Here is a 144,179-nt window from a genome sequence, read left to right as displayed (position 1 = left end):
AGAGCCCAGGAATGCTCACCTGTAACAAGCCAATGCCAAATTTATAGGAAAGCCTGAGATGGACGCTCAGATAGCCCTCTTCACGATGCGTCTTTGCTTTGGGGTATTATTCACTTCTGTGTACTTTGGCAAGCTCTGAGCATGGGAATGAGATACTCAAAATGCTCTCTTTCCATCTGAAAACCCCTTTGTTGTGCCCCCCCACTCCACCCTGTGTCTAAGAACCCCTACTGTCAGGGTTTCTTGGTGGGTGGGTCATTCCTTTGCTGGGCGGTTTCTTTTAGGGTGAATCTATTAGGCTTCCAGGACACTTTAATTAGGGTGGTGTAATTGTAGGGTGCCACAAGGGCCCTGGCAAGGGGTGGTTTATAAATCAGATTATTATGCTTAGTTGTGTTAATGGACATTTATATGCCCTAAATCCTTTATATAGCAATGGGATAATAGCCCTTAAGGCCGTAGTTACTATTTTGGGTTGGGCTCACTTGTAAAACTGGATCTTTTTATTGTGAAGCTGTTTTCAGTTAGAGGAGTACATAAAGCCCTTTGAAAGACAGAATTTCAATTTTGTGGTTGCCGTCTTATATAGTTCAAATGGCAGAATCATTGCATGTATATGTATTATATACATCTATAACGCAAATATATTTTAAAGCTTAGAGCCAGTTAAAATCATGCTTAAGAAGCAGAACTTCTTAAAAATGGAGAACTGCAAAACCTGGGTGAAATTTGAACGATTCCCTGACAAACAATATTTTTTTAACTTTTGGGAGGCAGGTTCTCTTTGATTTTGTCTTGTTCGTTCCTTGGGGGTTGCAAATCCCCAAGGAAGATAAAGATGCTGTGTCTAGGAATAGGCAGCCACACAGAAGACACAGGTCATGTGGCCACAAAGTGGAGTTTGAAAACTCTCGGTGTATGTTGATGACTTTTCACGAGCGAATCTCCATTCCTTTGGCTTGAGACCCACAGAAGTGCCAGGTTGGCAAGGTGGGAGTCCCTGGGCCCCTGGGAGCCTGGCTATCTTGTTTGGAGAGATTGGAACCAGCAAAGGGAGTGGATTGTGGGATCCTGCTATGCTAGTTGATGGGGTGTAGATTTGGCTGGAATCAGATAAGACCGAAAACTACATGAGTCGGGCATGGATCATTTCCCTGCAGAGAGGATTCCTGCCACAGGGAATCCCGAGCTGACTGTGAACACCGCTCCTGCCTCTGCCACATGGAACCACTTCTTCCTGATCCTCTTCTTTTTATTTTTAGCAAGAGGGCCATTCATACGCTTCTGGAGCACATACCCATTTGGTTCCGGGGAGGCGACTGGGAAAGTTCCTAAGAAGCTACTCTGGGATGGGAACTTTGTCCTGCGTACCCAAGGACTCAGCACACATTTCTCCTGGATAGACTATACTCCCTTTCAAACTCTCTCCTTTCCTCTGTTCTCCTTAATCACCTGTCCTGCTTCTGGTGCTACATTTGCTAATCTGAAGGACTAGCCATTAATGGTGGTGACTTACACCACTCGATTCCTGTTGCTTCTTTTCTCCATTTTCCTGGGTAAACCTGTCAGAACAGACCTCACATTGTTCCCATCATTTCTCTTGAATGTGACCCCAGACACTGTCACTATCCCTTAGAAACTCACAGTTCATCAGAGAGACAGTCACATCATGAATAGATACCTATCATGTATCCCTGTAATTATGGTAGGTAACATGAAGTCCAAGTGTGGAGCTTACTGACTAACAGGGAGGCCTAACCTAGTTGGTAGGGTCAGGGAAGGCTTCTCCCTCCATGTGACACCGAAGAGATCTAAGAGATGAAGAGAGGAGGGATGTTTCACACAGCCCTGGTGCCAGCCAATAGGATGACTCTTTGGTAATTAGAAAAGTCCATTTCTTATTTAAGACAAATCATTGTAGAAATTCCAGGTCTGTGAAGGCAAATGGAGCCCCCTGAGGTCATGCAACCCATAGCTGGTATAGTGTGAGTGGGGCTCGGGTCCTAGGAGGAGAAATAGCACGTGTGAAGGTCTGGAGGTGAGAAGGTGCTTGGTACATGAGATGAAAACACCATGCAACTGGGGTGCAGGCAAGGCAGGAGGGTCGAGGGGGTAGGCTGGGGCTGGCACATCAACCCATGGCAGTTCATGCCTGAGGAACCGAAGGGCTTCAAGTCTTTGGAGGATTTTAAGCTAAGAGATGGCTGGGTCACTTGTATATTTAAACAAACAAACAAACAAACAAACAAACTCATATTGCTGTGTTGGGAATGGGTCAGAAAATTAAAGTGACTGAAGGCAGACCTACAAGAGGTTTTGCAGCACTACATGGGTGGGAGAAGGGCACAGATCAGAGTGGAATGGACGGAACTCAGGGATTAATGATAGGTGTGTGAGAGGCATAAAGATGAAGGAGAGGCAAATTCTAAAGGCTGTGCTGAGGTGTGGGAGGACTGGAACAGACGAGAGTGACTGCAAGGAGCATCCAGAGAGATAAGAGGTGAGCCCGGAGAGCATGGTGTCCCGAAGTCAGGGAGGAGACCATCTGTGAATGAGAGAATGGTTGATCACAGTATCCAAGAGAGATCAATGAGGGGATCACTTGGACCTGGCAACATGGAGGGCATCAGAGACTTGGCAAAGTTGTGCTTGGCAGAGACAGGAGTGTGTGAGTCTGGCTGGAACAGGCAGAGAGGGATGGAGATGAGGAATATATATATATATATATATAGAGAGAGAGAAAGTGCTGGCAACTTATGAGATGTTCATGAAGGAAAGAAGCAAGAATGGGCAGTAGCTAAAGGGAATGTGGGTTTTGGAGTCAGAGAGGATAAGGTCCTCCTGAGGATGGACCTCCTCAAGGTCATCTTAGGAATGAAAGGAGAGAGAAGAGACCAGAAGACAGAGCGACACGGGACGCAGAGTGAGTAGATGATCATGGAAGATTCTGGAGAAGGCAGGAAAGGTGAGAGCTGGTTCTCCAAGGCAGGGCTGGCCCTGGTTGGGGAGTGGAGGTGTCCTGGTGGAAGCAGCAGTGATGGTGGACAGGCTGTCGATTTGGTGATGGGAAACTGGGAGAGTTCCTTTCATATGGATTCTATTGAGTCTGTGGAGTAAGAGGCAAGACTGCCGAGAGGCTGAAGGTGAGATTTATGTGAGGGACCAGCACCAGATGAAGAATAGGAGGAAGTTTGCAGAAAGAACAAAGGAATGAGTCGAGTCACTAAGATCCACCTAGCACCTTATAACTTATAATTTGCCTCTACGTGTCTCAATTCATTTAATCCTTATTTCAACCACATGCGAAATTATTCTCCGGCTTTAAAATGAGAATAAGGTTCAAATTGGGTTCAAATTATTCTGGGGGCCACGCCTCTCTCAGAAGGACTCTGCAGAGTTCACTCAATCTGCTCAATGAATTTTGTCTTTTTTACGTCTGCAGTGCATCAGAACCTGCTTCCTGCATTTTGGGGAATTTCCTGTCATGTGACTCTTGGGGTGATAGAGCTAGCCTCTCAATGGAGAAATCTAGAAGGCCGACACCTTCCATCCCCACTCCTGCTCCTTGGTGTCTGGAATGCATGTGGATCCTGGTGCTCCAGCAACCACGTGACCCTGTCTCAGGCTCTGAAATGACACCTGGTGAATCCAAGGTGTGGGGACAGTGGGGGATCCTTTGGGTGATGGCAGCAGCAGCAATGGCAAGGACACTGGTTGTCCAGGGGATGATGTCATTTGCAGTGGTGACAGGCTCAGGGGACTCCGCAGTCTTCGTCCACAGGGAGGCTGGGGCTGTGGTTCCTGGGACTTAGCTTTTTTTTGGTGTCTGCTAGTCCCTGAGCCTTTCCTTCAGCCATCCTAGAGAGTCTGTGAACTGCCTAATATCTCTGTCAAGTCTTTTCCTTCTCAGGGTAGCCAGAGCTATTTTTGCTGGTGACAATCAACAACCTGGACTGTTGGTACACAAGCTTAAACCAAAATCACATTTTTTTTTTGGGGTGGGGATGACTGAACCCAGGGGTGCTTAACCATGGAGCCACATCCTCAGCCCTTTTTATTTTTTATTTTGAGACAAGGTCTTGCTAAATCATTAAGGCTGGCTTTGAACTTTCCATCTTTCTGCCTCAGTCTCCCAAATTGCTGGGATTACAGGTGCCCATCACGGTGCCCAGCCTCACCTTGGTGTTCTTAAATTCTTAACATTTAAGCTACGTATAAGACTCCAGGTAGAGGAGTGGGGCATGGGCATTTGTTCTTCTTGTTCAGAAAAGCATGCTTCATATAGCATGTACTGTCTGAGGAGAACAGGAATTCTCACAAAATGAGATGGCACCTAATTCGTGTGGTAAATGTTTCCAGGTGAATAAAGGAGTTTGAGTGGAGTGACCCAGGTGTCTGGGGCTTGGAGCAAACCAGGAAGCAAAATTGAGTCACTGGGCTGATTTTTCTACCTGAGAACCGGAGAGAGCCTGTGAACACAGCGCAGGACTTCCTGACCAATACTATAAAAAAGAAAAGGAACAGGACGGGTGGATGGGAGGGGAAGGATGACGCTGTTATTATTTGCAGATAACATGATCGTCTATGTAGAAAAATATAAAATATTTAGGGACTGAAAAAAATAGACAAAACCTCTATAGAAGAATTACTAGAATTCTTAAAAAAATATGAAAAATTCTCAATAAATGGTTGGAGTAATTTCTATGTATTTGAGTTGGGTGACAATATATGATTATGTCAATTCTCCCCAAATGAACCTATAAAGTCAAGGCAATTGTAACAAAATTTCAGTAGTAATTTTTTTAGGAGCTTGATGGATATATTTTAAAAGTTATATGGCAGATTAAAGGTTTGTGAATGACAAATAAGCTTGAAAGAGAACAGATATTAAGACTCATTCAAATATTAATATTTAGATAGTAAGACATACACCTTAATATCTGGGTGTGATAAGATACAGACAACTAGAACAGTGTTAACATGGAGCATTCATTGGATAGCCCGCATATATGTGTAATTTAACCAATATAAAGATGACCTACTAAGAGAGTTGCATCCTGTGGCACGTTCTATTTCCAAAGATGATGGCAGCATTATTTCCCCTCCCACATGGGCTTCTTACAAAGTGACTTTGACTTTCCCATTGAGGAGGGGGGCTGTGTGTTCCCTGGCCTTGACCCCGGGCAGGTTCGTGACTGCAGAAGAGATCATGTTAAGTGATTTCTGAAGCAGCATCTCGAGCTGATACAGCCTTATCAGGGCATTGTATAAAGGTTGTAATAAGTGATAAAAACCTTTGACTTGGTTTTTCTTGGTACTCGGCCATCACAATGGGAGGAAGCCCGGCACCATGTGAAGGGGTCTACATGGAAAGATGCTGAAGCTCTCCAAGCCTCATCCTTGGCTGAGCCCCCAGCAGACAGCCAGCATCAAATCATCCACATCTAAGTGAGCCATCGTGGAAGTAGATTCCAGCCCCTGTTGAATCATCTCAGCTGACTGTCCATGTCACAAAGATGAGCCATTCTTGCTGATCTCTGCTGACACTGTAGATAAATGAGCAAAACAATTGTTTTAAGCCAGTCGATTTCGGGGTGCTTTGTTACACTGTGGTTTGTTTTAAACAGTTCTGTGTGTCACACCATAAACATAGGTCGATGCTAAATGTTAAAGATAATGCAGATCCTGGAGACTTACGTAGGAGAATATCTGTGCAACATATGAGTAGGGAAGGATTTCTTAAGCAAAACCACAAATGCATAAATCATAAATGAAAAAAAATTAATGATTTTGATTAAATACCAGTTAGGTGATTTTGTTCAATGGGAAATTGACAAACTAGGCAGATACTAGTTGTGGGAGAAGATGTATATAAAATATGAAACTCTAAGAGACTGATATTTAGAATTTACAAGAAACTATTGCAAATCAACAATAAGACAGGAACCTCTATGAAAAAGTGATCAAAGGGCAGAAATTGGCAGTTTACAGGGATCTATGTGACTAAAAAGCATATGAAGACAAGCCAACTCACTAGAAAGTAGAAAAAGAAAAAGATATGTTTTGTCCACCAGCTTGGCAGAACTTGCAAAGTAGAGTAAATTATATATATATTTTTAGGGTGGCTATAACAAAGAAAAAAAAACTAGGTGGCTTAAATGACAGAAATTTATTGACGTGGTTTTGGAAATTAGAAATCCAAAATCAAGCCACTGGCACGTTGGTTCCTTTGAAGGCTGTGAGGGAGAATCCGTTGTAGGGACCTCTCCTGGCTTCTGGTGGTTTCCTGGATGTCTTTGGCACTCCTTGATTTGCAGATGCACCACCCCAATCTCTGGCCTGTGTCCAAATTTCCCCTTCTTATAAGGACACAAGTCATATTAGTGTAGGGCCCTCCCTAATGGCCTCATCTTAACCACATCTGAAAAGACCCTCTATCCAAAAATGGTCACATTCTGAGCTCCTGGGATTTAGGAGTCCAACATATCTTTTCTGGGGGACAAATTCTAGCCCATGCCACTGGGTCGTGCTCAGTGATGGTGGGGATGTGAGCCTCAGAAGACCTCTGGCATTGCTGGTGGGGGAGGGAACAGGCACAGCCCCTCTAGAGAGCACCCTGGCAGTACTTGGTCAAACTCACACTATGTGACTCAAAGTTTTCTTTTCCTGGGAACACATGCCACAGAATTTCCCACACAGATTTGTTTGGGACAGATGAGGGTGTCCCTTAGGGCATTGCTTGTGGAAGTGGGGAGTTGAAAAATCTTCTGTCATTTTCGTTGGGGGGCTGCATATGCAAATAGAGTGGACACAGATGTTGAAATGGTTTGTAATATTGGGAGAAATAAACTCGCCTATTTGGCAAGATGGATAGATTTTCATGTGAGTCAAAAACAGGGAGAGAGAGAGAGAATGATATCTATCGTGGGAATACACAATTTCTATACATGAAAATATAAGACAAGACCACAAAGATGTATATGTATAAAATATGATAAAAGATTGTCAGTTGTAGGGGGAGAAACTGGGCTGAGGGATGGAGAAAAGGGGGCATTTAAAAAGTAAGACAAGAGGGGGGTGGCCTATGAACCCCAAACAGTAATGTTTCCTGGACTGAGAAATTTGTCCAAATCAAACTTACTCTTGAAACACAAAAATACTTTTCCACTAAATATCCCACTTTCACTAATTTAATGCTTGCCACAGATATTTAGTGGTGCCTCTGCTGCAATGTATGATTGATTGATTTTTGAGATGGGATCTCCCTAGGATGCCCAACTAGCATTGAACTTCTGGATCCCAGTGATCCTCTAGCCTCAGGCTTCTGAATAGCTGAGACCACAGGTGCATGGTGCTGTGCTCTGTGATGTTACTGATCTGAATCTGTTTGAAAAATACTTTCATCCATTGGTGAGTCTTAGGATCTTAGGATCTTAGACTCTCAGGATCCTGGCCTGGTGTGGCCTATTGGAGACAGAAGAGAAGCAAGGTGCATTCCCTGTTCTCAGGACAATTCAATTAGATGGGGAAGAAACATGCAGGGGAAACTTCTGCAGTGAGACAAGACAGTGCACAGTCCTGGTGGGGCACAAGCCTGCGGCCCAGCAGAGGGAGAGGTGCTGGAAGAACAAGATGTCTGCTCAAGATAAAAGTAGATTAATTATGGAATTTATTGACTTTAGAAGAATTCTTTGAAGTGGAGTCATTATAGCAGGATTTCCCTGGGCCCCTCAGCTTGCTGCTCAGGGCCAGGAGCCATGGCTCTCCCTGTGTGATACCAGGAAGCTCCCAGGTACCATGTGAAGGAGGCCTGCAGGAGAGTGGTACTCTGGGCTCTCCTCACCCCTCCATCCTCCACTGGGTTAGTTTTATACACAGGGCTCTAAATTAAGATTTCCCCTGAGGATACATTTGTGAGTGTGTGTGTGTGTGTGTGTGTGTGTGTGTGTGTGTGTGCATGTGCATGTGTGTGTGTGTTTAAAAATTTGAAAACCAGAGGCCTACAGGATTAAAGTCCCAGGGCCTCAGGCTGTGTTCTTGGTCCTTTCTCCCTGACCTGGCTCTTGCTGATTGCCTGGGCCTCCTCTGATCCCAGACACTGCAGTTTCCTGAACACCTCCTTGCCCTCTTTTTCTTTTTCTTTTTGTGGCACTGGAAATGGAACCCAGGGTCACTCTATCACTCAGCTCCAACCCCAGCCCTTTTTAGTTTTTATTTTGATGCAGAGTTTCACTAAATTGCTGAGGCTGTCCTCCAAATTGCAATCCTCCTGCCTTGGCTTCCTGAATTGCTGGGATTATAGCTATGTAATCTGTAATTCAGATTTTCTTATAAAGGTTTACACAAGTGCAGGATTCCTCCTTGCCCTCTCATACCTTTGTCTATTGAGTGAATTCCTCATCACCTTCAAGGTAGAGCTCTACCATCTTTTCCTCTTTGGACTCTCAATCACCATCCCCTAACAGAAGCTGATTCCTTCCTCCTCCAAGGCATCATGCTGCTGCAGTGGTTGTCTTGCTATCAGGCTATGAGCAACCAAGAATGAGCATTTCTTTCTCCCATTTTTTTTTTTTTTGTAACTGGGGAATGGAACCCAGGGCCTCATGCTATGCAAGTGCTTTACCACTGAGCCATGTCCCCAGCCCAAGACTGAGCATTTCACCATCTTTGCAGAGGTGGCTTCCAGCAGGGCTCCTGGCACTTAATAAGTGATAACTGAATGTCTGCCCAGGGAATGTGTGAATTGATGCATGCGTGTCTTTCTGAATTCCTCTATGGTTAAATAATAATCTACGGTATTTAAAATGGGGCTTTCTCTTTTGGTTTAGCCTAGGGTTAGTGAACTATGGCCTGTGGGCCAAATCCAGTCTGTGGTTTGCTTTAGCCCGCAAGTTACAAATGGCTTAAAAAAGAAAGCTAAGATTACATGACAGAGATGATAGATGGCCTGCAAAGCCTAAAATATTTATTATCTGTCTTTTTACAGAAAAAAAAATTACCAACTTATGGGCCTCTCTCAGAAGACACTATGAGAGTTGTTGGAAGCCGTGTATAAATTATGGGTTTGTTTGAGCCATCGTCAGGCAGGCAGGCTACTTTTCTGGGGACTCCTGGGTGAAATTCCCTGGTTCAGGAAAGCCCAGATCATGCTGGTGCCCTGCCTTAGCTCACAGCCCTAGCGTCCAGGAGATGGGCGCAACCTGCCAAGTCCCAAACAACTTGTTTTCCCCATTCTTATCTTGTTTGCCTTAAGAAGCCTGCCACCCTGAAACCTTTTGATGTATTTCTCCTTAAATAAAGGATTTGGGTCCCTTGTTCAGTTCCAGTTCCTATCAGGGCTGGAAGACCCACCAGTCACCCTGCTTTTAAAACTATTTTCTGTCTGTTGTCTTCTGTTCCTGATTGATGATTTTCAGACTTTTGATTTTCCCAGTCGATTCACACCTCCAAACAGGAATCTGCTCTTCTGGGGTGCTGGTGACCCCAACAGAGAGTCATGGTATTCTTTCTTAGGTTATGAGGAGCCAGTGAGAATGAGTACTAGTTAAGAGTGTTAATTAGTGTATATATGTGCCCATGTGTATGTGTGTGTAAAAGGGGTGGGGGAGAAAGATGGGATGTGAAAGGCTGGGGGGAGGATGTACAGGTGGGAGAGAAAAAGAGGGAGAAAGTGTGTGTGTGTGTGTGTGTGTGTGTGTGTGTGTGTGTGTGTCTTTAGCCATTAGCAATTGTCAAACATTGGAAACAGGATGAGATGACTAAGGAGGGCTGGTTGGGAAGAGTTTTGGGTGAAGCACTTGCATAAATCTTTATAAGAAAATCCCAAGATCGTTAGGGCTTTTAAAAACTTCTGGAATCATATTTGGGTTTTCTTGCATTCATGTTGAGATGGGATCACCTGGAGGCCAGTATTTACATGGGTCGTGTTGTGTGTTGAGTGAACATGTTAACTAGTATTGGTCTCTCCACCCACGATCCTGACTGCTCTTTAGCTCAGAAATTGACAATCATGTCTGAAAACTATTCTAGAAACAGGCTGGTCAGCAGAAAAGTTTAGGAGTTACCTCTAGAATTGCTGCCATATGACAAAGGTGTTGGGGACATTTTAAAAGCTCTGAGTCACAGTTGATATGGTAGAATTAGTTTGTACCACTTTATGAGAGTTGATTGTGCATAGATTGACGATAGATACCCTCAACTTTGCCACTCAGTGAAATCACTTTGTAGCTTGAAATTGGCCATAACATATAAGGAAGTTAGCAGATGCTAAAAATCAGTTCCCCCACTCACTTCAAGCTGGTTGTCAAGTATTTACCAGCACACACCGCTGCAGACATCAGACTGGCCTCTCTGAGCAGTTCCAAAATCCTAAGCTTATAAGGATCATGGTAACAAGGGCAGACATATGAGGAAATTTATTTCAATGGTGAAATTTTATTTTTAATAGATAGGATGAATAGCGGTTCACAGGTTTGAGGGACTTTTTAAATGTTGATTGATCTAATTTTGCTGTTTTGATATAAAAAATATAGGAAATCATAGTGGATTTAAAATTATTGGGTTTTTATGTTTGAATGGTGCATATGTGTGTGGGTATGTGTGTGAAGAGAGAGAGATGGAGGAAGGGAGGGAGAAAATGAGGGTATTGTGTGGTATGAGAGAGTTCTGAGCAGCAGAGAAATGGTAGGTGGTCAGAGTAGTTATTTTAAAAAAAGGAATATGCTGGTGTGGTGGTGCATACCTTTAATCCCAGTGACTCAGGCAGCTGAGGCAGGAGGGTGGCAAGTTCAAAGCCAGTCTCAGCAACTTAGTGAGTCCCTGAGCAACTTAGCAAGACCCTGTCTCAAAAACAAACAAACAAAAACAAAAACAAAACAAAACAAAACAAAAAAAAGAAGGGCTGGGAATGTGGCTCAGCTCAGCTCAATGGTTAAGTGCTCCTGGGATCCATTATTCCTGGTATGGAGAAAAGAAAAAGGGAATATGTTTGGCAAATTATTTTCTATTTCTTGCAGTTTTATTTTTCCAATTTTTGATTTCAGTTTTTCTGTTGTTGTTGTGCATTGACTCATCATGTTTCCACTAGGATATTAACAGGGAGAGAAGTGGATTTTTAAAAAGCTTATTTATTTAATGCAGTCCATCCAACTAGGAGGATGAAAGACTACTGAGCTGTTATCTGTGCAATGTTGAATATTACCTTCAGAATTTTTGATGATAGCTCATTTTCCATAAAGAGATTATCTTGTAAAATCAAAATGAACTTGGGAAGGAGTCGAGAAAGTTTCACACGGTGATGTTGTAGAAGTTTGCTATTAATAGTGATCAGCTCTAATTAACACAAAAATGTATTTCAGATGACATCCACGGAAGGGATAAGTGCCATTTTTTTGGTGACTGTTGTGGAAGAACCAACTCTTGTGGAAAATGTAGACTTTGCAGCCATTGGCGTATAATTATGTGTTTTTTGTTTGTTTTTATAGAACAGATGCAAGACAAAGAACATAGTATGAGATATTGGAATGCAATTTCAAAACATATGTTTCCAAAATTAGGGAAACGTTCTGGATGATAAATAAATCCTTTCAGCCTCAGAGGGTAGAGGCTGAGGGAGAGGCGGGTGTTGGACGGGGAAGAACGTGGTTTAAGTAACAGGCTGAATAGTAAGCACATCAAAGCCATTAAAGCATAAACCCCCAGATTTAAAAACGTGAGAGGCGAAAGATTATGTATCGTGGTCTGGCGGCTTTATGGAGCCCTTTCAAATGAGGGATAGAACAAAAGAATGTGCGATTGAAGCTCTTGAAGAGATTTATTTCAGGAGTGAGGCAAACATTTTGCTCTGATACCAATTAGCCAGGAAAAAGCACCACGTCATAAATGCCAATATTAAAAATGTAAATCCCGCACCCGAGGGTGTACTGAAGACAGGTCACAGTGCTTTGAAGATGGAATGCGTGAAGAGACAACAGGAAGAGAGATTCCCAAATGCTCAGCCTACCTGTTCAGCTCTTTAGGTCCTGTCTGCTTGGAGAGATTGTCTATGGGGAAGTCGGCTCTTGTCTGGGGTGAATTTGGCCACTTGACCTAATATGTGGGATTTAGATCCCCTTCAAGAGAATTCCTTATAGGAACTCCAGAAAATCCTCTTTACAGTCCTGTTTTATCTGTAATAGCTTGGAGACGCCCTGGGATTTTTCTATATTATTTTGGATAGCGTAGTTGACAGAATGGATGTGTAGGGCTATAAACGAAATGCAGAGTGAAAGCCAGCAAGTGAGATGTATAGCATTTTCATGCCATTTAAAGCATATGCACATCCATCAGCTTAATCGTTTCTCACTATAATTCTGTGCAAAAGGAAAGACTTGGAGTCTTTAGAGCTTGGGATGAATTGGGATGATACAGCCTTGGCCATTTTTGCAGTGGACAAGAGGCCCAAGGAGGTGAGAAATTTTTTCCCCATTCATTAGCCTTGGGAAACTGAGCAAGGAGAGATCTGAGCTTCTCAGTCACTACCAGCCTAGGCGTTGAATCTTAGATTTTTCTCATTTGTACTGAGACACCCCAGATTTAAAAACGTGAATTTCTTCTCAGGAAACACACTAAAAAAAATCAAACAAAAATGTTGTGTGGAATAGAGATATCTGTTTCTACGAAAATATTCAACTCTCGACACTGAACTGGGATAATAAATCTCTTTACCTTTTGTATTTTGGTGCATTGAAACATTATCTTTTATGATCATAGGTGTTGCTTCATTATTTAAAGCACACTTGTTATTGCAGGGAAGACAAGCTCGCATTTGATTTATAATGGAACGATTGTGCTTTGAGTTAAATGGAAGTTCAAAGGAAAATGAATTCTAAATAAGAATAATTGAAGAGATTCAAGGTTCATTTGAGTTTATATTCATCAAGGCCTTTGTCTCCAGAAATCCTCTTATTTAAAGCAACAGGACAGATCATAACTTACAAACTTCGCCTTTATGACATCACTTTATTCTATATATCATAATCAGAAATGTTAAGCCTCAGCAGTAATTTATACAATACGTATTGTTACAGAGTTATAAATGTCATTAAGTGGTAGACTTATGCCTCAGTGTCATGCAAGTTGAAGCTTGGATTTTAAAAAAAAAATCACCCACAATGCAAGTATTCTATAAAAATATTCCTAGTCCTATCTCCTCTGGAGCTGCCTCATATTAAAAGTTCAGTTTCATTTTACACCTGTACTCGGCTCTGGGAAGTGCAACCTTTATTTCTCCTTCATGTTTTTAAAGTCACCTTCTTAATTCTGGTAGAACATAACTCAAACAACTGAAAATGTTAGGAATGGATTTACAGTCCCTCTGGCTGCTCTCGATCTGGGATGGGGAGGAAAGTGAAGCTGGAGATAACTTTTCCTGCCATCAAGGGACATCTAGAGAGAAGAGACGATTAATTGTAATGTGCCAACTAGTTTTGATTGTTCAGGGACTTGTGATGGAATTCGTGGATGGCTCAGGTCCTTGGTTTTCTATTTTTGGCTAATTTCACTTCTCAGTGGCACCTGTGGTGGTCGGGTGGGTCCTTAAACGGTAGGTCCCCAAAGACAGTGTAGCAAAGGGACAGTCCTGCTTTGAGCACCTACTCTGTGCATAGGGGAATTTTTTTTTTTTTTACATATATATTACTTCATTGATCTTCACAACAAACCTACAAGGAAAGTGCTGTTATTTTATAGATGATTAAAAACTCAGTGTAGTTCATTCATTTCTCAAATTTTTATTGAGTATATTCTATATCTTAGTCCCTGGGATAAAATGGCAAACAAGAGATGTGGTTCTGGCCCTCTCTGAGCTTAGCGTGCAGGAAGGAAAAAAAGAAATTAGACAGGGGCTGGGATTGTGGCTCAGTGGTAGAGTGCTTGCCTAGCATGCGTGAGGCACTGGGTTTGATCCCCGGCACCACATAAAAATAAATAAATTAAAAGGTATTGTGTCCAACTACAACTAAAAAAAAAAAAAATTAAAAAAAAAGAAATTAGACAAATCATCCCACATATAAAATCCAGAATGACAAACTGTGATATGTGTTATGAATAAAAATGATAAGGGATTATGAGATTTGTTTTGATTTTGTCTGATCTAGTTTGTGGGGTCAGACATGGCGTCCTGAGGATGTAACCTTTGAGCTGACAATTAAAATATGGAGAAGTCATCAAAAGCAGTACAGGTAATGAGTGGCAGAGCTGGGATTCCAACTTGGGTCTTCCTGATGCCAGATTCTGTCCGTATTGTACCACTTCACACAGTTAAAGCCAACGTGAAATCAGACCTTTGCCTCTTGGCCACCAGCCACACTCTGCCACTTCTCACCTGCAGACTGTGACCCCCTGGGATCTGGGAGTGGTGGATTATAGATTGGCAACACCACGCAGCCTCTGCTGTCTGCGAATTCTTCTCATTTTCTTCATGGTTCTGTCTAGATTGGATTTGGGCATTGGCTGTACAGGGTGTCCACCTGGCGTAGCTCCTAATAGGGACAGAGGCCAATCTCCAACACCTGGGCGGGGCTTGATGAATGACCAGCCCCAACCAGAGTTCAGAGATGTTGCCTGGGGCCTCTGCGAGATGCTGAGTGCCCGCCTCTCTGTCTGTCTCCCTTTGGCTGAACCCTGCCTCCCCCACTGAAGCCATCTTGAGACTGGCTACCTGCCCGAGACCTCGCTGACCTGCAGAGGAGCTACAGCCTGGAGTCTTGTTAGCAGCTGTGTGTGTGGGGGTTGGAATCCAACCAGACATTCCTCGATCATATTTCCACCCACTCCATGTCTGTGGGGTAAGATGCCCTGTTGGACTGGGTGTCCACCGAGAGCTGACCTTCAAGGGGGCCTAGGGATGAGAGGAGTGGAAAACAGAGGCAAGAAATTTGGGAAGTGGCATGTTTCCTGGGGACCTCTAATTGATTTTTCCCCCCATCTCTGACTGATAGCGGGGACAGTAATTTATCAAAGAAATGGAAGCATCAGGTGACTGTTCAAAGGCACCCCTCCAAAAAAATCCCAAAAGCCAAATCAAAAAGCCCAGGAAAAATCCTCCTCCTAAGGCTAAATTTCCACCACTGGTGATTTACTGGTTTTGAGTTGCAACATTATTCTCTTCTCCCTTCAGTGCTTTTGTTAAAAATGCAAATCATCTGGGGAGAAGGTGTCTTTTCTGAACTTGGTGAAAGGGAAGCCGGAGGGCCACAGGTATCCTGGGGAACAGGTTGTTGAAATAAGGGGAAACCGAAGGCAGTCACTTTCTCTGGTTGGTCTCAGCTCCCCAGCTTTCCCTTTGCAAAAAGTAATATTACATTACGGTCACTAGGGGGCGGAAGTAGGCCAGCAATCAGCCCCTATGACTTGTTAACGGTTCTGAAAACCAAAGTTGGCAAATATGCATTATTAGTGTTTTCTTAGGAATCTGGAGTACTCTGAGATGGGTTGCTTGTGCAGGTTAGTTTGCTGTAGTGCGATGAAGCAAATGCAGAGAAAATAAAAGGCGTGTGTAGGTAAAGCAGATACCCTACAGATCCTATGGGTGGACTTTAATATTGTTCTTTAATTGTTTTTATTGTGAAAACTGACTACAAATTTCTCGGAGCTAAAATTCAAACGAGGACATGAGAACCAATCTGGCTTGTCAAAGTAGAGCCCTTGATTTCACAAAAGGATGAAAACTTGCATACAAATAGAATATATATATATATATATATATATATATATATATATATATATTTCTGATTAAAGAGAACAAAACCTCTGGAAGAAAGGTTAAAACAAAAACCAAACCAAACAAAAACCAAACAAAAAAACCAAAACCCCAAAAAACTCCCACATGGTCAAACCTATATTGAACTGTTACCGATGGCTCTGTTCTTACTGAATAAATCTTGCTTAGCAACTTAGCTCTAGAGTAAATAATAAATCACTCCCGAAAGCTCCAGGCATTGAGCTCTATCTGGGCAGTAAAACTTTGCGATGGTCTTGACAGCATTTTGTAAAATCATAATTGCTTAGGGAAAGTGATTTTGGATGTCTTAAAATGTTCAGAATTAAAGAGTAGCTGTTCCTTTGAGGAAAATTATCCTAATGCCCTGTGCATGTGTGTGTGTGTTATTCTTTATGTACATTCTAGATTATAATCTACAGTCTCTCATCATTTCTGTTAAGGATGTGTAAGAATTTGACTGGAAGTATAGCCACATGCATTATACTCAGGGTTTTATAGAAAACCTTGTGCCGATTCAAGCAAAGATGCTTAGTTCTGTGCATTGAATACTCTATGCAGTCCTACCTACAGGTGCACACCTGTTATTCCAACAGCTTTTAAGGCTGAGGCAGGAGGATCACAAGTTCAAAGCCAGCCTCAGAAAAAGTGAGACGCTAAGCAACTCAGAGAGACCCTGTCTCTAAATAAAATACAAAATAGGGCTGGGGATGTGGCTCAGTGGTCGAGTGCCCTGAGTTCAATTCTTGATAACCCCCCTAAATAAAAACCCACCCATAACCCCCCTCTCCTTCCAAAATAAAAAAACACAGAGCTATGGGCTGAGTTGCGCCCCACCCCTACCATTTCATATGTTAAAATTCTAAACCCAAGTACTAAAAATGTGAATGTATTTGGAGATAAATTCTTCATAGAGGTACAATGAATTATTAGGGTGGTCTCTAATCTAATGTGACTGGTGTCATTGGAAGAGAAAATTATAGTGAACATACACAGAGATTAAGACCATGTGAGGACATGCAGAGAGGGAAGACTTTCCTTCTGGAAGCCAAAAGAGAGACCTTGCAAGAAATCAACCCTGCTGACACCTTGGACTTCTCCAGAACTGTTTGATAGGAAATTATTTTTCTTTCAAGCAGAAACTTCTCTTCAAAATAGCAAACATGACCTTGTTTTCAAAAGTCATTGTACTGCTGCCTGCCTGTAATCCTAGTAGCTCAGGAGGCTGAGAGGTAAAAGGATCGCAAGTTCAAAGCCAGCCTCAGCCACTTAGCAAGACCCTAAGAAATTCAGTGAGACCCTGTCTCTAAATAAAATATAAAAAAGGGCTGGGGATGAGTCTCAGTGGGAAAAGCACCGCTGGGTTCAATTCCCTCTGCCAAAAAAAAATGTATTAAAATGATATCTCTGCATATCTGATGTAGAGGTCATGGATTTAATAATTTAATATGAGTAATTTAAAAGTAGAATTACTTAAAATAAATGAAGTCGTTAAAGAAATCACATTATTGAATTGATGGCCCCTTTGTAAGTTGCCCATAAACTTAGTCAACTCGATTTGTGCCTGGATTCAGTGCAACAGCTTGCCTGTTTCAATTTTTCATTCTTAGAAATCAGGAAGGTATATTTGATGTTGTTCTTTTCTGTCTGTCCCCCAAATTGTCCTAGGACATTTTGCTCCAAGTCTTGCAGAGTTAAGTGGAGTCTGTTTCTTTGTCTGATTTTCCCCAGCCAAACAACAGGGCATTGTCTCCGGCTGGCCTCTGGGATGGGAGACGGAGGAAGATGGTCATCACCAGTGGCTCCTCTCTTTCAGTAGCACTCTGAGAAATGTCAAGATGTTATAATCAAAAACCCAGAGGGCAGAATGAAGCTGAGTGGTTAACAACATTAGACCCTGGAATGGAGCTCCTTTTTTTTAAAGAGTTTTTGGTCTTGTCACCAGATTTGCTCATTGAAATAGAACTTGGTCCAGGAGTCAGGAGTCTGGGAACAAGCCTAGCCTGAGTCATGGTGACCTTCTGGAATCCTGGCATCTTCCTGTAAAGGGCAGGTACCTCTCTGAGCTTTCCTACAGCATCAACATTCTCAAGAGTAACTGAATTTTTGAGGCCAACGGGCAAGTGTTGGGTCAAAACAGCCCTTGGCACAACTAAAAAGTTCAGTAGAACTGTTTGATAGGAAATTATTTTTATTTCAAGCAGAAACTTCTCTTCAAAATAACAAACATGACCTTGTTTCCAAAATCATTGTACTGCCGGTACGATGGTGCATGCCTGTAATCCCAGCGGCCCTGGGGTGTGAGTCTGGGTACTTCCTTTCCAAGGCTGTATTTACATTCAGGAGACCCACTCACTTTTAGGTACCACCATTCTCCTTTCCATCTCTCCCTCTATCAAAACTGGTCCTCCAGAGAGGACTGGATGGGAGTCATTTACATCATACTGCAAAATAGTTTATTTTGCTCCCTGGCAAAAGCATTTAAAAACATGTCCCTATGTGTAGGACCTCTTATTTTTGAGAGTAGTCCCGAGCATCTAGGAGCAGGTGGCGAGGCATCTTTAGGGAGCAGGAGCTTCTTTCCCTGCATCACATTGGAAGGCAATTCCTTTCTTTGCTGGAGAAGGCTAGCGGAAAATAGAAGAGCCACGTTCAGTAGTGACTTTGAGCTCTTGGTGACCAGCACATGTCTGTCATCAGGATGAGGACCTGGATCTGGCTGACTGCTTGCATATGCATCCTCTTGTGAGTGGGTGGGTAAAAAATTGATTGTGTATTTGCTCACTCTGGGAAACTCAGCGTTATACACAGCAGCCTGAGTCTTGTGGGCAGTGGGACAGGACAGGGGATGACCCATCTCTGAAAGATTCTTTGCTGTTTCTGTCTGATGTAGTTTGGGCAACAAAGCCTGGTGCATATGAAGAGATCAATAAATTATATTTGTTTTGGATGAATCAATGGATTAATGAATGAGTCCTAGGGGCTCACAGGATAGACTGCACTTTGGGTCTTTCATTTTGCTTTTTTTAATGTCCTCACCATCTTTCATTTTGCTTTTTTTAATGTCCTCACCATCAGTACTGTGCTGCCTGCCCCATACTTGCTATGCTAGGCACGGCAGAGTATATAGTACCTATTTACATAGTTACACGGCACAGTGCCTAGTACATATCCATGTACATACTGCACATTCTAAAACATATACAAAAATTAGAATGTTTAAATTAACATGAAAAAAAAAACCGAGGATAAACAGAAGTGCTAATATTACGTTCTAACCCCCAGGGCTGTAAAAGCTCACTTTTGGGAGGGGGCTTGGGCCCCACGATGGAGAGCATTTGCTTTAGTGCAGTGGCCCAGACATTTGCCTGACATTGACCAGAATCTGTTACATCCACTAGATGAATTTGATTAAATAAGTATTCACTGAGAACAGGTCTTGGGGTGGATAGTCTGTTCAGCGCTCAGGGTGATGGTGACCTTATGTTCTGGATTCTTCAAGGCAGACTTGATTTAAAATACCATCTCCCACTCTCCCACAAATGCACTCAACACTGGCTGGTTGCATGCCCAGATTTTGAGTACAGAAAGTATCGTGGCAAGAGCTGTGGAAGACATAAAAGATGCAGCCAACTGTTCTTGTTCTTCAGGTGTTTTTTGTGGGTTATGTAGTTAGGGGAGGGCAACGTCCAGAAGACAAGGCCACCAGAGAGGAGACACAGGAGTCTCTGATATCTTAGTTCTGTCTGTTTCTGAATCCAAGAGGAGGGTGTGCTCAGGTTACATTTTTCTCTTATCTAATTTATACGTATATGGCTTAGGTATACTATTGAAAGATGAGCTATTTTATGAAAAGCAAAAGGAAATAGAAAAAGGCATTAAGAAGCACCAGGCCCTCTGGGACCAAGTACAAATAGAATGAAGCAGACAGTACCTTATGCAGATCAATGGTCCTGGGGAAACTTGGCCAAGGATGCTGCCTACACCGGACCTGGAAGCACAGTGGAATGTGGGTAGTGGAGAGAAACCCAGGCACAATCCAGCGAGCTTAATAGTGAGAGCTAAGCCTCAGGGTAGGGCTGAACCTGGAAGGTGAGAGCACCTGCAGAGGGCAGCCAATGGGCATCCACGTTGGGTTACAGAGGGATCTCGTAGGAGATGGGGTGAAAGTGGATGGAACATGTTTTGAAAATCAGATAAAAGAGTCTCTTCAATCAAGTTCAAGTTCGAATGCTGCAGCAGGACACACATACCACAGGCTTCTGTCCTGGTCATCCTTTTCATCATATCTTCCACTTTCTGCTCCACCCAAACGGAAACACAGTGCTTCCTGAACTCTCCATGCCCCCATCTTGGTACCTGGGTGGTGGGACTCTTCCCAGCCCCCTTACCTGGCTGACCTGTGCCCATTCTCCAAGACCTGCTCAGACAGTAGAACCTCTCAGACCTTTGCTGACCCGCAGGCCTGGGGTTTGTTAAAGTAAGAATCTCAGGCCTCACCTCAGACCTCCTGAGCCCAAAGTCTGCATTTAACAAGAACATCAGAAATATTTGCAGAGAAGCCTGCCTTAGGCAGCCAGATCTGCCCACCTACAGGTGGCATGGTTGAGCCTCATGCATTCCCTGGAAATCTTTAAAAGCAGCGTTGTTATTTTTGGTTTACTTCTCTGCCTTCCTTACTAGGCTTTGAATTCTTTGAGAGCTGTGACCATATTTGTCAATCTTTGTTGACTCAGTGACTGTTCCAGTGCCGGCATACAGTAAGTGTTCAATAAATACTCTCTACATGAGTGGCCAGTCAGTAATGTTCACACATTGGGGATTAAGGATGTCTCTTCCTCATAGAACATTACCTTTCTCTTTCCAAGCATCTATTTATTTTCAATGAACCATGTGGCCTGCCAGGCTGATGGTACCTGCCAGAGCCCAGAGCTGGTACTGGTGACTGACCCGTAAGGCTAAGAGACTCTCCCACGACTGGGAATGCTTTAAAGTGTCTGCCCCATGGGGGAAACACCAACGGCTCCCCCAAAGCAGCTTTTTCCGTTAAACAACATATTTGTCTTTTGATCAAAGGTCCACTTGGAAGACTTTTAAATCTGGCTTCAAGTGAGGATTAAGGGACCAAGTGACATGGGGCATCACCTTTGACTCCTTACCCTGAGGAGCACTCATTAGGACTCTTAGCACTGTACAAAGACTGGAGAGACCACTCCAGCCCCAGAACTGGGCTTTCTCTCTTTTATTTGGGAGAGGGAGATGGGTGACCTCCTGCCAGAACCCTCCTTTCAACATTGGATTTCAAGGGCCATATTCATGGCCCAGTTATAAGATCCTAGAGCACCATCCCAAAAGGACCGGAGAGGGGGGCGAGACTTGACCCAGTCCTCCTTGAAAGGCTTCCTGGCTCTCTGCTGCAAAGCACTTTTTTTTTTTTTTTTAATTATTCTTCTCCTTTTTCTGCTCTCCCACCCTGAATTTTTCTCCTTTCCTGTTCTTGGACTCAGAATAGTATACTCTATTAGGGGTGAAAATAATGCTTTGCATAGCAAAGGACTTAACGCCTCAACTTTCCAGTCTTGCATCTCACTGGGCCCTCACGAGAGGCGGTAGCAGAGTGTCGCAGGCTCCATTGCAGACTTCACATGGGAATGAAGGGACAGAGGGGGGAAGAAACTGACCCCAATTCATGCAGCAAAGTGGGGCTAGAGCTGGGTTTGGGGCTCAGGCGCCTGACTCAGCCCGGAGCCCTTCACAGCCCCTTCCTCCTGACTTTGAGAAATGGATTCCCGCATCTGGGTGTCAGGCGTCAGGATTTAACATGCTCTTTTAATTCTCACTTCTGAGAAATGGGTAGGTACTCTATCTTCCTCATTTGACAAACGAGGGACTCAAGATGGACAACCCTGTCTCAGCCTTGTCAAATTTTTTCTCTGGCAAGACCCAGCTCAAATCTGACTCTGGGGCTTTCCCTCTGATTTTCTCAGTGGCCAGGATCGTTGCTCCTTCCCTCCTCCTTTGAACTCATTTTTTTTCTGTCCTCTACAGCCTCCTTCCTATGGGATTATAATTGTTTGGCCTATGAGTGGTTTGAGGATATCATTTTTTTTTTGGACAAGATTCAACGCTGGGTAACAATATTCTTTCTCCTTCCTATGAAATTTCATCTAAATTTTTGTTTCTTTGAGTTTCTCTGGAGTGAAGGAAAGTGTATTATACATCAGGGCACATTTGACAGATGTAAGTGATTATACTAATAGTGGGATTATTTCCCTGTGTGTCTAATGTATTCAGGCTTATTTCAAATGAATTGAGTTTAAAACTCATCTCTAAAAATGAAATAAGGTCTTTACATTTTTCCTATCTCTATCCTCCTTTTATCTGGGTTTTAAAACCTTTTTAAAAAATATATGATGAGGATATTATATTGCCTTTAATTTATTTTAAAATGCTTTGACACAGACAAGCTGGGTATGTATGTGTGTGTATATATATATTTACACGCATACATATGCACAAACACACACATATACCTCTCTCTGTGTGTATAAATGTACATTCCATGTTGGCATATTTTATATGTATGTATTTTTTTTGTGTAAATTTATTTTGACCTATATCCTGGAGTCAGTGTGGTATCCTGAAAAGGAACATACACTTTTTAATTTTTTTAATATATTTATTGTTTTTAGTTTTCGGCAGACACAACATCTTTGTATGTGGTGCTGAGGATCGAACCATGCCAGGCAAGTGCGTTACCGCTTGAGCCACATCCCCAGCCCGGAACATACACTTTTAAAAAAAAATATTTTAAGTTGCTGATGGACCTTTATTTATTTATTTATTTATTTATTTATTTATAGGTGCTGAGACTCGAACCTAGTGCCTCACACATGCTAGGCAAGTGCTGCTCCCCTGAGCCACAACTCCAGCACAGGAACATACACTTTTGAAAGCCTCTAATTAGGTGTGGACTTCAGCTAAATTTATATCCAATTAATACCAGAGGCTTTGTTATTTTTCACAGGTGAAAATTGTGGTGTTCAGAATCTGTGATTGGCTGGAAAGATGGCAGAGACTCTCTACCCTGTTGTACGTGGGGCTCAGGGATCTAATCTGGTGGTTTGTGTTCTTTCAGAATGGTGTCCAGCCCTTGTTTTGAAATTATCCGGTGTCTAGCCACTCATCAGAGAATTTTGGTCTCATATATCTAAATAAGTTTGGCTGAAACCAGCTACTAGGTTATTTGTTATATTTGCCTTTGGTGAAGCTCAGTGTTTCTATAAGGGCGAGAAAGATGAAACTTCTTTGAGCCTGAAGACAAGGTTGTCTGTTTTGGGGTCTGCTTGCTAAATGAATGTATATGGGACAAAATCGAGCCTAAGACTTAATTTCATAGCTATCAAATGGCAAGAGGAGGGGGCTGTAGCTTCATCCACCTCTAACTATTGGATGCCACCAACGTGTGTTATAAAGGACACAGTTATTGCTAACAATGACATTTGCTTCGGTAAGATCACAACAGAAGGCTATAGAGTAACAGTTCCATTTCTCAGAGTGGTCTCTGGCACACTCTAATGGACTTTATTTCTATTTTTATGGTATTTAATTAAGTAATTAAGTCTTTTCATTTTTTGCACGGGAGGCTATCAAAGTATTCTCCAAACCAACAACAAGAACACAACACCTTTAATTGTGTCTTACTTTTAACTTGTCACATAGCCTAAGTTTAGTGTTAAAAATATAGAGGAGCCAGGGATGAAAGGGATGTCCAGGGGCCAAGCATTGTTGTGTTCAGAGAGGCAGGAACATGGACAGGGTACAAGAGGCAGTAAAGATGGCGGCACTAATGTCAATCCAGAACCACTGGAGAGAGACTCTTCAATCTCTTTAGCACATTTTGCCGCATGGGGCCCATTAGATGGAGGGGAGCAAGATGGTTGCAGATACTGTGGGAATCTTTGCTAAAATTCAGGACAATTTAGGATGGGACCGTTGATTGGGCAAATCTTTCCTTGCCAAGGTGGGATACTCTCTCATTTGTAGATTATACAATACAGGTTTATTTATTTTTTTCCTTTAAAATATAGTACAAGGATAACACAACAAAAAGAAAATAACCTTGGAATGAAATGCACCAACTGTTAATTATGGTTGTCTTTGGATGATGAAAGTATTGATTGTATTTTTAAATTCAATTTTTTTCCCCCAATTTTGGTTCCTTAGGGTATTGCTTTGGAATGTTCAGTAAAGAGAACCTATATGTCCAGTTTTTTTTCAAAAAGATTTATTGACACAGTCAAATGGAAAAGTGAGCTAAGAGCAAAATGGGGACACTCTTCAATGATCTTGTGTTTAAGAATGGTGCTTAGAGACTGCCATGTAATCCTTCTTCTTAGATTGTAGCCATCCTGGTACAGCCACTTCCCCAGTCCTCCACCAATACTGATTGTTATCAATGTTTATATAACAAGTATTTCCCATCTTAACAAGCAGACTTCTACAAAATCACCTGTAATAGAAGCATAGTATTCTATTAGGGGATCAACTAAGTTCTCGTTGGGTGTTTAATCATTTCAGTAGTTCATCACTTAATTTTTCACTAAACCCAATTTTATTACTGTTTTTATTTTCTTTATTGCTTTCTAGTGAAGTGTACTTATATTGACTTTCACTAGTGGTATGGAGAATGCGGTTTCTCTGTTAGTCAACCCAAGATGCAATTACAGTTTAAGAAATTGTTTGCCTGTATGATATGTGGGAAACGAGATTTTGTGATTTAATTTGCATTATTTGATCATTGGAAAAGTAGCATGTTTTTCACACAATTATCGACCATTTGTGCTTCCTCATTGCAAATTGCCTGTCCATGAACTTTGCTCTTTTTGTTATTCATGTGATTTGCATTTTATTGTCGAAACATAAGAGCTTTTTACATATGAAGAATACATATGAAATTAGGAGAAAATTGATCGACATGCAAAGAAAGAATAAATAGTGTCTTGGCTGATCCCTGTATTGTTTTTCTCTAATTCATTGTATCTATGTTAAGAAAAAAGAGGGAACTCTGTTATACCATTTTTCCCTTACTAGCTCCCATTTGTACTTAGGAGCAATGCCCAAGCATACAGCATTAGGTCTTTTATGATGACCTGCTTATCTCTCTTGACTCAATTCTGGTCCTTGATATCTAATTCTAAGAGTTGTTCACACTGAATTGTTTTAGTTTCCAGGAAGTGCTAACTCCTCTCTTTTGGGCCTTTGGTATGTGCTGTATCCTCTGCCTGAAACTCCTCTAATTCTATCTCTGATGCCTACTGCCCATCACTCAGGCCTATACTGACCACGCCTTCCTTTAGCCCACTCGTTCTAAACCAGTGATAACATTTGTCATCCTGAGGGCATTTGCCAATGTCTGGAGACATTTTTGGTCATCATACTGGAGCGGTCTTAGACTACTGAAATCTAGTGTGTAGAAGCTAGGGATAGAGCTAAATATTCCTTAATTCATGGGACAGCCCAAGACAACAAAGAATTATTTGGCCCCAGATATCAAAAGTGCTGAAGTTGATTCACTGAGCCCTAAATCTAAACAGTCTTTACCAACCTTCCCACCCACTCTCTGCTCATTCTAACATGGTTGAGTGTCCCTCCTGGCACCTCCAGGGACCATCCTGTACTTACTTCCTTCATGGCCCTATTACACTGTTTTTTTTTTTTTTTTTGGTACTGGGGATTGAATCCAGGGCCCCTTAACCACTGAGCCACATCCCCAGCCCTTTTTCAACGTTTTATTTAGAAACAGGGTCTCACTGAGTTGCTTTGGGCCTCACTAAGTTGCTGAGGCTGGCTTTGAACTCACAAATCCTCTTGCCTCAGCTTCCCAAGACGCTGGGATTATAGGCATGCACCACCTCGCCCGGCTTACTACACTGTTTTGTGATTGTTTTCTAGTCTAGAAGCTTCCTGATGGAAGTAGCATGATTGGTAACACTAGGGTCCAGTCTGGGGTCCGGAATATGGCTGTCAGAAGAAGCATAGAATGGGCTGGGAAGACAGTACCCAGATTTGAATCTCAGACTCTGCTACTTACTAGCTATGTGACCTTGGGCAAACTAGTAACCTCTCTGAGCCTCCGTTTCCTCTTCCATAAAATGAGAATGTTATTTGGAGGAATACATGGGATACTATTTGTAAGTTGCTTAGAGAAGTAGAATTTCCATAAGGGTTAAATACAGGAACAAGAGTGACATCAGCACTCAACAAATACTTGAGGAATGACAGGTGCTGGTCTCACTGTGATTCTGGACATTTATCTGTTCCTCCTGTCTCACTTCGCCTGCCATGATTTTTTAAAAAATATAATTTTAGATGTTGATGGACCTTTATTTTATTCACTTATTTATATGGGTGCTGAGAATCGAACCCAGGGCCTCACACTTGCTGCACAAGTGCTCTACCACTGAGCCTCAACTCCAGCGCAGCCTGCCATGATTTTTTTTTCTCAACAATCTAAAACGTCTCCTTTCTCTGTAGCTCTTACTTTTCTGAGGCTCACATTATATCTTCATCTCTTTAGACATGAACTGCTAATATTCCTTAAAGAATATTCCTGTCTCCATTGTGGAAAGAGGCAATTGAGAGCCAAATACGGAGTCACAAACATGCATGCCCCTGCTTAGGTAAATAAAATGCATACGAAGTTCCTAATCTCCTCTGTGGTGTGTACTTCAGAGACACTTTTACAAATGAATCTATTTAAAAAAAAATAGGAAAAGAAAAGAAAAAGAATTAAAAAAAGAAAAAGATTTGCGCAAGGTACGTGGAGCACAGCCTGCTGCGGCTTCGCCCACCGTGTCAAATCAGCGTCTGCTGTTACATAGTTGAAGTTAATTTGACGTTGAAGTAAACAAATCAAAGTGTGTTTATAGAATAATTAGGCCCTATTCTCAATGCTGTGGCTAAGAAGTTTTGTCACAATTACTGATCAGTGGCTTTCTTTGTTTTGTTTTCGAAATTCCATAGCAACACACAAAAATAAAGCTGTTGTTAGCACACTTAGTGCTTATGTAATCCCAGGCCGGTGGAGGGAGCCTATCGGAGGACCAAGTCAACAAATTCTTAGTTGAATCTTCTCATCGTGTTTCTTAGCGTGGAACCGGGTTGCGTCTTTGGAAATTGGTATGGAAAGGGAGGCTCTTGGGTAAGCACGGTCCAATCTTCCAAAAGAGCTTTAAAATGCACGCTCTCACTCTTACCTTGCGTGCATGGGCCTCTGCGTGTGCCGTGGCTTTGGCTTCTAGCTAGCCTCTGGGGAGAATTGGTTCAAGGTCATCCAGATCAGCAACAGGAAACTTGACAGGAGAGAATATGAGGGAGCATCACACTTCAGGACTTTAAAAAAATATGTATATATATATTTTAAGGAAGCACATTAAACTCCTTAAAGGAGTCCACTTGGTCACATATACCTTAGAGGGGTCTGAGGGGTCTTTCATGGGGGTACTAGGCAACTGTCTGGAGACAGAGTCTTCAGGGAGCTGAACCCACTCTGGAGGGTTTAAGGTGGAGGACCTCTCTTAAAACATCTCCCTGGAGTCATCCAGATCCACCAAGTGTTCTTATGCTGATCTTAACCATCTCCTCGGACCCTGTATCCCTCCAACCTCTTGGCTTACAGCCCCTGTTTCTCTACCATGTCCCTGTTCCTGCTCACAGCTCGCTTGAGGACCTTGGGTGATAGTGGGCGCTGTGTGGCTGTCAAACTCTGGGGTCTGCTGCTAAGTGTTATTTTAATTTATCTTCATCTAAATTCCTCCTAGAGCAGCTTTTGAAACATGAGATTGTCTTATTAAGAGGTACTTATTGTAAAGTAGAGTGGGCTCTACCTTTGATGAAGACAGAAGAGGCCACGTTTGATGGGTTGGACATTGCGAGACAAAGAGAGTAATTAATGACTTAATTGCCTCTTCACCCTTTCTTTCTTGAGAGAAAAAAAAAAGTTTTTCTTCTTTTCTTTCAAAACTCAGCCTGGCTGAAAGCTGGCATTCTCCATGCTGTTTTACAGTTTCGTTTAAAAAAAAAAAGAAAGAAAGAAAGAAAAGAAAAAGAAGAATAAATCAGAGCCTCATTTTTTTTTTCTATTACATTTTTCTGCAACATCTTCCTCACTTTCTTGGAATCATCGTCTATTGATTTTACCTTTAGCAGCTTTGGAAGTTGCGGCCATCTGTTTGTGGAGAGTTTAATACCTTGTATGGATTTCCTTGTGTTAGTTTAAATGCCGATAAGATACGTGGCAAATTAATGAAATAAAAATAGCTTTGTCAATAAACAGAGGCAAAGCCACTTTCAACATTTGTTCAGCGTTCGTTGCTTTTTCAGGGCCTCGACAAAATTAGTGGGTAGGATTAAAGAATATATTCGTCTTTTATCCCATGTTTGAGTACTTGATCACAGAGGCATGGTTTAATCCAAACATCAATAGCACCTCGTCAATTCCGTCAGAGACAGCTGTCAAAGTGGACTTTGGGTTTGTTGGAGCTTTGTGTTTTATCCTTTTTTAAGGTCATGGAGTATTTTCTTTGATTTTTGATGCTGAAATCTTTCTTAATCTTCTAAACTTGAGAAACATCTGTTAAGATTTAATGGGATGGCTTTTGTCTTAAAATTAGAGCCTGTCTTGCAAATCTTTCCACCTTCCTTCCCTTTTCAGCCCCCAATTAGGAAAAGCGGGCAGTCGGGGCATGAAGCACTGTCCGTTATCACATAGAAGCTCTGGCACCGGCCAGAGAACAGTGTGCGAGTTCACTGGCCAGTGGCTGAGTGTTAGCGTGAGTATCAGGCAGGGCGGGATGGCTTTTGAATGCCGAATGCTGTGGTCCCAGTGTTCACTTTTGTTTCCTAGTGACATTAGCAATTTCTCTGTGGCACATCACTTAGCCTGGGATCTGAGTGGCAGATTTATGGGTCCCAGTGAATAATAACGAGGTAAAAATGATGTAGGGAAGAGAAACAGCTGGAAACAGGGGATTTTTTAAACCTTTCCTCCTAAGCTTCCTCGTGGCTGGATTGCATGGTGTCAACAAAATTTAGTAGTTAAAATAGCTGGAGGTACAGTAACAGCATCTAAAAATATATGCCTCCAAATCTGTACAGACAGCTGTCATGTCTGTTGACAGAATATATTAGTCATTATCCTCATTAGGAGATACAAAATCGTAGCAGTTTTCCTAATGTTCCTAATGTTTCATATCATGTAATTGCTAGTAATGTTGGAGGGTCTCTGATAGTCCCCACCACTGGAATCAGGGTGTTTTCCTTTGGCCTGACATGTGTGTCTATGTGTGTGTGTGTGTGTGTGTGTATCTTTGTACCAGGGATTGAACTCAGGGATGCTTCATCGCTGAGCTACCTCCCCCGCCCATTTTTTTTATTTTTTATTTTGAGACAAGGTTATGCTAAGTTGCTGAGGCTGGCTTTGAACTTGTGATTCTTCTGTTTCAGCCTCCTGAGTTGCTGGGATTGAAGGCGTGAGCCTCCCCCGAGCCTGGCTCTGCCTTTTAAATTCTTAACCCGAATGGGGACACATTGTTAGAGTCCCTCTCAGGGAAGCATTAAAAAGCTTCTGCTCATGGCCTGAGACACTCCCTCCAACCCTGAGCATGAGCTGGAAACTTCTGTTCTGAGTAAAAAAGTTGGACCAAGACCTTTTACCCCAAAGGTACCAACGTTCGAGTTGGAACCTTCTATAACTGTAGTATCAGAGATACGTGTCCAGCTGCTGGGAACTGGGTGAGTGCAGGGATTTCTTGCCCTCTCTGCCAAGGCAGGAAGGAATCCCAGTCTGGAGCATGTGGGGACTGGTGGCAGGATCGCAGTGTCAGGAGCCAGAGAGGACTCTTAAGGCCGCCTTTAGGAGCCTTGTGCTTTGGGGGAGCTTATTTAACTGTCTGGAGCCCCCAGTTCTTCGTGGGAAGTAGGGATGATCGTAACTACCTTATGGCATTGTGCAGACACACCACGGAAGAACCTCAAAGGTGCCTGCTATGTAATAGATATTTGAAAATGTCAGCTCTGCCTTTTCCCCCTGTACCCCTCATGTTCTTTCCTCCACATTCTTAGGTCTTGACACAGGCATGCATTCTTGTCCCCATATCATTTGAAATCTTCCATAGACTTGGAATCAGAGGTACTTATGAAATAGGGCTAGAAGAGAAATTCCATCCCTCCCTCCCTCCCTCTTTTGCTCCCTCCCTCCCCTAACCTTGCTCATTCTCCAATCCGGCCAGGGGAGAATTCTCATTGTTATAAATAAGAGCAAAATATTAAAAGTTGATTAATATGCACTGCATGGGCTATATGGTAGGACCTGTTTATATTTTCACATTTAATTACCACCATGAAGTAGGTACAATTCTTATCCCCAATTTGTAGGGGAAGAGACCAAAACCCAGAGAAGTCGAATCACTTGCCCAGGATCACACCGCGGAGAGGAGTGGGACCGGGATCTGGCGCAGGCGGCTGGTTTCTAGAAGCAGCAGGCTCCCTAGGCTTATAATCAAGAACCCTCCCAGAGCGGGGCAGGGATCTCCAGGGCCATTAGCTGCACCCTTGCAGCCTTTTGATCTGTCGGGCACTGAGCCCCTGAGCCTGGCAGGAAGGACGCACGTGGCGGTGGTGGAGCCAGGCCGCCCCTCTGGGACGCTGTGCTGCTGTTCGTAATGTAGAATGGGACCTCGCAGGCGGTGTTGCTTTTCCTCCTTGGCCTCTCCCTCCCTCTCCTGACAAGGTCTTCAATTAGCAGCTTGTAGGGGTCCAGCCCAAGGTCCCCACTTCATGCAGGATGTGTAACTGTATTCCCCAGGGTGGGGGTGAAAGGGCAGAGGAAAACGGGGGAGAGGCGACAAGAAGCCCCTCAAATGGGAGGGAAGAAATGTGCTGGCCTCTTCCAAACTCATGAGGGGCCCGGGGTCATTTGGGAGGTGGCTCTCGCAGAGATGGAAGGAGAGGCTGCTACAGAAAGCAGAGCAGGTATCAGCTCAAGCCCGTTAGCATCTTCCTCCTTCTGGAAGGTGAACGATCCTCAGGTCCCTGGTGCCTCCTCCCAGTGGAAGGCCTTGGTCATCTCTAGGCCTTGACTCTGTCAGGCCTGGGCTGCATTGAACTAGGTCCCTCTGTCTTGCCGGGCCGGGAGGATGTTGTTCCTCCTGCAGATAGTCTGCTGGTTGCTCTCTCTTTGCTGCTAGGCTGTGTGCACCCTTCACCTGGAAGCCACGTTGTCTTTCTTTTCATCTGTGAAAAGCAGGTACATCATTCTAAGGCAGAAAAAAGTTAAAAAAAGAATGTGCTTCCCCACACAAATGCTACATACTTGCCATCCCCTTCATGATCCACCTGAAAATAAAGCATTATATGAATTGAAGGGCAGAAACATGCCGTGGAACAGGCCGAAAGGAATGACTTGGGGGAACTTAACGTGGGGTCAGAGATCATCTGAAAAAGATGAGAGATCAAAGCTGGGTTAGTCTGTGTCACTATAACAAAATACCCGAGGCGGGGTCACTTATATAGAGTAAAGAGATTTCTCTGGCTCACAATTCTGGTGACTGGAGAGCCCAAACAGCATGGTGGCCATATCCTGACAAGGGCCCCCTAGCTGTGTCACAACATGGTAGAGAAAAGGAAAGAGAACCAGTTGCAGGTTCAGGGGGACAAGGCCAGAGGGTAGTCTCACTTTCTAACAACTGCTGTCAAGTGGACTAACAAATCCATGAGATCAGCAGTAGTTCTTTCTGAGGGCGATGACCTCATGACCTGGCCGTCCACCAGGCCCCGCCTCTCAAAGATCCCACCACCCACCACCACCAAACTGGGGATCAAGCGTCCAGCACATGAAACTTTTAGGGGAAACAAACAGCATCCAAACTATAGCAAAACCCAAATTCTATGTAAAAACAGGGGCACAAATAATTTTTTTTTTCCTCGATAACATAGAAATTTGTATTTTTTTCCCTTAGTTATAATGTTGTAATTTCTTCTTAGTTATTTTTACAATATTATTATGGTAAATAATATATATTATTAAGACACCTCTTAATATGATATTAAGACATACACATACTAACATTTGAAACCAAGAAATATATAATTTCTTTTTTTTAATAATTTTTTAAATTTTTATATGACAGCAGAATGCATGACAATTCTTATTACACATATACAGCACACTTTTTCATATCTCTAGTTGTATACACAGTATATTTATACCAATTCATGTCTTTATACTTGTACTTTGGATAATAATGATCATCACATTCCACCATCATTTCTAACCCCTGCCCCCTCCCTTCCCTCCAACCCCTCTGCCCTATCTAGAGTTCATCTATTCCTCCCATGCTCCTGCTCCCTATCCCACTATGAATCAGCCTCCTTATATCAAAGAAAACATTTGGCATTTGAGTTTTTGGGATTGGCTAACTTAGCATTTTCTTCTCTAACTCCATCCACTTACCTGCAAATGCCATAATTTTATTTTCTTTTATTGCTGAGTAATATTCCATTGTGTATATATGCCACATTTTTTTTTATCCATTCATCTATTGAAGAGCATCTAGGTTGTTTTTTCCACTGTTTAGCTATTGTGAATTGTGCTGTCCCTGTACTATGCTGTTTTTAAGTCCTTTGGGTATAGACCGAGGAGAAGGATAGCTGGGTCAATGAGCCATGTGCAGTTGTGTGTGCCTGTAATCCCAGCAGCTTGGGAGGCTGAGGCAGGAGGATTGTGAGTTCAAAGCCAGCCTCAGCAGCTTAGTGAGATCCTGTCTCTAAATAAAATACAAAAAAGGGCTGGGGATGTGGCTCAGTGGTTAAGTCCCCCTGGGTTCAATTCCAGAAAAAAAAAAAAAAAGAGAGAGATTGTGTGTGGCCTTTAAATCTCTGGTATGGGGTTTGTGTCCTTTTCTTAGGATCCACAGGTTCAGTTGTACTTGAGGTGGACCAGTGGTGGTCCTCAGAGGGATCGGTGTTTGGGTGGGTCAGAGAGAAGTCTGGAGGTAGGAACACATGCCCTTCCTCACGCATCTTTCAGACCGCCAGGTAGCAGCTCTAGGCATGTAGTGTGGATTCAGGCCTCTGCACCTGTTTTGTGAGAGAATAAAAATTAAGGAGAGTGACAGGCTGTGAATGACGGTGGCTCCTGAATCTGAAGCCATCTCCACGGCTGGATCTCCCGTCAGAGCATGGAGTGCTAGCTCCTTTTTAAATTTTCCTTTTCAAGTTTTATAGGGGGAAAAAATAAATTTTCCTTTTCTTTCCCTGCCTCGCTCCCCTTCTGCAACATCGGGAACACATCACCTTTCCCAGTCAACTTCTGGCTGAGGGCTGTTTGGAGGAGCTGCTTCCCCACGGGACGGATCTGAGTCACCCTGTACTGGGCAGAGAGTCATGAAATGGGAACATGTGAGAACAGGCCCCGGGAGGAGCTGGACTCGGGGCTGCCCACTGACAACAGTTTCTGGGTGAGCAAGATGGATGCACAAGTGTAGGTCAGACCTCCGTGTGGGGGGCGGCACCAGGCAGGAGTTGCCTGGGTAGAGACACAGACAGCAAGGTGAGCGAAGACCCGTTTTCCAGTGAAAAGGGACTCTGCATCTTGATGAGGTTTTGCTGGACACGATTTCAGCTTTTAAAGTAGCCTGCGACAGAGGCTTGTCGGGTGCTGCAGGATGGGGCTCTCCCTCCTCCTGCATCTGACATCCCTGCCCCTGACTTTCCTGTCCCTGCCAAGTGATTGGGCAGGATGATTTGATGGGACATTCACCAGGAGGTTTGATGTCCCCAACTAGTAAATATGCTTGCTGTTGTGAAGCCCATGCATAAAAGGCAAAGTATCACATTTTCCTCTGAATTCTTGAGGAAATTGCTCTCATATACAACACCAATCTTTGGCTGCGTGACAGAGACGGAGTGTCATTTGAATGCCATTACCAGGCTGTAAAGTCTGGTCAGAGCTGCCTTTTCCGAGTTTCCAATCTTTTGGGATCCTTGGAGGGTCACCCTGCGGGTCAGGTTTGTTTAGTCTGGTCCGTAATGGTGTAAAGTGGCCTTGACTTTGGAGCCTACCTAAATAATGCCCTATCTGTTTGATACTTCAGCAGTCTCTGGAAGTTGTATATATGTTTCGCTTTCTAATATTCGAGGCTGAGTTGGATTTCGTTCTTAATAGATGGCAAATTGTTTCTAAAAACAACCTCATCTTGCTTTGAAAGCTAGCCAGAGTTCAGAGGGCCTCTGCCTTTTAAGGGGAGATCTATGTTTTCCTTGGGGAAAAAAATCACACCACAACTTCTATTTGTGTATGCACAATACCTACCCTTTGCATCTCTTTTAGGAGACTCATCTGAGCATAATGCTATTTTAAAAATATATATATTTTTTGGAGTAGAATAGACAGAGAAAATCCCATACGTCATGAATGTGTAGTGAATTTTAACTTAACACACAGTAGCAATTGGCTCCTAAAACCCGAAACAGCACATCAGTACCAAAGAGCTCCCCACCTGCCCCTCCACTTGAGCATACACAATTTTAAATTGCTTTTAAATTTATAATTTATCCAAGTTTTTCTACATTGCAATTTATTCCCCCTTTTCCCGACATTCTCTGAATCATCATGTACAGATGGGGAGGGGAAAGATCTTGTTTGATTTTCTGGTAACAAATAAACCGTGCTTCTCTAAAATCCTTGAATATAGCTTTGGCTTGTCCCCCTGAGCTTTGCCAGTTCATCTATATCTTGTAAAAACGGGGTTCATTTGTATATGGATCCCCATAGAAGATCCAAATCCTGCTCCTTTATGTATTTCTTCACAATAAAAACCTGGTTTCACAACGTTAGCATACCTGGCACGGGTCTCTCTCACTCACACCTTAATTTCATGAATCGCTATCGAACCCATTTTGTGAATGTTACCTGCCTAAGGCCTTGGGGTCTGGAGGATGATGGTGGGAGAAAGATGCTCATTGTAAAACTTTTGGCTTAGAGGCCTTGAGGAGTAAATAGGTTCTCCTCCTTAACCCTTCTTCTACCTTATAAAAGGAATCTCCTTCAAAGCCCTGTAAATGGACTTTCCCCCCCTCATTTTAAAAACAGTTTAATTCCTCTTTTCCCCCCAAGCTCTTTAGCACCTAGAACATCTTTCATTACAGTAACATAAATTAAAAGTGACATAAAATTATACAGCCCTGTGTAAAGTAGTTGAAGGAAAATGTCTTTTATGGCTAGCTTTTATGGTTTCAACAATTAGTTATTAGATTTTTCTCCATTTTTAATTCGCTGTTCTGTGTGTACATTCTGAGGGGTGCCTTCCCTTCTCCCATCTCTTCACTGGTAATAGGGCTGGGGGCCTTGGGACCCGTTTAGCTGACTTTCTTATCTCCCAAAGGCATTTCATTACAGCCCCGTTGCTAAATGTGGGCAAAGCAAACCCCTTGGGAGAGAAGCCAGCCTTGAGCCATTTTTAAGTGAAAAGAGTTTCTCTCCCTGTATGTGCCCCGTGTCCCCTGCAGCCTTGGGCCCGTCTCCCCCTGAGGGTAGAGTAGCAGCAGACAGGCTGGGGCATCGCATCTCAGTGGCTGGGCCTTAAGCTGATAAATCCTGAGTTTTTAGTAACTTTCCAAACATTCCCGGGGAGTGAGAATAACAGAGATTTACTCCTGCCAAAATTTAATCATGCAGAGAAAGTGAAATTTAGATCAGTGTATAGATTATTTTTTAATGTGATCTCTCGACAGCGGAGGGCAAGGGAGCCAGAAGTCGAACCCTTAGAGCAGTCTAGACCATGGCAATTTGATTCATTTAGGGGAATTGTATTCGGTTTTAGGCTTTGGCTGGGGTTTGGCTATTCTTTTTGGGAGTGCATGATGTCATTGTGTCAAGCGTGTCACAGCCAAGGCATTCTGGTATTTATGTTGGCCCCAGATCTAGCCCAGAGTACATGGCAGCCTCAATTTATTGCTACTTTAACTTTGTTTAGTCATGCAGAGGTTTTATTTATGTTGGTAAATTTCAAACAGTGGCCAACAGTGACCGCACAATGAAAAGGCCTGCAAGATTCATCATCGATAAATCACCTTGTTGCTGAGTTTCTTTAATTAAGGAAAAACTCCGTCTGTTGATCCCTGTGGTTGCTGGAAGGAAAGCAGGGTGGGGAGTGCTTTGATTAATCCATCTATCAGCCCCGCTTTGGAAAGTGAGTCTCCTGTTTCTGATTGTAGCTGGGCAAAGACCTAAATAAAAATTTATCTTGTCAAAACCTATGGGCTAACTGAAAGCAAATAAAGAAGTTTTATGGCATCCACATAAAGTTAAATAAATAGCGAGAAAGTGCAGTGCGTCCTACAGACATTTTTCAGTACAGTACGTGGCTGTTCTTTGGGGAGAGCTCATTAACTTAAAAAAAATTACCTTTAATGGGCCACTCATTATCGTCATCATCAAATGCTTCGCTTGTCTAATGTTCCAGGGTTTAATACCTGATTAAAACCAAGGACTGGGGCTCGTGGCTGGGGGCCATTGGAGCTACCCAGGCTAGAAGGCACAGTGTGTGCTTCTAGAAGGGTAAAATGTGGACTCTATAACCAGCATTGCAAGTGTCAGGGGATCTTTTTTATTTTTTTTTAAATTGATGCATCTGGAAGGTAGTGGACCTTCCTGAGGATGTCAGATTATGGGGGCAACAGGGTAAAACTGTTTGCGTCTGATTGAATCCTATCATCTTTGGTTCAACTTAACTTTCGGGTGGGGGCTTCCTCTGCTGACAAAGCCCAGTAAAATGGACTGGGATTGGAGGGCTCTTTTTACCAAATGCAGTTGAAACAGACATCTGTCTGAGCTTGGGCTTATGGGGGAGTACATTTTATTTCGAGTTAAAAAATTTCTTTGAATCAGACAAAAGACAGCAGCTGGTGATGGAGAAGGCCAATTCCGATACCAGAACGGGCTTAAGATGATTTGCTTTTCCTTTTTAGGTTATGAAAAGGGTGCTCTCTTGACACCAAGCTTCAGGATTCATTCACAGGAAAGGGCGATTTCTCAAGTGTCAAGTCTTGGCGCCGGATGCATTTGGCAATCAGCCCCCGTCTGTTTGATGGAGTTGTACAATAAGTGTGGGCTTGGGGGAATCGGGAGCATTTCGAGAAGCATCTCCTGTGGGACGCTGTGCTGTGGGCTTCTACTCTGGGACATGACATCTTTGTGTTGACAGACTAAAGCTGCTGGTGGATGTTAGCTGATGGTTTTGCAAGTTTGTGGCTTTTTTCCTGCATCCTGTCATCGTGTCCTGTCTTTATTAATGGAGCAGGGCTCCCAGTGACTAGGGGTGGTGGTGGTCATGGTGATGGTGTGTGAGGAGTGAGACTGCCCTACCAGGGTCTTGTTAGGAGAGGTGGGGATGAGGGAGCGATGGACAGACAGGCTCTGACCTGACCAACTGGATCAGCTTCACTCAACTCGGTGGGCTTGACTTTCACAGATGTCCAAGCCTACCCTTTGGACCTGCACTGCCATGTTGGCTATTTCAGCTTTCTGGTAGACCTCCTCTTAGGTTGGTGAAGTAAAAAACTGGCTCAAATTTGGAACAATTTCAATATAGAGGTTCCAATTTGGACACAGATTTTGGACATAGGTTGATGAAAAATGACTAACCGCTTCATAATGACAGTATCTTATGGACCCTTTATCTTCTTCATTGATTCCAAGAGATAGTTCAAGGCTATCTTGGAGTCTACTTAGTTTTCCCCGTGCATCAGGAAGAACACTTTGATTTATCCTAGCATTGAGGTCAGAGGTTAACAGCAGGCCAATAAATACATATATATTAATCTCTTACCATGTAGCAAGTGCTGGGCAGTGTGGAGACCCAAGGAATCATGTCATACCCTTGGCCTAAAGAGGATTCTTATCTCCTTGAAGGAGTTAGGATTGAAAAGAGAATCTCCTACACGGTATAGTTGTAAAATGTTGACATAGTTTCCTTCCAAGCTTGGGCTGTGGGGCTAGTTCTCCATCTCCTAGGTGTGACCAAGGGAAAGTTTCATCACATTTGTAGTCACTCCACGATCTTTTGTTTGCAAAAAATATTCTTAATTCAATATGACCATCATGGTTTTCAACCCAAGCTGTCCATCAGACTCTCCTGGGCAGCTTTAAAAAAATGTTGATGCCCAGGCTGCCCCTAGATCAATGAAATGAGAATCTTTGGGGACGAGGCTCAAGATATCAGTAATTTTAAAAGCTCCCTAGGTGATCCCAGTGGGCAGCCAGGGTTGAGAAATATAGAAATGAAATATGCAAGTCCAGATAAATAATGAAAACTTTAAATTCTATTTAAAACTATAGCTTCTCCTCTTCTCTTCCTCTGGTTTGCAGTTCTGAATTGGAGAGGAGGGCACGGGAAGTCTGTGCTTTTCACCCTAACTTACTAGTGTTTCTTCCCCTGCCAACTTGCTCACCAAAGTTGCTAGCTGCTCTGTGGTTGAGGTAGGTGGTGCAGAGGGAGGACACGTAAAGGCTGGGAGGGTCTATGTGAAGCCTCCATGCTCTTTTCCAAAGTGTGATCAGCATCAATGCCATCTGACAGGGCTTCTCACAGCTGCAGCAGATAATTTGTTTTAGAATTAAAAAAAATATTTTTTATTTGTAGTTGGACACAATACCTTTATTTTATTTATTTATTGTTACATGGTGCTGAGGATCAAACCCAGGGCCTTGCATGTGCTAGGTGAGGGTTCTACTACTGAGCCACAACTCATCCTTAGAATTTATTTTTAATTGACAATAATTGTGTTTATTTTTAGGTATAATATGATGTTTTGGTCTATGTATACATTACAGAAAGATTCAGTCAAACTAATTAAGTATTCATCATATTACAAACCCCCTTTTTGTGGTGAGAATGTTAGAAATCTATTCTTTTATCAATTTTGAGACACACAATACATTATTTTCAACTATGGTCCCATCCAGTGCAATACAGAAACAGAACTTATTCCTCCAGTCTGACTTCACACCCTTTGATCAATACTCTCCTAGCCCCAGTCTCAGGTAACTGACTTTCTACTCCATTTCTATAAGATAGACTTTGTATAATTGAGATCATGCAGTGTTTATCTTTCTGTTCCTGGCTTATTTCACTTAACCTAATATCATCCAGTTCCAACCATGCTGTTGCAAATTGCAGAATTTCTTTTGCTATAATAGTGCAGTATTCTAGTGTGTGTGTGTGTGTGTGTGTGTGTGTGTGTGTGTGTGTAAACATTTTCTTTATCTATTTATCTGTTGATGGGCATTTAGGTTGCTTCCATATCTTGGCTATTATGAATGATGCTGCAACGAAGATGGGGACACAGATATCTCTTCAACATTTCAACATGCTGGTTCAATTCCTTTGAATATACAACCAGAAGTGGGATCATTGAATCATATGGTAATACTGTGTTTAGTTTTTAAAGCAGTCTTCATACTAATTTCCAAAGTAACTGCCATAATTTCCTATGGCAGATGTTTAAAGCTCTGGGGGTAGGAGTGAGCATTTGTGTATTGTGTGTTTTTCAGACACCACCTTCCTTCTCTACAAATCTTGACTGCAGTTCCCTTGGGTTTCCAGCAATCTGACTTGTACATAGACTCTGCTTATGTCCCAGTGGCTCTCCAGGGGGCTGTCTGAGGCAAAGTCCCTCCAAGATGGTACTGGGATGGTGCTCCCTCAGTCATGCAGGCCATCCTCTCCTTTCAGACCTGCTAGCCTCTGTTGCCCTGTTAGGCTTGTCCACACGGCATTCTGGCACCAGCTTCTGTTGCCTTACAGGTTTCAGGGTATTATGGCAAACTCTGATTGTTCTCCTTGAAGCTCTTTCCACCAAGCTTGAGTTGAAGGGAAGCACTAAACACTAGTTGTCCTTCAACATTTGTTCCAGTTTTTTTTTTCCAAATAGTGATAGAGTGATTTTTAGCCACAAACATAGCTTTCAAGAATAAAGATGATTGGGGCATGTGATTAAATGGTGATCAATGGCATAGAGTTAACGTAGTACGGGCAACTCCCAGGAAATGTTTTTGAAGGGTGAGGACATGCCATTCTCCTCACCCTCTTGTCTTACACAGAATGCAGTTGGCCAGCTCAGAAGAGCCATCTTGGTCCTTGTTATGGGTTGGAACACGTGTTGGAAAGGTTGTAACAACCTTTCCAAAGGCTCCTGTGTTGGAATCTTGGTCCCAAGTGTAGAACTGATCAGACTTTTGGAAAGTGATTGAATGATAATAGATCTGACCTCATCAATGGACTAATTCATTGATGGATTAGTAATTTGAAGGCACTATTGGGAGGTGGTAGAAAGTGTAGGAGGTGGGGCCTAGTTGGAGAAAGTTGGTTACCAGGAGTTTGCCCTAAACAGACATATCCTTTCCCTTGCCCCCTTTCTCCCTGTCTTTGAGCTTCCCAGATGCCATGATGTAGCAGTTTTCTTTCACCATACCCTTCTGCCATGATGTTTTGCCTTACCTCAGGCCCAAAGCATTGGAGTCAGCCCATCATGGACTGAAACCTATGAAATCATGAGCCAAACTAAATCTTTCCTTTTTTCAATTGTTTTTCTCAGGTATTTTGTCTCAGTGATAAAAAAAAAAAACAAATCAAATCAAAACAAAACAAAACAAAAACCTACCTCTCAGAGGTGGATGTGGCATTTGAGGGGGTTGAACAATAAGTTGGAAGCAGATAACACCTGATGACTCATACATAGACTGAACAGTGAAACTTCCACATGGGAAGTTCCATAACTAAAACCCCACTCTATATTATGGGTTGTTTGACATTTACAACTGAACTTAATCCTAGCCAATTCAGAATTTTGTGCAGAAGGGCTGGGGGTGTAGAGCACTTGCCTAGTATGTGGGAGGCCCTGGGTTCAATCCCCAGCATCATAATCTCTCTCTCTGTCTCTCTCTCTCTCTCTCTCTCTCTCTCTCACACACACACACACACACACACACACACACACGTTAGCTTCAGAATTTTGTCCTGAAATGGAATGCTAGTCATAAGTTTAGGCAGATGGTAGGCTGCCAGTACATAGACATTATAGATGAGAAGGATGGGACCCCTTTAATGTGGTAGCAAAGCATTTTTAAATTGTACCTTGGAAGACAGAATACAGGTTTGTGGAAATGGTAAAGAGAGGTCAGAATGCTGGTTGCGTTGGTTGCTTCTTACTGCTTTTGGCAAAGGAGAATTACAAGGGAGAATTGATTTCAGGCAAGAACTAGCCAGTTTGCTGAGAGAGGCACTCTGTAGTGCAGCTTGAATTCTAAATTGATTGAGTCTAGTAATTTGGAATATTATAAGTGTTTAGTAAGCTGACTATGTCTGTATCCTAAATTTAAGAAGTCCTAATAGATGACTGCAAAATGGCAGCCTCATTAAGATGTAACACGATGGCCCTGAACTTCTTCAAGCAATTTCATTTAAGAGTTCTCTGCCGTAAAGTTGAATCACCTTAGCTAGGTGCAAAGATCAGAGAAAGAACCCATCCCAGAGTTTCATTTGACACTTGTTATGGTTTGGGAGTGAGGTGTCCCCCAAAAGCTTATGTGTGAGACAATGCAAGGAGGTTCAGAGAGGAAATGATTGGGCTGTGAAAGCCTTAACCCAATTAGTGAATTATCCCTTGATGGGATTAATGGAGTGGTAACTGGAGACAGGTGGGATGTAGCTGGAGGAGGTGGGTCATTGGGGGCGTGACTTTAGGGTATTTGTATTTGTATGTTTGTATTTGGCAAGTGGAGATCTCTTTGCTTACTGATCATCATATGACCTGCTTCTCTCTGCCACACTCTTCCTCCATGATGTTCTGTCTCACCTTCAGCCCTGAGAAATGGAGCCTGCTGACTGTGAACTGAGACCTCTGAAACTGTGAGCTCTTAAATAAACTTTTCCTCCTCTACAATTGTTTTGGTCAGTTTCTTTTAGTCACAGCAGTGAAAAAAGCTGACTAAAACCCCACTTTTGAGAAAGAGAGAGAGAGAGACTGTGCATGTGCATGTGCGTGCGCGCGTGCGTGCGTGCGTGCGGTCAGAACACAGGCCTGTAAGTAAAAGCCTGAGATTTTAGGCCTGAAAACTTCATCTAAATAAGATCTTTGGCTGTGTTTTGTACACATAGAGACAAACACACTGGGAAATGACTAAAAAAATTTTTTTTGGTGGTACTGGGGATTGAACCCAGGGCCTATGTGCATGCGAGGCAGGTACTCTCCCAATTGAGCTATATCCCCATCACCCAGCAACTAAAATTTTGAGGGCATTGTATAGGGAAACATAAAGCCTGTGAGCATTAGCCTCTATAGTAATTTCCAGCTCCTGAGCTTGTGTTAGCGGGAAGAGGCTGTGAAAGGGGTGGAGTGTGCTCTCTAAAGCCCCGTTCAGCTGTGGCTGAGAGGATGATGGATAAGGGGGAGACTTCCAGAGGGAAAACAGCCAGGGACAATGGCCAGGGGAATTATTCTCAGAAAGGAGAATGAGAGGGTGCCCTAGGGTCTCGGCAAGGAGCTCACTTCACTATCAGGGAAGAGAATCTTCTAATTCCTACCCAGTGGGATTTGACAATAGTGACAGACTAGTGACTCCTGGGCATTGCCCATTCTCTCCATTTCCAAATGGGAGACTTAAGTTTCAGTTTTCTTGTTTCTTCTCTACCATTTCTGTTTCAGGTGATGGGAAGATTACTAATTATGAGTATATATATCACCTGACCATCAAGAGCCACATCTGGGCCTGGTGGATAGGTCCACCATAGCAGCTCTGAACCATTAATTTAGATATTTACAGGAGAGAGAAACACAGCTCTCCCATTTAGAAGTTATCTGTTTTGGGGTTTGCTGTCACTTGCTGTTGACTCTGATATGAAGTCCTTTCTTTGGAGTTTTTATAGTTCTTGGCAAAACTTGATCTCTGTCTCCTTGACTTTTCTTTTCCTCTGTTTTCTGGAATTGCTATATAAAGTGGCATGAGGGTGTCTTGTCCATCTGCCTCCTTTATCGAGGGAAAATACACTGCTCAAAGTACCCTTCATCTATTTGTGAAAGTTTTTCAGGCATGGAAGATACAACTGTCTGCTTTCCTCTCTGTTCAGTCCCCCTTCCAACTCTAGCACCAGTACATATCTCTAATCCTGGTGTTTTTCTGCTGGTAGACTACAGTTTTGTTTGAGAATCAGGTAGCAACATTCTTCAGGGGAGATCAGATCTGCTATCTTTATAAGAGGTTTAAGTGCATCCCCTAAAGTTTCTTGGATTAGAAGCTTATTCCTTAGGTGATGCATGCATTAGAAGGTAGTGTGGAATCTGGAAGGTGGGGCTTGGTGGGAGCTCCTAAGGTTGGTAAGGGGGATGGCCACAGACGGGGTTGTGGAATATTGGTCAATTTCTGGCTTCCTGTTTTGTGATGTGATGCCACGATGCCATTAGACGCACACCAGAGGCCAAACCACTGGGTTTGTCCTCAAACTGTGAGCTAAATAAACCTCTTTTTAAAAATAAAGTTAGCCTGCCACGGGTATTTCATTGTGGTAATGCAAAATTAATTAGTAACATCCTCATTCCAGGTTTGAACGCCACTTGGGATGACTGACAGTAGAAACATGTATTATGATTATGATTATTATTTTGGGAAAACTCCACCTTCACAGTGATATGGCCCTTTGGGCTCAACAAGATGGTCATACAACCCTAACACAGTACATATCCCCAGATCCAGGTCAGTCAGTTTTAAAAATATTAATGCAACATCAAAAGCCCCGTCCAGGTAGAGGTTATGCCTATTCTCCTTTATTTTTCAATATTCTTTTATTATAAAAGTAATATTAAAATATTAGCATTTAAGACAATGAATTTTATATAAGTTGACATTACCTTCTCATTCTTGTCTACATACCTATTCAATTTTTTACATATTTCACTCAATATTTTATGATTCAATTTAACATTCTACATTTCCATTCAATATTACACTGAGATATGCTTACATTCCATTAGTGTCTCTCTCTCTCTCTCTTTTTTCCCCAAACCTGTATTCTCCCATAACCTGTATTCACATAATTCTCTCGGGTAACTAATGGTAAAAACTTAATTTGCATTTTTTCCCATATTTTTTTTTATTGGTGCATTATAGTTATAATAATGGTAGAATTTGTTGTTACATATTTATAAATGCACACAATATAACAATAAAATTTGGCCAATATCATTAACTCATGTTTTTACATACCTTTATACATCCTTATATAAAATGAATATAAAAATGTACATGTCATTTTGTTTTTCTTTTCTTTTTACAAAAGTGAGATTATATTAAACATTTGTATGAGTTTGATTTTTTCCCCCTGATTAACAATTCTGCTAATCTTTCCATATCAGCAGGCATAGAGATAACTCATAATAGCTGCATAATATTCCTTAGTATGGATATATTATAGTTATTTAACTTTTTCCTTGGGTATTTAGGTTGTTTGCAGTTTCTCTTATTATGTTTCCTTACCCATAGTGTCTTACGTACTGTTATTTTTACCTGTCTATATAAATGCCAGTGAAGGGTATTGGTGGAATGAAGAATATATAGATTAGAGTAAGCTAATTGCTGTAACAAATAGACCATGGAATATGTAATATTTCAAACATAATAAAATGGTGCAAGTTAGTTTCCGGTTCTTCTCTACTCCATATGGTCAGTTAGGGGTCTAGGCTGCCAGGAGTCTGTTTTTTTTTAACATTTATTTTTTAGAAGTAGTTGGATACAATACCTTTATTATATTTATATTTTTATGAGGTGCCGAGGATCGAACCCAGGGCCTCACATGTGCTAGACGAGCTTTCTACCGTTGAGCCACAATCCCAGGAGTTGGTTTTATAACAAGTGGCTCTGTTATACCTGAGCTAGGACTCAGTCAGCTACTGCAGAGGATTCTCAAAACTGTAGTTTAAGGCTTCCCAGATGTAGAGGAAACTTTTGTGAGTAGTTAATCTGTTTCTGCTACAAAGGGTCAATGAATATTTAATTTAAATATATATTACCAGGTTACTTTTGCAAATGGTGGTAGCAATTAACATCCCACTAGCAATATATGAAAGTGCCCTATCCTGGATGTATAACCGACGTGATTCTGCAATCTGCATTTGGGGTAAAATTGGGAGTTCATAACCCACTTCAATCTAATGTATGAAATATGATATGTCAAGAGCTTTGTAATGTTGTGAACAACCAATAAAAAAAAAATTAAAAAAAAAAAAAAAAGAAAGTGCCCTATCCTGAAATCATTGCTAGTACTGTATGGTATCATTCTTTAAATCTCCAGATCTGATGAATGAATAATAGCATTGCTTTAATTTGCGTTGGCCTGAATATTGAAGGTTGAGTAACTTTTCCTAAGTTTAATAGTCGTCTGACCAATTCATTTCTTTTCCATGTGTCCTACCTGTCCTTCTAAGTTCCTTTTTGGCTTGCATATCTTTCTTGCTTTATTTAGGATGAATTAATTTTTATTATTCCACTTCTCTCTTCATTCAGTTTGTTAAATCTACATTTTCTTTTGCTCTTCTTTAGAGAGGACCCTAGAATTCAAATATATCCCCTAGACTTATCAAAAGTCTAATGTAAGGTTTCCAGGAGATAGATTCTGAGATGTGGAGTAGAAATTCGCTGGGGGGATGTTCTTGAATTAACACTGGGGAAAGAAAGGAAGGAAAGAAAACAGGTTTTGCGGAGGGGAAAGTGGGTTCTCATGCAGTTTTAACAAAGGCCTAAAGCTCTCTCTGAACCTAAGAGGTCCCTTAAGAGTTGTTGCATTTGGTGGAGGAGGCCACATTTTTATTTTCTTCTGGATTCCAATTACATATATATTAGACTTTTTTTGGTATTGTTTTGAGGCTCATGTTCTTAGCTAGAGTCTGCCCTGTATACATGTGGTTCAAGTGTTAGTCTGGGATTTCCCTTTCTATGGGTAGGGTTATCATGAAATCTGTTTTTATATGTTTTTTTTTCAACCAGTGAGTTTGTAGTTTCTATGATAGTTCTATTGGATCCACCTTGTGAAGTACTGACTTTGGCCTATACTTAGGCAAAATGCCTTAAAAATATGGTGAGCTCACCCCGGGAACCCCAGACTCCCATACTCTGGCCTGTAACTGACATGATAGTGATCTTGTGAACTGCATCAGCAGCCTTTTGGGAAACATGAAAATGTGTTGACCAGCAGGTCAATATCTTTTTAGCTTCACGACCCCTTCTCTTACTTATGGGGTTATTATTAAAAGTAAAGTATCCTTTAACAGTTTTTTTTTGGGAAAATTTAGACCTTGGGAAAGTCATGGAACAAACAATTTAGTTCCTTTAACAAATAAATTGCAAGGGAAAATATTAAGGAAGATCTATCAACGGAAGAAAGACTTAAGAGAAAAACCAATCAACTGAAATGTGTGGACATTATTTAGATCCTTACTAAAACAAATATACTGTTAAGAAAATATGACATAAGACAATTAGAAATTTAAACATGGGTTGGGTATTTGATATTAAAAATCATTTTTAAAATTTTAGGTGTGACAGTGGTGTTTATGGCTGTATTTAAAAAAAATGAGTCCTGTTAGAGATACATGCTAAAATATTTTTAGATGAAATGCAGTAAATGTTTGGAATTGGTTTTGAAATAATTGGATAGGTGTAAGTAACTGGGGGCCTAGATGAAACAAAATTATCTATGACTTGATAGTAATAGATAAAGAGAAAAGGAGATTTATTATATATTTTGCACACTTTTGAAGTTTTCCATACTGAAAAAGAAAAAAGATCTTTGCACCTCTGAATGACTTGGTAAGAAGAATCTCCAACAACCCAAAGTTAATGTAAATCAAATCCCTGCCCATTCTACTCTGTGTCGTATTTCCCCAATGCAGCCTCTAGCATAAGGAAGTTTCCAGCTCTGAAGAACATAGCACATTTAGTGGGATGGATTTTCAATTTCACATAAAATGCGTTTTGGCTTGGAGCCTGCCCTCTTTTAGGATTAGTGCTTGCAAGAGACATTCAGGGTATGTGTGTGTGTGCGCACACACACACACTACTGTGTATGGTGAATACTTTAGGGCCTTTGAATGGGGTTCTACCACATGCCACAAGACCAGCTCCCTTGTTAAAGACCAGTCTGGATCCTGACAGAGCGTGAATGGATAAGATGGAAATTCATAGGATTTTTCTTTATATAGACAATATGAGTTGAATTCACACTAGTTGTCAGTTTGGATGCTCAGTATTTTCACATGCACAGTGTTCGATGTGTAACATTTCAGGGAATTCTCATAATCGTGAAAGGTACGATCATGATGCCATATTCTTGAGATGAGAAGATGGAAGTCTGGAAGATCTGCATAACCTCTTCAACGTCATGAAATTAGTAATTAAAGTACAGAACCAGATGGAGCTTGAAACCTAGGCTGCTTGGCTCTGAAGTCTGAATTCCATCGTGAGTTCCATTTCTGTAGTACTTCAGTTTAATACAGATTAAATTAACTTTAGGTCCTTGGAAGTATGCATATTTAGGCAAAGGCAAAGGCAAAGGCAAGGAAAAAAAAAAAAAAGAATCCAAACCAAAGAAAACCAAATGCCGGGCTGGGGATGTGGCTCAAGCGGTAGCGCGCTCGCCTGGCATGCGTGCGGCCCGGGTTCGATCCTCAGCACCACATACCAACAAAGATGTTGTGTCCGCCGAAAACTAAAAAATAAATATTGAAAATTCTCTCTCTCTCTCTCTCTCTCTCCTCTCTCACTCTCTCTTTAAAAAAAAAAAACAAAACAAACAAAAAAACCAAATGCCAAAGCTCCTAGGATATCTTTATATTTTGCTAGGATTTATAGATATATGGGGCTGGGCCAGATAAAAGGGTTGTCATTCTGGGAGTGACCATCCATGAGGCCCTACAGAGTCTTCCTCAGAGCATGTCACAATGGCATGTGGTGCATTTTCATCTCTTTCTAAGCCGCTGAAGGCAGGGAAGAGATGGGCTTTCTTGGGCATCAGGATTAGGCAACCCTGGTGACAACCTGAACCTTGTTTCTCATGTTCCATGTTATTGGCAGAACACCAGGAGATGCAGGAGATGCTCAGCTTCCTAACAGACTGTCAAGGTAAGGCTGCCTCCCTGGTGTGAGAAAGTGACAAGGGTAAGTACAGAGGGAAAGAGACTAGTCTCCATGAAAGGCTCTGGTATCTCATAGGTCAGCTTCATTTTTCAGCTGCTTTGGGCAGCGTTTAAGTCCTGGGGAAAGACAATATGTCTACCTTAGTGAAGGTGGAGAAGCTCATAGAAAAATAAAGACCCATGATGGAGAATAATTTGAATACATGCCATTCTAGAAAATTCTGTAGGGCTTATATTGTAGTGCTCCAAGTGCGATTATTATTTCAGGGAATCTGGTCGCCGGGAGAACTCCCTGTGACTATGTGACTATTGCTCCAGGATGTGACTTTCCGTCTATGAACATGCAGTCTTTGACACTGATAGGACTACTGACATTGGGAGTATCCAAGCTTGAAGTCACTGGGAAGGTGTGCCACACTAGAGTGGCTGCAGAGTAGACTTTGGGAGTCTTTTCTTTGGCATCCATTCCAAAGACTCATATGTGAATTCCCTGACACAAAGTGTATCAATTCTCTGTGACTGTCTCAAGGTTACCAGGCAGGAGTCAAAACCCCAGGGGTAAAGAGAAGTATAGCTAGGTGGGCTGGGTCATGTTATTTTGAAGTAAGAGCAGCAGACGGTGTGTGGTGTGTTTATGAGGCCAACTTCTAAAGTTGTTTCTGAGAAATTATCAGATCCATATCTAGAGTGACACCCATGAGGTGATGGAATTCCATGACTCCAGAAACTTATCTCTAGAAGTCTCTAGAAGGTTCTGTAACCTGTCAAGTTTACTTGTTGGCAAAGGTTGTCTCGAGAGGATCAGAATTGTTGCTCTCTCCTCCAGCCCTTGTTATTCTGTAGGGTACCTACTCACAGGAACCTTGGGAATGTCCCAATGGAACCGACCAAGATAGGACTATCTACAAAGTAGTTCTCTTTGTAACCGCATTGCCTCTAGATGTTTCTTGGTCCTCCAGCTCTCCTGTTACTCTGATTGTTACAGGAGAATTCAGAGAGCAAATCTCTCCCTTCTTTTCATCTTTGAGTTTCAGTTTAATTGCTTCTACCCCATGACGGTACCACAGAAAAGTTTTTTAAAGAGAGCAGGGTTGTTCAGGGAGGCTGCTCATTTCTCTGTGCTGTGGACCATCTCATGACTCTGTTTTGGTCTCTTAGATTCATAAACAAATGGCTTTTTAAGGTGGTGCTCTCATGGGGGCAGGTAGAGAAGTGGGAAATCAGGGTAGGGAATAAAAAGAAGCTATTTAAATTGCTATGTCTGCCCTTAAAAATGATCCCCAAACTGAGTTGCTTAAAAATGTGGTACCATTTAAAATGCCTACAAGTCTGCAATTTGGGCAGGACTGAGTGTAATCAGCTCATCTCAGGTTCTAGGTATCAGCTGGAGTGGCACAAAGATTGGGGGAACAGGGCCATGAAAAGGATCCGACACTCCTATGTCTTATGGTGGAGGCTGGTTGTCTGTCCTATTATACCTCCAGTGCAGCTGTTGGCTGGAACATCTAAATGTTGCCTTTCCATGGAACACAGTCTATACTGTTTTTAGTATGACACTGCATATAGAGATCCAACAAAGACAGTTTATTATAGATTAACTTTTATAAAAATAGCATGGATTATTTATGGCTGTGTATATAAGAAGTAAAACTATGAACACAGACTTAGATACACGGTAAGTTCAAAAGGACTGTACAGGTTTGAGCTTCATATGTTATTTTATTTGTACAGGGAAAGATATGAATCAATATGATAAACTATTAACATAAATTATATATGGATAAAGAATCATATTGCTATTATTTGGACCTTTCTAACTATAATTTTTAATATTTATTTAGTATCAGGGATTGAACTCAGGGGCACTCAACCACTGAGCCACATCTCCAACCCTATTTTGTATTTTACTTAGAGACTGAGTTGCTTAGTGCCTTGCTTTCGCTGAGGCTGACTTTGAACTCATGATCTTCCTGCCTCAGCCTCCCAAGCTACGGGATTACAGGCATGTGCCACCGCGCCTGGCAGTCTTTTTCTTTTTATAAAGAAAAAAATTTACTAAAGGAAATGAAATCAGTGTGTTGAAAAGACATCTGCACTTCCACTGTTTTACAATAGCCAAGAAATAGAAACAACCTAGGTGTCCATCAACTGATGAGTGGATAGAGAAAATGTGTTACATCTGCACAATGAGGTACTGTTCCATCAGGGAAGGGATGAAATCCTGTCACCCATGACAACAGGGATGGAAATGGCGATCATTATGTTGAGTGAAATAAAGTCACTTCTACAAAGATAAGTACCACATGATCCCACTCTCTCACTTTTTTAGAATCTAAAAAAGTTGATCTGAAAAAGAAACTGAGAGTGTAGTGGTGGTTCCCAGAGGCTGAGAAGAACAGCAGGATGGGAAGGGATAGGGAAAGGTTGACCTATGGGTACCAAGTTACAGTCAGGTAGGAGTAAGAAGCACTGGTGTGTGACTGCACAGTAGGGTGACTGTAGGTAACAATAATGAAAGCTAGAAGAGAGGGTTTTGAACTTCTTTTTTTACCATAAAGAAATGATAAAATGTTTAAGGAGATAGATAGGTTTACCCTGATTTAAACATTACACAATTTACACGTGCATTTAAACATCATACCATACCCCATAAATATGTACACTTTTTAAAATTTTTGTTTTTTTTCTATATGAGTTCTAAAATAAATCTCAATAAAATTTAAAACAGGAAAATTTTTAGAAAATATGAACATCTTTTTAATTATGGATGTTTTACCATTGTACTACCTCAAAAAGGCAATGGGGTGAGGAATAAAAAGCATAGAATAAAAAAAAATAATGAGGGGTTGTAAGAAGTTAGCAATGAGATTAAAACCATAATGGTATTCTGCAGTGCAGAGTGTAGATTGTGGAAAATAATACTTTTCTCAGAATATAGAGGGGAAAAGGACAAAGATTAAAACAATGAAGGAAAAGGTAGAGAAGGAGACTGGAGGAAAGAGAAGACAAGAAGGACAATTGTGTATTGTTGAGAAAGAGCCCAACCTGCAAACTGGTAGAAGTTATAATCAAAGACATACAGAAAGAAAAGTTTCCTGAGGCAAAGGAAGACTTGGATGGAGGTGGGAAAGACTCACAGAGGTCCTGACAAGGTCTGTGACAAGGAGTCTGCTCCTGTTTTGTAAGATGAAAGAAAGACCCTTAAGCATTCAGGTTCTAAATTAGCTGACAAAGGAACAAAAGTTAGGTCTCAGGAGTTCTCCTGGGGAACTATGTGCTGGAAAGTCAATGGCCACCTACAGAGCAGGGTTAGAGGAGAGATGTTGCAATCCAAGAATTGTCTTTTAAATTTTTTTAAATTAAAAAAAATTAAAACTGATTAGTTGTGAAAATTAATGGGTTTAAGTGTGACGTTTCCATACATGCATGTATCCTGCTCTGACCCTGGTTACCCTCCTTGCTGACTTCTTCTCTCTCCCTGTTCCCTTCCTCTTCTACTTTCAGGTCTTTTTTTTTTTTTTTTTTTAAGTTTCGAAATAAGAGAGAAGACATGCAAGAATTGTTCTTCTGGGTCTGGCTTATTTTACTTAACAAGATGACCTCCAGTTCTATCCATTTTCCTACAAATGACAGGATCCCCTCAAGACTTGTCTTAATCTGCAAAGACAGTGCTAAAAAGTCTGCTACGTGCCAAGTTGTACACAACTTGAAAAGTTACTCGGAGTTTCCCTTCAGTCAGAATGGCGATGATTAAGAACACAAGCAACAATAAATGCTGGTGAGAAAGGAACACTTGTTATGTTGCTGGTGGGACTGCACATGAGTACAACCACTCTGGAAAGCAGTTTGGAGACACCTCAAAAAACTAGGGTGGAACCACCATTTGATCCGGCTATCTCACTCCTGGGTATTTTCCTGAAAGATCTAAAATTGCCTACTACAGAGACACAGCCACACACAGACACAGTAGTTTATAGCAGCACAATTCACAATAGCTTTTTAAATGAAAATTATGAAAGCAAACCAGATAGATGCCCATCAATAGAGGGATAGATTAAGAAGTTGTGGAATATATAAACAATGGAATTCTACTCAGCCACTAAAAAGAATAAAATGATGACATTTGCTAGTAAATGGGTGGAATTGAAGAATATCATGTTAAGTGAAATTAGCCAAAATCAGAAACTCCAAGGTTGAATGTTTTTTTCTCAAATGTGAAAGCTAGAGTAAAATAAAGGGAAGGAGGAGGGAAGGATAAGATTACATAAAGAACCAGTCAAATTCAAATTAATAGATGAATGAAAGGAAATCTAGTAGAGCAGAGGAAGGAGAAGGGGAGTGGGGGGACAGGAAGGAAAAGTGGGGGGAATCATGGACTGAAATCGATTTCCATGCATATATGAGTTTGTTGGGATGAACCCAACTACTATGTATAACCATAAAGCTCTAATTAAAAAAAATTACTCAGAGTTGAACTTCAGCTCATGAAGAAATAAAGGACTTGGAAATAAGGAAGCTGTGATAGGAAATGTCTTTTTTTCTTTGTTTAGATGCCACTGTCAGGAACTAATTATCAGTTTTTTTCAAGTGGATTTACAATCCAGGGGGAAAGCTGGGGTCTATAATGTTTTCCTTGGTGTTATTATCAGTTTTTGCCAATTCAACATCAGAATATGCATTTGTTTTTGGTAATACAGTTGGCCCCTGGTATTCACAGGTTCTGTATATGTGGACTCGGCTAACAGCAGATAACAAATATTAATAAAAGAAAATTAACCTGTACTGAACATGTATAGACCCTTTTCTTGCCATTATTCCCTGAATAAAACAGTACAACTTTTTACATAGCATTTATGTTGTTTGAGGCATTGTGAGGAATCTAGAGATGATTTAAGGTGTAGAGGATATGAGTAGGTTATATGCAAATAGGACACCCTTGTGGATAAGAGACTTGAGCATCTGTGGATTCTGGTGTCTGAGAGGGTCTTGGAACCAATCCTCCATGGACACTGACAACTGTCCTCTTTACCTCATGGTTCAGATGGAATCGTCTGATACTTAAAACATAACAGAATCTACTTCTTTTCTAATCCCAAAGCAGGATTGCAATATGTAAATGGCAGGGACATTGTGTTCACAAATTACTCAGTATTTTCTTCTCACACTGAAATAGATTTTTATTCACCAGTATAAAAGCTTTGCATTGACAAGGAATTTGAGTAATAATTTTATGCTTCTTAGAACTCATTTTGAATGACCTGAGTGTATAGGGTTTTTTCTTTTGTAATTATGAAAAATGAATAAACTCCCAGTGGCAGATATAATCTGTGATTAAGACCTTCTTTATCACATCTTCCAACTAGGACTTGTGAATGACTCTTCTTGGGTTAATTGTACTTAAAATCAGAATATGTAATATAATCTTAACTGTGTTAAATTATGCATAGAAAAAGAACTTTAAAGAAATAAAATAGTAAATGAAGATATCTCTGGGTGGTGAGATTCTGGGTGATTTTAATTTTCTTCATGTACTTGTATACTTAACAATTTATTATTGTCAGAAGTTTTTTTAAATTTTTGTGCCAGAAAAAGGTGTTACATACAATTTTATATATCCCATATGATATAAATATTGTACATGAGGACAAGATTGAAAAGACTACCCCATAGTGTTGAATGTGTAGTCTGTGCTTTTCAGATGCTACAACTACAGTGAATTATCTTTTTTTAAAAAATATTTTTTAGTTGTTGATGGACCTTTATTTTCTATATTTGTATGTGGTGCTGAGAATCAAACCCAGTGCCTCACACATGCTAGGCAAGTGATCTACCACTGAACCACAACCCCAGCCCTGTGAATTCTCTTTTTGAAATAAAAAAAAGTTTTACATGTGACATGGCTATATATTTCTTTAGTACCAAAAAATTTTATAAGCATTCTAAAAGATGAGGAAAGATATACTGTTTAAAATTAACTCTTTAATAGTAGAGCTTGTTAGAATTGCAGGTCTTTCCTCTTACCAATAAGTTGCTTTTAAAATCGAGGGGAGTCTGAGTAGCAAAGTTCGTTCCAAGACTCTTACCAATAAAATAATTTTAATAAAATAATTATCTGCATTTCAAAATAGCTGCCAGAGAGGATTTTGAATGTTCCCAATACAAAGAAATCACAAATGTTTGAAATAATGGACATGCCAATGACCCTGATCTGTTCATTACACATTGTATACCTATATTGAAATGTCACACTGTACTTGTAAGTTGGTACAGTTACTCTGTGTCAATTAAAAATAAAAGATATCAAAATACTTGCTTTACATCAAAATAACTACTTGAAATAACTACAACGAAGTCAATTCTTTTAAATACAATTATTACAATCAAATAGAAGACCTGAATTTTGGGCCTGAAATTCTGAATCACAGAGTTTTATAGAGCAGAGAGGACTTTCGAGTAGACTTCAAGCTTCACATCTTTGTTGGATGGACGAGGAAACTGATGAAAGGCTGAGTTTCGTCCTCATTTGCACTGGAACTCAGGGTTCCGGGTTCCATGTATAGGGATTTCTCTTATCATAACCATGCTCCTAATGAGGACTGACTCTGAGCAGTGATATGAAAGAGGGTGACACATGTGGATTAGTTATCAACTTATCTCCACGCACAAAGTAAAATATGCACCAATTTTGTTTTTACAACTATGTGAAGAACCTTTTGATTCCTGCATCATAGCCCATGGCTAAAGCTGCTTGGTGACCATTTGAAAGGAAACATACAATCTCTAGTGCTTTCCTTTTTGCTCAGAATTTCACTGTACAATTCCACTGAAGCAAAATCTACCAAGAGTTTACTGAAAATTGAATAGCTTCTGGGATTAAACCAGCAACAATGTATTAATTTCTTTTGAACTAGGTTTTAGCTTAAAGTCAGTGCAAAATTTATTTCAAAAGCTATTTCAGGTATTATTGAACCTATAGACTTATGAAATAATTAAAAAAAAATCCATCAACTGGCCAATCTCTTGATTCTAGAGCCCAGAAAATAAGAGAGGTACTAATTGTGATTTCATTTGCCGGGGGGGGGGGGGGGAGCAGGCATTCAAGGGTATTCTGGACAAGCCATCTTTTCTAGGCCATGTTCTAGTCTCACAAAAGCACTGTAGCAATGTTTTTGAGATATATTTCAGATTGGACTCTGGGATTGTTTTTCTGAATAATTGGCAGCCTACTGGCACATTATTTGGGATCCAGTCTCTCCTTTGATGTGCAAGTGATCAAATTAACCATTTCCACTAGATGGCATTAGAAACTTCTAAAGCCACAAACTAATTACTAGTCACCTTTGGTTGTAAATTACACCTGCATGTTTTAAGAGGTAATTGGCAATCGACTATCTTGTGCATTTTAACTCTGATGGAGGTACATGGTTAAGACATTGGTATCAGCTCTCTCCTTTGACAACAAATAGCTTCTAGGATTATCAGAATGTCATTCCACATCTCATATTCCAAGCAAGAGCCTTGAAAGCAACCTATACCCTCACCCTACCATAAATCAAAACCAAGGGAGGCTGGCTCCTCTCATCCCAACCAGGCAGTCAGTTTAGAGCAAACATGTGCTGTACACAGGGTAAATGAAAACTTCTGTTTTCCCAGCAAGTAGAGGTTTTCTTTTTTCTTTTTGAATGAGTACAGTGCTTCCAATTCAAGGAGGCAGAACAACAACAACAAAAATCTGAAGATCGATCGGCTTCCTTTCTGTAGTTGTTACAGGGAGGCTGCGAGGGTCTTTAAATTATAAATGAAAATTTCCAGTGTCTCAAATGCATACACTTCCCCGGTGTTTCTGAAAACTCTGTGCCTTTTCAGAGACTCGGTTGGGCTAAACCAAGACTCAGTAGGTGTGGCGAAGTGCACGTCTCTTTTTCTCTTTGCTCACAGCGGCGTTTCCACCGCGATTGCCTGCTTCCTAGCCGGCTTTCATCATTTCTTCCTGTTGATTGGTGTCACCTCGAATGCTTAGAATGTCTGCCTGTCTGTTCGGAGTGTGAACACATTCCTCAGAATGCTGATCTGCTCGTTTCACACCAGTGTCAAAATGACTTATTAAATTCGGCACCTCCTGATACTCCGTGGCTGATGTGTTGCTGTCCAAACAGTAAATGACAATAAGCATATGCAGCTGGTGGGCCTAGCAAACTCATTTAATTTGATAAAAATGTCACCGCAACATGCTTTAAATCGCTGTCCTTTTCATCATTGCTAATTGCTAGCTATAGACCTTTTTCCTATGCTTAATACAAGTGTTAGAATACTGCTCCTTCCAGCCTGATTAAGAATTAAAAAAAAAATGTAGAATTCCTTTCCAGTGGCAGCATTATTTCATCAAGAGATGGATTTTGCTCTTAATTAGCCAACATGCCACTAGGGAAGCTTCAGAGTCATGGGTGTGAAACAGCCTCAAGCAGAAGATCAATCTAAAGGAAAAAAATAGTGGCTGGGGAATAATTGGCAGCTCCGGTGAACGTGGGCTGGTTATAACAGTGACAATATGTTCCTGTGGAATATCACAAACCTCTCTCCCCTATTTCCAACTTGGCACATTTCAAGCTCAACAAAAGATGAACGATATATCCCATGGTTATTTGTCTATTGTTTTAAATTTTTTTTTTCTTGCTGCTTCATTGAGATTTTCTCATGTGTTGGCCTGACAATCTGGACATTTCCTCTGAAAGGATTAGGGGATTAAGAAGGTATACAAATTCAAAAAAAAAATAATAATCCTTCAGTAGCTGGATGCTTAAAAACAGATCTGGAAGGGAAACAGGCAAACCTGCACTAATTTGCTAAACCTGAATGCTGATTTAAACTACCCTCACCCCCCGCCTGAATTGAACTCAAACTTTTTAAAGAGGTGCATTCCAGTTTGAGTAGGGACTGACTCTGTCCATATATTTAATGATATGGGCAACATGGAAAAAAAAATAACAACATAAAATTTTTTTCCACAAGTGAAATGATATTTAATTTTGTTAAAACCTGCCTTTTGTTTTGCCCTTTTAAGATAAACCGTGTGTGTGTGTGTATTCCAACTCCTGAAGGGGGTGAGCTGATGGCCACACAGGCCACGGGCCCCTCTGCCCACCAGATAGTGCCTCCTCCCATAGGAGGCTTTATCTGGGCTTGACTGGTGCAAAATGGGACAAAGAAGGGAACCTTTTGGAGCTTGCTGGTCTTCCTTCTCCCCTTTGCTAAAAATGGAGCACTGACCCTGGATTTTTGTCTGATTTATGAAGTTGAACGTGTTCTTTGAAGTTGATCCTGGAAGAAAACATCACAATCATTTTGCTGCAGACTCCAAGTGATTTCCCTAGTCATCTACCATCTTCTGGCTTTGATTGACCAATCTAAATAAAGTAGTCAGTTGAAGACCTACTTTTAAATAAACTTTTGCTTTGATTCCTCTTCTAAACGTAATGTTGAGAAGTATAAATTCATTCACTAGACAATCTCAGGCTGTCAGAAGTCATTTCATTTTTTTCTTTTCTTTTTTTTTTGGTGTGTGTGTGTGTTAGTGATACCCTGGGTGTGTAGAAGAAGAAAATGTTTTTGTGATAGTTCCAGGAAGGTCCATGGAGGCTCTTTCTGCTTAAATGAAGCAATGTCAATCAAAGTGATTGACAGCTCTGACCTCTTCCAGGTTTACATTGGTTTACCTGGACAGTAAAACATTGGTTTACCTGGATTGTTTCAAGTGAGAAAGACCCAAAGCTTTGTGCCCTGATCAATATGGGGAGGTGCCATCAACGGTATAAGCAACATAGCACCCGGTTTTGGGTGTTGAGGAGGGCACATGTCCTAAACCTGGTGTGCATGGTGGACAGCAAGGCCGAGGGCCTCTCTGGCTGACATGCTGGGGTTGAAGGGACACATCTAGTTTCTCAACCTGTGTAGGATTCCCCCAGTTCCAGCTGCAACTCCGCTTTACCTATCAGTACTTCACAGGGTCCATTTTTCAAATAGGGGTTGAGCCCATCTCAGTAAGAGAACTCAGACTGACATTATCCTGAATGAGAACCTTGGGTTCTCTGAGTTTTGGCTTCATGGTAACACCAGCTCTCATTTATTAGCTGGTGGAGACTTTTCTAGAAGTATAATATTTATTTCCTGAAACAAGCTAGATGGTAGTTTTTATTGGTCACATAAAATGAAATATTATATATAAGCCATATATAAACATATACTCTTTTGAAATATTAAAGTAATAAAGTCCTTATTCACTTGCCCTGACCCAGTGCAGGGCTGCTCTCCGAGGAGGCCACCCTCATGCCTTCTTGGTCCACAGGCGTCAGTCTGTTCTTTTCTGCACTCTCTTGCATGTTTGTGGGCCTGTCAATATCACTCAGTATAGTTTTGGTGGGTTCTTTTTTTCAAACATGAATGGTATCACCCTGTTTGCATCAGTTCCTGTCTTGCTCTTTTAGCTGAATGACATGTCTGAGAGCTGGCTGTGTTCTTTGCAGGCCTGGGTTATTTCTTTGAAGAACTGCATGAACTTCCATCATATAAAAGGAGCAGAGTTTGTTTAGTAATTTCTCTTCATTTCATAAGCGAGCAAACTGAAGCTCAAAGAGGTTAAGTGACTTATTCAAGGCCTTCCAAATGTGAAGTGCTGCAGTACGGGTGGGCACCCAGGCTGAGTTGATTGCCCAACATGCATGGATTCTTCTGCATGTTCCCCTGGTGAGACCACCTTTTGTCCCCTCTGTCTGCACTCCTCTCTCACCTGTGTCATACTTAAAGCTACACCAGACTGTAGGTCTACCTTTCTGACATAAGAGTTCTAATTCCTGGGGCCAGAACCATAAGGACCCTGAAAGTATTCCAGGATGAACATTTTGAAAAACATTTGACACAGGCACAGGGCGTCTTTCAGCATTTTTTTTTTTTTTTTTTTTTTGTACTGGGGATTGAACCACCCAGGGCCACTCAGCCACTGAGCCACTGAGCCACATCCCCAGGCCTTTTTATATTTTATTTAGAGACAGGGTCTCTTTAAGTTGCTTAGTGCCTCGCTAAGTTGCTGAAGCTGGCTTTGAACTTGTGATCTTCCTGACTCAGACTCCCAAGTCGCTGGAATTACAGGCACATGTCCACCCAGCATCTTTCATGTTTTGATTCTACTTTGCCAACCAAGTAGTTTTGTAAACACTGGGCCATCCCAACCCTGCAAATCTTTTAAAGGGTTTTCCCTGGCAGATTCTGCTTCCCATATTCAATAGGAAGGTGTAGGAGAGACCATGGGAAGGAATTGCTTCAGGAAATATTGTTCTCACAAATAAGAAAATGGGATCACAGTGGTTCCTAAACAAATTTTATGGGGAGACTGGGTCAACAGGACTCTGTGGTTTTGAATGGCTGCATAATTGGGATAGAAGGGTAGGCTCAAGGACTGTACTGCTTTATAAACAGGTACTTTATTCTCCCCAAGGACTTCCATGGTATTTGGGACAGCATAGCTATTTCTAAAGAGGATTTATCCTTGAAAATGGTCGATTGAATGCAGTTTGAGAAGACATCAGAGAGTGCTAATGGATGAACCCATCTCAGAAAAAGAAATTGTTGTTAAAAAATTAAAAGTCCTGAGCAGGGTGCAGTGGCACATGCCTGTAATCCCAGCGGCTTGGGAGGCAGAGGCAGGAGGATCGCAAGTTCAAAGCCATCCTCAGCAACTTAGCAAGGTTCTAAGCAACTCAGGAGACCCTGTCTCTAAATAAAATATAAAAAAGGGTTGGGGATGTGGCTCAGTGGTTGAGTGGCCCTGGGTTCAATTCCCAGTACCCTCACTCCCCCCCATCCCCCAAAGCCCTGTTTATAAATTCTGTTTACCATGGAATGAACTAATTTTTAATCTCAGTCCTAAGATTTAGAACTTCACATAGATGTATTTGAACATAAAATTTTAAAGGCATTTTTGCCCCCGCTACATGCTACAGACCCCCCCTCCACCGACCACCTGGTTAGTTTTCTGAGCGTTTCTGCGGGAAAGGTTTACAATGGCTGATTCCTGGTTTGATGTCATATCGATAAATTATGGTGCTTTAAACAGATGTGATCTCACGGTGTGGAATTCTTCAGGGTAAAGCTTGTGAAGAGGTTTTTTCTCCCCCTCTCTTGGTTTCATCGTAGTTTTGTTGTTTGGAGGTTTTATGTTGTTCATTTAGTTTCCTGGCTATTGGGGTTTTATAGTCATATTTCCTTTGTTTAATATAATTTCTTTTTTTTTTCTTTTAGCTATTTTTGTTAGGGTGCCCAGAGGCTTCAGTTATGAGTGGCTGTAAAGTAAAATATATTATGATTATTACAATGATAAAGTATAAGCTTTTAAGAGTCTGCTTATATTGACCCATATATTCTCTTTTTCCCTCTCTCCAAGATACACACAGAAGCACATTTGAAAATGCAATAGAAAACGGCTGCCAATTTAAAACCAGAAGTTAAGAAAAGCAACTCCCAATGTACAGTGAGAGAGCTTCAGGCTGGACTGGCTCCCAGCAGAATTGGATTTGGAAACCTTGGATTCCGTTGCCTGTTCTCTCCTTTGTAATGTGGTGGAGGATTTCAGCACCAGAGTTTGAACCTATTTCTCAGCCCTTTACAGGCCTCCTGAGTCCCTGGAGCTTTGGTTTGCTCATCTGTGAATGGGGAGGCAATCTGTCCTTCCTCACAGTGTTGCTGTGAGGACTGAATGAGACAGTGTGCAGAAGCACCAAGCATGGTCCTTGGCATAGATTAGGGGGGGGGGTCAATAAATGTGAACCGAAGTGGGCATGACCTGCACTCCCTCTGGCCCCTCATGGTGGTGCTGGGCCCTACAACATGGTAGGCTACGGAAGTAGGCACTGAGTCCACGTCTACCCTTGGTGCCACAGATCCCAGGCTACATTCCATCAGAAGCTTGCTTCTGCTAGATGTCATGCTTCAAAAAGGGGCTGATGATCCCTCAAGTGTGAGATGAAGGTGCTTTATGAATGCCATCCCTCTAGACAGTGTTTGGAACTACTACAGGCTTCGCTTTTATTTCATTTGGCATTGAAAAGGCATTTAAAACCAAAGGAAAATCTAATAGTGGAGTTTAGGCATCATAGCACATGTTTTTCTTTTCTTCTTCTTCTGTTTTTTAATGGATAAAGAGAGGGCTTTTCATCCTGCAAGTTTTCAAGTCATCTCCTGGAGGTACCTTCTGGGTCTACTCATAACTGATCTCTTCTGGGTATCTGGTTGAAATAGTGTCCTCCATAAACTCGTGTTCATTTAGAACCTAAGAATGTGACCTTATTTGGTGATAGTGCTACTCTAACTCGAGACATAACGAAGATAAGATGAGGTCAGAATGGATTATGGTGGGCATTAAACCCCATAGGCATGATGTTCTGGTAAGAGGAGGGATATTTGGACGCAGAAGAAGACATACAGGGGATCAGGTCATGTGGGAGAGAGGTCGAAATTGGAGTGGTACATCTATAAGCCAGACAATGACAAAGATGCTAAGCACCACCAGAAGGCAGATGAGGCAAGGAAGGATTCTCTGAGAGCCTCCAGGGGGAGCGCAACCCTGCTGACACCCTGACTGCAGATTCTCCAGACCTGGAGAGTATAGAGTGCTGCTGTTTTAAGCCCCCGCCCCCCACCCAGTTTGGTACAGCTGCTGTAAAAAGCTCACACGCTGACCAAGCTGGATGCTTGTTGGATGATTGGGGTTGTTTTAGTGGGCCCCACAATAGGGAGTAGGGTGGGCAGTTTTGGTGGCCGGCAAGGGTATTGACTGGAACTGCTGAGTGTAGGGCATGAAATGTGTCCCCTCCAGTAGGCTGTGTGTGTGTGTGTGTGTGTGTGTGTGTGTGTGTGTGTGTACAGTATCACAGGTGTTTCTGAGAGCAACTCAAGTGCTAAGTGAGAAATTCCCTGTGTTTAACGAGATCATCTCTTATTTTTACAACAGCTAAATTGTTCTTGAACTTCTCTACGAGAAAGTAAAATTTGAAGGAATCACGAATACTTCAAGGAACTATAAATCTTCTACAAAGGGAGCGTCCACCCGCTTCTCACCTGGGTATTGTTTATTTAGTAGGTTTCCATGTCTACATCTGTGAAAGACAGGCTTTCCTTTAATGCAAGTGAGAGCCCAAGAAGCCTTGGGGGAGAGAAGGGAGGCCGACTTTCACTCATTTTCTATAGGGAAGAAAAAAAATTATGCAACTCTTCTAAATCAAGAATTTGAGAATGATCTCTTTAAACACTTGATAATTTATTTCTGAATGTTAAGGGATAGAATTTAGCAAGAAGAGGCTATTGTGTGTCAAAATAGAGGAGGCCCTTACTTGATCATTTGAAATAGCAGGAAAAATAGTGTTGTTGAACTATCCATTCAACAAACATTTCCCAAGGGCCTGCTCCATGGGAGGTACTTGTTGGGCATGTGGGAAGAAAGATATGCATGAACTTGATCATCGCCCTTAATGATTCATTGGGGGAGGGGAGCAGATAGACAGGCTGGCAAGTATGTGATGATGGAAATAGCTCACATGTTTGAACGTCTACAAAAATGCCACTCGGTGCCAGTACGAAGTGTGTTGGTAGGACAGCATCGCTTGTTCCCCTTTTACCCTATGAAGTGGGTTCTATCACTCATTCCATTTTGCTGAGCCCAGGAGAGGCTGGGTATCTTGCCTCATGTCCTTCAAGTAGGTCAGTGGTGAAGCTGAGATTAAACCCTGATCTGGGGTCCTGGAGATGCCACTAGGAGAGGCTAGGGCATAGCCAGGGTTGGGCTCAATAATTAGACTTCCTGGGTATGAATCTTGTACCTACCAGGTGCTAATTGTGCCCTTGAACAAGTTATTTTACTGGTTGGTTTTTCAGATGAGGCTAATGGCAGCACCTGCCTTCTGGGGCTGTTTTGAGAATAACATGGTCTAATGTGGACAAGGTGTTTAGCACAGCAGCCGATACAACCAGGCAGTCATCTTTCGTTACTAACATTTGCCAGGGGCTACAGCAGGGGTCTGACCAGACAGCCATGGGGAAAAGAAGACCTCCCAGATTATCCTTTTGGAACACTGTTTGCACACCAGGTTCTGTCCCCTCTTGCAAGGTGCTTTGGTCCTGCTCCAGGTATGGATCTCTTTTGAGGTCAAAAGGGAGATTGGTGTGCATGGAAGCTTTGGAACCACAGGAAGGGAGTGAGGGGGAAGAAGAAACATCAGTGGGTTGAGCTTCATAGAGTCCCATTTTAAAAGTGATTTATTTATTTGTATTCCCTTAAAGTGTTTGACAGACAGGCCACAATCTATGGGGTGGGCATAGAGGTGTGCTGGAAAACTTTCCCTAGTGAAGTAGCTCTAGGCTCGGTGGGTGAAGGAGAAAAGGGCTTTTGAAAAAAATATGAGTACAAGCACAAAGCTGGATTGTGAAAAAATGGCAATTAAATTTACACCATAGGTAATTTTGCCTGACACTAGGAATGAGTATGTGTATGAGTACTGATGGCATTTTGAAGTGCAAAGCCTTAAACTTGAAGCTAGTGCTTGGCTAAATTTCTTTGTGACCTTCAACATTTGGCTCAAATATCACCTCCTCTAGGAAGTCTTCCCTTATCTCTCCAGAGCTATTTGAAATATCAGGATAACCCTCATCAACACTCTCCTAGCTCATTCTGAATGCCACTCTTGTAGTATTCACCGTGCTTTGTTGGAGTGATCTCTTTAAGGAGTCTGTTTTCCTTATTCCCTTTCCCATCATGTTCCTAACACCATGAATCCAGCACATATAGCTACCCAAGTTGTAGCTGATTTTTCATAGATATTATTAGGTTACAGAGGAGAGGGAATGGAAAGAAAAAGGGCAAACTTCAAGACTGCTGACAATAGTATTATTTCATAATTTGGTGTCAAACATACCCTGGTGATACATTATTTGCATTGAAAATCCAATGGACTGCCAATGTAGGGCCCCTTTGTAATAATTCTACCTAAAGTAATTATTTTTTTCCTATCCAGACCTAGACCAACCTCAAAACTCAGGCCGTTCACTTTATGTTTTTGGAAGCAAAGTGAACATGGCTGGCTTGTGTTCAGGAGACAGAGAGGAAATTGATCCATCTTTCCTATCCTTCAAGAAATCAAGAGGGATGCCAGGCAAGCTTAGACAAGATCCACTGAAAGGCAGAGAGCAATGCCTTGGGAAGAAGTTCCACCATTGATGCCAATAGCTTCACCCCTTACCTCTGTATTGTGCTTTTCCAACATGGCGGGTGATCAGGGAATTTTACGCTACTACTTCAGATCAGCTGTATCTCCTGGGGACGGCTCTACCATCTGTGCCTGAGAGGTTCAAAGTGATTCTTCTAAATATCTTCTTGGGCAGCTCTGGGATCATTTTGAACTTGAGAAAAGAAGTTGAGGGTAGAAAATAATTTTTTTTAATCTTTTTTTTTTTTTTTGAAGACATACCATTCCAAATCAGAGCAGACAGGCTGTAAAGTTCTAGAATTTGTTTGAAATTCCTCCTGTGTAGAAAAGCATCCTTGTTTTGTACTGGCAGAAGCAACCCTTTCCTTAATACAAGCCAAGATACAGTCATAAACCAGGCCGACAGGCATAATGTGTTTGGCGAGTATTGTTATTTGTTACTGGGAGGGATTAGAGCACACAACTCACCCTAAACAGATGAGCTCTAAATGCCTGGATTACACAGTGCTATAAATATAAACTCACTCAACTTGTCTTTGTGAGACGTGCTTCCTGCAGATGGCTTCTCACTTGACTGGTTACTGCTCCCCCGTTCTTTGAGGGAGATTAAAAAGACAAAACAAACCTGAAGAAGATGGTGCCTTGGAACCCCTTCCCCCCAGATCCTGAGCCACTTAAGGGGAGATCTGAGAGAGGCAGCAGGGCCCTCTGCACCCAAGTCAGGCTAATGGCAGGTGGGTTGCTTCTCTGAGTTCTGGGGGGAAGCAAGCACTACAGTGTCAAGAACATGAACTTGAACTTGGGAGCAAATGGACTTGGGTTCAAATTCCAGGTCTAGCACTCACTAATCTAGGGACCTACGTACTCACATAGCTTTTTTTCTTATTATTTATTTTCTGTTCTTGAACATTTTACATGTTGAAGACTCAAAAGAAATGGAGATGTAGGTGCTTAGAATCTTCTTGTCTCCTCCATCACCCATCTTGCTTTCCCTCACTTCAGCGATCATCAGTAGATTATTATTATTCCCTCTGGTATTTTATGCAAACATATGCATAAAACTTTTATTTTTATTTTCCTTCCTTCCTTCCCCAAATGGTATCACACTATAAACATTGTCTAGCATTTTGTTTTGCCCGCAATCTTTTAATATTTTTTATTCCCCCATCACAGCCCATCCAACTCTTTACATATTAGCAAGTTGAATTATTACTTTTTTCCTTTTTTAAATTTTTTTTATTTTTTACAGAAATGGAGCACAACTTTTCATTTCTCTGGTTGCACATAATGTAGAGTTGCACCATTCGTGCAATCATACCCATACATAGGGGTAATAATGTCCATCTCATTCCGCCATCTCCCTCCCACCCCTTTACCCCTCCCACCTCCCACCCTTTATCCCTTTTCAATCTAAAGTTCCTCCATTCTTCCCTTGCCCCTGTCTTGCTTTTTTCATTCAAAACATCAGACATAAAGATTTTCCTAATTTGTTTTGCAGCATGTTATGCCATTACATGGATGTACCATAGTTTTTTTTTTTTTTTTTTTTTTTAACCAGTACCTACTGCACTGTTTCTAGTCTTTCGCTGTTAGAAATAATGTCACAATGAACACCCTCTGTATCTGTGTCCTATATGTGCTGGTATGCCTCTAGGAATACCTTTTATGGGACAAAGGATAAATGCAGTTATGATTTTAGGTGAGTTTGAACCACATTATGCTCACTTCTTAAATAATTTGCTCTAACCCAATGGTGGTTGGAATGATGCTGTCATTTCACATAAAACAAATTTTAAGAAAGAATTCTATGATTCTTACCATCATGTTTACTTCTAGGTAGTACATATAGTGGCTAAGAGCATTAGTCAGTCCTATTGGAATCTTCACTCTGTCACCTGCCAGATGTGCTGTGTTATGACAGTTGGCTATCCTCTCTGAGCCTTGGTTTCCACCAAGAATGAAATACCTACCTTGTTGGGTCTTTCCCAGGATGAAATGAAGCAATGGATGGACATGCCCAGCACAGAGTGACATTCAATCATAGTATCTGTTAATTGTCATTGGACAGGAAGTTTCAAGTCTGTTATTATTGTCTCCAGGACCTTTGGAAGAGAGTTGACCTCATAGTAGGGGCTCAGTACATATTCATTAATTGAATACCATAGGGATACTGCCGAAGTCACTGTCACTCGCCTCATTTCCTGTCTTTATCATGGGGATCCCCAGACAAATCTCTGATGATCTGTCTCAGGATAAACTGTGCTTCTAAAAACTGGTTTGATTTATCTTATGGATTGTGAGGATTGTGTAATAGATTGTGTTTCCTTCTTGTAGAAAATGTTTTAATTAATGCCTTATAGTTATACCTGATGATTTCCAGTGTTCTCCTTCTTTTACTTTACTGGTTTTCCTTCTTTTTATTTACTGTTTTTTTTTGTTTGTTTTTTTTAGTACTGGGGATTAAATTTAGAGGCACTCGACCACTGAGCCATGTTCCCAGCCTTATTTTGTATTGTATTTAGAGATAGGTCTCACTGAGTTGCTTGGTGCCTCACTTTTGCTGAGGCTGGCTTTAAACTCGTCATAACTCCTGCCTCAGCCTCCTGAGCCACTAGGATTACAGGTATGCACCATGACACCCAGTCTACTTGTTATTGTTTTTTTTTTAAATTGTGCTTTATAGATATACATAAAGGTAAATTCACTGTGGTATATTCATATATACATAGCATAATTTGGTCATTCTGTAGTTCCTCCATTTTTCTGTTCATTCTCTCTCCTCATAAATCCTTTTCTTCTACTCCACTGATCTCTCTTCAACATTCCAACCTTTTGGCACAGGCACTGGCTTTCTTATCTAGACCCCTAAAGCTCAAGACGTAAAACCAAGAATCAATAAGTGTGACAACATCAAATTAAAAAGATGCACAGCAAAGGACATAAGAGCTTGAAGAGAGAGCCTACAGAATGGGAGAAAAATCTTTGCCACCTACTCCTCTGGAATTAATATCTAGAATATATAAAGAACTCAAAAAACTTAACACCAAAAATAAATAAAACACCAAAACCAAATAACCTAATCAGTACATGGGCAAAATAACTAAACAGACATTTCTCAAAAGAAGAAATATATGGAAACAAACATGGGAAAATGTTCAACATCCTTAGCAATTAGGGAAATGCAAATCAAAACTACACTGAGATTTCATCTCACTCCAGTTAGAATAGCAATCATCAAGAACATAAAGAAAACCGTGGAACCCAACCTAGATGCCCTTCAGTAGATGAATGGATAAAGAAAATATAATATATGAATATACACAATGGAATATTAATCAGTAATAAAAGAGAATAAAATCATGGCATTTGCAGGTAAATGGATGGAGTTGGAGAATATAATGCTAAGTGAAGTAAGCCAATCCCAAAAAACCAAATGCAAAATGTTTTCTCTGATATAAGGAGGCTGATTCATAGTGGGGTTGGGAGGGGAGCATGGGAGGAATAGATGAACTCTAGATAGGGAAGAGGGATAGGAGGGGAAGGGAGGGGGAATGAGGTTAGAAAAGATGGTGGAATGTGATGGACATCATTATCCTAACTACATGTATGAAGACACGAATGGTGTGACTCTACTTTGTGCACAACCAGAGATATGAAAAATTATGCTCTATATGTGTAATATGAATTGTAATGCATTCTGCTGTCATATATAACAAATTAAAATTTAAAAAAATACAAAGATTAATAGATGCTGGCGAGGATGTGGGGGGAATAGTATGTTCCTAAATTGTTGGGAGGACTGCAAATTAGTACAATCAGTTTGGAAAGCAGTGTGGAGATTCTTCCTCAAAAGACTAGGAATGGAATGACCATGTGATCCCACTGTCCCACTCCTTGGTATTTATCCAAAAGAACTAAAATAATCAGCATACTCTGGTGATGCAGGCACATCAGTGGTTCTTCTTTTAACCTGTGGCTAAGAGGATCAGTGACAAATTTGCTGTTCTCCTCTAATGAGTATCTGGACCTGAGGGTGGACATTTGTAACAAACCAGTGTTTCTCAAATTTGGCTACATGGGTTGAATCATCTGGGACACTTATAAACAAATCTCAATAGCCAGATAACACCATACCAATGAAGTCAGGATCTCTGGGGTGGAACTCAGGCACCAGGGCATCTTAAAGCTCTATACAGGGTGAGAACAGGTGTTTTAAACTAAGTACCCAAGTAGCTTTATCGCACTTCTCCTATTTGTGTTTTTCTTTCATGCTAATGAAAATGAGCTCTGTTATCCTCTGCATTTCTCCTGTCACCTTCCATACAAAAGAAAATCAAACACGGCCTGCAGGAATTATCAGCAAATGGGATGCTTAAGAATAAAGAAGGGGAAGGAACAGAGAAGAAAATCAGCTCTCTCTCTCTCTAGGGAAAAATTCATTTATTCATTTATGCATGCATCACTCATTTTATATTCAAGAAATATGAAGTGTTTTGGGTGCAGCTCCATGTTTTGGGGATGGGAATTGCCTTTACATTTGGTAAAACAAATGTCTCAGACAGATTCTTCCTAGCAAAATATGAGTTTGGGGGTGTCGTTTCAGGTTGTTGAATAGGAACTGTGCTTCTGACATTTCTCTTACCCTCCAGGGAGAATCTTGGCATTTACCCAGAGAAATATCCTAATGTGTATGACAGCCGGGCGTGGTAGAGAACCTGGAAACATGTCAGTCACTAGGAGGTGTCTTGCTTGGCCCCAGGAAAGCCAAGCATTTGTATGATGAGGTATAGAGTTGATTTTGGCTTATGTCTCTCATCACTTGGCCAAGTCCTTTGTCAGATGGAAAGGTAGTAGCTGAGAGCATTAGCAGAAACAATCCTCAGCCTAAGCTCCCCGTGAGAGCAGCAGACTCCACGGAGGAGGGCCGGGAGCCTGGGCGTGGGCTGCCTGAGAAGTTCTGCTGAGTACAGAGGTAGGGAGCCTCTTAAAAGGCAGATCCACTGAGCTCAGAACCCTGTCATGTTGTCATATCATATCCCCCCTCCCCCGGCAGAAACCAAGATGCTTCCTGAACAGTCAGGTCCTGGGAAAGGACCTTAGATGACAGCAATCCTGGCTCAGAGGCCAGGAAGGAGACACAGAGCAAAGAGGTGCCAGCAGGCAGCCAGTGACAGGGTTGAGATTGATTGACACAAACCTCTACTGAGAAGAGCCCTTCACAGAACAAATGCAAGTGGGCAGACGATGCCACACCTGTGAGCATTCAAAGACCAGCTTCGGGGTCTCACCTGTGTGTCCGAAGGGCATAGTTTCCAGGCTGGAGGGCTACGTTTTTCTCAAGAGGTGGAAAAAAAATTAAGTATTTTAAAATTGCGTCTGAATTCAGGGCCAAGGACAATTTGAATTTCTTCTCCAAATGTGGACTCTTTGATTGGGTGTTGCAGGCTTGGCTGCTTTGCTGGAGGCGACGGTGCAGTAGTAGAAGCCAGTCAGCTGCAGCGGCCACACCTAAGAAGGGTCGCACCTTCCCAGCAGGTGTCGCTGCCAAGGTGGGAAAAATCTGAGATGCTCCCTAGTGAGTGCAAATATGCGGGAGAAAATTGAATAGCATCCCTCCCCCCATCCTCCTGGGACGTGTGCTTTCTCTCAACTCTCCATTTGATTCTCATTTTCAGTTCTTCTGTGTCCAGTCAAAACCTTTCTGTGGTTACAAATGAAATTAGATCAGAGAGGAAAGTGGGGAGCAGTTGTGGCCAAAGTTGACACTGAAACCAGGTGGAAATTGGTGGCAGCAGCAGGCTTCCCAGCAGGAGTCGGAGTCTGAGATAAATAAGTAGAAATCACTGCTCCTCTGGAACTGCGGCTCTCTTGGGTGAAGCAGAGTGGAAGGGCCACTTGGGATCCTGGAATCCTGCTGTAGGGGTGCGACTCAGACTCTAGAGATGGCTGCAGCCACTCTCCTCTGAAATTTCGCTACCCCTCTGCCTCCTCCAGGGTGGCCACCGCTCTCTTAGCACTATGCATATACGCTATGCATATATACCACCGCTCTCTTAGCACTGTGCATATACGCTATGCATATATACCACCGCTCTCTTAGCACTGTGCATATACGCTATGCATATATACCACCGCTCTCTTAGCACTGTGCATATACGCTATGCATATATACCACCGCTCTCTTAGCACTGTGCATATACGCTATGCATATATACCACCGCTCTCTTAGCACTGTGCATATATCCTGTTTTGGGAGGATTTATGTCCTTTGGAGGAGCTGATTTTCAATCAGGTGATATATAGACACACAGATGATTTTGCCTAGGCCTGGCCACTTGATAGAAGCTCATGCTGGTCAGAATTGTTGGCCACAGGGGTTTGGGGGATGAGGTAGAGACTTTCCCTGAATCCTAAACTGATCAAGTTATCTTTGAGCAGTGAGGACCAGAGTATATGCTCATGTTTTCCTCACCAAGGGGCAGAGCTGCGGGGAGAGGCTCCTGGCTAGCACCCTTGAGGAGGTCTGCCCAGAGCTGGGCTCTGCCACAACACCATCGGAGTGCTCACTGCAATGCTAATGTCAGAAAGTGATTATTTATGGCTGGAAACTTGAACTTGAAGCGTGGTCTCTCAAGGCCCAGGGTACTTCTAGTGCACCTCCCTGGGTGAGATAGGCTTTCTCAGCTCCAAGGGAGGCTACACAGTGAGGTGGGAAGAGCACACAGTTGTGAGGCAGGAGTTGTAGGCCTGACCTGGTCAGTCACCATGATAGCCCTTGGAGCATCTCCTGCAGCATCTCATCTCTGGGCCTTAAGTAGGTAGGAGTCTCAGCGCCTTCCCACCTCAGAAATGTAATCAAGTGTGTTCTCCATTGGGTGTTGTTCTTTGCCCATAGTTTATGTAGAAAGCAAGTGGAGTTGTGGTAAAAAGAAACCGGGTGAAGCCAAAACACACATACACAAAACCCCTCGGCATCTCTCAGTTGAGTTTCACTTGTCAGAAAGTGCCGCAAAAGGACAGCTTGATTTTTCTTTATGCAGCTTGTCTGCAAATGGCACTTGAACTAAAATATTCCCTTTCATCTTTGTGACAGAAATATGATTCCGTAATTCTTTGTGAAAATGTAGATGATACGCTGCCGTAGTTACAGTGAGTTAGGTTTAAGTGGCAAATGCCTACTGATAAAGACTTAATTAAAGACACAATAGCAGTGGGAGGTCATTATAGTAATTACAGCCCCGGCTTTATTGTTGGGGCCCAGTTCTGAATTGTAGCAGCACATTATCACCACACGGTCTTGGTTTGATGAGCCGGTTATCCAATTCCGTATACTGAGGCTTTCATTTACCGCGGGATTGGTGCTTTTTTTTGCAGATGCCCCGGTTCCACTTTATTTTAGTGTAGACTTTGTGCCTCATTTAAAATATGTGATAAAATAGATCAGTAATCTCCTACGGGGGCATTCTGTTTCATCTTTTTCTGGACACATATTAGAATGGCAACAGTGGAATGTGAAGGATCGAGAAGGTGTCCTTGAATTTCTTTCATGGCCCCTAAGCCTTATTGTGGGGGAATTCTGAGACCTCAGAGAGCAAAAACTTGTGAGGCCAGCAAGTTTCTCCTGGCCTGGGTGGTGTAGTGTGAGGGCTTGGAAGGGCCTGACTTGGGGATGGTTGTGAGGTGCCTAAAGTCCTTGTGTCTCGTTTCTGAGCAGAAGCCCAGAATGTTCAGCTTCTCCCAAAGGCCTCTGCTTCTGGGTCTAGCACATGACTTCAAGGGCGCCTCCAAGCCAGACTTTGGGCAGAGTGCCTTTGTGCATTTGAGGGTGTACCCCAGACTTGTAGGAAAGGGCTAGGGCCTCATGCTGGATTTCTTGTCCTGTATGTTGGAATGTTGGTATCAGAGCGCAAGTACAATGGCAGCTGGCAAATATGTTTAGGAATATTGTCATTGTCATTGTCAACTGACTACGGTAATGGTGCGGTGGGTTAAACAGGAGGGTGCATCTGCCTTTTTAAGGTCTGAGAGAAGTGGTTTGTGGGTTATTATATATTTTCTTTATCAGTTGAAGTTGTAGAAGGCTTTTATCTTTTTTCCTTAAGTCGCTCTTTCTTCTGATTCTATTCCTGAACATTACCTTGCTTAAGGATCCTTCAAAAGGTATTTAAGCTCTTGACAGGGGCTAATGAAGTGAGACTCACATAGAATTTGTATTTATTTTTTATGTGCTCTGCCTCTAGGCTATACCCCAGTCTTCCTATAGAGCGATTTTAGAATATTAAAAAAATATACCTTTAAATATCTTCCACATTGTTCCAATGTTGGTGAAGGAAATTGTCCCAGTAGCAATGAATTTCTTTGGGTTACATTAAAAGTTATGGATACCTTGGATTTTACCATAGTTCACCAGTGGTCAGGGCCTTGGCTCAAAATGCTAATAATCCTCAAGATGGTGGCTCCTGTATTTTTTTAAACTTTTAAAAACATTTATATATGACAGTAGAATGCATTACAATTCTTATTATACATATAGAGCATAATTTTTCATTTCAAAAATCTCTGGTTGTATACAAGTATATTCACACCAATTCGTGTCTTCATACATGTTTGCTCCTGTATTTTGAACAATTCAAATGACTAGTTTCCAGAAAGGAAAGTACTGTTGGGGAGTGGGACTGGGATAATTGGGATTTCAATACCTCACTCTCAGGAATTGATGGAAGATGGAAAATCAGTAAAGATGCAGAAGGACTGAACCATATCATTAAACAATAGGATCTAATTGACATTGCAGAACACCTCACCCAACCACAGTGGAATAAACAGTCTTTTCAAGTACCGACAGAACATTCACTAAGACAGGCAATGTCCTGATTCATAAAACAGACTTGAAAAAGTTTCAAAGAATTAGAATTGCAGAGATTATGTTTTTTGGGCCATAATGGAATAAAAGTAAAAACTAATAACAAAACGACAACAGGAAATCTCCAAGCACTTGGAAATTAAATAACATGATTGCATATAATGTATGGGTCAAAGGAAAAAAAAACACAACTGAACAAAAAATCAAAAAAAGAACATATTTTTGGGATACAGTATTGAGAGGGAAATTTATAACACTAAATGCTTACATTAGAAAAGAGCAAGATCTCAAATAAAAAACCCAAAGTCCCACCCCAAGAGACTAGAAAAAGAAAAGCAAAACAAACCCAAAGCAAACAGAGGAATGAAATAAGGAGAAGAAATCAATAAAACTGGAAACTGAAAAATATTACAGAAAATTAATGAAAGAAAAATATCTGGTTTTTCAAAAGAAATAAATGAAATTGATAAATCTTGCAATATTGACAAAGATAAGAAAGGGTGAAAATACTCAATTTGCCAATACCAGGAATGAATCAGATGTCACAATCTGATACAGATCCTGTAGCTATTAAAATGATAACAGAGGAACATTATGAACAAATTTGTGCTTAGAGAGGAGAATCTTGGAAGAAATGGATCAAGCTGAGTATGGTGGCACATGCCTGTGATCCCAGTAACTCGGGAGGCTGAGGCAGGAGGATTGCAAGTTGCAGGTCAACCTTAGAAATTTAGTGAGACACTAAAAAACTTAGTGAGATCCTGTTTCAAAATAAAATAATAAAAAGATCCATGTTTAATACCAAGTAAAATAAAATAAAATAAAGTAAAATAGGCTTGGTACTGGGCATGGTGGAACATATCTGTAATCCCAGCATTTTGGTAGGCTAAGACAGGAGAATTATGAATTCGAGGCCAGTCTCTGCAATATATTGAGACCTTGTCTCAAAATAAATAAAATAAAAAGAGCTGTGGCTGTATCTCTGGGACAGAGAGCCCTGGATTCAATCCAAAGTTAGGAGGAGGAGGAGGAGAAGGAGGATCTGGAGGAGGAAGAGGAGGAAATGGACCTATTCCTCAAAACCTACAAGTTACCAAAACTCAGTGAAGGCCTAAATAGTTATATTAACTAATAGCTTTTTAAAAATTGAATTTATGATTAAATAGATACTGAAAAAGAAATATCTAGGTTTAGATGAGATGGTTTTAATGGAGAATTTTATCAAACATTCACCAAAGAATTATTATCAATTTTATGTAATCTCTTGCAGAAAATAGAAGAGGAGGGCACACTTTCTAACTCATTTTGTGAGGTGTTGCCCTGGTTCCAAAACAGGTAAAGACAGCACAAAAAGCAAACCATAGACCTATATCTGTCATGAATTTAGTTGTAAAAATATTAAAAATTTTAGCAATTAATAATGTATAAGAAAAATGCTAGGCTATGATCAAGTGGGATTTATTCCAGTTATTCAAGGCTAATCAAATATTTGAAAATGAATTGTTTGGGGGATATAGCTAAGTGAAATAGGATGTGCTTAGCATGCATGATGTCTAGGGTTCAATACCTAGCACTAGAAAGAAGAGAGAGAGAGAAAAAAGGAGATTCAATGCAGTCCACCATTTAAGCATCATTGGTAAAATCAATGGAGGTAGAAAAAATCAATAAAATTCAATTTCTGTTAATAACAAAAGATTTTAAATACATTATGAATAGATGAGAATTTCCTCAGACTCAAAATGCATCTACAAAAACATAGAACTAGCACTATATTTAATGATGAAGACTGAATGTTTTTCCTCTAAGGTTGGGAACATTGGGAACAAGGCAATGATGTCTACACTCAGTCTTATTAAACATACTACTGCTAGTTCTAGCCTTTGTGATAAGGTAAGAAAAATGAAATAAGAGGCATGCAGGTTAGAAAAGAAGAAGTAACACTGTTTTAAGCTATAGATAATATGATTGTGTACATAGAGAATCCAAAAGAATCTACAAACAACAAAGATGACAAAAACCTTCTAGAAGTAAGGGAGGCTAAAGGACACAAGATCCATACACACAAAAAAATCAATTGCATTGTTTTATATTGGGGACAATGGACTAAAATAAAAAGGAATCATTTATGATTGCAATAAATGAAATACCTAGGTATAGATTTAACAAGATTTATGTAAGAATTATTTGTTAAAAATTTCAAAATTCCTATGAAAGAAATGAGAAAAATCCTAAATATTTGCAGAAACATATCATTATCTGGAAGACTTAACATAGTAATGTAAATTTTCTCTTAGTTGATCTACAGGTTTAATGTAATTCCTAGCAAAATCTCAGCAAAGCTTTTTTGAGACATAAATAAGCTTGTGTTAAAATTCACATGAAAAGGGAAAGGTTCTATAGTAGCCAAAACAAATTTGAGAAAAGAATAAAGTTGGAGAAGTTATGGCAAGGATTATTATATAGCCATGGTATCAACGTAGTATGGTATTTGCAGAGGGAAAGACACACAGATTAATGGAACAGGATGAAGGACCCAGAAACAAATCTACATACATATGCCCCTTAATTATTGACAAAGGAGCCAAAGCAATTAAATGGAGGATGGGTAGCTTTTTAAATACGTGGTTCAAGTGCATTTGACTTCCATAGGTAAAAAACTGGATGTCTACCTAAATACCATACCTTATATAAAAATGAAATTAAAATGGATCATGGGCATAAATGTAAAATATAATAAAATTTCTAGAAAAAAGAGGGAATCTTTGTAACCTCAGACTAGGTGAAGAATTTCTAGACTTGACACTGAAAATGTAATTCATAAAAGGAGAAATTGATAAATTGTACCTTATCAAAAGAAAACCTTTTTGCTTTGTGAAAGACCGTATTAAGAGGATGAAAAGACAATTATAGGCTGGTATTAAAAAATGTGCAATTTACTTACCTGACAAAGGACTTGTACCTGAAATGTATAAAGAACTCTCAAAACTCAACATTAAAAAGAATCAAAAGATCCAGTTAGAAAATGAAAAAAAAAAAAAGACATGAACAGATATTTTTGATAACAAGCACTTGAAAAGATGCTCACCATCCTTAGGCATTAGAGAAACACAAATTAAAACAACAATGAGGTACATCTCTGAGAATAACTAAAATAAAAAGTTGTGATAAAACCAATGGGAAGATTGTGGAGAGACTAGGTCACTAACATATTGTTGATGGGAATGTAATATATTATAAGAATTCTGGAAAATAATATGACAGTTTCTTAAAAATGAAACATGCCCCTAGCATACAACTCAGCAATTCCACCAGGGCATTTATCCCAGAGAAAGGAAAGCTTTTGTTTACTGAGAGACTTGTACAGAAATACTTGTAGCTCCTTCATTAGTAGCCTTAATCTGGAAACTACACAAATATACTTCAGTGCTTGAAGAGTTAAACCAATGGTGATACATCAGTCCATGGAATACAACTCAAGAATAAAAACGAACAAACTATCGACATGCAACAGTCTGCATGAACCTGAAGGCAATTTGCTAAAAAAAAAAAAAAGCTAATTCCAAAAGCATACATACACCACACGACTCCATTTATAAAACATTTGTGAAATAGTGTAAATATGGAGATGGAGTGGTTGCCAGGAGTTGAGAATGCAGGTTGAAGAAGGAGAGGGCAGATGTGGCTATCTGGTGGCACAAGGGAGACTTGTGAAGATGAAATCTTGGTTGCACTGGTGGTTACATGAAGCTACCATGTGGCAAAATTGTATAAAGCTACAGCATGCTGAGCGTGCAAACACACACATACACACACACACACACACACACACAGACACAGGATCATGTACTACTAGTGAAATTTTAAAAAATATTGATGTTGCACTGTGGTACTACAGTTCTGTAGGATGTTGATAACTGGGGAGGCTGGTGAAGGGTGGGTGTCCAACATTGGCTTGTACACTTCTTTATGACTTTCTGTGAACCTATAATGATCTTAAAATAAGGAGTGGGAAAAAATTCCCACAATCCTTGAAGGGTGATTTCGAAGTCTTAGAAGAAAGGCCGGGACTGCAGTGGTAGGTGGGAGAGAGAATATTGAAAAGACAGAAGGGGGCGGAATGGTTTCCAAGAAAAATCACAACGTTTCCCATTTATATTGGGGCCAGAGCCAGCCAGGATATTATATTGAAGTAGTTTCTGGATTGGGGTTGTGGGAATAGAACTTTGGAAGGCATGGCACATGTTTTGAAATTTTGTTTATCTAAGAAATTATTTCTCAAACAATTAAGTAAATACAGAACAGTAAAAAAGAAGAAAATTAAATCTATCCATATTCTCAGTACCCAGAATTATCCATTGTTAACAGATGGCATATTTATTTCTAGTCTTCTTTTTGCATTTCAAAGAAGAATCACTCTATTGTTTTCCCAGGGAAGTTATAGTTGGTGGGCAGAAGCAAGGATATATGTGTGTGAGAGAGAGAGTGATGGGTTCGAGAAGGAAAGAGAGAAAAATCAAAGTCCTTTCCCATCTTCTTACTGTTTTGGCTTCTGTCCTTTAAGGACCTCCCTTCCTCTCCCAAGAAAGGGAGACTGAATTACTTGAGATTGCAAAGAGCTCCTTATCCACGGTAGGTGTTCAAAGAGTTATTTTATGGGCCCACAACGATCTGGTTTACTGCTAAGGAGCAGATGCCTGTGGCAGAAAACTTGGGTAATAACTGAGTTTAGAAGCTCAGTGAAGACAGATAATTTTGAATGAGCATAGTATTTAGAAATGGTTAACCCACAGAGGGTGTGGAAATCATCCATTATGAACATGGGCCAGGAGGTTAATTTTTTTGTTTTTAGATATTTCCCACTTCGGCAATTTACTTTTTAATTTTAATAAAGCAAATTGAGAATTCTAAACATGACAAGATACGTGAATTTTTAGTATCTGAAAATAAGAAAGGATATTGTGCATTGTTGAGTTATCTGTGCCTGGGTCCATCCTTTTGGACCAGCAGTTTTAAAAGATGGAAATTTGATCTCTTTAAGCTTTTCATTCTGATCCTATCGGAAAGGGGTGCTATTTATGATTGAGATACCAAAAATCACCTTGTAAAAAGAAAAGGATAATATACTGGAAAAATAAAATCTATCTTAATGAGGAATGACAGGGAGAACTGTGGATATACAGGAAATTTGAAAGGCTAAAGGTAGAGTCTGAATATGACCTTGACCTGGAAGGTCAAACAGAAGCCACTTGTGCATCACACATAGACCTCCTGGTAGCTTAAGTTCCAAACAGGGAGTGTTTCAGACTGGGAAAGAAGATGTGAACATTTAAGGGACTGATGTTTTTTATTTTTCTTTCTAAACAGCTTTATTAAGATATAATTCACACACCATATAATTCACTCATTTGTAGAATACCATCTACTTTATTCACAGTTGTGCAAACATCATCACAGTCAATCTTAAGATATTTTTAACCACTACAAAAGAAACTACCACCTCTTCCCCCCTCCATCCCTGCAACCCTAGACAAATCATCTTTTTATCCCTATAGATCAGCATCAAAGACTATGTGGTCTGTAGTCACTGGCTTCTTTTATTTAGCATAGTGTTTTCAAGGTTCATCCATCTTGGAACATATATCAGCGCTTCATTCTTTTTAAATTTTATATCTTAATGTCATTTAATATTCCCTTATGTGGACATTTCCATTACCCAGCCGTGGGATGCTGGTGGCACCAGGAAGCATCTGTTGTGGTCAGCACAGATTGCTGTTTGGTCCTGTATCTGCTGTCCTGGGAAGCTGTGGTTTCCCTTGTGACACAATTTGTGCTTAAAGGGTAAGAACTTGGTCACATCCTTGAAGGGTGGGGCAGTCTGTCCCTGGCTGGGCTGAATTGCTGGTGGTGGCTGAAAAAGGGGGTGCCTTAGAGATCACAGTGCAACCAGGAGGACCCTGATGACTTTGCAGAGCAGAGTCCCCAGAAGTTCAGACTTCATGTAAGAAATAAACCTTGGCTCAGCCACCATTGCTTTGGGCTTCTTTTATATACACATGTACAAACCTATAGCCCAATGGACACAAGGGAGGGAATCAAGCACTCTGCCCAGGCTTGAGAAACATGAAGTCTTTCAGCACTTAGATATGCAAATGAGAGCCCAGGGAAGTGTGTGGAGACAGAAATCAGAGAATCATTGGTTTGTAGTACCCAAAGTCCCTCCTTAGCTACCTGCTTCTCCAAACTCACTTACTATCCAGTCTTAGCTTTTGGTTTCAGCAATTGTCACAAACAAACTGTCCACAGATTTCAGACCCTTGAGATCCACTCAAAATACAGCCTGGTCCTGGGATTACCTTGTCAAGAGCTTCTAGGCCCCCAAACTCTCTTTATCCCTTGTTGAGGGCCTTGTGTACTACCTCCAGCTGGCCCCACTTGAGTTGACTCCTAACTATGAACAGCTTTGAGTTTCTGTGGAGTTGTTCCAAGATCTACAACTTGTCTCTACTCAGGACAGAATTAGTCCTGAGAGATCAGGGACCACAGTTTTTGCTTTATTGTGTTCCTTCTTTGGATAGCACACTATGCCTATAGGCACAGCTCAATAAACATCCCTAATTATGAAACAGATCTTAAACAGTCCTTGCAGAAAAAAGAAAATATTTTCAAGGGATCTAGACATGGAAACATCAGAATGATTTCTCTGCTCATCTTACCAATTCTATAATTCTGAGTGGAAGCATATTTGTTGGAATGCAATTAGATGGAGAGCTATTAAGGGCATAATTAAATATGGAAACGGAGTTACAGATTTGCCTGTGTCTGGGCATGCATGTGGGTGTGCACATGGCTGCGTAGGGGAAGAAGGGCAATAAAATGAAAAAACGTGGAGCAAATGCAAACTCACTCATTCCTCCTCCCAGGGGGACACCTGGTAGGGCATTATTCTCAGTGAAACTACTTGGGGTGGAAGTAGGGATCCATGTATCTAAATAGCCAACTAACAGTGTACTTAGCACCCAGTGTCTAGGAAACCCACCATCAAGGGGGGGTAGGGAAGTAACTAGACAAATTACATATGTTCCCCAAGTGCTTCCAACTGTAAACCCAGTGGAAAACATTCCACTTTATTGGTTCTATCCCCCCCGGGTTTGTGCTTGTCTCTTTTCATGTGCCAGGCACTTTGCTCAGATCCAACAATATCCTCAAAAATCTGAGAAACAGCTGCACACCCATGGGTTCTAGACTGGACTTCTGGTTGAGAAGAGAGGGTATAAATGCCAGAAGCAGCCTCTACCTTTGAGACAGAGACACTTGACTTTTCTCCCAGATGTTCCTGTTTCTTAAACTTCCTATTTTTCTTGAATAATGTCTTAACCTCTCTTCATGGACAGAGAACCTGTGTTTAGCACAATAGATCACATAGAGAATTTGGGGAAATAAATGTGAGAAGGGAAGCTGATGGAAATAGCATTGAGCTGGGTCTCCATCCTGTCCCACCTTGAGTTGGCAGGACCAGATATCAATGATAATGACCGTATTAGTTTTCTATGGGTCCCATAACAAAATGCTACAGACTGGGGTTTCAACAATAGAAACGTATTTATAGTTCTTGGGGATGGAAGTCCAAGATCAAGTTTGGTTTGGTTTCTCCTAAAACCTCTCTCTTTGGCTTGCAGATGACTGTCTGCCTCCCACGGTCTTTTCTCTGTTCACTTACATCCTTGGTATCTCTTCTTCTTCTAAGGACACCAGTCATTTTGGACTTGGGCCTGCCTTTATGACCTCATTTAATCTCCATCACCTTTTTAAAGGTCCTGTCTGCAAAGCATACTTGGAGTTAGAACTTCAACATGAATTTGTTGGGGGAAGATACAAATCAGTCCAGAACAGTGATAATAATAGGATGATAGGAGAAGCCTGCACTTATTGAGTTGTGACACATCCCAGACTTTGTTGTAGTTGCTGTCTATGGCTTACCTCATTTAGTTCTCACACAACTCTATGGAATAGCTTGTACTTTCATCATCTTATTTTTCAGAGGCACAAAAACTGCTCAGAGAAACACAGCTGGTGAATTATAAGGGTTAGGATTCCAACTCCAGAGTCCTAGCTCCCATATCCTAAGCTATATTACCTCTAAACACCTGGGGGGACTCATATTATCACATGTACAAAGGGTGAGATATCACTTGGGGTCTTTTACTTCTTGCATTAAAGGTTTCATTTGATCTCCCTGTACTGGTTATTGAACATGAACCTTCTAAGGAAGGCCAAGTTCTAGGTGCACGGAAAGATGATGAATTGGGGCTGGTTTTACTTTGAACTTTCGTCTCTATGTTCTTGGTGTCTTGCATTATTATTCACAATATAGTCTCCTGCTTGGATCCTGGTGTTTTTGGGTGCCAGTGCCATTCCCCCTTGCTTGAGTTTTATTTGGCCTCCTTATCTCATCCTACAAGATTGTTCTTAGGGGTTTTGAGCTCTGTCTTGCTTTCAGTAGGGCTTCTTGGAACAGAAGATCTGCCCTGGAACCCAAGCCTGTGCTCCTGGTGACTCTGTCTCTGTGGCCACAGGTCTGCCTGCACTTCTACCACTCTTCAGCTTGAGGTTCCAGAAGCCCCCCTTTTGGGGTACTAGTTGGTGAAGCCTGTGCAATGCCTGGCCCCCGTTCTCCTAGACTTACCCCATTTTGGCAGCTGTATTATGCCTTTGTGGGCATTCAAGATGAGGAAGAGAAATTTGTTAAATGGGGACCAAATATTTGGCTTTAAACTTACAATACCCTGGGTCATTCATACAATGGCATTACAGTCTAACTTTCAGCTTTCTGCAAGATTACATTTCAGGAGTGTCCCAGTTGCTTTCTAGTTACCACTTTTATGTCTTGGGATTTCTAGCAGCCCTTCTAGCACAGGCTGGCATTTCAGATTCACTCGGTGCAATTAAAGAAATTGCATGACTGCTAGTTTCTCTTCTTTTTTTCCCTCTCAGATAAATTGTACGATCCAACTTCATTAAAACATTTATTAACTGAGATTTAATAGATTCCAGTAATGCCTTGTGTGTGTGTGCGCGCGCGTGAACATGTGTGTATGTGTGTGCTTGCACACATGCATTCATTATCCATTTCTTCCACGTGTGCCAAGAATGGCCATGTGCATAGAGAATTGTTCATGGAATTTGTTTTATTCTGCAATTTACCAGCAATGTCAAATTAGGGGGGTTTAATGGATTCCTACACAGAAATTCCTAGTGTGGTTGTATCAGCAGCAAGTTTCATTAAAAAGGGCTATTTTTCTCTACTGGGATTTCAATAAAGAGACAATGTTTATTTTTTTCAGTGGAAAATTGATTGTAACTAAGAGGATACTTGGCTTGAAAGTGGGGAATTATCATATCATATGATTAAATGAAAGCTTACCTTGTTATAAGGTAACTAGACATATCCCAGTAGAATTGAGACAATGTTTGATTAAGCCAGATTTTCCTACTTTATATTCAAGGAACAAATTAAAGAATAATTGAGATCCTTTTCAGATCTTTTATAAGCTGCATATATAAAGCTTCAGCTCCAGGTGGCAAAGCAATTAGCTGATGAATAAAATCAACCCCACTGTCATTCGTCAGATGTTTAAATTCTATAAACCAGATAAATTAATGTGTTCCTTAAGCCAAATAAATGGTCATGCTCTCCATGTTACCACTCAGTTCCCTTGGGGAAAGGTTGGAAGCATGTTCATAGACGGCCTAGGATCTACTTAATCAGAGAGGTTGAAATTAAGTTGCCCATTTGATTTTCTGAAATAAACGTTCATCTGGCACAAAGCCTATTTTCCAAGCGAAGTTGTTAGACATGATGATTTGGTTTGTTTAGTAAACTAAGAATGGGGCTGGACTCAGCCTTGCGCTCTCCTGGCTGCACCATTAAAGATCTTTCTATTTCCTTGAACTTGGCATGGAGGTTATTTTATAAGTAAATGCAAGTGCTCTAGTTTCATTTGTTCCTTGCTCCTGAGTATTAATATAGAGAATTAGAATCTCTGTTGCCTTTGTACTTCCAGATTTATTCCTCTGAGGTGGGTTTCCTGCCAGTGCCATTGCACGGGGACACGTGGGCTTTTCTGACACTGACAGCTGGATAAGGTAGACTTAAGTCCCAGAGGACACTTTTAATTAGCTGGTGATTAATTTTTGTCAGCTAGTTCTATGGCTTTGCCATTTTCATCGTGAGTATTGTTTTCAGGGCCTTCCGTCTGGGCCTGACAGTGGCTTGCTCCTTGGTTTGCTTTGCATGGTGAGGACAGTCGGGTCATTGTGGATGGTCCTTTAGAATCTTCCTACTCAAAGTGAGATCCTATAACCAGCAGCAGTGAACTCACCTGGGAACATATGGGGAAATGCAGAATCTCAAACCCCACCTGACCTATTTAATCATGACATGCCTTTTGTTGGAGTCGGTGATATTGAAACTTGATAAGCATTGTGTTAGAGGAAGTCTCCTTCAACTGTGGTCTGTGTGAAGTCAGGAAGTGAAAGTGGGTAGCCAGTGGGAGTATCTAGTTTGTAGATTTTCTGATCCTTAAAGTCTCGTTTATTTTTTTTCACATTTCATCCCGTTTATTCACTAGCACTTAAAGAGGTTAGCAAAAAAGAAGAGCTAGAACTCATTTATCATAATATTGATTATTGGTGTCCAGAGTTCTCCGGCAACTGTGACAAAAATTAGCAATTATTTATTGAAATTGAATTTAGATCTCGAAGTCAGGATCTAGAGAACTCTGGAGGAGTTTTTTGTGTGTGTGTGTGTGTGTGTGTGTGTGTGTGTGCGCCAAACTACCACCTAGCTATCAATTAAGTGCCAATTATTGGCTCCACTAAGGCACAGTAGAGAGACAACTGGATTGGATACTCAGGCATCAACTCATCACTTGGCTTATGGGTAAGCTGTTGCACTGAGAGTTTAATTTCCTTGTCCATAAAATCAGGGATATGTAAGCAGATGATTCTAGGGTGTCCTTGAAGTTGGAATGTTTATGATTTGGTGTGATTGTGTGGAAGTCTGCATAAGACACTCTGAATGCATCTACTCAGAATTATTCCAGTGGCTAGAAATAACTCCACACATTCAGGTTTTCCTGGTGCTGTTTCAGTAGAATTATCCCTAATGTGGATTTTACAGTGGCTTGGAAATTACCTACTCCATGGTTTCCCAGGGATCTAGAGGCTGACCTCTGGGTGTGGTGTAGGCATGTGTGTACCCTGTGTGTGCATTTGCAGTCTATAGAGGCTACTCGAATATTCATGCTACATAGGGACTGCAGGGAATGAACAGCAGAATAAATATGTTTTAATGTAAGGAAGAATATGAAACTCATGAATAGCAGAATGAAACAAAACTCAACACAATCTTTGCTATAAATGAAAACTTGATATTTTTCTAACCCCTGGTGTGTTGTATGCTGTTATTGTCTCTCTCTCTCTGTGTGTGTGTGTGTGTGTGTGTGTGTGTGTGTGTGTTTAAAGCCACCGTCTGTCTTCTTTCTCTTTCTTTTCCTTCCTCAGTATATTTTATTCTGGTTTTCATTTGGAGGTTCATTTTGGGCTGTGTGTACGGAAGAAGTTGACGTGATTGTCTTTTGATGCAAAGAGGTATGGATTCAAGGCTTGAAGAAGTATTATTAAGAGAAGACAGGAAGTTAAAGAAAAGTCCTTTTTGTTCTTGCATTTGGAAAGCAGTCCTGTCCAAAGCCTGTGTGGGACAAGAGATGTGCCGTGCGGCTCTTTCTCATTAGGGAATTGATTTGCTCACTAATTTCTTCAAAGCTTCCTTCTTCAGTGTGTAACTGGATTAATCACCTACTATGTGCGCCAGGCTAGAGATACAGAGAGGAACAGGATGCCATCCCAGCCCTTAAGGGCTCATATCTAACCGAGGAATGCATGGTCTGTAATTTCCATCTCCACTGATAGCTCTCACTCTGAATTTTATTGTAATGTGAGCGCATAAGAAAAGTCATAATGGTTATTTGAGAGCAATTTCATTTTCTGGTTACACAGTGTTTACTCAAATTTGTGTAAGGATGTGAGAGTGTGTGTGTGTATGTGTGTGTGTGTATGTGTGTGTGTGTGCACCCGCGTGCACATAAGCCTGTGTGTTGGGGGCTTTGAATAACAGCTTAAGTGATATTAATAAAGCAGATTTCTGGTCTCTAGAGGAAGGCAGATCCTCACTGCAAAGTATGATATATTCTAGTAAGTGGGTTTTGGTCTAAAATTGAGTGTGTTAAAATATATCCAGGGATCTTTAAGGGGCTACCTTACTGGGGATTTTCTGGCACTTAAGGTTGATTTTTTGCAGTTTCTCTATATTGCAGTTCTGGAGGGACAGTTAATTTTTTTCTTCAACTTTTGCAGGCAGGAGGCTGTGCTTTGTGGATGCAAAGGTGGGCAATTCTAGGGGAGCAATTCTTGAATGTGGGTGGGCAAAAGAATCACCTGGGAAGCTTGTTCCCTGGTAGAGTCCCACCCTGGCTGCTTTTTGCATCCCAAATTCTGACATGATAGGAGTGAGACAGACAGAGACCAGGAACCTGCACTGATTTTTTAAAAAATTTTTAATTTTTTTATTTTTTAGGAACTTGCATTTAAAAAGTCCCCCTAGGTGATTCTGATTTAGGAGGTCTGAAGCCATCCTTTGAGAATGTTGACATATGATTTCTCCTTTCAGATTGTGTGTAGACATTAGCCTATATTCTATATACTTTGAATGTGTTTTGACATTCTTGATTGAAAGAAGGTTCTGGAAAGTTATTAAGTTCATGATCTAATAGGTGAGCAGATCATGAGGTCATATTACATAATGTTCCCAAATTTAGGCCCTGCTCTCAGACTGCCTGGGTATTAATTCTCACTCCTGTGCTTGCTGGCAGCATGTCCTTGGGAAAATCATGTGGCTTCTTTCAACCTCAGTGTCGTTAACTGTAAAACATCGATAACACCCTCAACAACAATTGAACTGAGTCGTTGTGAGGATCAAATTAAATAATTAATGGAAAGTGCTTGACACGGGGCTTGGTACAGAGTACATGCTCACGAAACCTTTCCTCTCACAGGCTATTTGTTTGTAAGAGCCAACAATATTTATAGTACATAAGATTGCATACTTTTATGTTGCAACTTTATTCCTAGGTAACTGTGAGCCTTTTGCAAGGAGGCTCTAGTTTATAGCACAGAATCCCCAGGAAAGAGTCAAGGATTCTTTAATGATCTTACAGTGGCCCCTTTGAACTGCTGATGTCATATTTGTGTTAAACCACGGTTGGCGTGGCTCTGCTTCATTGGTCGGGCGTCTAAGCCTCTTCCCAGCCCGACCGCATAGACTGATTTCACTCAGAAATGAGTCCAGAGGGGTCGATCATCCTCTTCCAGTGAGTGCATGCATTTTCTTTCAATGCGATTGTCGTTTACTTGATAAACTGGAACAGTTAATCTCTTGTTGGATGGGATTAATGCCATTGACAGTCATGGTTGGAGGCCATAGCTGGCACCGTCTCAGGTCTGTAATTGTGGGGGGTGGAGGAACAGTGGCATCTCCTCCGAATGCTTGGTGCTTCCACTTCTATTTAGGTGTTCATGGGTTTCGGTACTTTTCCTACAGGTGTGTGTGGGTCACAGCTTGTGATTGGCCTGATTTGAGATATCCTGTCTCCTGGTGCTTTGGAATATGTGAGCGCAGATGGAATTTTTGGTTTTCTTATTGACTGAAATGCTAAAGTATTATCAAAATCTTGAGAAACGATGAACAGATGTATTGTTATTTCTGTCTCGCACTCAACCTTCCCACAGTGCTCCTCAAATTGTGGCATTCTGGAATCACAGGAGAGCTCTGCCCAACCCCTGGAGTTCTAATTTAACTGGGCAGGGGGTTTCACCTTGATGAAAGGAATTTCAAAAGGTTGTTAGATGATTCAGAATTTCAGCTGAGACTGAGAAACCTCTTCATTACAGGATAAGGCCATGCATTCTTTTTTTTTTTTTTTATTAGCTACACATGACAGTGCAATGATCTTGACAATTCATACATTTGAATCAAATGGGGTATAATTTCTCATTTTTCTGATTATACAGGTTGCAGAATTACATTAGTCATACAGTCACGTATATATATACAGCAATAATAATGCCTATTTTATTTATTTATTTATTTTTTGTGCTGGGGATTGAACTCAGGATGCTTTATGACTGAGCTACATTCTCAGCCCTTTTTATTTTTTTATTTTGAGACAGGGTCTTGCTAAATTTCTGAGGCTTTGGCCTTGAACTTGTAATCCTCTTGCCTCAGCCTCCCAAGTCACTGGAATTATAAGTATGTACCATTGGGCCTGGCGGTCTATTCAATAAGAGAGGTAAATAGGGAGCCTACATCCTGGGAACAAATTTTTACTCCTCACACTTCAGATAGAGCCCTAATATCCAGAGTATACAAAGAACTCAAAAAATTAGACAATAAGATAACAAATAACCCAATCAACAAATGGGCCAAGGATCTGAACAGACACTTCTCAGAGGAGGATATACAATCAATCAACAAGTACATGAAAAAATGCTCACCATCTCTAGCAGTCAGAGAAATGCAAATCAAAACCACCCTAAGATACCATCTCACTCCAGTAAGATTGGCAGCCACTATGAAGTCAAACAACAACAAGTGCTGGCGAGGATGTGGAGAAAAGGGTACTCTTGTACATTGCTGGTGGGACTGCAAATTGGTGCGGCCAATTTGGAAAGCAGTTTGGAGATTCCTGGGAAAGCTGGGAATGGAACCACCACTTGACCCTGCTATTGCCCTTCTCGGACTATTCCCTGAAGACCTTAAAAGAGCATGCTACAGGGATGCTGCCATATCGATGTTCATAGCAGCACAATTCACAATAGCTAGACTGTGGAACCAACCCACATGCCCTTCAATGGATGAATGGATAAAAAAAATGTGGCATATATACACAATGGAGTACTATGCAGCAATAAAAAATGACAAAATCATAGAATTTTCAGGGAAATGGATGGCACTAGAGCAGATTATGCTTAGTGAAGCTAGTCAATCCCTAAAAAACAAATACCAAATGTCTTCTTTGATATAATGAGAGCAACTATGAACAGAGCAAGGAGGAAGAGCAGGAAGAAAAGATTAACATTTAACAGAGTCATGAGATGGGAGGGAAAGGGAGAGAAAAGGGAAATTGCATGGAAATGAAGGGAGACCCTCATTGCTATACAAAATTACATATAAGAGGTTGTGAGGGGAATGGGAAAATAAACAAGGAGAGTAATGAATTACAGTAGATGGGGTAGAGAGAGAAGAACGGAGGGGAGGGGAGGGGAGGGGGGATAGTAGGGGATAGGAAAGTTAGCAGAATACAACAATTACTAATTGGGCATTATGTAAAATTGTGGATGTATAACCAACGTGATTCTGCAATCTGCATTTGGGGTAAAATTGGGAGTTCATAACCCACTTCAATCTAATGTATGAAATATGATATGTCAAGAGCTTTGTAATGTTGTGAACAACCAATAAAAAAAAAGAAAAAAAAATGGGAAAAAAAAAGTTTATTTTTTTAGTTGTAGTTGGACACAATACCTTTGTTTTATTTTATTTATTTATTTTTATGTGGTGCTGAGGATTGAACCTAAGGCCTTGCATGTGCTAGGTGAGTGCTCTACCACTGAGCCACGACCCCAGCTCTGTCCACACATTCTTAATTGTTTGTTTCTAAGGTGTTCCCTGATTTGTCATTATTTTAACTTCCTCAACATTCTTTGTGGGTTTTCAAAAATGAAGAGAACTTCAGACTTGCCCAAGAGTGATGATGCTCAATCAGGGATGACTGGGCAATGTCTAGATGCTTTGATCAGCATTCAGGGTGGAGCTGGCATTTTAGGGGGTAGAGGCCGAGATGCTGCTAAATATCCTGTAATTCTCCACCACAAGGAAATCTCAACAGTGCTGAAAGAGACTCTGCCTTAGCTTAACTTCTCTCATTTTAAAAATGGGAAAATATAGTACAGAGATGATAGCTTGATTCACCTAAGGTGTTGCATGCATTTATTGGCAGAATGAAATTCCAACCATTGCAGCATTATAGAGGGACCCTGTCTTTATTCTCTAACTCTATCCCTTTCACCTACTGCCCCAGAAATATTTGTGACTCATCTCATTTCCCTTCTTCCCTCAAATATCCCAAGCTTTCAAGGGCAGTGGTTTGTTTCCTGTATTTTAGTATTTTAAAAAAATTTTCTTTAAAAAACCAATTTATTTACAACAAATTGCATAAGTTCAAAAAGCATCACGTTTCTTTGCTCTGCGGTGGCATTATTGAAAAACTTATGCTAGGACTGGACTGTTCAGTATGAATGGCACCACTGATTGGGAGTTATATAAATCTTTGATAAATTTAAAGAATGGGCAAATGAGGTGATTGTTACTTCATAAATCTTATTTTTTTTAAAAAAAATATTTTTATTTGTCGATGGGCACCATACCTTTTTATTTATTTATTTATCTTTGTGTGGTGCTGAGGATCAAATCCAGTTCCTCATATGTGCAAGGCGAGCGCTCTACCACTGAGCTACAACCCCAGCCCCATAAATCTTATTTGATGAACAAAATGTTCCTAGTATAGACACCCACAACATGAAATGATAAAAGAGCTTCTTGGTGATGAAAGGAGCAGCCTCTTGTGGGGCAGGTGTGTGTGTGTGTGTGTGTGTGTGTGTGTGTGTGTGTGTGTATGTACATGCATCCTGGGCCAGCACCTTCAACCCAGAACTGCTGGGAGGGAGTTTAGAAAAGTGATGGAGACCCACGTGTTACCTTCCTTCACTTGCATGATCCCTCAATACCCCCATATATCCCCATCCAAAGTAATTAACTATAGTTATATCTGGAAGGTAGGCTTTGGGATTAGGCATGGCTCAAATATATGTTTAAATATATATTTATTTTACTTCTTTATTCTTTGTATTTTTTTTTTCATTTTTCTATGAACACATTTGAATAATAAACAAAGTCATTTAATCAAATATTAGTACCTTATTCTCAGCATTCAGTGAGTCGGAATCTTAGGAGCTTCACAAAACACTTGGGCACCATCCCCAGGGATTGAGCTGGGACCTGGTGTTGGGTGGTGTTTAGAGGTTTCCTAGCTGGTTCTGACGTGCACCTAGAATTAAAGAATCTGATACCGAACAGTTGTTCTCAAACTCGTCTGCATGTTACCATGGCCTGCAGAACCTCAAAACCCACTGGTTCCTTGTGGGGGTCTGCTGCACAGGTTCTGATTTAACTCAGCTGGAGTACAGCCTGAGTTTTGGTGTTTTAAGATTTCTTCAGGGGATTCAGGAAGTGGAAGGGCGGGGTGGGAGCTCTGAGGGTTGTTTTCTGGAGGGGAGCATCCTTAGTTTGGCTGTCTTCCCTAGGAGGATAACTCTGCCTTGCCCTTGCTTCTCCTGTCCAATGAGCGTTCATAGGTGAGGTTGCTGCCAATCCGAGTGCACCAATCATAGTGCTGGAAACATCCATCTTCTTAGAGATGCAACAACACTCAATGTTATAAAGGAGATTTTGCTTCTTAAGATTGCTGCTTTATCTCCATCCGCTACGGCAAGTAGATTCACAGGGGCAAGGAGCTGCTTTTGGGTTTCAAACAACTCTGGGCTAAAGTATAATTGCTTTTAGTCTCCATTTTTTTTTTTTTTGGTCTCCTCTTTCCTTTTGCCTGTCCTTACATTTATATCTTAAACTCTCACTATGATGAAGTCCAGGTTGAATTCTGGACTTTCTTGCAGATTTTTAGGCTCATTTAAGGGGCTGCTCCCTTTGCCACAACAAAGGGGCTTCCTGGAGTTGTGAGCAGCTGGATTCTGGGGCGTACTGGCTGCTGGGAAGGCTCTGAGGCTGGGTCTGCCGAGATGGGCTTATAGCCCGAGGCCACAGGGAGGCAAGTCCCCAGGGTCTGGAGAGGACTGCAGCCACAGCCACTTCTAACTTTCTGCTTCTCCACAGAAGCCACTTGGGAGCAGTGTGGCCTTGCCTATGAGGGAGGCTCAGGGAAACTTCCTAGGACTGACCAGCATGGCTAGGGAGCCTGGAGTCCCCAGCTGATGACAAGTGAAATATTTCACAGAATATAAATCTTTCATGTTGCAAATGCTCCTTTGGTGAGAAATCAGACAGTGGATAAAGACTGGGCAGAATCCTTGCCCCAGTGAATAAAATTAAAGGACGGAGCTTCTGACCTTTATTCTGTGATTTGAGAGTGTGAAGTTTGTGGAAAAGAAGATTCTCTGCTTATGATGGGTTCACTGGCCACACTGGGATCCTGCATGGCAGGTAGTGATAGTCCCCTTTATCTCGCTGACAATATGAAAGAAAGAGACAGAGGGAGAGGTTCTCTCACTAGCCGGATATGATGATAGTCTACCCAGCAATGGTCTCCAGGTTGTAAGCTCTTCTGAGAAAAGTTACACAGGAACATGTGACTCAGGTCATTTCAGTCTTGTTCTCATAAGCAACAGTATGGCACTTTCCATTTCACGTCGTTTGTTCTGGGTCTTTGGATTAGATTCTTTACCATGCATGTTTATCACCTCCAGAAAGATCATACCTAAAGAACCATTTTGCAAAAGTATTATGAAATATCTGTGAGTGTATGATTAGCATGTGTCTTCATCTTTGGCCTGCTCTAGTTTTTAATGCTTTTAGGGTCTAATTAGAGAGAGAAGAAAGTATATGCATGGAGTTGGGTATGGAAGTCTGGGGAACAAAGAGGCAGAGAGGCAGCAAAGGGAGAGAAATAAGATGACCAGAACATTCCCCTCCAAATTGCTGCGGTCAAGGGAAGCAGGGTTTGACGTATGAACCTCTTGGCCTGATTTGTTGGCTGGCTGTGAACTTCCCATGTTGCTCTTGCAGTCATTGGTCCCTAGCTGCGAATAAACCCAACTGCAGAGAGCAGAAGGAGCTGTCAGACGGGAGAAGAAACAGTCCCGCTGGCCACTTTAGCCTGTCCCTAAAGTCACCAGGAGGAAAGGGCTACCTAACTGCCGGCTTTACGTTAGGCCCCTGGGGAGGTTTCCCATGGGTTGTGAGATGCACTCAGAAGAGGGGGCGCTGGGCCCTGGAAAGATGGTGATTGTGGCCACTCAGGATCCAACACGGGAGCCTGCCAGCCAGCCATCTTCTCCTTCCCTCTCACATATGTCCAAGTTGGATAAGGGACCTCCAAGACAGCTCTTCCTCCTGGGAGCAAGATTCAGGGCTGCCATGATGAAGTTTCAGGGATTCTGCAAGAGCAATGGCACAAGATGGAGTCCTGGCTCTATACAGAGTCTATTCTGGATCGAGACACAGAAAGTTCTTCTGGGAAACAGATGTGAACCATTAGGGTCAGCATAATTGCTTTGCACAAGGCTCAGTATGGCATCAAGTATAGAGACCCCATCCTCTGGCATAAGGGTCTTTGCTTTTGCCAGGCTGTCATATGGAGCCCATATTAAACATGCAAGGCATGGTGCTAAGGGCCTTAGACATATTCTCATATAATTCTCCGAACAACATGAAGTAGGTACTATTACATCTCTCCTATGTGGATGAGAACACTTTGCCCAGAGAGCTTAAAGCATCTGCGCAGGCTTGCCTGGATAACAGGTGGAAGAGATTTTGTGATTTCTTATCCTCTCCTCTCCCTTTAGAGGGTCTTTGCTACTCTTGTGGTTCTATCCCAAGGTGTTGAGCCTTACGGATTTTCCTACTGTGGGTTAATGGATTTGAGAAGGAAATCCTCCTTTTCATTTCGATTAACTATGCCAATCAATGAATTGTGAGACCACAAGGCGAAGAGACTCGAGCTCTCCAACCAGGCCTTAGCAGAACTGCTTCTTGACTTCACTCTAATTGCTTTAAATAGCAATGTTGTATCTTCCGGTGGGATTCCTGGACACGGATTTTTGGATCAACTTCTTGAAAGAAAGGAAGTTGAGAAATCTGGAATTCCTAGGCAGAAGAACAAGTAAAACATCCACCATACCCCACAAACAATCAATGATTAAAAAACCCCACTAAACGGAAGTAGAATTCCTTCATTCTTAGGGGGATGTTTTAAGAACTGTTTCTCTACTTACCTTGAAGACTGTGGTCTGCTTGGGAGCACAATCTCCAGTGGGACCTTCTTTGAATGAACAGGCTCGGAGGCAGGGCAACTTGGAAGGTGTGTAGAGAGCAGCACCACAGGGCAGAAGGAAAGGCTCTAGTTCTGCTACCAATCAGTTCCTATTAGCTGCTAGACAGGCACTTAGAGTGAGCTCGTAGACTTAGGGGGGAAAAGCGGCTGCTCCTTTAAATGTTCATTAACATGCTTTCAAAAAGTTTTGTTTTGTTTTAAATAAAACCCTTCTGAGAAACCTACGAGGAAACAGTCAAAATCTTAAAGTCACTCTAATTTATTTTTTCAGGTGACCAAGAATACACTTGACTCATTCTCCACCCAGAGGCCATCATTTTTTTTGAACATGTGATACATGACCTTGAACTGAGCATGCTCAAGAACATACCCACTCAACAAATGGGCCAAGGATCTGAACAGACACTTCTCAGAGAAGGATATACAATCAATCAACAAATACACGAAATAATGCTCACCATCTCTAGCAATCAGAGAAATGCAAATTAAAACCACCCTAAGATACCATCTCACTCCAGTAAAAATGGCAGCCATTATAAAGTCAAACAACAAGTGCTGGTGAGGATGTGGGGAAAAGGGTACACTTGTACATTGCTGGTGGGACTACAAATTGGTGCAGCCAATTTGGAAAGCAGTATGGAGATTCTTTGGAAAGCTGGGAATGGTACCACCATTCGACCCAGCTATTCCCTTTCTCCGACTATTCCCAAAAGACCTAAAAAGAGCATATTACAAGGATACAGCTACATCAATGTTCATAGCAGCACAATTCACAATAGCTAGACTGTGGAACCAACCTAGATGCCCTTCAATAGATGAATGGATAAAAAAATGTGGCATTTATACACAATGGAATACTATTCAGCACTAAAAAATAACAAAATCATGGAATTTGCAGGGAAATGGATGGCATTAGAGCAGATTATGCTAAGTGAAGTTAGCCAATCCCTAAAAAACAAATGCCAAATGTCTTCTTTGATATAAGGGGGGTGACTCAAAACAGAGCAGGGAGGAAGAGCATGAGAAGGAGATTACCAAGAAACAGGGACAAGAGGTGGGAGGGAATGGGAGAGAGAAGGGGAATTGCATGGAAGATGGAAGGAGACCCTCACTGTTATACAAAATTACATATAAGAGGATGTGAGGGGAAAGGGGAAAAAAGAGAGAGAGATGCTGAGAGACATTGCCAAGTAGGAATGACACATGGCAATTTCTTTGTCAGCCTACTCCATGTTGCTTAGAGGAAGGACTCTCCATTGTGGAAATGGGCTTGCCTTTGGACCCAGGTCATTTGCAGTGACATTGCATGTATGCTTGAGTAAGGTGACCTTGCTCAAGGACCAGGGTGGATCCAGGTTTAGGGTGTATCCTGCTGGGATTAGGGAGTATCCTGCTCCTTGGGTTTAGGGCGGTTCCAGGTTTAAGGTGTACCCTGCTGGGAATAGGGCGTATCCTGCTGCCTCAAGCGCCCGCCTGCTCCTTGAGTTCCTGTTGAGTTCTCGCGGGATTCAGAAAGTATTTGGATTCAGAGCCTGGTGGAGTACGTGGATTTTGCCCAGAACGTGTGTGTAAACTGCCGGTGACAGTTCGAGAATAAAGAGTTGCTGTTTGAATCTACAAGGTGTGTGATTTTGTGCCCAGCCAGACTGTGGCATTTGGTAGTCTGTATGCGGAACGTCGAAACTTGGAGGTAAGTGAAATTGCTCGCCCCTGAGGGAAGGCGAGAGAATGGGTGACCATTTCAAAGAACAATGTGTTCTTGTTTTGATTTATTTTGTTTTTGTTTCAAGCTGCCTATCCCTAGAAATTTCTCAGGCAAACTGGGAAAAATGGTTGGCTCAAGGTTTGAAGCTTGTCGGCCCTGAGGAAGAGAAAATTGATACAACGATTTTTTATTCCCTTTTTGTTTCATTCAGTTTCGGTTTTGTTTTGTGTTATCTCATTGGGTTGCGTTATCTTTCTAGTAGATTAGAAGTTAGTAAAAAACAAACCGAAAAAGTGTTAAGTAAATTGTTAGAGGTTCAGACCATGGAGAAAGACATTTTAGATCAAGCAAAAGAGAAGGTCTCTTGAGCTAGTCAGACAGAGGAAGAAAATTTAAAGGAAAAGGGCCATTAGGAAAAAGACTACAACAGGAGGCTGTTACTAACTCCGTTTTATCACCAGAGGGTGTAATTCAACCAACAGACCCACCTATGGGTTATCAAACCCCGTAGTTGATAAATGGGATCCTGAGACAGGACCTCAAAGATTAGCATGCCCTGCACTTGAACAGGTAGGAGGGCAGCGAATTCACTGTGCTTTAGATTTTAAAACAGTGAAGCAGTTAAAGGAGGCCGTAACAACCTATGGTCCCCAAGCACCCTTCACGGTAAGCATGGTGGAGTCCATTACTAACTTGGACATGACGCCAGTAGATTGGGCTAGCATATGTAAATCTGTGCTAAATGGAGGACAATATTTGTTATGGAAGGTTGCCAATGAGGAATTTTGCACGGAGACAGCTAGGCGAAATGCAGCAGCTGGTTACCCTCAAAGAAATCTAGATATGTTGTTAGGAAAAGGACCTTATGAGGGTCAATGGCAACAAATTGAATATGATCCTGCTACATATGCACAAATTGCTGCAGACGCAGTTAGGGCATGGAAGACTTTACAAGGACATGGAGATTTACAAGGTCAGCTATCTAAGGTAATACAGAGAACGCTGAATTTGTAGATAGGCTTATTTAAACAGCTTCCAGAGTTTTTGGGAATACAGAACAAGCAATGCCATTAATAAAACAACTGGCTTATGACCAAGCAAATCATTGCTGCAGAGAGGTCATTAGACCATGGAGACATGAAGATTTAAACACATATATTAAATTATGTAGAGACATTAATGAAAAAGGGCAAGTCTTGGCAGATGCAGTACAACAGGCTTTAGATGTCAGGCCAAAAACATGCTATAATTGTGAACAAACAGGACATTTTAAAAGGAGTTGCCCCATAGGAGGAGGGTTTAACAAAGCTAGGTATCAAAGGAATAGAATACCGGGTATTTGCCCATGATGCCGTAGAGGGAGACATTGGGCTAATGACTGCCGTTCTCAAACCACCCTAGAGGGTACTCCCTCATCAAAAAATGGACAAGGACCAGTTATTTACCCATGGTATCGTGGAGAAAGGCATCAGGCTCCATTGCCAAAAAACGGAATGGGGGGCCCAAGTCTCCGGGGCCCACAACCACAAATATACGGGGCAGTGGAGGAACCCAGCAACACCATCAGGGTGGTGCCCAGGACACACTGTCCATTAAATTTCTCATCAGACAAACCCGAGGGAGCGCAGGGTTGGACATCTGCGCCTCCGCCAGATCAGTACTAACTCCAGAGATGGGAGTTCAAATCATTCCCACAGGAGTAAAAGGACCTCTTCCCCAAGGAACAGTAGGCTTATTATTGGGACGCAGTTCATCTACACTAAAAGGACTTATGATAAGTCCTGGGGTAATTGATCCCGATTATGTAGGTGAAATAAAAATTACAGCTAGTTCTCCAAGAGGTATATCAGTAATTTCACCAGGAGATAGAATAGCACAGTTATTAATAATACCCAGCCTACATGAAAAATTCTCCAGCCGTAGTGTAGAAAGAGGTTCCAGGGGTTTAGGCTCCACAGGTGTAGATTGGGCTATGCTGTCTTTAAATTTAGATTCTCGCCCAATGCTAAAACTAAATATTCAAGGACATGAGTTTAATGGGCTACTGGACACAGGTGCTGACCTTAGCATCATATCTTGTCAAGAATGGCCAAAACATTGGCCATTACAACAAGCCACTCAAACGCTTAGAGGCTTAGGAGTGGCGACTAATCCCCATAGAAGTGCAATGATATTAGATTGGAAGGATCCTGAAAGATGTGAAGGAACTATACAGCCATATGTATTGGATCATCTTCCTATAAATTTATGGGGACGAGATGTCCTAGATCAATTAGGTTTGACGTTAACAAATAACATCAATCCTAATGCGCCCACTACTAGGGCTAGACAAGGTTTTAGGAAAGAAAAAAGATTAGGAGAACAAGAAATGAATTATAGTAGATGGGATAGAGAGATATGATGGGAGGGGAGGGGAGGGGAGGGGGGTTAGGAAGGGGATAGAAAAGGCAGCAGAATACCACAGACACTAGTATGGCAGTATGTATAAACGTGGCTATATAACCAATGTGATCCTGCAATCTGTACACATGGGAAAAATAAGAATTCATACCCCATTTGAATCAAATGTATGGTATATGATATGTCAAGATCAATGTAATGTTTTGAGCAACCAAAAAAAAAAAGAACATACCCACTTCTACGTGTGATGTTGGGTCTTTTCTACACGACTATGTGTAAGTTTCCCCAAGAACCCCTTGCTTGCTTTGTTTGGGAGAACATTGCTTTGGGAATTATCTCAAGCACTTTCCTTACCTGCTGCAGGTAAGAAACCTCTCTTTGTTCTCATCTCCTGGTTGTGCTTTGGTTTTGCCATGACTGGAGCCAGCCCCTATGCCTTCCCTCAGCTACTGGCTTGGTATGGGAATAAGATCCTTCACTCTACCTTCCTTGCTGGTCATTGATGGTCCTGGGGGACAGTGTAAAATAATTGAGGTTGAGGTTAACTTATTTTATCTGGCTCATTTGCTCACAGGAAACACTTGGTTCATGTTTCCTGTATGTCAGGTACTGTGTTTTATGTTAACTTATTTAATTTCTGAAAACCATCCTACAAGGGAGATGTTTTTCTTACCCTGATTTTGCAGATGAGGAAACAGAAGCGCATAAAAGTTGATTTGCTTAGGGTCACTTACAGCTAGCGTCTGTGTGATATTATGACATAATAAAACACATATATTTGGTCTTTATCTCTGGTTCTTGACCCAGAGATCCTAAAATACTTGAAGTTTCCTGAGTAATAGGGTGAGAAAAACATTTTTTTGTTATTTATAATAAGACCCTCTCACCATATCTGGGATTATGCTAATGAGGTGTTCCTTGGTGGGCCGTAGGTGGTCTCAAGATGGTGGCCGGTTGCCAGAGGAACACACCATTTGATTACAGGTTGTAACTTTTGGCCTTCAACTGACCTCCAGAGAGGGCAAGGGCTGCATTTTGATTTGATTGCCACTGACCAAGGATTTAATCAATCATAGTATATAATGAAACATCCATAACATCCCTAAATATAGGATTTGAAGAGCAGGGTTGGCAAATCCATTGAGGGGCTAAGAGGGGGTAGCAATTCCCAGAGAGCGCATGGCAGCTCTGTGCCCCTTCTTTTGTACCTTGCTCTACGCATTGCTTCCACTTGGATCCTCCAAGTTGTATCTTTTGTAATAAGCCAGTAATAGTAAGTGTTTTCCTGAATTCTGTGAACCATTCTAGCAAATTATCAAACATGAGAGTGAGTTATGGGAACTCCCAAATTATAGCTGCTTGGTTAGCAATATGGGAGACCTGGAATTAGTGATTAATGTTCTGAAATGGGGTCTGTCTTTTGGGACTGAAAGTTTTACTTGTGGGATCTGATGCTAACTCCCCCGTAGATAGTGTCAGAATTGAAGTGAATTGTAGGATACCTAGCCATGGTCTGGAGGATTGTTTTTTTTTTTTTTTTTTTGGTGTGCAAATGCCAGCACATTTGATGTCAGAAGTGTTGTGAGTAAAAATAGATCACAGTAACATGCTCATACTCAAACCCTGATTGTCTGAACATAATATGTTTTCAACAACTACGCCGCCTTCCTCTCTCAGATCTTCTCCAAAGCATAGCCAGTTTTACATATCTTTTTTCTTTTGGTGGGTGTGGCATTTCTGATCATTCTGAATAAAGAGGTAATATGTTTGGGCAAACTCAAGAGGCTAGGACTACAGCTTAATTATTACAAGAGCCCATGACTATTAGATTTAGAATCTTACCTTGTGAAAGACTGTGAGTCTGTTTAGAAAGCTCTGATGTTTTCATCCTATTGGTTATTCTAGAAGCACTACTGTTTTTTTTCCCCAGAGAAATAATAATGTCTCAATATTATATTTTTGTTTAGTAAAAAATTACTTGTGTAGTAATATCATTCATTTTTATTACCGATAGTGTGATTTACAATTAGTTGATGTTTCCTTGACAACAGTGATTATTGGCATGTCTCTCAGCATCCAATAGCATGTGGGAATGTAAGAGTCACTCAGCTTAAATCTATTATTTACTTTTATTAAGTTTTAATGATTATTACAATGTGTTCTCTGTGGAATACACAAAGATCAAATGCCCAAAGCAGAAAGATAAAAACATCCCAAATCATACAACCCTGTGATTAGTATACAAAAACATCTATAGACTTTTGTTCATAAAAGTGGTTGATTCAGGCTGGGGCTGTAGCTCAGCAGCAGAGTGCTTGCCTAGAATGTGTGAGGCACTGGGTTTGGTCCTCTGCACCACACAAAAATAAATAAAATAAAGACATTCTGTCCATCTACAACAACAACAAAATTTTTTTTTTAAAAAAAGTTGTTGATTCAAGAATTTTATACCCAGCTATGTTGTCTTTCACGTGTGAAAGCAACAGGAATATATTCTCTGTAGGTTTAAAAAAATTCTATCATAGATAATCCTCTTGGGTAAACTTTCACTCATGTCTCTGTTGAAAAAAGTGCATAAAGACAAATTCCAGATGACCAAGGATGATAGATGCTATAGTGTGTGCTCACAATAGGTAAGTCAAAGTGTTAAAAAGGTTGGGAATAAACACTTAAGTTGGTTTAAGTAAATCTATTTATATATCTAGATAATTATAAATATTAGTGGTTACATAGAAATGCTGTAGTTATATTTTTGTTTACTATCTGAAAGCAAAAATAAAAAAGAATCATTTTTAGAAGATATATAAAAATGATTATTGTGGTACTCTCTACCTATATCCCTAGATATTTCATCAAAGTCTTAGAAGGATTTCTGGAAATGGGTGGGAAGAAGGAAAAGGGGATACAGGGTAAGGAGAAATGGGGCTGTGATGGAACTCAAGGCATTTAATTTATATCATACTAATTTACTTGTCCTGGGGCTTTATTTATGCCCTCAAAAATGAAATACTATTAGTTAAGTGAGGATTATTATCATCTTAAGTAATGTTATTCCTTAAAACATTTAGCTTAATACTGGGTGTGCAGTGGTACATGTTTGTAAATCCCAGTGACTCACAAGGCTGAGGCAGGAGGATCACACATGTGAGGTCAGCCTCAGTAACTTAGCAAGACTCTCAAGCAATTTAGTGAGAACCTGCTTCAAAATAAAAAAATATAAAGAAGAGGATGTAGCTCAGTGGTAATGTGCCCCCTGGGTTCAACCCCCATTTAAAAAAAAAAGATAGAAAGAACCATTTAGCTAATTAATTTCGTGGATTTTTAGGCATTCATACAATTTCTGTATTTCATTTACTTTTGAATCATTTATTTGTTTTTTTTCTGAGCTCCTGCTCTTCTGCAGAGCTCAATTCAGGTGTGTGTTCCCTAAAATGACTATGATGAGGAGAAGCATATATATATATTTATATAAATTTATACATTTATATAAAATATAAATAAATATATTTATATATGTATTTATTTTAATATTTATATGAATATATTAAATATATATTTATATAAAATATAAATAAATGTACACATTTATTATCTATATGAAATATATAAAACACATATATATAAATCACACATATATATAAAACACACACACACATATATATATATATATATATATATATATATATATATATGATTGGTGTCTGTCCAACTTGTTCTAGAGATTATAAAGGATACTTAAAAAGGATTCTTTTCCTCTGTGTTTGCTCCAAAAGTCATAATCATCAAGTAGAAGCTGGAATTACAGATGTGTGTACATCTCCCTCTAAGGAATCACTACACAAGTCGGAAATAACCAAAGACACCCTTCTCCAATTCTCATTGAATTTATACCCAATACTTCCTGAATGTAGCTTTCTCATGATACGGGCTCATACCTGCACTGGATGCGGCTTCTTTTAGAAATGGTTGGGTGTTGCAACTTGGTCACGTCCCCGGTGTTTGTGTCTGTGTGTGGTTGGGCAGGGAGAGCCAGGAAGGGCACCCAACGTGTTCACACGAGGACTGACTCTCTCCACAGGAGTCGGGCCAGCTGCGCACAACCTAATCAACACTTCTGTGAAGAAGTTAGCAGCCTTTCTCCTGGCCTGACCGCTGTTTCTCCTGGTGGTGGCAAGGTTGTCAAGCCTCATTACTGGAAAGTTCATCCTGTAAGATTTCCACTTAGAGCAAGGGGACATGTTAGGAAATAGCTCAGGCTCTCTGGCTATTATGACACAAATGTAGACAGTGACATTCCAAGTGGTGGGCAGGGAGTTCTGTTTATAGCGTCATGTAAAAATGTGAACATTGATAAAGAACTAAGAAGGCACCTACATGCGCATACTAGATTTGATTTAGCAGATTTGATCTTGGCTGAATAATGAAGTGAGGTTGGCATGAGTTCCAGGATTGAAACAAAAGTAAAAACAAAACCAGTGATGGGCAAAGATGTGAAGTAGAACATATTTTATATATTTGCTAGGTTATGCTGCATTCATAAATAAACCCAGAAGTCTCAGGAGGTGAAGGCAGAAAAGGCTTATTTCTGAATTGCATGACGTCCTGTATGGGTTAGTCAGTTCTCTGGGCAGCATGCCCTCTATCTTGTTACACTGCCATCTCAACAGGTGGCTTCTGGGGTTGCCAATGCAAAGGACTAGAGGTCAGCTTTGGATGCCCTGGCCCAAAGAAACACAAATCACTTCTGCACACATTTCATTGGTGGTGACAAGTCACATGACTCCACCTCACTACGAGGAAGCTGGAGAGTGTAGACTTGCTGAGTGACAGGAAAGAGGAGAGATATGAGCACTAGAAGCTTTCACTGCATGTAGGGAGCTAGTTCTTTCAGTCAGGGTGGAATCCCAGGAATGGTCAGAGTCTGCAGTGGTGCCTATTCAGCAGAGGATGCTGCATTCCTAGGGAGTCAAACCTGTGCCACCACTTTTTCTTTGAAACAAAGAAGAAACTGCATCGTTCTGGAATCACCTATTTTTAGGGAGATGGATTGATAGTCCACTTCAGTTTGGATTGAAATATGTCAAACCTCACAAGATCTTCGTAGATATTTATTAAACCCTCTTCTGCTGTTTCCTTGGCTACTGGCCTTATCTCAGTGGGACTATCTCCTATTCAAGTTGAGATCCATGCTCCAGTCTGGCCCATCTCTCGAATGTCCTGACATCCTCCCAGCCTTGCAATGGCAGGCCTGGTTCAGGACCCTCACCATTTATGATACCCAGAACTATGTGCACAGGTGGCAGGGGTATAGTGAGATTCTGACAGGGCATGCTTCTCCAGACCTCCAAATGCCATCCCACTACTGTTACTGTTACAGATACGATAACACAGGGTTCACATAAACAGAGAGGCCTCTCTCCATCCTCTCTGGTAGGCTTATTCTGCCTCCCAGTGTAGTGTTGTGCTAGAGAGAGTCATTTCAGGATATGGACTGCCTGGTCCAAATCTTGCCTCAACTACTATCAGAGACCCTGAGCAAGTGACTTAACCTTTCTGTTTTCTAGTCTGCATAGGAGAACACCTACCTCTTAGAGTCATTGTGATGATTCTAAGTGAGTTAATACATGAAAAGTACCCAGAACACTGGCTAGTGAGTGGAAAGCAATTGAAAAATATTAGCTATGATCACCCTCCTGTAAGACTCCATTCACACACACCTGAAGCTTCCCTAAAGTTGCTTCTTTTCTGGGGTCCTCCGACACTCAGAAAATGCATCTGCTATATCAGTTTATCATGATCTACCATAATTGTCAATTTACACATTCTTCTCTCCTACCAGCCTGTGATCACTCAAGAGCAATATACCACTTGCCATTTACTTTGGTCCTCGTCAGAGTGTCTGACGTGTAAAAGAGATGAGCAAGTGTTGTCTGATTGAAGGGCAAAGCCAGGGTGCTAGAAACAGAATCCACCAACATCCAGTTCTCTTCTCCTTTCTGGGCACAAAGCAAAACCGCATTTCCCAGATCCCTCTGCATCTAGATGAACCACATCATGGAGTTCTGACAAATGGAATGTGTGCATGTGGAAATGATGGGTGCTACTCTCAGGCCTGCCTTAAACTTACTGCACAAAGTTTCATGATCCCCATTCCTCCCTCCCATTCAATAGACTGAAAGATGGTGGCATCTTAGGATAGAAATAGCTTGGATTCCATTTGGAGAAGACAACCTGGACTTTTAAAGCGGTGTCAGGTTTCTGAAAATTGGAACCTATTTGTTATAACAGGTAGTGTACTTACTTACCTGGCTAATAAAACAAGGATCTGGGCACAGTCAACATTTTTTGCAGGCTTCACAGCACAATATATTCAATCTGCAGACCAAGTGGACTGAGCCCCGATCAGCTTATATGAGAAGCTGGATGGATAAAAGCCACTTAAACCCAAGGGCAGACTGGTGATACCTGGGAAGGACTGAAAGGGGAAGAGAAGTGAATGCTCACTCAGCCAGTAGTGCCACACTTCTGGTAGCCTCCCCCCTTTTCTGCCCCACTGTGAGCGGCCATGGAGTGTGACTCTCCTCTTGTAGGCAAGTGACTTAGAGAAAAAGCTGACTTTCCTTTGACTTCATACACCATCATCCTGAGAAACCAGTACAGTCCTTTTTAGAGTTTTAATTCTTTCATAGGTACCTATTGTCCTAACAAATGGAACTACTTGGAACACAAAGACATTTATTTTCCCTTTCAGCTAATTTGATTTTTATAGCTCTAGTGGAAGTTTTACTCACCTAATGCAATTTTTAAGATAGTTTGTTCTTGGATTCAATTTTATTTTCATTTTCTAGAACAATTTAATTCACAGAAAGTTCATTCATTGAATGGCTTTCCTTGCACATAGTTAATGCTTAAGCATTTGATCAAATATTCCTCTTCCTCCTGGTACCTTCACAAAGCTCAGCCAGGGATGTTTGATGGAGAAACCCTCTCCATTTGGCAAAGCGGCTTTCATCTGGACTCATTGAAAGGAAAAAAAAATCATTCTGAATTGGTGAAATTGATTTGCAGGCTATTTTTTTTTCCAAGGAGGTTCCTATGTGATTTCAAGTTGCTCAAATTAAATTCAAGAAAGTGTAGACTGAAAAAAGTCGTGCTGGGAGCAGCTTTCCCACCAGGGGTGGGCCAGCTCCTTTCCATCTAACTGTACCCAGACCCTTGTTTTATTAGCCACGTAAGGACCCCACCTGCTATAACAAAGAGGTTCCAATTTCAGAAACCTGACACCACTTTGTTCATTCTACACTTTTGGCTTCATTCAGCTTTCTAGTAGTTGGCATCTATATCCGTATCTAGTTCTATCTGCCTCTGTCTCTATCTTGTGAAGTTCTCCTGGGTTCATAAAAACTCTGACTTCAACTCCTTTAAGCATTCTCTTGGTACTTTCTTTTTTTTAATTGTATTATGATGCTTTATGTAGAATTTACATTATCAAAAGTAAATCTCAGTCAGGTCTCTGTATAATTATAATTTCAGAATATAATTATAATATTTAAGGTTGGGTAGCAATTCACACTTGGGAAGAAATTTGTCGACTTCCTAATTATTCTTGTTCTCTGTGCCATAATGAAGGGCTTGGGGATTGCATTGCAGGTACTTTTAGTTTGTTTGCTTTTGAAGAGGAAAACTGGCCATTCTGAGGATGTCAGATGTTTCCTGGAAAACACAGATTCAGTGGTGGTCAGAATATAAGATCTGTGCTTTTCGGCTAGATGTTGCTCTTTTGGGTTTCGGGCATAGATTTGCCACAGCTCAGAGGAAGTGTGCTCTGGAGGGCCATGTTTTCCGGAAGTGAATTTTAAAGTTTGAAGTATGTGTTTTACTGACCACACAGAGAAGACTGATGATGGTCAGGTAAAATGGAATGTGCCCCTCTTGACATTTTATACTTTATGTTATAGATGTTTACTGTCAGATAGGTCCTGTATTGTTGTGGTGAAAAATATAGGCCTTGAAACACTTTTTGGTAGGCTCATAGATTATCTATAAAATGGCTTATGAGTAAATAAACGATATAATTTGGCTTCCAAAGTTGGATACTTTGGGGAGTATAATGGGATGTTATTGGTAATTATGTCATGAAATAGGCAAAAATAACTTTTTCCAAGGCAGATTAGATATATGATCTTTGTATTTGTGAGGAACATGGGTTTTTTATGTGTTAGATATTAGGGTCGATAAGAGAATCAAATAGAGATGGCTCACTCCATCAGAGTCATGCTCCTGCTTCTATGATATAGACTTGTGCTAGGAGTAGCTTTCCCACCAGCAGTGATGTTTCCTAGCTCCTTTGTAACTAAGTAGCACTGAACCTTGATCTTGCCAATGAAATCTTTTTGGAATTGAGTTGTGTTACTTTGGGATCAGTGAGCTTAAGAAGCAGGTGTGTCTTCCACTTTCTACCTTCTGTCTCCCCTTCCCCTGCTCCATCTCCACCCATTGATTTGCTAAAGTTTGGCTTATAGATTTGCTCCTTTAGTTTGGCCCAAAGGTCCAGGTGTTGGAGGCTTGGTCCTCAGGAAGGTGCTATTGAGAACTGGTGAAACCTTTAAGAGGTGGGGCCTAGTGGGAGGTCTTTAGATCACTGAGGGAGTGCCCTGAAGGGGAGTGGGACCAGCCTCTTTCTCATTCTCTCTTTCACTTCCTGGCCATTAGGCAAGCAGTTTTGCTCCATCATGTGTCCCTGCCATATTGTGCTATCTCATCACAGCACAATAGAAAGGGGACATAGACTGAAACCTCTAAAACTGTGAGCCCAAATAAAACTTTTCTCTTTATAAGTTGATTATCTCAGGTATTTGCTATAGCACAGAAAGCTGGTTATTGCAAGACTAAATATAGAAGACTCTGAGACTCTTGAAGAAGGCAGAGCTACAAAATGGAGTGATCCTAGGTACCAAAGGATCATTGGAAAAACCACCAGCTCATCTGGGGCATTCACATTGCCATCTTTGGGGTATGCAAAATTAAATTATACTAGGCATCTTGGGCATTTGTTATAATAGCTAGCATTACTGTGGCTAATACTGAATGCTTTAATGTAGTGCCACCAAGCCTGAATGAGAATCTACTATTTTTTTTTTTATTGGTGATACGATGATATAAGAGCTGGTCATTAGACTCGTGATTTTGGAATCTAAAAGAAGTACAGATGTATATATTTGATGGTAATAAAAATTTCCGAATAAAGAAAGATTGATGTAATTTTGAAAGGTGACTTTAAGTATTTGTAGGGCACTAAATGATACTATGCAACGTGAATATACAGGGGAATAACACCAGCAAGAGAGACCTGGTATCAAACATAAAGTGACTGAATCCAGAGGATCAAGCCAGTTCTTTAGAAACAATCTGAAGGTCCTTTGAAAAGTAAGGGAAACTTCCCCAAATTCCAGAAGATGCTTTGAGGTGTAGCCACACCACGTGAGGCTCAACCTACCAGGGGTATTATGCTTTGGATGTGAGATGTCTCCCAAAAGCTCTCGTTTGAGACAGTGTAAGAAAGTTCAGAGAAGAAAGGATTGGACTGTTCGAGCCTTAATCCAATCAGTAAATCGACCCCCCACCATGGGATTAACTGAGTGGTGGCTGGAGGAGGTGGAGCCCTGGGAGTGTGCCTATGGGGTACATATTTGTAGAGTCAGTCTCTCTCTGCTTCCTGATCATCACATGCGCCGTTTCCCTCTGCCCCATTCTCCCGCCATGATGTTCTGCCTCATCTAGAGCTCTGAGGAATGGAGCCAGCCTTCTAACGGACCAAGACCTCTGAAACTGTGAGCCCTCAAATGAACTTTTCCTCTTCTACAATTGTGCTGGTGGGTCTTTTAGCCACAGCAGTGAAATAGCTGACTGAAACAAGGGGAATCTGAGTTCTAAAGATCCCTTGGCCGTGGACTTCAGATTGATAAAGAAAATGTAGCAGGAACTTCCTTCCCCCGTTTAGACTCCTTGGGTACTTTACAGATTGTTTTCTGAATGTTGCCTAGTTTGAGCCTCGTGCTGGCCTGTGGTGCTGGTAGGAGAGTTCTTGTTCCCTCTGCATGTCCCCAGGCCTTGCCCACCAGCAAGTAGGAGGGAAATCTCATTAAGTCTAACAACCCAAGTCTGAAGGTGCTCAGCCTATTCTTGGCATGCCCGTGGGACCACTGAGCTCTCCTAGAATTCTCTGTTTTTCTGCGGTCCCCGGAGGGTGACTCACTTGGGCTCAGAACTAGGCCTCACATTTTATGCCACTGGGTAGAGACGGTGCTAGCAATTCACTTCCCATTCATATCGGGGCTGATGACGGGTTGCTCCCAGTGGTACTGCAGGGACTGATGTGGAACCTTCTATCCTTCTATTACTTCCATCAGAACCATGTTTCCCAGTGCCTCCTTTTATAGCAAAACCCTTGATATTTATCTAGAAGAACTAAAATCAGTATACCAACCAACCAAAACCAAGTCAAAAACAACAATAACAACAACAACAAAACACCTACCAACATCTGCAAATAGATGCAAATAGACCTGGGTGTCACCCCCACACCAGATTTGCTCATGGCTCAGTTTTGAAGGTACCAGTTTATCCTTTTATGAGCGTGCAAGCGCGCGCACGCACACACACACACACACACACACATACACACATACACAGGGACTCAGAGAAATAAACTTATTTGAGGTCATCCCATTTTTTATAAACTTGGATATAAAGGTAAGACTTTGTCTCAGAATCTAATCTTCTTCCCTCACCTTATCCCGATTTAAAGAAAAAAGTGTAATAAAGAGTTGATCACAAACAAATAGCCCAATCAATAAATGGCAAAAACAAACAAACAAAAAAACTCAAACTGAACGCAACTTCTCAAAAGAAAAAGCACAAAGGCCAAGAAATACATGAAAAAATGTCTAGCATCTCTAGCAATTAGAAAAATACATATCAAAACTACACTAAGGCGAGGTGCAGAGGTGCGTGCCTGTAATCCCAGTGGCTGGGGAGGCTGAGGCAGGAGGATTGTGAGTTCAAAGCCAATCTTAGCAAAAGTGAGGTACTAAGCAACTCAGTGAGACCCTGTTTCTAAATAAAATACAAAACAGGGTTGAGGATGTGGCTCAGTGATCGAGTGTCCCTGATACCAATCCCCCATACCAAAAAAACCCAACAACAACAACGACAACAACAAAAAAACCCCAAAACTATACTAAGGTTTCATCTTACTACAGTCAGAATGTCAAATATTGAGAATGAAAATAATAATAAATGCAGATGAGGATGTGGGAGAAAGAATACACTTACACACTGGAGGGACTGCAAATTAGTACAACCACTCTGGAAAGCAGTGTGGAGAGTCCTCACAAAGCTAGGAATGGAACCACCATATGTCTCAGCTATCCTACTCCTTGATATTTATCTAGAAGAACTCAAATCAGCATACTATAGCAATACAACCACCTCAGTGTTTACAGTGACACAATTCACAATGGCTAAATTATGGAATCAACAAGATGCCTGTCAATAGATGAACACAGAAGAAAATGTGGTATAAATACACTAAGGAGTTTTACTCAGCCATAAAGAAGAATGAAGTAATGGCACTTACCAGTCAATGGATGGAAATAGAGAAAATCATGTTAATAAGCCGGACCTGAAACTGAAGGGTGGAATGTTTTCTTTCATATGTGGAAGCTAGAGCAAAACAAAGGAAAGAAGGTATTGGGGGTGGGGAGAGGACTGGATATCATAAAGATATAGGGAAGATCAGTGGAGTAGAAGTAGGAGAGCAAGAGGGAGAGAAGAAGGAAGGGAAAGGGAAGATACATGGGGTGAATTTAACAACATCATGTTACATTCACATAAAAGGTGCTAAGGCGAATATCACCTTGATTTATATATAGAAGAAAGGAAGTTTAATAGAGTAGAGGAGAAAGATAAGGGGGAGGGAGGAGAGGGGAAGAGTGGGGGAGGGGAGTGGGGCTTGAAATCATGTATGATTTTTGTCAAAATGACCCCAAGGCGGGCGTGGTGGCACATGCCTATAAACCCAGTGACTTGGGAGGCTGAGGCGGGAGAATCACAAGTTCAAAGCCAGCCTCAGCAAAAGTGAGGTGCTAAGCAACAAAAACAAAATAGGGCTGGGGATGGGGCTCAGTAAGTCGAGAACCCCTGAGTTCAACCCCTGGTACCATAAATAAATAAATAAAATCATTTTATTGTCATGTATAACTAAATTCAAAAAAATGAAAAGGAAAAAATGACCCCCATTAACTATATATAATTATGATGCTCTAGTTAAAAAAAAAAATGTCAGTTTATAGAACCACCTGCCAGGGACAGGAACCTGAGCCACAGTGGAAGTTCTGCCTTTTGCCTCCTCCTGTGGGGCTTCCCGACTCCCTTCCCAGCCCTGGTAACTCCGGGGGAGCTGGGTGAATAACGGGGCTTTGTCACAGGAGCGCCCTGAAGTCCTCTCCCAGAGTGAGCGGTGTCCGGGTTTTCATTATTTTTTGCCTGCGGTTTGTAACTTGTCATAAGAATTAGTTCCGGCCTCATGGAGGGCCTCGTGTTGGGGTGAGAGGAGGAAGCGCGGCGGCCTCTCCAGCGCCTTTTATCCCATGCCCACACTCAGGCCTTGGCGGGTGCAGCTGGGAACAGCAGCGTGTGGGAGGCCCCCCGACCGTTCCCAGGCCGGCTCCCTCGTGGCCTCTGCTCGGAGCTTGCTTCAGAGTCTCTTGGGAAATAGGAACAGTTACTTTTTTTCTTTTCTTTTCAAAAATCTCTTTATTCTGGGGCTGTCTTGCCTGAAAGCATGGAGGCCTATGGGCAGCATGCAATGCATTTCTTCCCCAGGCCCCTTGGAAAAGGAGGCCCGGTGCTTAGGTGAATTCCAGCTCTCCTTTGGAAATTTACGAACTTTCTTTTATCAAATCAAGTCAATTCTGCTCTCTCTCTCTCTCTCTCTCTCTCTCTCTCTCTCTCTCTCTCTCTCTCTCCTGTGCTAGTTGGAAGTACTCATTCATACTAAGTCCTTAGAAAGCATTCTCACATTTTCCCATGAACCTTCAGATGGTCTCAAGGCAAAGCCTTCCCTGACTAAGCTAAAGAATCTTCCTTTTCCTTTGATTCTCTGAGCACCACATCCAAGCTAGTGAAGTGTTCAGATTCCAAGGCCCACCCCAGGTTCCAGCCCCCATGTAGATGAAGACGTTGAAGAAGGTTCTGAGGCCACTTGAGATCTAAGTAGTGAATGTCACAGATCTTTCTCAGCTGGCTTTCCACTATGCCTGAAAATCTCCCCATTAATTTCTTCAACAAACATGCAAGCAGCACCTGCTATTTGGAAGGCCCTAAGCTTGGGCCAGGATCCAAGTGTGTATGGGCACACACATGCACAAATAATTACCCATGGAAGACAGAGTGGGAGGGAAGTGATGGAACCCCTAGGCAGTGCTACTCAAAGGGTGGCTGGTCCCTGCACTAGCATTGACATCATCTGGATGCTGGTTAGAAGTGCAGATTCTCAGGTCCCACTCCAGAGATTTCTGCTTCTGGGAGTCAGTTAACCTGTAAGTCCCCTTCATCCTCTGCTCAGAACCGCAGGACACCCCTTTCTCTCCTGGGCCTTGATAGGTCATAGGTTGGTTGTGGTATGAAGAAGAGTTACAAAATAAAACTTACCCATAATCCCACCATCCAGAGATAACTACTCTTACTATTTGTTGTACATTTTTTTCAGACTTATTTCTATGCAATATAGATATTTACAATTAGAAAGTATAAACAAAATCTACTATATCATAATGTTTTCAACATTTCTTTTGTCCTCATTTAACAATAATGACGGGCTATCTTTCCATGTAAGGGAAAACATTTTCTCCACATTAATTTTAATAACAACATAGTATTTCTTTGTAGGATATATTATAAATCATTTAACTATTCTCTGTAGTGCAAGTCTTTCCAAATTTTTGAGTCTCTAAACAACTTTGAGAAGAATATCCTTGTACATATACATCTTTGTGCATATCTGAGATAATTTCATTAAAATTAATTATGGGGCTGGGGATGTGGCTCAAGCGGTAGCACGCTCACCTGTCATGCGTGGGATGCTGGGTTCGATCCTTAGCACCACATAAAAATAAAAAAAAAAGATATTGTGTCCACCGAAAAACTAAAAAATAAATATTAAAAAATTTTTCCCTCTCTCTCTCTCTCTCTCTCTCAAAAAAAATTAATTATGAAGGTTCTTTAATGTGTACTTCAGATGTAATTTGCTGAACATTTGTGTCAGAGAGACCAGTATCTGAGATGAAGTTTTCCCATTTAATAAGGACTATTAATCACATGGTTAGTCTTCCATTCTATTCAAAAGTACACAGGGGTAAAGCAAGTTGTGACAAAGTATTTTTATTTTGCATGATTAATGAACTTAAGGCCATTGGTAAAGGACTCTGTCAGTCATCAGGGAAAAAAATACCAGCAAATGTGAATGGTGTGATAAGGCTCTCGTGTATATTTCTCAGATTCTCGCTTGCTAAAACGCATCTTGAATCTTTAGAAACTAAAGTGAGTTTGTAAAACAAGTGGAAGATCTGCTTACATACTCTGATTTTAATAAAAGTCTATCCATAATATCAGCAGATTAATTAAGAAGCCTGCTGGTGGTGATGTTAAGAAAGCTGGCAGATTTTCAATTCAGATTGACACTATTCAAGACAGAGGCACAACTGATGTTTACGCAAGAATCCTAAGACATGTCACAGATTCTGTGGAGAACATCTGATATCTATAGAGAGCTCTAAGTAAAGTCCTGGGAAAAATATGTTCCAGACGGTTACAGATGTTCTCGTATCAAATCATATTTCTATGAAAAGTTATGTAGCATGTTCGACTGATGGTGCAGCCAATGTGAAGGGACAATTGAAAATTTTCTTCCTGTTAAAAAAATAATTGATTCTATCAACTTTATGGGTAATGTTAGTCACATATTTTGAGTCTTGTAATGGTGGATTTAGAAGGTGTCTGGACCTTCAGTTAATCCAGCCAAAAATTCCGTTAGTTGAGTCCACTTGGAACAATTCACATGCTATAAACCATGTAGAAACTCCCAGAATCTTAACCAAATTAAATACATTTTATAGGTCCTCAGGTATCACGCCAGCGCATACATGACTGCTTCAGATGTTGGCTCTGAGGGATTAGACATGGTGGAGGGTCACAAAGGGGAAGGACTGAGAGGGCTTTGTCATTCCCTTGAGGGAACTAATGGAAACCGAAGAGAGCGAATTCTCACACTGAAAATTCCTTTGCAAAACCAGAGCAACAACAAAGACACCCAAAGAATCATCACGAGACTTGAGACCCTGCTTAGAGCTCAGTTGTTTCTGAACACTGTTTTTTTTTTTTTTTTAGATGAACTCGTTTGCATTCAAATTTGACCTGGAAATACCACAGCTCGGAATAGGATTTCTCAAACCATTGTAATGCTGCAGAGTCAAGAAGATGGAAAGAGTTTTAAGTATTTATAAGCAAAAGGGACTCTCCAAGGCCGATAGAACCTATTGATATTATGCCAGAAGGTTCTTCATCTCAACTGTGTTTGTGTGTGATTTGAGGATAGGTAAGTTGCCTTTCAGTGACATTTTCAGGATATTTGTATTATCTCAGTATATTTATTTACCTACTTGTCTCTTGTTTTGCTGGAACAACTTCAAATGTCCATTTAAAGTCTTTCTAATCTGCTGAAATAATTTCCCCCTGAGAACTAAAGCACCTACGGCACAGAGTGGGACTTAATTTAGCACTGGGAAATTTGAAGAGCGATCAAAGTTTGATGTGGCTTAGGCTACGATGAACTGGTGTTATTTCCTTGGTGCCTATGCTGGTGAATGAACAGTGATTTCAGGAGCCAGGAAAGGGAGACGAGGCCGTGGCCTTTGTGCTAAAATTAGGCCTGGGGCTGGGTGGCAGCCATGTAGGTTTGCCAGGGATCCTGGGTTTCCTATGACACAGGACTTCCAATGTTAAAACTGAGTTAGACCAATAGTAATTTCCCTAGGGGTTACCAAGAAGGACCTCTTGGGAATGGACCTACCTCTTTGCCTTATCTTTTTTTTTTTTTTTAAGTCTCTCTTCTCTCAGAACAGAGAGATAGATAGAGAGAGAGAGAGAGAGAGAGAGAGAGAGAGAGAGAATTTTTTAATATTTATTTTTTAGTTTTCGGTGGACACAACATCTTTATTTTATTTTTATGTGGTGCTGAGGATTGAACCCAGTGCCCCGCGCATGCAAGGTGAGCACGCTACCGCTTGAGCCACATCCCCAGCCCCTGCCTTATCTTTTTATTTCTTTATTTGTTCTAATTACATGACAGTAGAATGCATTTATGCACTTTGATACATCACACATAAATGGAACATAATTTCTTATTTTTCTGATTGTACATGTTGTAGAGTCACATTGGTCATGCAGTCACCTATGTACATAAGGTAATGCTGACTGTCTCATTCTACTATCCTTCCTACCCCCCACCCCCTCCCCTCCCTGCACTACCTTCTGTCTAATCCAAAGTATCTCTATTCTTCCCTAGTGCCTCCCCCTTATTGTGAATTAGCATCTACATATCAGAAAAAACATTCAGTTTTTGGTTTGGGGGGACTGGCTTATTTTATGTAGCCTGATATTCTCTGACTGTATCCATTTACTGGCAAATGCCATAATTTCATTTTTCTTTATAGCTGGATAATATTCCATTATGTATATATACCACATTTTCTTTATCCATTCATCTGTTGAAGGGCATCCATAGTTTAGCTATTGTGAATTGAATTGCTATAAACATTGATGTGGCTGTGTCACTGTAATATACTGACTTTAAGTCCTTTGAGTATAAATCGAGGAGTGGGAGAGTCTTCTCTCTGTCTTTCTCTCACTCTCTGAAGTACACATGCTCTGATTCTTAAAAACAAACAAAAACAAAAACAAAACAAAAGAAAAAAAAACCCCAAAACCAAAAAAACAGAGGCTCAAAGAAAGACTCTCACAACAAAGACCTACTTTGTGGCACTCCAGTGGGTGCTGAGGGCATGTGGGATAAGGAGATACAGAGACTTTCCAATTTCCCTGTGTTAAGAGAAATAAAACATAACAGCAAACCGTTCTGCCAGCAGGAAGAATGTGATAAATGTTGTGAGAAAGATACCAGCGAGTTCTGTAATTCAGAGGCATGGAGCTTTGGCTGATTTGTTTCCTTGGCAGGTGGCACTGGTATTGAGTCACAAAGGAAGAGTAGGATGGGGAGAGGCAAAGGCTGGCTCGGCTGGCTCTTGGGGTGTGCAGATTGCTGATGACACAGTCCCTATCAACTCACTTACATTCCAAGTGGGTGTCAGGACCATGAGGGTTAGGGCCATGGGGATTCAGGGAAAGGAAAAGATGAGTCTGATTTGTGGCAGGGAGCGAGGAATGATGAAATGGTAGGGGGTGCCTCGAGTGAGATCTAGGTTTTTCATGAGCAAAGATGAGCAGGAAGATACCTAGGTAGGTTTTGTGGAGACTGGAGGTGCAGTGAGTGTTGACTCTATGAGATACCCAGGACATGTGTGTGACCAAGAGTGTGAGGAAGGGTTGGGCTAGGTGATGGCCCAGATGAGTGAGCTCCAGGCCAGGCTGTGAGCTTGGTTTAAAAAAGAAGTCCAGTTGGGAGCGATGGCACACGCCTGTAATCCCAGGGGCTCAGGAGGCTGAGGCAGGAGGATCACAAATTCAAAGCCAGCCTCAGAAACTCAGTGAGACCCTGTCTCTAAATAGAATACAAAATAGGTCTGGGGGATGTGGCTCAGTGGTCAAGTGCTCCTGAGTTCAATCCCCAGTATCTGAAAAAAAAAATGGAGTCTAATAGAAAATTGTAGAATTGTAGAGACTTCTTTGGGATGGTTGGAGTGACATGTTAAAAGTACTAATTTAAAAAAAAAAAGTTCTGATTTATAGACATTTCTTCTGTCAGTTGTATATGAGATGGTTCAGAATGGGGACAGAAAAGATGACCTTCCTTGAGGACTCTCTCAACAATCCTAGCATAAGTAAGAGAGCACAGAGGGAGCATGGGGTCAAGGTGGGTGGAGATGCAGGAAGAAATCTGGTAAACATTTTGGAAGAGGATATGACAAGTAGATTTGGTGACAAATTGAGTAAAGGGGATGAAAGAAGAGTCAACTTACTTATCTTTAAAGTAAGAGTTTTCTACAATGATCTGTAACATTCCTTTCTATTCTGGGAATTCATAACTTCCAGGTTTCTAGACTTAGCAACTGGAAAAATGCCAATACTGTCCTCCTTTCTTCTTTTCCATCATTCAAAACCTTTTATCTGATACCAGATATTGTAGGAGTCAGATCCATCTCTGGAATACTTTTTAGTTTAGTAGGAGGGATGCGCCTTTAAACAGATATCAACAATTTGATGCAACAACTGCTATTGTGGAGTTATGGCCAAAGGACTATGAGAAAAACCAAAGCGTCATGACCAACTCTGCCTGGAAATGTGGAGGTGAGTTGGCAAGGATGATCAGGAGTCTGTCAGGTAGCTAGGTGGGGTGGAAAGAGAACAGACACTACAAGAAGCATGAGTGAGGTGGAGGTGCAGGATACTACCAGTGACTCCTGTGCCTGGAGCTTAGGGTGGGTTGGAGGCAAGGGAGATATGATATGCAGGGGATTGAGCTTATGGTCGAATGAAGAAGGACCTCATTCCATGAAAGTAACTTATATTTGATCTGGTTGCTCATTATGAGCGACTAGGACTGTTTGAGGTGGGATACTTCTGAGGCTAATGAGAGAGAGAAAAGAGGCACCCACTCTATTGGTAGTAAAACAAATTTGTGAAATAGATTTCTGAAATTATAGTTCTATGGCAAAGGGAATAGGATAGTCTTTTCCAGAATGTTGAAAATTTCTATTTGACTTCTTTATCATATTTACTGTCACTTCTTATGATTTCTGGTAGTTAGGTTTAGAAAGTCACCAAAATGTTTATGTTTACAGGATAAACCTGAGGGCCCTGGAGAGGGTGGACTGCAGTAAGGATAGAGGCTGGTGACAGAGAGGCCGACTGGGATCATTATGTTATGGTAAGAGAGGGTGCATGAGTTGCTTACTTGGGAAGCAGAGGGTGGAAGTTGAGTCCAAATTTGAAACTGTTAAGTTTCAAGAGGTGGTAGGGACATTCATTGATGGACTGATTTTTCTCCCTTTTACTTAAATCTTTATTAATTTTGCAGGTGATGTATGGATATCCCCCTTTCCTGGGTGATGCTGGTGAGTGAGCCTGTTTCATTCATAGATTTTCAGCTTCAGGTAATAGAATACACTACTCAAACTGAATTAAACAATAACAGAACTTAATAATCATGATGTAAAACAAGAATTTCATGGATGTACAATTATATCGTTCAGTGATGTCACTGAGAACCCTGTGATATTTTTGCTCTACCATGCTGAGCATGTTCTTCTCAGACTCCCTCCTCTCATGGTCATCAGATGGCTGCTGCAGTTCCAGATATCACATGCAGAGGTGACCATGTTTAGCAAAAGAAAGGGGACTTTTTTCTCTCTTGTGCATACATATATTTTTCTTTTTAAATGAGCAAGGAAATCTTCAGCAGACTTTTCTTTTTTTTTATTTTATTTTTTAGTTTTCGGTGGACACAAAATCTTTATTTTATTTTTATGTGGTGCTGAGGATTGAACCCAGTGCTCCAGGCATGCCGGGTGAGCACGCTACCGCTTGAGCCACATTCCCAGCCCTTCAGCAGACTTTTCATGTCTCAGTGACCAGAACTGGGTTGGGGGCCCACCAAGAAACCAAAGGAAATGGGGGTTATAGGATATTTTGGAAACACAATTATGGTGTTAACAGAGAAAAAAGTGAAAATGGCCTTTGAGTAGGCAAAATTCCTTCTGCCCCCAAATTGCTGTCTTTGGGAAGAAATCTCTCAGCTTTCAGGAAATAGAGATTTGTGTTGCAGAGAAGCAGTTAGGACTGGTGATACAGATTTGAAAGACTGGAAAAGAGAAAATAGTTCATGGAGACCTCACTGGGATACTAATAGTACATTTTGCTGAGAAAACTGAAGCTCAGAGAACTTGAGGAATCGGGCAAAGTCACACAACTAGTGGTAGGCTGCAGCAGCAGCCACTTTGTGGTCAACTCTTGGATCAGTCACAGGGATCATCTTAATGTACATGCTTATTTTTATTTCTTCATTTTGGAGAATTCTGAATAAGCACAAAAGTAGACAGGATGGCATGATCAAGACTCTATGTACCTTCACTTAGTTCCTTGCTAATCTTCCACTAATCCCATTCCCTTCCGCTGCCATTATTGTTTTGAAGTCAATTCTCCACCGTTGATTAATTTTATCACAGGCTAAGGTTTATTTTCTTATGAAGATAATTACAATGCCATTATACCTAAAATAATAAACAATTTTCTCCAATATTTTAAATAGTGAGGTCGTGTTTAAATTTTTCTGATTATCTCAAGAATATTATACTTTTTTGCAGTTTATTTGAACTGAGATCCAAATAAGATCCATACATTGTGTTTGGTTGGTATGATTTAATGCTCATTTAATCTAGAAATTCTCCCTCCATCTCTTTTTTTTTTTTTTTTTTTCTCCTCATGATTAACCTTGTGATGAAATCAGAGAACTTGACCTGTATGGAGTGTTTCTATAATCTGGAATCTACTGGTTGTATCCTCATGGTGTAGTTTGACATGTTCCTCTGTCCTCTGAATTTCCTGTAAGTTGTAGTTGTAGTTACAGGTTTGGTAAGATTTAGTATGAATGATGATGAAGATGATAAAATGATGAAGAATATGATGATGATGATGATGATGATGATTTTTGGTAACAAAGTGGTAGTATATTCTTCCATTATGAATTTCTCTTTCTCTTTGTGATACAGCAGCAACTACTTTGTGGTCAATTCTTGGATCAGTCCCAGGGATCAACTTATGACCTATCTGAAACATGTGGCTTATGGACATTTTCATGTGCTGTGTTTGAATGCCTTTTCCTTTCAACCTACAATTCAGATTGAGAGAAGACACAGCACCAGGGATGATGTTTTAGTTTGCCTGGAGTACGATGGAAAAAACAGAAGGCCTTGTGCAGGGAGCCAGAGTTGGCGAGTATTTCCATGTACTCAAGACAGTTGAGTCATCACATAAATACAAAGCACTCTGACAGGCACTGTGAGCCCACGGAGGAAACTCACAAACCCAGGAGGATATGGGGACAATGAAATATGTGTACATCAAGGAAAAATGGCACACACATCAATGAGTCTAAACAATCTGCTTCTGTTGTACATCATGGTTAGAGTGGAGGTGAGAGCTGGGAGGTTAACAGACTCTTCCACTCGTGGAAGGCCCCCCAGAGAAGAGAGTCTGGCCCTGTGTGAGGGAGTAGAGGGAATACCTGGGGCAGCCTGGAGGTGGGATACTTCTGAGGCTAACGAGAGAGAGAAAAGAGGCACCCACTCTATTGGTAGTAAAACAAATTTGTGAATTATATTTCTTAAATTATAGTTCTATGGCAAAGGGAATAGGATGGTCTTTTCCAGAATGTTGAAAATTTCTATTTGACTTCTTTACCATATTTACTGTCATTTCTTATGATTTCTGGTAGTTAGGTTTAGAAAGTCACCAAAAATAGTGAATTAGTGACTACTGAGCCAGTGGGAATACAGGTTGGTCAAAATTTTGTCAACTGATTAATACATAATTTTGTTTTATGTATGTTTCTGTTCAAAGATTCATATATATTTGGAAGAGGAAAGGAGGCAAGAACAGTCCGCTGTGAATGCTCCAGTCACCGTGTGATCTGGATCAGTGAGTCAGAGTGATTTTTTTTTTGGCATGGGCTATTTTATATATATATATATATATATACACACATACACACACACACACACACACACACACACACACATATATATATATATATGCTTTATGCTCATTAACATTGAATGCATGGTAAAGAGAATCATAACTCAACCTGAATGATGCTTATCAGGTACCTCTTTTCTCTGTAAGGCACATCACAACCATCTTGAGCTCAGGAACAATGGGCAGCACTTGGCCCTAAACTTGGGGGCCATTTAATCTTATTTTATTTATTTTTTGTTTTGTGGTTTTCTTTATATTAAATTTATTTTTAAGACCAATACATTAAAAATGTAAAGATTGTACCTATTAGGTATATTTCAAAATAAGTATATATTGTGTAATGTTTAAATCAGGTTAAACATCTAGCTTCTTAAATATTTATTTTTATGTGGTGCTGAGGATCAAACCCAGGGCCTTGCACATGCTAGGCGAGCATTCTACCCTGAGCCACAACCCCAGCCTATTTATCAATTCTTTTTGGTGAAAATTTTCAACATTATTTCTTTTAGCTTTTAAAAAGAAATTTTTTCATTTTCTTTTTTCCTTTTTTTTTTTTTTTGCAGTGCTGGAATTGAATGCAGAGCCTCACACTTGCTAGGCAAGTGACCTATCACTGAGCTACATCTCCAGTCCTCTTGTAGCTTTTTGAAATATATAGTACATTATTCTTATCTATAGTCATCCTACTGTGCAATAGCACTCCAGAATTTCTTGCTAATATCTAATTATAAATAATTACCACTTGATCAACCTTCCTACAGGAGGCCATGTTAAACAGCAACATCACTAACGAAAAGCAAAAAAAAAAAAAAAAAAGTGAATAATATGGCATGGAATAGAGAGTCAGAAAGATGTTTCTAGTATGAAAACTAATACAAGAAGGTAGTGTTGCCTTGTGGAACCTCAGCTGGGAATGGGCACATCCAGCAAGTCAGAGTTTTTGAGGTACTGCCTGTGTCTGCAAACGACTTTGAGTGCCTGCCAGTACTGATTGAGGGTTATAGGTTTTAGCGAGTGGTGAATTTCTAAATGTGGAATTCACAATTGAGATCCCACTACAATTTGAAAACCAGTGTCGGAAGATATACTCAGGGTGTCTTGGGTGTGCGTGCATGTGTGTGTGTGCGTGTGTGTGTGTGTACGCATGTGCGTGCAGGATGGAGAACTGGAACAGGTGAGTCTTCTGGGCCCTTCCAACACATTTAGGGTGTATCAGTCACATATGCAGACTCCATGGAGAAAGGCCTTCATGTTTGAGAGGGGAAGAGGAAGACAGGAGGTATGGCTCTGAGAAGTAAGAAGAAAGGAGCTGTGAGGCCTCAAGTATCCTGTAAGCCAGGGCCCAAGTGATGGAAAGTCTGCTCTGACTGCAACAGAGGATCCGGAGTCAGGCCAGGGAAGAGGAAAAGAAGCAAGAAGAACAGGCCGCTGAGAATGCTCCAGCCGCGGTGCACTCTGGGTCAGGGAGTCAGAGTGATTTTTTTGGCATGGGCTGTTATACTTATCCCCTGCTCCGGGCTCTGTGACTAAATTTTTTACTTTCCAACAACGACGGAGGTATCCCCAGTGGACTGCCGGAGAGGGGCATCCATGGTGGGCTCTCCTTCTGTCTTTTCTGGCCACATGAGAGGTGTCTTGGGCAGAAGCCTCCCGCCACAGACTTCCTCGCCCATGATTTCAACAAGGATGCAGGACCGTTTTTTACTTGCAAAGAGAAAATTAAAGCTAGAGATTTGATCCTTTAAGAGGTCTTTGAACTTATAAACCCAGACACATATGTGTCAAGAATGGAAACTGGCAAAGACTGTATTCCATAGTTTGAACTTAATTGCTTTTGGTATGTACTTGAAAAGATAAAATATCCCAAGACGTTTAACTTTAGAGAGTCGTTGTGTTGTGCTGCACAGTAAGTAATTTTCACAAGGATTTGGCTGAGATATTCAGTATCAATATGCAGGAATGGTTTCAATATGTGGTTGGCCAAAGAAAACAAAGTCACTGTGACCCACACTTTTGCAGATCTGAAAGGGACAGAGGAGCAAGTAGTGATAATTAACTCCAGTTTTTGGGGAAATACTGTAACTATGCAGCCACACGCCTCTGTCCGGCTCTGTGTGTCTCTTAGGGAGAGGACCCAACACCCCCATCTGGAGCTTCTCAGGTGTACCCTGTGCATGGTGAGATTTTACAGCGAGGCCTGAAAGTGGCTTGTAGAAGAACTGGGAGTGCTGGTTTGATCTGAAATTGGCCACTTGGTTTGGAAAACCCTCCTCAGCAGGGAGCCTCAGTGAGGGAAGAGAGGACTGTCCATTGTCGCCTTGCTTGGCAGCAAGTGATGGCAGGAATGTGGCCAGGAACCTTTGATCCACTTCCCTGATTTCAGGGCAGTTAGATCCACACAGAGGGACCCTGTGGCTCCTCTCTCTTGTCTTAATCCATCACTGTTCCCTTTCTCCTCCCTACTGGGAGAGGAGGGGGGAATTTTGCTTCCTGGTGTTAAAAAGTGGATTGAAGTGTATGTGGGGGGTGGGGCAGGGAAGTGACTAAGCGGGTGGGGGGGATCTGGAAACACACCCACCGTCCTCAAATAGTACTCAACACATGGAAACCTCACTTTGTGTAATTGATATTATCTTGCTCTGGAGTCCCTCTTCATTACTGAGTAACCCAAGAGAAGTTAAATTTGCCCATTAATGTAAATTGGCCTATTCTGGCATGAAGCAAAAAATTTCAACTGAGCTTCGAAATCTGTGGGTTTAAGCCTATTTGCTTTCTTTCTGCTCCTTCTCCTTGGGTTGATATCTGGGTACAGAAAAAGGCTTACAGAACATTGTCATGTGGGTGACAAGGTATTTAGCACTTGCATGTCCTTCTCTCCAGGCTTCTCTTGACCTTTCTTTGAAGTGTAGCTCATCCATCTCCTCTTTGGGAATTGGCTCCGGTTTTTGTTTTTTTGGTTCCAGGGAATGAACCCTGGGGTGTTCAACCACGGAGCACATCCCTAGCCCTTTTTATTTTTTATTTTTTGAGACAGGGTCTCACTAAGTTGCTGAGGCTGGCTTTGAACTTGCGATCCTCCTGCCTCAGCCTCCCAGGCTACTGGGATTACAGGCTTGGGGGGTCCTTGGTTCAGTTCTTATCTCCTCCTAGGGCATTAGTTTTAGCTACCGAGGTGTACTTGGTTGAGGTCAGCCTGGACACCACCAGGCGTGTGCCCTCCACTTTGCCTCTTGCTGCTAGAGCCTCTGGGGCTTCACCAGAAATCCTTATCAGGACCGGTTTTGGTGGCACAATTTTTAGCTTCTGCCATAGGTTCCTCTTGCCATGCGGGCAGCTCCTTAGTCTCCCTCCCTCTTCTGCACGACAGGGATTGCCCTGCATCACATGCTGATCTCTCTACACTGTGGCTTGAGTAAACCTCTCCTCTTAGTCCCCAAGCTTTGTTCTTAATATGTGCAAAGATGATTTTTGAATAGAAATAACATATTTTTCCCCCAACCCACAAAACTCATTTTTAAGACAATAGTTTCTGACTTGAGACATATAATATAAAACATGAGCTAAAAAAAAAAAGTATTTCTTGATTCAAAGTGGTACCTTTTCTTTCCCCGAAACAACCAAAGCCATTGACTGGGTGGGTGGAGAGCAGCAAGTCATGGTGATTTATGGGTGATGAAAAATACATCAGTGTATTATTTTTAAAAATATGGTAGAAAGGTTGGGGACTTCTGGATTAGAAGTGGATCAAATGAGGCTGCTTACATGCTGAGGAGGCTGACTCAGAGGAAAATGTAGCTGGCTTGCCACAGCTGGCTCTCCCTGGGTTGTGCGGTTGTCTGTCTCAGCCTTACTGAATGGGGTCAGAAGATGTGAGTCACAAAACCAGCTGCAAGAGGAAAGACAGACATGGCTGCTCACATCATGGCTGCCCATAGGGCAATGGTGGCTCCTGTGTGCTTAGGGACGATTCTTACTCATGGGTTTCCATGGGGCTGTGCCAGAGTGTCTGTAGGGGTCAGCAAACTTTCTCTGTTAAAAAAAAAAGTAATAAGACAAGTATTATTTTATATTTGCCTTTTATGCTTAGGGTGTGTCACAGCTACTCAACTCTGCCATTGTAGTAGGAAAGGAACACAGGCAAAATACGTAAGTGGTCTGTGTTCCTACAGGACTCTTTGAGGCCAGCAGAATTGGCCTGACAGTGGGAGTTTGCTGACCGTTGATTAGGACTGAAGGGATGGGTCATTTTAGGGAAAGAACTCTCTGAGCTGACTCCTCTACCCCGTGTCTGCCTTATGGTGTCCCTCTCTCCCCGTTGGATTCCTCTCATCACAAACCAGACCACGTATTGAACACTATCATCATGTAGCCTTTGGCTTCACTCATCAACCTTTGATATACTTGGGCAGCTCAATGACTGTTATTTACAGAGGTATTTTTAATTTAAAAAATTTTATGTTTATTATTTATTGTTCCTCAGAAGTGTCCAGATGGGCTCACATTTTGATTTCCAGGCAGGGTTGGATGTTCAAGAGCCCATATGCTCATTAGTGAAGAAGACAGAAGGGGTGGGCCAGCAGATGCTCCTGACCGACCTTGAGCCAGTCTGCAACTCTTTGAGAGCATGAAGTCATTTGCTATGGCGTCCTAACAAACTACCACACACTTCATGGCCCAAAGTGACACAGATTTACTACCTCACAGTGTTGTAAGAAGTCTGCATAGGTTTCATTGAGCTAAAATCAAGGTTTTGATTAGGATAGTGATTCTTTCTGGAGGCTGGAGGCACTTCCGCCCTTCCCACATTCCTTGGTTCTCGGCCCCCACCTCCATCCCAAAGCCAGCAACCTTGTAGCCATCTGACCCGTTCTCTCAGGAGTCCTGTCTCCCTCTGATTGATTACTGCTGGGAACATTCTCAAGGAGACAAGTGATTAGATTGCACCCACCTGAATAATCCAGCCCTTCTTTGTCTCAGCACCCTTAACCTTGGTCACACCTGCAAGGTCTTTTTTGCTATGTAATGCAGCCTATTCACAGGTTCCAGGGATTCTGGAAAGGTGGTTTTTAAGGGCCATTATTCTCCTTACCATAGTTCCTGCTTTTCCTTTAGAGGGGCCATCTGAGTGGAGACTTGAATTACCAGGAAGGAGCCACACACAAAAAACCTGAGATGGGAGCCTTATAGTCACAGGAAAAATCAAGTATGCAGGTGTGAAAGTGGGAATGAGCACGACATATTTGGGAAGCAGCAACAAGTGGTAGGAGTGGAGTTGGTGAAAGAGTGGGAGCTGTGTGGTGTGGGTGTCATGCTGGGGCTCTGACCCAGGAACAGATTCAGGGTTCGGCAGGTAGAAGAAGATGCAAGACATAGTTAGGATAGTAGACAATTTTTTTTTTTTTAATTCATGGTGGCTCTAGCCCTTAGCCAGCCCTCAGCTTCACCTTCAGCCCCAGCCAGTTGTTCCATTTTGGCCCTTCCGGCCAGCCCATTTCCATAGACCCTTTTTATTACATGCAGGCCAAACAAAGAAGGCACACGGCCAACAGGTTACATAAGGGGGGCACATGCTCACAAGTGAATGTTTATGACCTGGAGTCTATACACTGAATCAGGGTGTTTCTGGCCTTGACTAACAATAATATAGCTAGTTCCCAGCCCCGGCTACCACTAAAAACATAACATAGCCTTCTGGAAGTCTCAGTGAGGGAGCCTAACTATAGCCATTTTGGGGTCCAACAATGGGGTTCACAAGTTGGTGAGGAGTTTTGGGCAATGGAAGTCCTTAGAAGTGAAAGCAGGTGAATGACATGATCAAATTTAAGTCTTTAGAAGAGTATTCTGTTTAAAAGTGGAACAACAGAAGCAGGGATGGCAATAATTCAGGCAAGAGGTGATGGTGGCCTGGAATAGTGACCCATGGATTGGGGAGCGCATTCTAGGAAACTTGGGAAAATATATAAAAGTGAGGGGCATAAATAATCCTTGTAACTTCCTGCTTTATTTCTCTCTCTCTCCATTTCCGATGTTTGGTGTTTTAGTTTACACAGTTGTGATCATACTGAGTGAACAAACTTGCATTCTGCTTTGAAGTTGGCATTCTCTTTCATCATATATGTAGCAAAATTGTGGAGGTCTTTGTGAATAAAACTCTGTTTACTTTTCTCTTTTGATAAATTGTGAATAATTTAAAAGTATAAACAATTTTGAGGTTTTTGATAAAATACTGAAAATTGCTTTCCAAAGAGATTATGCCTATTTACACTCTCCCTGACAATGTATAAAGGTGTCCTCAAAAGTTAACCTTAAAAATCATGAATTTTTGGGCTGGGATTGTGGCTCAGCAGTAGAGCACTCGCCTAGCACGGGCGGGACCTGGGTTCGATTCTCAGCACCACATTAAAAACAAAAAGGCATTGTGTTGTGTCCATCTACACCTAAAAAATAAATATTAAAAAATCATTAATTTAGGTAGTGTGATTATAAGGTAATACATGGCAGGGATTGAGTCATGTATTTCTTAGAATATATGGGATATATAAGAAGAGGACATACTCAGTGCTTAAAAATTCTGGCTGATTTAACTTTCAATGTTGTGCAGTATTGAATTCAGTGTTCACAGTTCATATCTGTTACAGATTTAAATATTTCAGTTTTATGATGTTGAAAAATACACTCTTCTACATTCACAGTATGAAATCCTTACTGTATTTTGAATTTTGTGTTTCTGACTGCAGCACTTCATAAATATATACAGCGCTATCAGTATTTGTGACTTTTCTGTGGTTTTGTGCAGCTATTTTATTCTGGTGTGGAGAAACATTGATGGGAGTTTTATTTCTATTTCTTTTCCTTTCCTTTCTTGCTTTAAAAAGACTTTTTTTTTAAACTGCCAAGCAAACAACCATCCCTCAAGGAACAAAATACAGAATTTGCCTTTTTTTCTGCTACAAGTCGAAACACACAAATGTTATGGCAAAGAAAAAGTATACGGTTTCAATTTTATGGTAGAATCTTTGTGCATTACTAGGGAAGGTTTTCCCTTGAAGTCAGTACAGGAATATGTTTTCACAACTTAGCAATAAACGGAATTTCTTTAAAGAAGTTTTTCTTTCCCCTTCCTACTTCAACTACAAAATTGGAAATGGAGTCTCAGAAAGAGGGGGAAAAAATCAATGATAGACTTCAGTTGCAAAACATGACAAGTGAATAATTTAAGCCTGGTCTAACAAAGGCCCTAGATCTTTCTAATAAGAAATGCCAATTGAAATGTGAAACCATTTTTACCTATCAAGTTGTAAAACAACAAAGATTTAAGAATATAATGTTGACAGGGATACAGGGAAAGACATAGGCAGAAACTGCTGTTTGGACCATACATTGGAATAAGCATTATGGAAATCAATTTAGTAACATATATTGAGAGCTGAAAAAAAGTGTTCACATCTTTTTGACTCAGTAATCTTTCTCTTTTATAAAACTACTATGAAGTAAATTATTCAGAAGTTTGAACTAATATGTATGTCCAAGGATGTTCATTGTATTGTTACTTATAATAATAAAATATTAAACAGAACCTAGATATCCAACAATAGGAAATTGATTAAAGTATATTGTATGATGTTGATACTTTGTTACTTTCAGTGTGGTTCAAAGACCAGTAGCATTGCCCTATTCCAGACTTAATTAATAAGAATCTGCCTTTTTTTTTACTATTTATTTTTTAGTTATAGTTGGATACAGTATCTTTATTTTATCTATGTATTTTTATGTGGTGCTGAGGATTGAACCCAGGGCCTTGCATGTGAGCGCTCTACCGCTGAGCTATAATCTCAGCCAAAGAATCTGCCTTTTAATGAGACTTCCAGGTGATTCTTATGTAACTTGGTTTGAGAAGACTAGTATAGGAGAGAGTGGCCCCTATCTAAAACTCATTACAATTTTTATGATTTTTTATAAGCAGGAAACATTCTCACTCAGGGGCATATAGATAGTCTGAGGTTGGAGTTGGGTCATATGTGTTTTTAGGAAGCTCATAGGTGATTCTGATTTTCAACCAAACATGAGAACAATGGATATGTTATGAGATACTACTATTAAGTCTGCCAACTTCTCGTCCACCTTCCCCAGCACAAATTAATATACCGAGTCACTTTTGACGATCCATTGAACAGTTACCCTTCCCTGCTTGGCATATGCAATAGGGATATCCCTAAGAGCACATTCTGGATTTCCTCTAAGAGCCAGGGTATCATTGCTTCCTCTGACAACAGTGCCTGGCACAGGAAATTCAATAGACATTGGTGCAGGAATGGGAAAGTGGGTGCTAAATTCTTATGACTGGCCTGTCTGCTGTCAAACATCCAATTCCTATGCAACATGTTGTTAGATAAGAATTTTTTTTCCCCCAAATTCAGGTTTTAGAGGGTTAGTAACTTTCTTTTAGGTATGATTTTGACTGTATCTGTGAGGAACTTGGCAGGAAATAAATGGCACAGTTAAACTTGGAATTTGGAGGAGAGTTTAATAAAAGGACTATTTACAAGAGTGCAGGCAGAGTTGAAGGAAACCACCCAGTGGGGAGCCACAGTGGGAATGATGGTTGCTCTGAGATTGAGGTGGGGGCTAGAGAAAGAGCAGCTGGGGGATGCAGTTCCATGGAGAGAGCTACCTGAGGAGGGACAGTGTATTAACTGTATCTTTATTGATCTGTCTGATGCATTGATATCATGGAGCTTCTTTGACCCTGGAGGGACACCCTCCCCAACCCTTACTTAATTCCTAAAGATAGCAAACAACTCAACTGGAGTTCTGCTCTCATATGCAGACCACCCCATGCAGAGCCCAAACCCCAAACACCACTTTTATTGGGCTTTTATACTCTGGACCACTATCCACATGCCCTAATCACCCCAGGTCAAGGAACCAGGCAACCAGGACAGCTCTTATGCCCACTGAAATTATTCAAAGTAGCCAATTCTAAACCCACTTACTTCCTCTCCTGCACCTCCCAGTGGAAACCACGATAAAGATTCTTGCCCACATTTCCCCAGCTCTCTGTGCCTCCGGAATGACCCAGGTACTTCTCCATCTACCCCTTTCTGTGGCCTGCTTGTTTGCCGTTTTCTAATGTCTGTGAGTATAAACACTTCTTCCATTATGAGAGTCATCTCTATGTCTGTGTGTCTTACCACGTGTGATGAAAACAAATCCCAGGTACTTGATTGGAGCACACTGCTGATCTAGAGCCTGGAGGGAAGAAGTGGCAGGAAATGCCCATTGTATTTTCCCTCTGCACTTTCTGCTAGTGACCTGCATGAGTCCAAAAACTAGAAGGTAGAGGGCTGGGGAGCCCCTCTTCAGCTGGGCTGTCAGCCTCTTGGGGCCTAGAGGAGGGAGAGGCAGGATGGAGAGTGCATTTGGAACCATGGGGGAAGGTCCCTAGCACAGCCATGTGCCCACAGTAGCAAGAATAACATGAAAGTTGGCTTTCTAGTCTTCCTCCCCTCCATCCCATTGACTAAGTGTATGATTCAGGTTTCTGTCTCTGAATCACAATGCAGACCAGGGAGAAGAGAGCAAGTGGTATTTTTTTTTTATGCTTGCTAAGGTTTTAGGTGGATACTATTTATAAAAGACAGGAGTTACAAACTACTTTATGTAAGGAAACCACATATAGAGCTTTCACTTGCCAATAGATGTGTTCTGCTGAAAGCTTCAGTTGGATGTGGTTGTCTTTTCTGGCCCTTTATGCCCAGAGACAACACATCCTCTGGGTTTGTACAGGCAACAGGCATTTAGAATGGAGAGCATCCTTTTTCTCTTCCCTGAGCAGTGGTGTCCTTGGAATATCATACACAGATTCTTGACCTTCTGTATTTCTATTTGGATATTAAAACTCTCAAGTGTTTTGCTGGTGGGTAGGTACATTCATCCCCAGTGTCTACCTCCTATTTTCAGCAATGTTAGTAAGAAGTTCTGAGTGGGAGGAAGCCAGAAAAGGACCAAGAAGGTCTTTATTTAAGTTAGAGAAGCTGAAGTGGAATAGAACAGGGGATGGATTCACCTAGGGTAGTAGGACCTACCTGGATCACATTGTGATAATAACTTTTCCAAGTAAGTGGTGATGAACATCATTGCTACTAATGGTGGCTTGGCCTCCTGACCTGGCCTCCATGTGTTTCAGGTCACCAACTAAATTCCTGGGCTGTATACAGTAGCATAGAATGCAGATTAAAAGGCTTTAAGAAGATTGTAACAGAGTGATACTTGAACTTGGCCTTATAGGTGTACGGGGAGTAGTGCATTGGTAAGGAAGCAAGAACGCTGAAATAAACAGTGGGATGGGGCCATTTGAAATGTATTTTACTTACAATGCATCTTACACTTTAGATGACTAATGCCCTCTGTGAACTTCTGTGAGTGGAATCCAAACTGTTTAATGAATAAGTGACTTTTAGTGCTGTATTTTCATCTAGAGCTTCATTTGAAACAGATCATCATTAGCTTTATGGTTTTAATTGTATTGAAATTCCTTATTGTAACCTATTGCTTTATTACATTAGTCCATTAACCTGGGTGCCACGGAGCATAGTTTTAGAGCCTGTATTTATATCTGGACTAATTGCATGGATGCTTTCAGTCTAGGGTGAGATATATTTCAGATCACCACAGGAAAAATGATCCAAACCCCTTTCCAAACTTCAGGGGTTTGAGATAATAGCCCAAACCAAAACCAACCCCAAAGATGCTAAACAGTATTCTGAGATTTTCTTGCTTTGAAATACCTACTACTCTATCAGTAAGGAATGGCAAAACAGTAATTCTCACAATATGTGTTACTTCCATATGCTTTTCATTTGGAAGTACTGTGGGAAGCATTGGTCTGCAGGCTCCTCAATCAAAACCAGGTGGCTAATGGTCACAAACTGGGGACCATGAGGAGATCTCTCTGCCTTGCTCATTAGGGTAAATAGAGAATGATCATCCACCCCACAAGCAGAGGGCTTAGAAGCTCAAACAAACCAAGAATGACCCTAGCTTTCCGTGGGGATCTTAGTTCATCACTGGGAAGGTGACACAGCTGTTAATGCCCAGTTGACCAGACACATTTCTTCCTGGAGGGGGAAAGTGACTGATGGAGACTCGGGCATGTTTAGTTCACACAGGGTGTTTTTCACTTGTACTGAAGGAAGAAACATTGACATTAGAATTGGGCCCTTTGTTACCTCACAGATGCTCAACAGCAGGGGTGTTTATAATGCCCATCAACCAGGCTTTCCGTTGCACCTGTTGGGGCACCAGCTGCAGAAAGCAGGTGTATTTGGGGACTGAGAGCACGGGTGACTGTGGAGAATGTTGAGGACTGCCAGATGTATTCCGCAGAAGCACCGGGCCAACAGCTGGGGAGACAGGAAAGATGTGGATTTAATTAAAAATGATGTGCAAATTTGATTATTAATTTCAAGCCACTGTGTGAATGTAATATACATACATACATATACATCAAATATGTATTTCGGAACAACTGAATGGAGCGTGTCCATGGAAGGAGGTTTACTTTTCCCCCAGTTCCATGCACATTATCTTTTGTTCCTTGGTCCACACATAGTTCATTATATTTCCATGTCCTTTTAAACAATTTTTCCCTCCTCAGGCAGATAACTAAAATTTTAGTTTAATCATGACTACCTTGCAATCCCAAGAACATATAGTTGTCAGTTTAAATAAATGGAATCAGGCACTCTTAGAAGCTTGCATTTATATGTGGACTAATTGCATGGATAGATTGAGTGTAGAATGGGTGACTTTGAACATGCTCGTTGGTGCTCTAGACTGGACTTTCCGTAAGATTTGGCCAAGTCCTTAGTTTCTTACATGCCATTTCCACTGGGATCCACATACAGCAACCTCTTGTGAGAGAGAAGGCTAGAACGCAAGTAGCATTGGACACTGCTTTGAGGGGTTCCATACGTGGCCTGTGGAGTGTGGAGAAAACCCAAGGAGGGGGTTACAGTGGCTGGCCTTGGGCTGCTGTGTGTTGTAGGTCTGGAGGTAGGGGACATCACCCATCACCCAGAAGAGCTGAGGGTCAGGATGCTTTCCTTCCCTGGAAATAACCATTGACAGCATCCAGTGGCACTTAAAACTGACACTGGCCAGAGAAGCTAGTTACAAAGTGTTGGCATCAGAGCTAATGGTAAGTCAGAGGCCTGAAGTGTGTATCGTCTCTAAAGGTTTTCAGGGGCCTTTCCATCTGCCTTACAACGTCACATTTACCATATTTTTTTGGGACACTGGCTCTTACCTGAGACCCTCTTGACCCTGTAGGTAAAATGTGTGTGTATGTGAACATGCACATTTTTTTTAGTGGAGGTTAGTATGTAGTTTTTTTGTTTTTTTTGCGGGGGTGGGGGTACTGGGGATTGAACTCAGGGTAATTTCTTATTTCAAAGTCAGTAAAGGAGTCTCTCTCTCTCTCTCTCTCTCTCTCTCTCTCTCTCTCTCTCTCTCTCTCTCTCTCTCTCTCTCTGTCTGGGAAGATAAAGTCTTATAATATAACTGAGCCACATCCTCAGCCCTATTTTGTATTCTATTTAGAGACAGGGTTGCTAAGTGCCTTGATATTGCAGAGGCTGGCTTTGAACTCATGATCCTCCTGCCTCAGCCTCCGGAGCCTCTGGGATTATAGGCATGCACCACCATGCCTAGCGTATGTAGTTTTTCTTTAGATTCTTAAAGCTCCAAGAAGTTTAGAACCCAAAGAGAGTACTGTTTTTCAGGTGAGCTTTTGTCTGGAATAGCGCTTTATTTCTCCTAAGGAAATGTCTTAATGGCAAGAAATTATAATGATAAAAGCAGCAATAATAATAATGGCTAATACTCATGGCATTTATGATCTTCCAGGTACCCTGCTGAGCATTTTACATATGTTAGCTCACTTCATAAGGTGCCTGTGATTGTCAAAAACAAAACAGTTTTGGGCTAGAGTGAAGAGTTACTCTTCCATGAGAGACGCAGTTCCTTTAGCGTGCTGTCTGAGGCTCTGCTGGCTCTGCCTTGAATGGCAACCCTTTTCAATATCTATTTATGCAGTGTGTTAGTTTTCTGTGCAGCGCAAAAGAGTACTACAGACTGACTGTTTCTGTGGGCCAGAAATCCAGGCGAAGGTTTTCAAACTTTCTGTCAGGGACTTATTGACCAAGGTGTTGGCTGGGGCCATGGTCCCATTAGAGGTGTGCCTAGGGGAATATCTGCTCCCATGCTTTCTCCCACTGTGGACAGGGCTCATCTTCCCCTTTTCTTGCTGGCTAGTGGCTGGAGGCTATACTGTTGGCTCTTAGAGGCTACCCACAGTCTTTTTCTGGGCTCTCTTGTAATTTCTTATTTCAAAGTCAGTACAGGAGTCTCTCTCTCTCTCTCTCCTGTCTGGGAAGATAAAGTCTTATAATATAACATGATCGCGGGAGTCCCTGGCTGAACTTGGAAAGTAACCATGTCAAGGGAGTGATATCCACTCTGCTGTGACCTATTCTATTGGTCAGAAGAAAGTCACATGTCCCACTTAAACTCAAGGAGAGAGGATGGTACAAGGGTGACTCGTTGGGGGGGGGTGTGTGTCACTCTGGAGTGTGTTGGTCACTACGGACTGAGCGGACACTAGGTGCTGGCGTGGTTGGAGTTAGCTGCTAGAAGTACAGGGAGCATCCTTATCCCTTTCAGCATCTGCTTCCAGTTCCCAGGGAAGCTGTCTGCTCCCCAGATGTGCTTTGCGTGTCCACGCCACCGAGCCTTTGCTCCCAGCTAGTGGCAGCTCTCCCATGTCCTTGCCATCTGTTACCATCCTTGTCCGACTCAAAGGCTCAGCTCAACCACTCTGACTTTCCTGATCCCTTCATCGTTGCGGGTGGCATGGAAGCCCTTGATTGTACCTCTCCCAAGGCAAGCATTTAATTCTGAACTGTATTATCATTACTAATCTAAATACCTCCTTTCACAAAAGAATCGTGTCTTACATGTTGTCATTTCTTTTTTTTTTTCCCTATAGCTGATCATTTTCACATGGGAAATACTAAATAAATGTTTGTTGAATGAAGTTCCCCCAAGAAGAATCGGCTGGACTTGTAAATCTCTCTCTCTCTTTTTTTTTTTTTTTACCGGAATACAAATAATCAACAATCCAGCCTTAGCATGGGTTTTAGCTTCTGTCTTTCAAATGGGGACAGAAGAGTCGCCCTCAGGCTCTTTCCTTTTCTCTTCCCTCCAGCCCCACTGAATATAGCAGCCATCCGTACAGGATGCACCCCGGGCCTTGTTAGCCTAGCTTGAAAAGATCCAGAGGTGAGAACTGTGAACAACCCAATTTGATAGTGTTCTGCTCCTTAGTGAGTGAGGTTTTAAGCCCCTCTTGCCCTGCATTTCCTTCCTGCCATTTCTATGCCTAAGGCGGGGGACTTCTGCTGAACAATCAATCCTAGTTTTGCTGAAAAAGCTCGGGGACTGGTGGCAGCCTGGTTTTCCAGCACCGAGAGGGGGTTTCCGGCTGGGCCCACCACCCGCTAGCTAGTTGAGGTGCATTTGTTCAATGTGAAATTGCATTTTATTCTCCCTAATTACGGACTGGATGTTAGAAATGGTTCGGCATCCCGTTTGTTTAGCTCAGTGTAAGGTAATAAACAGCTTCATCATACAACCAATTTAAATAACTACTGTTCATTTCAAGGAGGGGGTGCTGCTGTGAGTACGACATCAATAAAATATACTCCAAATGGTGTTTTCTGATGCAATGTTGCATTTCTGTCTTTTTACCCTGAGGCTAATTACCTCCTGGAGCAGATAAAAAAAAATTTAAAAGCAAAGGAAGGGGGAAATTCAGGTAAAGCATCAAGAAATATTCCTGACATTGGACTCTGCAAAGGCAAAAGGGTCTAGCATTGATTTCTTACATTTAATATGATAGTAAAGTGAGCCAGATATTGCAGAGCTGGAAAGGAAAATAATGCACATTAGCAGAATGGTCCTTTATGGATAATGTGGATGGGATAGAGTTATTGTCCATTTCGGGAAGGGTCGCTGGCTGTCCTGGCAATTGCTTTGTCTCCCTGCCTCTCCCAGTTCACCCATGCAGTCCCTTTTTGAATCCTCCACAGATAAAAGAATCATTTATATCAAATTCTGTCCTTCCTACAAGGCAACGTTAGGCAGACGTGGGATTTGTGCTTCATCTGGTGAATAATGCTTTGATGAGATGGCTCCAGAGAGCAGGGTCAGGCTCCAGGAAAACCGAAGACAGAAGTGGTCCTAATATGAGCATGATCATTTGGCCATACAAGAGGGTGACTAGAGATGGCAAAGGCTGATGGATCATTTAGGAAGCTCTTGGAGTAAGTGGGACCGGCAACAAATTCCAAGTTGGGTTGGAGGCAAACCATTTGTTTGATATTAAGAGAATGACAAAAAAAAAACCAAAGAGACATGTCACCTATGGAGTTGAAGACCCGTCGATGTCAGGGAGCAGATGGAGATGAAGATTTCCTCTAGACATCTTGTTTGCACATTCCTGTGACACACTGTTTTAAAGTTTGTGGGGCTGATCCAGAGATCATAGTATAATAGTATCAGAGGTTTAGGGTGAGGGAGGGAATAGACCTAACTTTGAGTAAGGAGTCATCCGTTCTCATAGTTCACTTTGAAAAACATTTTCAAGGTCTCTGTGTGTGTTCTCATCAGAAGCGGTGTGAACATCCAGTTAAATAGGGAGGATCGGATGCAGACAAAGACTGCTTTCTGAAGCTTGGCTGTGGTCCTCACCACTCCCCTTTGCATCTCCAAACACTCAGAATGACCTCTATGCTCTCCATCCATTCTGTTTCTGAATAAAAGGTCACTCTATCTCCACCTTTGAAGTATCAGCTATGGTAACTTGCAAATGAGAGCAAGAACATCCTAATATTTCTGAGTCCCAATGGGGATACTAATAGTTTGGGGGATTAAATTAAATGATAGATATCAAATTTTTTTTGCTATTATTACATCATTGATAATAGGCCAACTCCCCACATGGTTCTGACCTTAACCTGTTATCTTTCATATCTTCTTTGAAGCTTGCTTTGTTTTAGTACAATGAGTGATGAAATTTTTTTCTTAAATTTTTTTCTATATTATCTTTTCAAAATAAAAATACTTTTTTTTGCATTTTCTTTGGATATTGAAAAAATTTGATCTCAAAGTTTGAGGTTAGATATGTATTTATGACCTGATAGTGAGAAGACAATATGACTCTGAAAATAAATAGGACTAGTAAACTGAGGACAGATGTTCACCAGGGGTGATTTTTCCCCTCAGGGAACATTTGGCAATGCTTGGAGACATTTATCACTGGGGGGGAGAGTGTACAGACCGTGGATGTTGCTAGACATCCTACAACATATAGTATAGCATAGTGCTATATAGTGCTATATTGGTTTTTAAATACAAGAGCTGATATAACAATTTGTCATAAATTCAGGGATATAGCGATACAGATTTATTATCTTATAGGTTATTGGTCAGAAGTCCTCATGGGCTAAAACCAAGGTGTCATTAGGCCGCCTTCCACTGGGGACTCCAGGGAAGAATCCATACCCCTGCCCCTTCCAGAATCTAGGGGTTGCCTGCATTGCTTGGCTTGAGCGCCTTTCCCCATATTCAAAACCTGCAGTAGTGGGTCAAGTCCACTCAACACTTCAAATCTCTCCTTCCTCTTCATCATCACACCTCTCTGACCATCTGTCCTCTCTCCTCTTTCACTTCCAAGGCACTGGGCCACCCCGATCAATCTGGGATAATCTGCTAATTTTAAGGTCAGCTGATAGCAGATTTAATTCCACTATGAACCTGAATTTCCTTTAACTGAGTAAAGCAACATGTTCCTAAGTTCCAGGGATCAGAACATGGATGTCTTTTGGGGGCTACTATTCTGCTTACCACAGCCCCGACCACAAAAACAACAAAATCCAACTAGCTCCAAATGTGGATAGTGCTGAGGTTGAGAAACCCTGACCCAGAGAACGTGCTCTAGCCCTAGAAGATAAAATGTGGATAAAAGAAAAAAGATAAACCACCTCCAAACCAACCAGCTTGGAATGGTTAACACCATAGCACATTAGATAATTTGGGCAATTTGTGTTAAAAGCCACTGCTGGGTAAGATTGCTTATCCACTGCTGGTCAAGATATGGCGATAACTGGGCCCATGTGGCGAGGGAGTGGAAAACATCCTATTAAATAAATGAAGCGGCAGCTTCTGGTAACAAATATATGAAACAGAATATTCATCTTCTCTTCAATGGGAATAGCACATGACAAAAGTGAGGCTTTCTTCACATTGTTTGTTTATAGAAAATTCATTTCCACCGAGGCCTTATGTTAAATTTGCTCTCTGATGTTAGCATTTCCAGGATGCACAGGGCCACTGGTGTATGTTCTTATGATCTTACCATTTATTTACCTTGATATGAAACTCCAATTACTGTCAGAGATGCTTCTTGTTAAATATGGTAAGAATTCCAGCTTCTGAGAGTGTGAATATGTATTTGATTCTCTGGGGCCCGGCTCAGATGGAAGTTAAGGAATAAGAGTTCTGGGGACGTGGGTGCAAATTAATTAAATATCTAAGGATAACAGTGAAGGGAGTTTGGGCTTTGGAGAAAAGGCTGGGATCTATGGAAAGAGGATTGTATAGTATGAGACTATGAGATTGGCTTTTCTTCCACTCAAGCCTGCTTTCCTGGTCTTATATGGTATGCAAGCACGTTTGTGTGTGTGCGTGTGTGCACGCACATGTGTGGGTGCACATGCATGAATGCACACTCACACATAAAGGCTTTCTCATTAACTTTGAGTATTACTTGCTTTTGTATTGCTTTCTAGTGTCTTTCAACACCTAAATCAACTCTTTGGGATTATCAGAAATCAGGAATCAGAATAGAACACATAACTTCCAACGACACTGAGAGAGACTTTTCTTCAGATAAAATGTTGGAATTCTCCTGATATATTCAAACTGTCATATTTAGTTACTGGCTTTCTTTGGATAATCCAACTCTATTTTATTCATGGGCTATTCTAAAAATACAATCAAAGGACACCTACTGGCTACAAGTGACTTTGCTCATGTCTAATAGGGCTGTGAAGAATGGTTTGAATTTAGTGCAGATGCGGGGAAATATGTGCTGTCATCAAGAGCCTATCACACTTTCAACTTATAAAATATCTTGACTGGAGTCTAGCCAGAGTGGGTATGAGGTGAGAGCTTTAGTGAGGGTGAATGTATTGGGTCACATAAAGTAAGGACAGAAGCAGCAGACCTTAAGCAGACTGTGAATCGAACAGAATGGGATACTATTATTCTTGAGTCAATAAGTAGAAAAATGTTACTTATCTTCTTCCAGTTTTTGAACTTCATTTAGTCTTCATTTTAGGAGTGTGTGTGTCTGTTTGTGTGTGTGCGCGCGCGTGTGATTTCTGGCAGCCATAGAGACCTGCTTTGGGGAAGCACTGGAGTTCTATGGGTTTGAATGTGAAAACGAAATGAGTGTATCATTGTTGTTGCTGTGCTGGGGAATTTTCTGGGGAAACATTTCCATTCCTTCAAAGAAATCTGTTCTATGCTTAGGCCTAGGAGAATGATCATTTCCTAGGTATAAAGCACATGCCTGCAGCAGCTCAGTTATACTTTATAACCCCAGAGCACATAAACAATTTGATTTGGAAAGTCAGTTAAGCTCTTTCTTTGCATTCCATCTTATCAGCTGCATAAGTTGTTTTGTTATTCTTCTCTGCTATGGAGAAGATGAAAGCAATGCATTTTTTTTTTGTCATGGGGTAATATGTTTTCAACCTTATCTGAACAAACTACTTGTATGATAGTAATTAGCACAGAGGGGTTGTAATATGTCAAAACTGCAAAGACATCCTAAGACTCAAATGTAAAACAAAAGGAAAGACTTAAAACCAAACCAAAACAAAACATAGAAACCGAGGCATAGTATAGTGTGGTAGTTGTCAAACTTAAGTGTGCCTCAGAAACTTCTGGAAATCTTATTAAAACAGAGATTGCTGAATCATACCCTGAGATTTTCTGATTTGTATTTCTATTTTATTTTATTTTTTGCTTCTGTGGGCTTCTTGTTTCCTTGAAAATACAGATACCAAGTAACTGTGGTGGGAATGAGTGCAATGGGTTGCTCTCTTCTCACTCCCCTTGGGTATGCCTTCTAATAAGGTGTCTCCAATTATCTTGAGAAAGTGTGGAAAGCAAAATTTGTATTAAATTGAAAGATGTGTAATTACCACTTTATAAGGAGCTACAGAGATCTTAACATCAATTAGACTTCAGTGAGGCATGGGCACTGAAAAAAGTGGGAAATTGGCAGTAGACTGTCCCCTTTTGTTAGGGTCTGTAAACAAAGTCAAGATGGCGCCTGGCATTTTGCCAGAGGGAGTGGTTTGTGAAGTAACGCCAGCGAGCCATTAAGTGTGGAGATTCCTTATTGGTTGACTGCTGTATCTAGTTTATGTTAATTAAGATAAGCTGTGTGGAATGTATATATACCCCTCCTGTCCTACAATAAACGGCTCCCACTCCTGCTGTATCAATGTACACAAGTTGCTCGTCACCCCCCCCCCCCCCGCGGCACCCTTTTCATTTTTTTCCCTATTCTTTCCACTCCAATTCTGAAATTGTTTTTAGAATCATGTAAAATTATTGCTCCTCAACATGAGCCAGAAAAGATTGTTGTTTCTTAAGAAGGCTTCTTTGCAATGAAATAGTTTCATGTTTCCTGGGGAGGCTCTCAGGTACTCTGGGGGATGAACCTTTGGGTGCTCTACCCTTACACTAGATCCCCAGGTCTTTTTATTTTGAAATAGGGTTTCACTAAGTTGCCCAGGCTGACTTTGAACTTGTGAACCTCCTTTCTCCGTCTCCTGAGCTGGGATTACAGGTGTGTGCCCCCACACTGGTGGTGCTCCTACTTCATACCTACTCCAGCTTTGCAGAGGGCCTTGAACACTCTCCATTTGCTTCTGAGATTTGGCTCCAAATAGTGGAAGCTCCACCCTGCCCTTGTAATTAATGGGGGCTTGGTGTCTGACTTCAGGTCAACACTATGTACGTTGGGAAGATTCATCATCTATGCTAAATTCCAGTTTTCTCAACCGTAAGTAGGGCTCCATGTCTTTTTCTTGCCTCTATCTCAAGGTTGTAGCAGAAAAGGAATACAATTTGTAGAGATGCCTTGATAATAATAACAACATTGTTTTATCAATGGCAGTTGGAAAGATCCTTGACTGCAAGAGTAGAATTGATCCCAGAGAACATTGGGGTGCACGGGTATCAGAGGCCTACCTACCAAATTTAGATTGGTGAGGTTTTATTGAGAGAGCTTGTAAAGACATTGGCTCACAAAGGCTAGGCAGCCATGCACACCGGAAAGGCCTGGGCTCTGTGTCTAACTTTTGCAATCCAGGGGCTGGCAACCTCCTTTCAGTGTCCAGCGGGTAAAACACTGCTGAGAGATGCCCCAGGCAATGACAGCTGTAGCAGACCTTGCAAAGAGCAGAAGCTGATTATTTCACTGGATGAGCAGCAAGTTTGTTCTCACCTCCCCTTGGGTAAAACTTCTGTTACCTTCCATGCCCTGGCTGCATCCTGAGTGCCTTAACAGGTTGTCCCATAGGAAGGGCAGGTTGTAAAGGGTAAAAGAAGATGCCATGAATTGAATTGAAACAGTCTATGGCCAGGGTCTCTGTTAAGTTGATTCCTTTCCTTCAAATGCAGTAGCCCTGGCTCCTTAAAGGATGCAAGGGACCATTTAACCAGGAAGCTCCTAGATGCCTGTTGAGATACATGAGCAAATAAACAAAGTGAGCATTTGACTGCAACCTGCTAGTAAGCCTTTCTTCTTCTGTAGAGAACATGGTCTCCACCATCTACCCTTGAGGCCTGTTTTTGGATTCCTCTATCAGTTCTCATGTTTGATTTTTATTTTCTGCCTTGGCTTGGTCTACCTCCTTGGATAATAAGCCAGATTTTCTTCTTTCTTGCATTCCATTCTTATTTCTGACCTTCCTTTGCTCCTTTGCTGATCTGGATTCCCAGGGTTGACTCCGACCTTCTCATCTGTGATCTTAACATCATCCAGCCTCCTGTGCCGCAGATGCTGGAAAACAAAAAGCCGCTTGGAAAATACTCCCATGCAGCTCAGTTTTGGTGTGCTACATTGGTCCTTCCTGTGTACATGGTAAGTTTTGTAGCCGAGTAGAATAAGGCACAGCTGGGGCCAGAGGCATCACTTGGCTGGTATGCATCAGGCCAGAACTGCCACCGTTCACACTCACGGGTGTCCAGCTCAGTGGTGGGTTTTGTCCACTGTGGTTGGGCACTGGGAATGATTACTGGAAGCTCTGCATAGATGTGTGAAGCCACTCAATGCCTAGTGATAAATCATTTTGTGTTCAAACTAGTTAGAGTGGTTTCTGTTGGGTACAGTTGAATCAGATACACTGACTGGACACTTGCCATTCTCCCTGAATAATAGAACTCACCAGCTTTCCTACCTATATTCTGGGCCAGTTTGACAATTTTACTACTAGAGTCACTGCACCTGATAGTCCAGCTTCACAGGGGTCTTCCCCACCCCTTAATTCTAGGCAACAATTCCTGGCATGAACACTGTTACGATGGCTGCCCATGTGAAGCATGTCCTGTGGCTTGAACAATCAAAAAATGATACTAAACTGAAATTGCTTAACTTTGGGATGTAGACAGATGAGGTATCAATGAGTTTCTATAGCTTCATGGCTTAATCTTGTTCTGTTGTTCCAAATGCATTAATTTTGGGAGGCCAATCAGAAATTCTCCATACCTTCTTTCCTATTATGTATCCCCACCTTTCAGGACACCTGGGATTTTTCACTCATTCATTCATCATATTTAAAAAACTTAAGTGAACAAGATGGGTACTTTTCATTTCAAACGAGGTTGTTTATATGATTTTTCTAGGTGTTATAAATAGTGTCCTTCAGGGAATCCTTTTGGAAGAATTGAACATATGTGCACAAGATAAGAAACCTTCAAAAATCAAATCTGTCAGGACTATCGAGGGACTCCAGGATCACACTGAGGACCCTGAATTGAACTTCTACATTGTGGACTTCTTGGTGGGTTCTGTGTCATGGTGCCATTAGTCTTTCCCAAGTCTATCACAGAGGGAGCAGCTAGACTTGTACTCCACTCACTAAAAATGTCCAGAAGTGGGCCGGACTTATGGCTCAGTGATAGAGGGCTTGCCTCTCACTTGTGGAGCACTGGGTTTGATCCTCAGCACCACATAAATAGATAAAATAAAGGTATTGTGTCCATCTACAACTAAAAATTAAAAAAAAAGTCCAGAAGACAGGAACTTCTGGAAGCTACTGAGACTTCTTGCTACCTGCATTAGTGGAAAAGGTAGCTGAGACGTTGATATGGTTTTTATTTTTTTGGTGGGTGATGGACATGAGGACAATCGCCTTCCCACTCCATCACTAAACTTGTATGAGCCATATGAAGCACCTCAGAAGAATCCAGGTGTTCATCAAAGTCTGAATGGTAGAAGAGGATACTGAGAGATATGTCTTGAATAGAAAAGGAGTTTTATGTATGCATAACACACACACACACACACACACACTTATGAGTTGTTCCTTTCAAAGCATAATTAGTCTCTGCCTTTGACTACAATCTATTCCTGGAAACTACAATAAAGCAGTCACATTTTCCCATAAGAACAATGTCATAATTGGGCATTGGAATCCTGACCAAGAACTTACCATTAAATAAACCATGGACGTGACGAAAATATGTCATAAAAGCAAAGATGCGACAGCTATAAACCTCTGTAATAATTTTAAAGAATAAAATTATGCTCTGTCATATAAATGGGCTGGAATATACTGTACACATTGATTATATAAGAAATCTCAATGAACTATAAAGTCTATATAACATAAAGAGTACAAATCCAGTGCATCATAAATTTGACCTAAAACTAATATTCTAACTATAATAAACATTAAACATTTAATTAAGAATCATTTTTATTGCCTTCTTGGAACTAAGGAGGACATCTTAATAATATTATTTGAATGACTCAGGTTCCTCAAAAGGAGCCAACCATGTGCCTTCATATTATCATAGTGAACTTCCCATTACACTATACAGAGCATCCCAATGACCTTGACAAGAAGCCAATGCTAGACAGCACGTTTCAAATCACTGCATGGGGAAATACGGATATTATAAAGGATACCAAAGCTTTGTTCTATGGAATGCTGAGAGAGTGGATGGTTAGGAGATAGGGATTTAGAATAGAAAGAGCTATTGAGTCTTAAAGGAAATGCCAGGATCCATTGAGATGCAGAAAGCATGGTTGTAGATCTTGAGTGACAAGCCTTTAGCCTGTGCCTTTGTAAATGGGCAGCTCCACCTGTCTCTACCTCTAGTCTTACCCCTCCCTATACAGCCCTTCTATAAATATTGGCTCACACAGCCCAACATGGGCTTCTCACTCTCATGATAACCCATATCCTCCCTTGAACGTGTATCTACCTTCCTAAATAAACCTCTGTCTCTGCCTTTGTGTGGCTCATGCTGAAATTCTTTTCCATCACGAATGCCAAGAACCCCCCCCCCCCCCCCCCGTCCTGAGTTGAACTCCCCCCTCCCCTCTGAGAACTCTGTGGACCCTTCTCAGAGACATCTCCTGTGACAGTGACATTGCAAGAGGCGAGGGCTGGGGTTGCATCCGCATAGCTTTGAGGCTTGAACTTGCTATCAACTCTATCAGGTCTTCCTTTAATAATACATTTTATGTTTTTACCCAATGCTGTAGTGCTTAATCCCTACAAAGAGCATCTCCACCTTCAGTGACCATACGGTACCCTTCAGCTTATTTTTAGAAATATAAGTTCAAGAGATTGCAACAGCTCTGCCACTCTTTTTCTTAATAAAGAGAAACTTAAAAGATTCCTAAAATAACACATGGGCTCATTTCTCTTAAATATAACTTTTGAGTATATGTGGTAGTAATACTGTGCTTTCTGGTTCATTGCCTCTAGTGCTTGGAGAAATGGTTGGCATGTAATTGGTGTTCAATAAATATTTGTCGAAAGAAAGAAAGAAAGAAAGAAAGAAAGGATGTAAGAAAGACTTGCTCAGATACAAGCTTTTAACTGCCCGAGGGCTCCCAGGATCTACCTGATTGTGCTTTCAATAAGAAAGGTTGCCTCAAAGAGGTCAGGGCACTCTAACTCCCCCAGCCAGTTCGAATCCAGCCAGGTGAATACACAGGAAATGAGCTCAGTGGACTCCAGGGCCAGGCAGTTAATATGACTCAGGGGATGAGGTGAGATATTCATCCTCTGCCTCCTCTTTCCCATTCCTTCTCTCCAGGCCTTCCTCCTCACCACTCCGCTTCTCATCCATTTCACTTTGCACTATAATCCTGTGGCCCATAAGCCAGTCTTTCTAGCCCAACCTCTCCTCTCAGCCCCAGAGCCTTGTACTTGGAAATCTTTCTGGAAATATCTGTTTCTAAAAGCACCTCTAATGCACCTTATTCACAATTAAACTTATTATCCTTTCTCACCCCAAACTCAAATATCTTTTTACTTTTATTTTCCTGGTGAAAGGCTAAGGCCCTTTCATTCATTGG

Source organism: Ictidomys tridecemlineatus, chromosome 12 (genome assembly GCF_052094955.1).
Source record: "Ictidomys tridecemlineatus isolate mIctTri1 chromosome 12, mIctTri1.hap1, whole genome shotgun sequence".
NCBI classification, from domain to species: domain Eukaryota; kingdom Metazoa; phylum Chordata; class Mammalia; order Rodentia; family Sciuridae; genus Ictidomys; species Ictidomys tridecemlineatus.
Note: the sequence above shows the minus strand (reverse complement) of the source record.